Source organism: Agelaius tricolor, unplaced genomic scaffold (genome assembly GCF_023055355.1).
Source record: "Agelaius tricolor isolate 1412-34295 unplaced genomic scaffold, bAgeTri1.0.p SCAF_13, whole genome shotgun sequence".
Classification (NCBI taxonomy): domain Eukaryota; kingdom Metazoa; phylum Chordata; class Aves; order Passeriformes; family Icteridae; genus Agelaius; species Agelaius tricolor.
Genome location: NW_027269273.1, coordinates 18,889,071 through 19,000,377, shown reverse-complemented (window position 1 = coordinate 19,000,377; position 111,307 = coordinate 18,889,071). Strand labels below are relative to the sequence as shown.

General features: G+C 42.8%; 4 protein-coding genes across 6 annotated transcripts in view; 3 read left to right on the top strand and 1 right to left on the bottom strand.

The window, feature by feature from the left end:
* GDF2 (growth differentiation factor 2) overlaps positions 1 to 1,193 on the top strand; it is a 3,290-nt gene extending 2,097 nt beyond the window's left edge. Inside the window, exon 2 of the mRNA XM_071438351.1 lies at positions 147 to 1,193. Coding sequence (XP_071294452.1) covers positions 147 to 1,087 — 941 coding nt within the window. The 3' untranslated portion in view covers positions 1,088 to 1,193. The remainder of the gene's footprint in view (positions 1 to 146) is intronic.
* A 7,449-nt stretch (positions 1,194 to 8,642) lies between these two features.
* On the top strand, positions 8,643 to 23,636 carry RBP3 (retinol binding protein 3). The gene is made up of 4 exons (XM_071439047.1): positions 8,643 to 11,690; positions 18,384 to 18,574; positions 21,339 to 21,481; positions 23,308 to 23,636. The coding sequence occupies exons 1-4, from the start codon at positions 8,643 to 8,645 to the stop codon at positions 23,634 to 23,636; spliced, it is 3,711 nt and encodes a 1,236-aa protein (XP_071295148.1).
* Positions 23,637 to 31,587: 7,951 nt separating this feature from the next.
* ZNF488 (zinc finger protein 488) lies at positions 31,588 to 50,078 on the bottom strand. Of its 3 annotated transcripts, none has more exons than XM_071439048.1 (4): positions 49,873 to 50,078; positions 39,119 to 39,341; positions 35,002 to 35,230; positions 31,588 to 33,031 (listed from the first exon to the last, which is right to left on the bottom strand). In XM_071439048.1, exons 2-4 carry the CDS (start codon positions 39,332 to 39,334, stop codon positions 31,839 to 31,841), a joined length of 1,638 nt encoding a protein of 545 aa, XP_071295149.1. In that variant the 5' UTR covers positions 39,335 to 39,341; positions 49,873 to 50,078; the 3' UTR covers positions 31,588 to 31,838. The 3 variants fall into 3 exon arrangements, with proteins under 3 accessions (XP_071295149.1, XP_071295150.1, XP_071295151.1); XM_071439049.1 differs by having other exon boundaries at positions 49,981 to 50,055; XM_071439050.1 differs by lacking the exon at positions 49,873 to 50,078 and adding an exon at positions 48,318 to 48,384.
* Positions 50,079 to 52,469: 2,391 nt separating this feature from the next.
* Positions 52,470 to 109,605, top strand: ANTXRL (ANTXR like). The gene is made up of 19 exons (XM_071439046.1): positions 52,470 to 53,189; positions 54,051 to 54,279; positions 65,362 to 65,433; positions 65,571 to 65,642; positions 67,278 to 67,359; positions 67,454 to 67,487; positions 69,391 to 69,470; positions 69,597 to 69,665; positions 69,864 to 69,944; positions 70,043 to 70,103; positions 75,957 to 76,055; positions 78,303 to 78,372; positions 79,473 to 79,551; positions 82,521 to 82,616; positions 83,250 to 83,288; positions 86,394 to 86,492; positions 87,525 to 87,692; positions 88,805 to 88,885; positions 104,474 to 109,605. The coding sequence occupies exons 1-19, from the start codon at positions 53,111 to 53,113 to the stop codon at positions 104,702 to 104,704; spliced, it is 1,821 nt and encodes a 606-aa protein (XP_071295147.1). The 5' UTR covers positions 52,470 to 53,110; the 3' UTR covers positions 104,705 to 109,605.
* Positions 109,606 to 111,307: the final 1,702 nt, after the last annotated feature.

Genomic DNA, 111,307 nt, shown 5'->3' with positions numbered 1-111,307 from the left:
AGAAGACAGGATTTTTCTTTTTTTTTAATGCTGTGTTATGTGTTATAATGCTCTTATTTTATCCCCAAAATATATCCTGAGTCTTTTAAAATCAATTACTTGGACAGTCAGAAGCACTGTAACCACGTTTTAATTTCCTATTGCAGATGTTGTTTCTTTAGATTCACCAGAAGAAAACCCATTTCAGAAACACATTTTGTTCTTCAACATCTCTATTCCACAATATGAGGAAATCACCAGAGCTGAACTGAGAATTTATATCTCCTGTCACAGGGAAGTTGGGTCTCTCTCTAGGCTGGAAGGCAACATGGTAATTTATGATGTTCTAGATGATGGCCACTGGGAAAACCCAGAAAGTACCAAATCTTCCCTTGTCTCCCACAATATCCAGGAATGTGGTTGGAAGATGTTCGAAGTGTCCAGTGCTGTGAAAAGATGGGTCAGGGCAGACAGACTGGAGACTAAAAATAAGCTAGCGGTTGTTATAGAGACTAAATCTCTGAGTGGTTTTACTTGTGGGAAGCTGGATGTCAGTGTTACCCCTGACACAAAAAACCTGCCCCTGTTAATAGTGTTCTCCAATGACCGCAGCAACGGGACAAAGGAGACCAAAGTGGAGCTCCGTGAGATGATTGTTCATGAACAGGAAAGCGTGCTCAAGAAACTAGGGAAGAACAATACCTCGTCTGAAGAGGAACAGCAGGGAGAGGAAAAGGCCATCACTGGATCCCACCTGCATTCCTCCAGAAGCAAGAGAAGTGTTGGAGCCAACCACTGCAGGAGAACTTCCCTCCATGTGAACTTTGAAGAGATTGGCTGGGATTCCTGGATCATTGCACCAAAAGATTATGAGGCTTTCGAGTGTAAAGGAGGCTGCTTCTTCCCTCTGACAGATAATGTCACTCCAACTAAACATGCTATTGTCCAAACTCTGGTGCATCTCCAAAATCCAAAAAAAGCCTCCAAGGCCTGTTGTGTTCCAACCAAACTGGATTCAATCTCCATTCTTTATAAAGATGATGCTGGTGTGCCCACTTTGATATATAACTATGAAGGGATGAAAGTGGCAGAATGTGGCTGCAGGTAGTATACAAGGCAGAATCTCTAAAAATAGGAACATCCCCTTTTTCTGTCCTGTATAAATCTGTACAATAGTGATGCAAATGAAGACCATTACAAACAAGGTTTGGAGCAGGGTATGGGGCTGGTTGTTGTTGCTGCTTGTTTTAAGGGAAAATTGGCATTTAAAGAATGGCAATCTTTGTAAATAGCCTGCATTATATATCATGGCAAAGTGAATACTGGATTAAAATATTGTGAGATTGAATGAACTATGCATTATCTGGTGACAGTGATACAATGTCAATGCCTTATTTCAAACTTTCTGTTTAATCAACTGTATTTAGGTCACAAAATAGAGGATTTTCAGTGAGGGTTTAGAATGTCCCGCAAATGTTTAACAGCTCTCGAAATCTAATTCTCTCGGTCAACTCTGACATTTTCAACTTCGGTAAAACTCAGTAAATGGAATGTTGTCTGCATGATAAAGTCAGGAATCTAAATCCAGGAAGCCTTTCCTCATATCAGTAATCTCAGAGGCTTTTACAGACAAATTATTTGTTCCTGTAAGTGAAGATTTGCAGTATTCAAAACAGAAGAGACTCTCACTTATTTCATTCCCAAGTTTCCTTCTGTGGGTAGCAGGTGCCTTAGTCTCAGCTTTCTTATCCTCAATGTCCCTATTTTTACCCCTTTATGGCACACACTTGAATGATAAGAAGTGCAGCCTTCCGCTTCCAAGACACTGTTTCCTAGGAGGAGCAGCTGCCCTTATCGCCGCACAAAGATAAGGAGCCACTTTGACCTACTGCATATCCTTAGTATTTCTTTGCAAGAACATGCAGTCAAATGATGTCCAGCCTTAGAAGCTGTATCCTAAGAGCAGTGGGGGTTGGCAGAGCTCAGCACTTTTGAAAAGCTCAGCTTAGGCTGCTTATTTAGAGGCCTAAATTTGTTGTTCAGAGTCTGACATGAGGTTCCGATTTTGTAAAAATTTCTTCTTAGGAGAAACTCTATTTTGCATACAAAATTCTTTCACTCCTTAGAAGTCTGGGAAAAATGGAAAACTTCTATCTATCTATGTCCTATTACATCGCTGTATGAGAAATATACTATCATACTATCATTCTTCTGACTTCAGTTTTATTTTCACTAAACAAGGACACCATCTTTCCTGCAATTAAAGTAGACTCCTTTGATGCTAATGGAGGTTGTGCCTGTAAAAGGACAAACTGTCTTAAACTGGTTGCAGGTGACAGGGGTAAGTGCTGTACAACATCACCATAGTGCACCTCACTTCTACTCGTTAACCACCTTACACACATCTACCTGAGATCCCTTTTGAACCAAATCCTTAACAGACTTTGCATCCATTCAAAAAGGTGAAGAATATTGATGAGGCAAAAATCTAAACAGTACCCTAATGTATGGAAGCAACAGGATTTAAATCGATACATGTGTTTTGAATTAGGACAGCCTGTGGGCAAGACGAATTCATTTGGCATGAACAGGTCAGTTTGAAATCCAATACACAGTTTATTTACTATTGTTAACCTAATACAGAGCAAATAGCAGGTGAGTGTGAGCAGGGCAGTTGTAATTCCATCAAGAACTGCTGGTTAGATCACAAACCATGAGCACAAAGCACGATTCACTGGAATTCTTGAACTGATTTATAGTCTTTTTCTTTAGAACTGGTCTGCAATTGGATCAGATCTGAGATCTGAGTCTATGCAAACTCCATACATCCCTAGCTGCATGCCATTAACCTCTTAAACTTCCCACAGCAGTAATCATTTTTGCCACTGACTTCTGTCATCTTGCAGTCATCATTATGTCTTCCTCCTGCCACAGCCCTCTGTATTGTCTCCCTATTTTGTTCCTCTCTCCTAAGCTCCTGACATTTTGCAAAACTTCTCTTAAGTGACAGAAGCAACCAAACATGCACTTGGTTTGATCACATTAGAAGACTTATTCACCCTCGTGTCAATGTAATTGTAGCTAAGTGCCCTCCAGTCATCTAAACACAAGGTCCTAGTTATATTTTAACTTCACTGAATACAGGACTTTGTCCATAATTAAATGAAAAAAATGGAGAAGGGGAAAAACCTTCACAGAGAGAACTTCTCAAGAATCGAGGGAGGACGGGGGAGTGGGGGTGGGGAGGTGTTACATTCTGAAGACAAACATCAATCTTTATTTCCCTTCTTTGGATGGGAAAAAAACTACCCCAAACCATTTTTGTCTCAAAACCTCAGCTCCTAGCTATGCTCACAGAATTCCAGAGAAGACTTACAGATCCCATCACAACACTGGACTAGAAGTTGCTTTTATATTCAGTGAAAAAAATCAATTGTGCTTCCAGCCAGCTTTAACGATCATACACCCACTGGCTTAACATTTTGGTTGGCATGGTAGGAAAATAAAACCTGAATCTTTCCATAGGGTAATGAACAGGGTCAAGATGAAATGAGAGCCCAGTAGTGACTACAGCTGCTGCTACTTTCAGCATGGCTGAAGTGCGTGTCAAATTGATGTTTGGCTTTACATTTAGCAGCTTGATTTATGTAGTTTTGCACATTTAATTTTAAATAATTGTTTGAGATCACTCAGGTTTCAAATGCTTTGGGATGCAAGAAGTCAGCCAAGTGGTCATGATGGTTCTAGAGAGTCCACAGGCTGTGAAGAACAGGTAAGCATCTTGCCCCTGCTTCAAGCTGGGCCCCACTGGACGCTGAGAAAGCCCTCCCTCATGACTGGATTGTGAATGTTGACCAGCAGCTTGCTGTTGCTGAGGAGCAGGTTGGGGCTTGTGCAGTGTTCAGCAGATGCACAGTTAGAATGAAAACTTATTCATTTACCATAAACACAAGGCCAATGTCACAGCTGCACAGCTCAAGGGGCCAGACATCAGCATGGGGGGGCAGCAGTGCCAGGAGGAGCCGTCAGGGGCCTCAGGCTCTCAGCAGAAACTTCTCAGCGGGAATTGGATCGGTTTGGGGGCAGAGCCCTCTGCAGGAATGGGATGGGTTTGGGGGCAGAACCCTCTGCGGGAATGGGATCAGTTTGGGGGCAGAACCCTCTGCGGGAATGGGATCGGTTTGGGGCAGAACCCTCTGCAGGAATGGGGTCAGTTTGGGGGCAGAACCCTCTGTGGGAATCGGGTCAGTTTGGGGGCAGAACCCTCTGTGGGAATCGGGTCGGTTTGGGGGCAGAACCCTCTGTGGGAATCGGATCGGTTTGGGGCAGAACCCTCTGCAGGAATGGGGTCAGTTTGGGGGCAGAACCCTCTGTGGGAATCGGGTCAGTTTGGGGGCAGAACCCTCTGTGGGAATCGGGTCGGTTTGGGGGCAGAACCCTCTGTGGGAATCGGGTCGGTTTGGGGGCAGAACCCTCTGCAGGAATGGGGTCAGTTTGGGGGCAGAACCCTCTGTGGGAATCGGGTCGGTTTGGGGGCAGACCCATCTGCAGGAATGGGGTCAGTTTGGGGGCAGAACTCTCTGTAGGAATGGGATCAGTTTGGGGGCAGACCCATCTGCAGGAATGGGGTCAGTTTGGGGGCAGAACCCTCTGCAGGAATGGGATCGGTTTGGGGGCAGACCCATCTGCGGGAATGGGATCGGTTTGGAGACAGCCATTGTTGATGGCCACCAAACAAAGCCTGCTGTGGGTGTCTGAACCTCTCACTGCTTCAAATATAACCCCAGGATAGGAGGGCTTGATAGAGTATTTAATATTCAGTATTTATGATTGGCTAACTCTGCTTGGTGTACTGAACATGTAAATCTATCCAAAATGTAGGACACAGAGAATACAGAAAATATAATGCAAGCACATAATGTACCAATTTTTCAGGGACTGCATGTTTAAAAGTAAGTTTCTGAACTAGGTCAGGTTGCATATTTGTAATGCATTTTCTTGATGACCTCCTGAATCTTCTACTTATCTAGAATATAGTAGTTCATCTGTTCAGTGGAGCTATTCAATGTGAGTTTATCACAGCTGTGCTCCATAAACTGTGGTGACTCTCCACCTGCTCCTGGCTGAAATTAGAGAGATTTTAAAATGGGAATACACTTTTTCTACCCTTATTCAATCCTACATTAAAAATATAAATCATCTTCTCATTCTCTTTTTTTTTCTTTTTCTTGATCACTGTAAAAATAGGGGGGAAGGGAAGGGAAGGGAAGGGAAGGGAAGGGAAGGGAAGGGAAGGGAAGGGAAGGGAAGGGAAGGGAAGGGAAGGGAAGGGAAGGGAAGGGAAGGGAAGGGAAGGGAATATTTACAAAAAATCAAAATCTAACACATTTTGGATTTAAGTTTTTCTTATTATGTATGTAATCATTAAGCAACTCAGAATGCTAGTTTCATTTTCATAAAATGGAAATATTTTAATATTTAAATAATGTGAAAGAAAACTTCCAACTTCAATTTTAATCTATACAGGCTTGTATGGCGTAAAAACTGAAAAACCTTGGGACAAAAATCTAACATTACTTCTTTTAGCATGGGAATTAGAAAGGAATCTAAGGGTGTTATTATTAATTCTTCTTATTTCTCAGGGGCCTAGAAAGCCTACTCAGGAACAAGTTTTCCTTTGTACCAAACAGTACAAGAACAGAACAGAATAGACAGTCTTAGACCATACCTATGCGATCCAGTCATGCCTGTCACAGACAGCTATGAAGTAGTACTGACCCAGACTTGTACATCTATAAAAGGCAGTGAAGGTTTGTCTAGAAATACTTATTGAAGTCCTGGAAGCATTAAATATTTCATTAGCATAGTCCTGCGCTTGAGCTAATAAATTCTGCCTCTCAGTATTTGGAAGCCAGCTATCACCTTTAAATTAATTCTTATTCATACATATAATTTGAAAAAAATGGCTGTATTAAAGGCTTTACTAAAACCAAAAGTAGTTTATTCCAACTTTCACCTTTATCCTGTTGGCATCTCTGCCAGTGAAAAGGGTGTTCTTGCTGCCACCTTCAGATGAGCCTCCTGCTACTGCGGCTTGTCAGTGTCCAAATATCTGCATGAGTCTGGTGGGGGAATGGTGGGACCAGCCGCATATGAGAAATGGGGAATACTGGAGCAGAATATAGAATGCAAACGCTATACAGCAAAACATTTAATCTTGTGCCTGTGGAAGATTTTTAGCATGTGATCTGAGTTATGCAGACTCTGCAAGCAGACTAGTCTGGGACAGATAAAAAATACCTCTTTTCAGAGTATGTGGGAAATTCATACCCACAGGAAGTCAGAAAATGAAATACTTGTGGACAGATTTTAAAGGATCATAAAGTTTTATGAGTTATAAAAGCTAAAACTAGGCCTTAGCTATTTAGTTCTGCTCAAAACTAAAATCAAAATAAGACTTTAGCTTGAATTATATTATAAATTAGAATAGATGGTAGAGTTACATTTTGGATCTGGTTATTCAGAGTTCAATGAACAGACTTGCATTAAACAACATATTTGATAAAAATTTAAGCTATATGTGCCTCAAAATGAGTAAGCAAATAGTCATTCTCCAAATCATAAGGAATTCACACCACACAGAAAGGATTCTTACCTTCTAACACCATCTGTAAAGAATTACCAAGGTAGCAGTGAAAGTTACATGTCACATTGAATTCAGAAATGCATACTGAATATTCATATTGAATTTCAATAAAAATAGATGACTGAACAGATCCAGTGAGGAATTTTTTTTTTTTTTCCATTGTCCTAGCATTTTAAATTGTGCATGTTGGAAAAAATCCTTAATTTTACATTTACATTATGAAGCTGGTTTTGGGCATTTTTTTTACATGGCAGCAATAAAGTACATGAGAATGAATGTGCTTAGCTTGAGAGATAAATTGAGCTGTGGGGTTTTACCTTATCTAATCACAATACTGTATATATTTCTCAGTATTTTTGCTTCATAAGAAGCTCAGATACTGTTTCTAGCACTTCTGATACGAAAATCTTTATAGACTGTGGTAAAAGGCAAAACAAAATCAGGAAAATAGAGAAAAGTATTTTTTCTTATCTTACTATTATGTAGCAATCACAGGCAGGAAAGTGCCATTTTGTGATTTTTAACCTCTATATAAGGCCTCTCTGGAGAAGAATATTGTTCATAACTGGAAATACTTCCTTAAATGCTATGGAAAAAATTGTCATGTAAAGAGTTTAGCAGTGATAGATAGACCTCATTCAGGTATGGAAGGCACAGCTGATATGTGCCACACTGATTAAAAATACTCCATTGCTGTTCTGTTCTTTTCTCCTGTCTGACTATTGTCTTCATGACAATTCATCTATGTCTGTTACATTCTGAGTAAGATGAGGTGACTGTTAGCACCTTGTATCTAACACCTGTAACACCCTTTGCACAGTAAGCTGAAAGCTGTGAGTGGCAAGCTTCATTCAGGACACTCACACATACACCAACAGAGTGCATCCCGACAGGCTCAGACCATCCTTGGACTCTTCCCTCCGCATGCATTCATATGTAGCAGCATTTTGACAGGAGTACAGAAACATGCTCTTCCCAGATTTCAGAGTCTATTCTTGTGGCTACCTCCAGCAAACAGAGTGGCTGGGGTGGCAATTCATTTCAGACTTGAAGCCAGGAATCTCTTCTTGTATATCTTCGTCATGTCATACTGGAGCTCAGAGTGGTACAGTCTGCATCCTGCATATTCTGATCCTCTTTCAAACTCTTAATACAATAGGGTCTCAAATACATTGTGAGCAGAAGAAAACAACCCCCCACATTCTATTTTGGTATGTTGAGCCTGAAGTCTATTGGCTGGGAGCTGTCATCAGACATGACCATATGTTACCCAACGGTATTACAAGTAAATCCTAATTGAGTGCAAATTGTGAAGATTAAAGTCATCTCAGATTTAGCTGTATTATGTTGAGGCAAATGTGTTTCAAAGTCCTGTTTAAAATGCTGGCAATTCTCAGCACAGAAATTAAAAGGCTGTCATTACCTTGGATTTTATGAGCTGTGCTAAATGTCTGGAGTTCCTTGTTTGGAATCCTTAGTCATAGAATGTATGAACAGTCCTTTGCAGCTCAGACTAAAAAACCAAAGACAATGTATTGTAAGCAACTGTTGAAAGAATATTAAATATTGATACAATTTAGTCACTGAAGAATCTCCTGGTATAAGCTCTTCATAAATAATGGTAAAAGGCAGGATCATTGCTGTTCTAACTGTAGTAAAAATCAGTATTGCATTTAAGCTACTCACTTTCAGGATAAGCCAGGACCAGTTTGCAACAGGCAATACACTACCTTTTGGAAACAATTTACTGCTAGAAAGATCTTCCTTGATGATTGAAGTTCATTACTGTTTCATAAGAGGCCTGTGAAGTAGTAAGGAGCTGAACTTCATCTATTGGTGCACGTTGGATGATGCACTACATTTTAATGAGATTAAAGGTTTAATGCAGATAAGAGATCTGTTCAGTGCACCTGGATTCAACACAGGGATTTCAATGTGATTCAGAGTCATTGGAGAGCTATGTTCATCCTGATCGATAAGAGCTTCTGACTTCTTTTCTATTCCATACAAAGACAAAATGACCAGGACACATTTCTTGCTGTTTTCAGCACTGATCATATGCACCGTACCTGCTGAGGAAATCTTTCAGCCAACTCTAGTGCTGGACATGGCTAAAGTGCTTCTGGACAATTACTGCTATCCTGAAAACCTAGTGGGAATGCAAGAGGCCATTGAACAAGCAATCAAGAGCGGAGAGATCCTGGACATCTCAGATCCAAAGATGCTGGCCAGCGTCCTGACAGCTGGAGTGCAGGGTGCTCTGAATGACCCGAGACTGGTGATTTCCTACGAGCCATTACCACATGCAGTTCCCAAACAAGAAGCTGAGAGTTCCCCTACCCGTGAGCAACTCCTGAATCTTATTGAGCATGTGATCATGTATGACAAGCTGGAAGGCAATGTTGGCTACCTGAGGATTGATTATATCATAGGAGAGGAAGTTGTGCAGAAAGTTGGAGCTTTTCTGGTGGACAAGGTCTGGAAGACACTGATAGACACATCTGCTCTGGTGATAGATCTTCGTCACAGCACTGGGGGACAGATTTCTGGCCTCCCCTTCATCATCTCGTACTTACATGAACAAGACAAGAGACTGCATGTTGAGACTGTATACAATCGTCCCTCCAACACCACCACAGAGATATGGACACTGCCAAAGGTGTTGGGAGAGAGGTACAGCAAAGACAAGGATGTCATTGTCCTGATCAGCCGTCACACCACAGGAGTGGCTGAAGATGTGGCTTACATCCTCAAGCACATGAACAGAGCTATCACTGTCGGAGAGAAGACAGCCGGGGGCTCGCTGGACATCCAGAAGCTGCGTATTGGTCCTTCCAATTTCTATATGATGGTTCCTGTGTCACGATCTGTGAGCCCCTTGAGTGGGGGTGGACAGAGCTGGGAAGTGAGTGGGGTGATGCCGTGTGTGGCTACTGAGGCAGAGCAAGCCTTGCAGAAATCCTTGGATATCCTGGCAGTGCGCAGAGCAGTGCCTGGCACCATTAGCCACCTCAAACACATATTAAAGGACTATTACAGCTTGGTGGAGAGAGTGCCTGTGCTACTGCGGCGCCTGGCCACCTCTGACTTCTCTTCTGTGCAGTCATCCGAGGACTTGGCCACCAAACTCAACACTGAGTTGCAGGCCTTATCTGACGACCCCCGCCTGACAGTCCGAGTCATGATGCCAGGTGAAGCTGCTGATCCCCCAGCTGAGAAGCCAGTTGGAATGGCAGCTGACTTACCTGACAATGAGCAGCTGCTGCACGCCTTGGTGGATACCGTCTTCAAGGTGTCAGTGCTGCCAGGCAATATTGGCTACATGCGCTTTGATGAATTTGCAGACGCCTCTGTGCTTGCAAAGCTGGGGCCTTACATTGTACACAAAGTGTGGGAACCCCTTCAAAATACAGAGAACTTGATCATGGACCTACGTTACAACCTTGGAGGCCCTTCCTCCTCTGCTGTGCCCGTGCTACTTTCCTATTTTCAGGATCCTGCTGCTGGTCCTGTCCATCTCTTCACAACTTATGACAGACGCACCAACCGTACCCAGGAGCACAACAGCCAGGCCGAACTGCTGGGCCAGTCCTATGGGGCCAAGCGTGGCATCTACCTGCTCACCAGCCACCATACTGCTACAGCTGCTGAGGAGTTTGCTTACCTCATGCAGTCCCTGGGCCGTGCCACACTGGTCGGGGAGATCACAGCAGGAAGCCTCTCACACACCCGTACCTTCCCTCTGCTGCAGCCCGGGCCGGGAATAACCCGTGGCCTGACTATCACAGTTCCTGTTATCACCTTCATTGACAACCACGGGGAGAGCTGGATGGGTGGAGGAGTTGTTCCTGATGCCATAGTGTTGGCTGAGGATGCACTGGAGAAGGCTGAAGAAGTGCTAGCCTTCCACAAGAACATGGGAGTACTTCTGGAGGGTACCGGGCAGCTCCTAGAGGCTCACTATGCCATCCCAGAGGTGGCTGCTAAGGCCAGCGCTATGCTCAGCGCCAAACGGGCCCAAGGAGGTTATAGATCAGCTATAGATCCCGAAACTTTGGCTTCCCAGCTCACCAGTGACTTGCAGGAGGCCTCTGGAGACCACCGGCTTCACGTCTTCCACAGCCATGTGGAACCAACACCAGAAGAGCAGCTTCCCAATGTGATTCCCAGCCCTGAAGAGCTGAGCTACATCATTGAGGCACTCTTCAAAATTGAGGTATTGCCAGGGAACCTGGGTTACCTTCGCTTTGATATGATGGCTGAGGCAGAAACGGTGAAGGCCATTGGGCCACAGCTGTTGCAGATGGTATGGAACAAGCTGGTGGACACGGATGCCATGATCATTGACATGAGGTACAACACAGGTGGCTACTCCACTGCCATCCCAATACTTTGTTCCTACTTCTTTGATCCCGAGCCTCGGAAACACCTCTACACTGTCTTCGATCGTAGTACCTCCCGCAGCACAGAGGTGTGGACTCTCCCCCAGCTCACTGGCAAGAGATACGGCTCCCTCAAGGACATCTACATCCTAACAAGCCACATGAGTGGCTCAGCAGCTGAAGCTTTCACTCGCTCTATGAAGGACCTACACCGGGCCACAGTTGTCGGTGAGCCCACAGTTGGCGGATCCCTCTCGGTGGGCATTTATCGTGTTGGGAACAGTTCCCTGTATGCCTCCATCCCCAGCCAAGTGGTGCTCAGCCCAGTCACTGGAAAAGTATGGAGTGTGTCTGGGGTGGAGCCACACATCACCATCCAGGCCAGTGAAGCCATGGCTGTAGCTCAGCACATTGCCAACCTGCGTGCCCAGGTGGCACAGATACTGCAAACTGTGGGCAAGCTTGTGGCAGGTAATTATGCCTTTGTGGACATTGGGACTGTTATAGCATCCAACCTCACAAAGAACATCAACATAGACAATTATAAAAGGATCAATACAGAGGAAGAACTTGCCGGGAAGGTGACTGCCATCTTACAAGCTCTTTCTGATGATGAACACCTGAAATTACTCTACATCCCTGAACACGCCAAGGACAGCATCCCAGGGTTCATGCCAAAACAGGTACAGCTCTCTCATATTCAGCTGTAGGGATGGCAGCTGGAATGGGAGCATTAAGTCAGATACCTTATCTTTTTTCTAGCCCAAATCATAAATCTACCCAGATTTACCTGTACCCAGAGGAGAACCCAATGCTGAGTAGGTTTTGTGGGCTGAGCTGTCTCTGACACTTAGGGGAGTAGCTTGTGGAATTAGATGGTAGTTCTGGATGCATAGATTTTGGAAACAACCTTCAGGCTGTGAATCTCAGTTGCCATATGCCACAAGCAAAAATGTAGTGTGTCAGAGTTAGAGGTAAGATATCTCATTGTTTCTGTGATCCCTCCTCTTTCAATTATGCAGCTTTTTCAACTGTAATTAATTCAGAAACCCTCTGGTTTCAAACCCAGGTTGTAATTTGAGGGAAGTTTAGTTGGACTAGAGTAAATGCATACAACTCACTAAACATGCAGTCATGTGCTCTTTGATGGACCTCTCTATATGAAATTTTAGCAGCTGACATCTATTACACCAGAATAATCAGCAACTCCTTTGGTAGTGGCAGTGGAAAGTTGTTCTAATTGTATCTCATGCTCAGCATCAGAGAGTTTCCTAGTGACCTAGAAATATTTTGGAAGAAGTATCTGGGTGGAAGTTAGGTGACCCCAGGGAGAAATTGATTTTTAATAATCTACTTTTGCCCTTGCTGTGTGGTTTGCATAACAGTCTGTGCTTTGTTCTGAGCCCGAGTGTTTATACACTGGTCTGCCTTGGCAATCTTTCTTGTTCATTGTTGTGCTGGAGGGAGCTCCCAGGAGCACTTGTTAAAATTCCATCTTCAAATTAAATAGAGGGTTAGGATAACCTGATCCCTTTCTTGGATGGAGTTAGCTGCTTTCTGGCTACTGCACTAGCAGGGCTATCAGAGACGTATTTTCTCCAGGGACTCATAAAATTACTTTTGAAGAGAATGCATTTGCCTTTGCAATGAACCAGAGTAGACCAAGTGTCAGGTAACTATTAAATGCTTCCTGGGGGAGGAAATCCATGGACTTCCACACTCTGAAATTTTTGGCATGCATGATTAAAGTGGCCATGACCTTTATGGTATTATCACAAATACTAAGGTAAAGGACAAAATCTAAGCATTGCTAGGGATGGATTTTTTTTTTTCAAGTTTGTTAACCAAGAGATGCTGGCCCCATTCTTGCCTCTAAGATGAAATGGAAATAATTAATTAAAGGATTTTTCTATTCCAGCACTCTCCCTCCTAACTTGTTTGTGTGAAGAAAACTTCACTCTAAAGATATTTAAATGCTTTTGACTAGAGTCAAAGAAGAGTTCCATGCTCAATTATTATCGACATACCAGTAGCGACACATCATAATTTCTCCCCATTCTACAAAATGGAAAAATCTTGTAAATTAGCCACTGTGTTCACTGAAGGTTGTTAATGAATACTCTTGGTGGTTTTTACTTGTTCAGATCTTACTTTATTCAGACCTTAAACATCAAGAACATGACATAGGGGACAAGTATCTTATTTGTCACATGACATAAAATTCTGATCCTGATAGAGCTAGTGAAGAAATGCCATTATGTTATTCAATGGCTCTGTTTTACCATAGTTCTTTGTCAAGCAAAATGATTGGGAGAGGTCAGGGACACATCTATAAGAAGGAAATCACATCAGTGTGGATGAAAATTAGGACAAATGTGTGATTTCTCCAAGGTGAAATAATGTATAAAGAGCAGAGAATCACATCTCTTGTGAGACTAAAGTGGTTTCCAGAGGCAGAAGCATTCCCTCATACTGCTGGAGGAAACTGGGAGTCAGACAAGAGATCATTAAGATGTTAAAGAAGACACTGAAGTCATTAAAGGATTTTCCTTGAGATGGAGGTAAAAGAAAATTCACCCATTCCACAGAGCCCTGGGCAGCAAGAGTGACTTCATCTCCTGTTTTGTTTTTGCAGCCATAAGAGGGATGCTTTCTGTGGAACATTTCAGGATACCCCAGAGAGCAAATACCTTTAGAGTACAGTGAAGCATATATGATAGCCTTAGCTGTGTTTGTAAATTAAAAAAAAATTAAATTCAGCAGCCCGATATATGGACATAGTGGCTTTCTTAATCAATATGACATTATTCCTTAAAAACCTAAGAGCTGGTTTTTCTCTTGTGCTACCTATCTTCCAAGCCATCCTCTCCCTTGACAGCAGAATTTTACTGTTAATGACCTTGATGGTGAAGCAGATCCAACACAATTAACACAGTGATGATGAATAACTACAGGAAGGATGGGATGGGACATAGGAGACAGACAAGTGAAATGCATGCAGACCTGTGCATCTGCTGCACTAGAATAGCTGCTGAAGCATAGTACAGAGGAGTGAATATGTCTCCTCTAAGCAGCAGCAAGGTCACTGCTAGTCAGAGCTGTCAGCTGCATAAATGCCACTTTGCAAAGTCAGACTTCCTTCAGGCAAATTTTGTCTATATTTTTTGTGATCCAGAAAATAACATTTTGCTTATAAGGCAGAGCTCTGCAAACTTGCTGACCTGCAGTTTAATAATCCTTGCTTCTTATTCTCTCTCTCCATGGAAGAACTGCTGCCTGATTTTGGCATAAGTGTTATGTCCATTTAAATTGATGAGGAGTCTCCCTGAGTAATTATTTTGGCCCCTTCTTAATGACCAAATATTTTTAGTGCAGTCTTTTCACCTATGAGAATTTTTGTAATGACAGTTTAGATAAGCAGCTGAAAGTGATCAGAGTATCAGGCAAAAACTAGTATCAGAATAAAAGGCAAAAACTAATCCTTTGTAAAGAGAGATTTTTTTCTTGCATTTCAAGTCCTTCTATTTCCAGATGATTAATATCTATATATAGGAGAGTATTGTACTTGCTGAAGGAGGCAATAGTTAGAGATGTTTCACCAGAAAGAAGTATGCTTGTTCATATCCCTTCATTAATGAGTGAAATCAAAATGGTCAGCCTCCAAGTGTCAAGACAAATAATCAAATTTATTTAGCTACGTCTGTTGCTAACAAGTGGAAAAACAATTGTTGTAGGCCCATATGATGTTGATTTATAGCAACATAACCACAGTAAAGACAGTGGTACTATGCAAGTTTATGCAAGAGAAAAATGTCTCATGTTTAACTCTCATTAGCTCATGTTTAGCTCTTCACCTTTTGCAATCTTTGCTTGCTGGTTTTTGGGGTGATAGTTGTTCACTGCACAATTCTGGGAAAAAAGTAGCTTGTTTAGGGGAGTCCTGAAAAAATGTAAATGGGTTTTTCAGAGTTCATAACCTGAGCACAAGTCAATAGGGTCAAGCCGTTGCAGTAAATACTCATCATCATCAAACTGGAATGGATCAGGAAGACATGAAATCTTCTGCTACATTTAGCTCTAAAGAAAATTCATCTAGAGTATCATATGTAAAGTTTTGGGCAATGGTTTTCTGGAAGGATGTGGCTCAAGTATGGAGACAGCAGAAAAGAGGGACAGGAGTAAAGAGAGTAATGAATAAAAGTAGCCTTCAAAAAGTTTAAAATATTTGAGTTGTTTATTCCAGAGAGAAGAAAACTGAGAGGAGACATGAAAACAGTCTTCAGATACGTAAGAGACTGTTTCAAATATGAAAAGAATAATCTCTTCCCTTGTCCATAGTAAATAGGCCAAGAAGCAATGCACTTAAACAGTACAAAGTAGTGAACTTAGACTGTTTACACCAGATCTTGAAAACATCTTTCTAATAGTAAGGCTGGTGACGTACTAGGGTGGATTGCCTGGAAATCACCCAGTAAAATGTGTGTTGTTAAGAGCAAGTGAGAAGGAGCTGTCAGGGCTAGAGCTGAGCCTGCTCAGGCCTTGAGCTGGGGGCCTGATGAACAGTTCCATTCCAGCCTGTGAGGGTACACAAGGAACCCAAACGTTCTGAGAAAAGTGCAGCCCTGCCACTCAGCCCTCCTGATCTCATGGTTCTTAAACTAATCTCAGGGTTTGCAATGGTATTGCAAGGGTGTTTGCTGATAATACTTTAACAGCCAGCAGTTGACAGCACTAGCATCCTTAATGGAAGTCAGAGTTATCTTACAACGGTCAGCACAAAAATAGCTATGGAAAAACAGGTTCCATCTAAATAGAAAAAACAAGGGAGATATGAAAAGAGAGAAAAGATGGGAGAGGCACATTTAGAAAAGTGGCTTGCCCATGGCTGGGGTTTGTGTCAGAATCAGGGATCAAACTCCATGCACAAGTCCTAGGACAGCATTGTAATGTCCTATTTTGTGTGACATCATGTGTTTTACTTACATCACTCACCTGTGAAAGGGGTCTGCAGAATAGGACTGCAGACCCTAATATAGTTAATGAAGAAACATTTTTCCTTGGCTTAAAGTGGAGTTAGCTTGGAGGTCCCTTAGTGTAGCCACATTGCTTATAGAGTGCACCTGAGGGTTTATATTTAACAACAAGTCTTTTGTATGTAAACACTGTCTGACTGCGCAGCACTTCTTACTTTCAGCTGCATCCTGTCCCAGCTTGTCCTTGGCCTGCAAACAGAGCCCTGCCTTCCAAAGGAGAGTGTGTGGTTCCTTCCTGAAGCTTGATTTACCTCCTTAGGTACCATTTACCTTCTTACTGGCATGTGGCTCACGTGCCAGTGTCATGAACTTGCAGTTTTGCAGGGCAGTAACTCTCTAAGATCAGTCACTGGCTCCTCATCTCTTTTGCTAAAAGGTTCGGACACTTTCCCTGGCACCACAAAATTACATTCTGAGAGCTTTTCATCTGATTTCCAGTATTAGAACTTTAATAATAGATACATTTTCATACCTTTTCTTGCAGCCATGAAGAGCTTTCATTTAGATCCTTGCACATTTATTTCATCCCATGAGACCTGGAGTGAGCAACCTTCCCACCTTGAAATTTATAATGAATTTTCAAATGTTATCAAAACTGAAGTCCTCGTGGAACAAAAATGTGATGCATCACAGTAAAAGAACAAGTCAAGAAAAAAATTATCAGAGAGTTATTACTCTTTACATGTTTATGTGTATGCATTTAGCAGTTATCACTGGAGACAGAGATAAGGCATTTCTGTGTTTTGTTAAAATCATTAGCAAGTGGCTGAGATTAACAGATCAGTTTTATTTGTAGATGTTACTAATGAGTGATGTTTTTATTTTCCTCCTGAGGGGGACCAGTATCTCTGAACTAGACATAAGTTCTGTCAGAACAATCAGTGCATGCTGGGTGTATTTTTCAGAACTGTGATTAATTAATCAAAGTACAGTGGGCAGATCAGGTATAACTGCTGCCACTGAGAAGTGGATTGGAAATGACAAACTCAGCAGTGCTGGAGTGATGTGTTTACAGTCCAGATACAATGGTTATTTTCACAAGGTATAGTGAAAAGGAGAGTACAGAAAAGAGTTTGCTCTTATCATCAGGTCAGCAGCTACTGGCCAACAGGGCTTTTAAATTAATGATTGAAATTTTGATAACTTTGGCATACATCAGGGACTGAATGATAAAGTGTCATATGGAAGGTAATCTTCCCCTAAGTAACCTCAATCTGTGTCAAACACATTCATACACCTTGGAAAAAACTCTTTCTGCTGTGGCAGACCTGCTTTTGTCAGGAGCACAGCTCCAGCTAGAGCACTATATAGAGGTCAGGAGATCACTTGACATCTCTGCAGTTGCCGAGAGCCCAAGTGCCTGCCCAGTTCTGTGGCATGTTGTAGACTGGGAGAGCACCTGTGGCACATGGCTCACGGCTGACTCCTTGTTCTTTTGACTGTAAAAGCATGGATTGTCTGGGGATGAGCTATGGCAGAGGGCAACTGATTAAAAAGAAGGTATAACACCATTTTCACAGCAACCCTGAGGACAAAAGACCAAATTGATGAAGGTCATATAGGTCATATGTATTCTAAATTCTTATCTCAAGCTGAAGGAGACTATTCCATTTTCAGATACTGCATACAAAATAGAAGTTTAGCAACAGGAGCTGGCTATGTCTCAGTGCATACAGGGGTTACTAGGAGAACTTTATTATTTGGCTACACGTTGCTACTAAAAAATGTCTGCTCTTTAATAACATAAGCTAAGCGAAATTAAATAAATCGCAACCTAACACGTGAGGCTCCAGGCACATGGCCACCACATAAGAGATTTAACATATCTGCTTCATGAGTATCCTAGCACATGCCCAGCACATCAGGCTCCTCTCTCTCACAGGGACTGGGTCATTCAGAGGGGCTGGGGCACTCGCACCTGCAGCCAGCAGCTGTTTGTGCCATGAGGCCAGTCAAGAGATGATGAAAGTCCCAGGTGCGTGTCTAAAGGCAACATATGGGCTTGGGTGGCAGGCCTGGGATCTGTGCTGCAGGCTGGGATTGTTCTTGAAGCCTCTTTGCTTCAAGGAAATTCTTGTATTTTTGAAAAATAAACTGAGCTCTGGGATATAGGAGGCTGATCCAGATTCTGGGTGTGTTATTGATAAACGTTATACTGCGCAAAAATTCATTAGGCAATGCTAACCTATGTTTAGTGTGCAAAAATATTGTAAAATTTAGTATGTTTTTCAAACTTGATCACATTCCTCACACATATCCCAGCTGGATTAAATACAACCCACATAATTTTGTGTCAAGCTAGTGCCAGCAAATGATTTGTTTTGTTTTTCTGGACTCTTTCAGATCCCTCCACCAGAAGTATTTGAAGATTTGATTAAATTTTCATTCCACACAAATATATTTGAAAACAACATCGGCTATCTGAGATTTGATATGTTTGGAGACAGTGAACTTCTAACCCAGGTGTCTGACCTAATGATAGAGCATGTTTGGAAGAAGATTGTTCACACAGATGCATTAATCATAGACATGAGGTAAACCTTTGAATGGCAAATAACCAAAGCTCTTTCAAAGCAGCATTTTATTTGTAACAGTGAATTAGCTTTACATGGCTTGCTGTCCTGTTTACAGGCTTACATTGCTAGGATTGAATGAGAAAAGGAAAACAGCCAAGGAAAATAATAACAGTCTGGAAGTATATCTCAAGATAAATTGTATTATCACTTGAGATGTTTAGAACTAAATAGGCAAATTTAGGTAATAGTTTGCAGAATGCAAATCTGGACCTTACATGCATTTTATTTCTCTAACTCTCCATGTGCCACATATATATGTAAATAAATCTTTTACTTCATGTAGTGGCCAAGTGATTCAACAGTCAAAAAGACAGACCACATTTAAGGCTGTGGCCTTTAATTTAATTTAATTTAATTTGCCATCTATGCAGTGCTAAATAATTCTGGGTAATCAGGTCTGTCCAGAACAGGCCCTGTGCACAGAGGAACTCAGAGGTCCTGTAGCCCTCCTGGGCCCTGCTGCACCAAGCTGCAGCATCGTACACCTGCTCTGCTTAGAGCAATTCTTCTGGACACTCCAGTGTGTCAACAGTGCTCCAAATCTTATGAGCCATAAGATGTCATCCATTTGTCACCAGCTATCAAAGCAGATTAATATAAAAATGTACATTAATATAAAAACTTACATTTCCTCCACAATATTTAAGGAAGTAATTCCCTTGTTGTGGTCCAGAGCTAATGTGTGGGAGCCCAGAACATTACAAATATAAACCAAAGAGGGACTTTGTAAGAACTTGGTTTTAATGTTAGAACCGCTTGCATCTATTTTCATCACAGGGTTCTTAATATTTGGTAATCTTCTTAATATTCTTGTGGGATTTTCAGCGTAGGGCGGAAAAGTTGAGCACAGTGATGAGAGCAGAGATAGAGACCTCACTGTGTGAGCACAGAAGAGGCAAGGCAGCTACCAACATAACATATCATGACTGAATTTGAATTCAGCAGAAGCTCCACCATCTTGCACTAGACTTGAGATAGCATTGGGACTTTCCTCTTTCTCGCCCCAGTTTTCTCCCAAACTAAAAATTTCAGGGCTAAGGGCACTGAAACAGCAAATATGAAATCACATCTCAGGTACCAAATGGCATTATTATAGCTCTTTTCATGTGTTGATTGGTTTTGGTTTATTCTTTTTCTATTAAGTGTATTTTCAGTCCTTTGAGTGCACATAAAAAACTCAGTCTCTGAAGGTATACAAAAGAGAACCCCAAACAAACCTTCCGAAATTCTCTGTTAGCCAATCTTATCATTTTAAGATGATTTAAATTCTGCGTGGGATTAACTATAATGAGTAATGTTTCTCATTTTACAAGTTTTCCTCCCTGAAACAGCTGGGTGACTCATGAACTTCATATTTGGAAAATTTCAATTTTGCATGGGATTAACCATAATTCCTAATGTCTCTCACCTTGATAGTCCCCTTTCACAGAACAGCTGTGCCACTCATGAACTTCATCTTTTTAACCCTCACAGCATTGATAGGGGACACTGATAAACTAAAAGGCCTCCCTAAGGTCACATAAGACATCTGTAAGAAGGAGCACTAGCATCCAAGAGTTGAGTTAAAACTCTGGCACCTGCTCAGTCATTATTACTGACTGAAGTTGCTGCAGTTTCACTGTCTGCAAGAAGAGCATTCCAGCACTGCCCTGCCTGCCACCACCTCCAGCACTGGTGGCACCTGTGTGAGCTGGGCTCTGCTGGGCTGGGCTGGGCTGGGCTGGCTCTGCTGGGCTGAGCAGCAGCAGCACCCCCGGCAGCACGGCACCACCAGGGACACGCTGGAGATGGCTCTTTAACTTCCAGCCAGTCACACTGTCAGTCATACAGCTCCCAAATGCTGAAGAATATAGACTTCACTCTTCAGAACAGAAGCCTCCTAGACTGTCGGATCCTTTTCTGGAGGTGAAAAGTCTTAGCCATAAATTGAACTGAATAAAGTCATTTTTCAGCAGGTTTTTGCTGGAATGCCCGTTCTGGGTTCTCCTAAAATCACCTACAGGAAAGCACTGAATCCACACTTCAGTAAGTAAAGTAAAAGCATTTCTAGAGCTGTATCTGCTCTAGTATTAGTGAAAAGTGACAGGCAAAAATATTTTGGTAGTTAATTGTGTGTATTCATAGCAGCAGGGGTTCTCCAATGACCGGCTCTTCAGTAAAATTAACCTTCAGACTGCTATGCAATTAAACTGCAACCAAAGTTTTCAATCTTTAGGCACAAGAAATTACCTCAATAAAACCACTAAGTTTTCTCATTTTGTGTAGCAAAAATAAGAACACAACAGTTCTACAAACATATGTTGCTTTAATTGGAATCTACTTTTATGTATTATGGCTTAGGTTTTCACTCCTTGCTGCCTATGTCAGGAACAGAATGGGTTACTCAGAGGAGAATAACAAGAATCTGATGTTTCTCTGCAGATCCAAAGTCTTTGCTTACTTTCTGATTTTTTCTAGGTAACATCAAGAAAAAAAATAGACTTTTAAGTTTTGTGTTTTCTTTGGAAGTTAGTTGTGGGCAATGACAGTCTGACACTCTTAGACAGGATTTTGCTTATCTGATAGACATGCAAATGCTGATAGGGGAGAATGACTATAAATATATCAAAATGTAGTCATAAGCCTTTTCAGGACTGATATTAAGGAACAATACTTGGAAGGGAGATTTACTGCCTGACACAAATTTTCACTTGTTTCCTTAATATTTTTAATTTTTGCAAAGGTATAATATTGGAGGCTCCACTACACCGATAGCAATCCTATGCTCATATTTCTTTGATGAAGGACACCCAGTTCTCTTGGACAAAGTTTATGACAGACCCAGTGACTCAGTAAAGGAAATATGGACCCACCCTCAGCTCAAAGGTAAATGACAATTTCTTTTCAGCTTAGCTTTTCATTTCAGATGTCTCTCCTTGTCATTTTAAAGTGAGGCATTAAATCCTGTAACTTAGTTAGTGGAAGCACCTGCCATGATCAGCTCAAGCTGTGTAAAGAATGTAGAAACAAAAAATGTGCATTTCAGCCATGTCACTCAATGCCAACTACAAATAAACAGTTTATCACTCCTTGAAATGGGCTATGTTAGGCACAGAGGTCTGTAAATTGGTCCCCAGAAGTTCAGCCAAATACTGTGTACAGCAGCTGTAACTTGTTGCTTTTAAAAGTTGCCAAAATTAAAAATTAATCCAGTGCTGCCTGGACCTCTAGTAAGGTCTCTTCCAACACTCCCATGCAGTTTTATGAATTGCTCCCTACTACCTACCTGTGTCATCCTCTACATCAGTAGATGAACACACCATAATACCCCAGTTTGTCCAGACAAGACAAAGAAAAACACTAAATTTTGAACATCTGGGTGAGTTTGAAGCATTTGGCAATGAGTCACACACACCCCACACATACCCTGCCCAGTTTGTGGAAGCTGAAAGGATGCTGCAACATGCAGAAACAGAGCTCTTCAGTGCTCATAGGCTGCAGTTAGAGTGCTAAGAAGCCTTAAACATGGGGGTTAATTATTTCCCCCTCTTAAGCTAAGACAGCAGCAAAAAAGTTAATGGTGTGTGCAGTTGTTGGCCTGGATCTTGCTGAAATGGTTAAACTTTGTCCCAGTCTGCAGGGTCCATCTATTTTCCCAGGCAGTCAGAGGTGGGTTGTGCTTAGGGATATGATTTCTATGGACACAATCCAGTTCCCATCAAAGAGAACTGGCAGACTCATATTAACTTCAAAGGACCTGGATCTGGTCCTGTGTTATATAGATCTAGCGTGAAAAGAGTATTTTAATGGTTATTATGTTTATAGTGAAATGAGAAGACAAAAGATGGTGTGAAAATTAATTACCATGCTATTGGGCCCCTCTCTTAGAATTTAGCATGAGAATTATATGTCATACTATTACTTACTCATAAATTGACATTTTTAGAGCAGTTTACTTTTCAAGCTATCAAGTCCTAGTTGTTACCCACTGGTCACCTTTTCAAAAAAACTAAACTATCAAAAAGTATCTAGCATGTTCAGATATATTGAAAATAAGTTTCAAAGCCCTTCCTATTCCTGTCAGCTGTTTTATGTAAGAAAATGAGATACTTGGCTCAGACCCTAATAATAAAGGGGTATTTGTTGAAGGGTTTGGGACAAAGGTCATGTATAGCATCCATTTACAAACTATAAAAAAACTGTGGGAAACCACTGTAATTGTAATTTCATAAAATAATGCCTGCACAGTTGCAGGCCAAGCTCTATGACAGTCATGTTCCTAGAGCAGGGATGAGGGTGAAACTGAAGATGCTTCTGGATGAGTTTTGACTACTCCTGTTGCAATGGTGAAAAATGTCATTTTTCTCACGTGTGTATTCTGCTACTCTGATGAGATCTGGAGCTCCTGTAAAAGTCAAAGCCACAGAAGAGCTAACAGTGGTAATCATCAGCTGGCTTCTCTCCTCATGGAGCTCATAGCCAGAAGCTGATGGCCCAAGAGCACCACACAGGGTGGCAGCCTTTTTTCACAGCATATAGTCTGGGCTAGTGTTGAAAGTACTTTAATACTATCATAGGCACAAAGTAAATTTCCAACTGCTTGGGTTGTTAATAGCAGGTAGGGAGCAAATCCTCTATCTTGGCTTCTCTTTGCTCTACAAAGAGCCTCTGAAAATGGATCCATTTCTGATGGGTTTTTTCCTACCTTACAGGGGAGAGGTACGGCTCTCAGAAGGGGCTGGTAATCCTTACCAGTGCTGTGACAGCTGGGGCTGCTGAAGAGTTTGTACACATAATGAAGAGACTGAGCAGAGCTCTCATCATTGGGGAGCAGACCAGTGGTGGCTGCCATTCCCCACAAACCTATCAGGTAGATGAAACCAACTTCTACGTTGTCATCCCCACCTCCAGATCAGTCATCTCTGCAGACAGCCCCTCTTGGGAAGGGAAAGGAGTCCCTCCTCACATAGAAACACCAGCTGAAACAGCACTCATCAAAGCAAAGGAGATGCTCAGTGCTCACCTACACAGCTCTAGATAGCCCCGTGGAGGAACACATCCCTAGTTCTTATGCAAAGAAAGCTAGCTACCCAAATGTAAACCCTAGAAAGAAGTGGGAGCTTCGTTTCAGTCTCTATGGTCAGTGATTGGGTCCCTGTACATAGCTCAAGTGACTCCTTCCAACATGCTGGCATTTTTCCCCCTTCTGTACAACCCAGCTCTTTCTGTGTGTGATTGAAATACTTGAATGATTCACTGGGGTTTCTGGATTCCTCTTCTGTAGTCAAACATAAATGTTCAGTGTGTAAGTTTTTTGAAGTGTAGTTACCAATTACAGATCTCCTTTCATCTCATAGAAAATCCCTGTTGTCAGTGTTGAAAGCATGTGAACAACTTTAATGACAGAAAAGGCTCTTCTTTGGAAATGGTGTGCATTCCTATTTATACATCTTTAAAAATTAGCAGTAGTTGGAACAGTCTGTTTTTCAAACTGCAAGAGCCAAATTAAGTCTCCTCTCCATTTCACCATTTAGATGTACCAAACATAACCATTCCCAGTCTGTCAGGGTGTCCAAGACTCCTGGTATTTGAAAGGAACATGCCTGCTCCTCTCAGTGTCTGTCAGAGGGGAGGATGAGCAGGACAAAGGCAGCACCTTGACTCTTCTACCCAGTGCCCGGGTCAACTGACTCAAGGAAAAGAATCATACCTTTTTTACTTAAGGATAAAATTATTTTGTTCTGTCCTGCTACAAAGACAGAAAAAAAAAAAAAAAAAAAAAAAGAAAGCTGAAAAATATTCTTTGCACCCTGCTATCAAGCTACATATGAAGTGATAGTGGATTCCAGGATAACTCACAGAGATATTAACATGAGCTTAATTTACAACATTCCTTGTCTTTCCTACAATTCTTAGTTAAACAAATATCTTTGTAATTATTTAGAAATATGTGTAACTTTAACCTAGATCTCAGATTTTCTCATCTCTAAAAAATGCCAGCTGTAAGATAATTAAATTAGGGAAATGGTCCCCCAAAATTCAGTTGGAATCTACAGTAGTTACACATTGGTGTTCATTTGCTCATTTTTGAGTTCCTGCTGGTTTTTTTATAAATTGTGTTAAACACTTGACTTTCAGTTTTTACAGGAAGAAAATTTTAAGAACTAAATAGATTTTCCATCCTTTTTAATTGTCTTATCAACTACATTCAGTGTGATTGCTAACCTGAACTCTTTTGAGACATTTTTATGTTCTGATTTTTATGAACTAGCTTGTTGTTAAACTTCTCAGTGTTGTGGAAAGAACTTTAATTAATTAAATCCCATACAGAATTTCATGTAAAGTGATATATGTATGAAGAATATTAAATACTCTTAATGTGTAAAAAAATGGAGTAGTCAATGAATGAGTAAACAACACTAATGTACATCTTCTAATGTCTTTTCAACCTCTTTAATATCTCAATGATCCACATAAACTGCTTTGTTTTCCTAAAAACAATCAGTTGTGCTGTCATGTACAAACAATGTTAATTGTTAAGCCCAATATTTAGAAACTTTAGCCATCCATTCAAGGACAAAAAGCTATACCATATGGGCACAAATAGCAAATAAATTCTTCCCAGAGTAATATGGGGAATATAGATGTATCATAAATATGTCTAGAAATTGGAATCCAGTTGGAAAAACAAACAATGAAGATGCAATTGCTGGTGAGTTCATTTTAAATCAATAATGCTGTTAATTCACTAAAGTGATCGATTTCAGTGGAAAACTATTGTGCAACCTTGAGAATTTTATTACTTGACAAAATATTATTTGCTATTTCATAGTACTGGCTAATTAATATTGAAACTGCCAGGCTTAACAAAGGCCAGTGTGTTAAAAGCAATTTTTTCCTGTCTTCACAAACTGCTGTGTCATAGTTATGTCATCTCAATGAGTTTAGACCTCACAGAACTACAGTCAGTAATTGTGTAGAAAATTACACTGCATTGAAAGGTCTGAAAATCACAAAAGCACAAATGCAAATTAGTTATGCAAAGTCCATGGTTTGTGGTTTAAATGAGAAAGTTAGAAGGTTTTTAGGGAGGGGCAAGCAATTTCAGAAGTGCTCTTCCAGAACACAACAGGAAACATGATGAAACTGCCACCCTTCTCTCATCTGGTTCCAGAGCTGACATGGACATTCCACAATTTATAGCACCATTTTCTTATCATCCCACCAATATAACTTCTCAAATTTTAATCCTAATCATGTTCCTTTTAAAGGCAGAAAGAAAGGAGTTATCGTATCAGACTACCCAGCAGTATCCTCTTTCTCCTTCCAGCATTCATAGAACTCTAACCAAGAAATGACAGCCAGCTTTTATTTCTTTTGTGCTGCCTTAGTCCAGTGATTTCCAAACTGTGCCCTGTGGGATCTCATCCAGCTGATATTTCCACCTCAGATGCATCTGCAGAGGGCTTTGACCTCAGACCTTGGCAAACCATATACTGAGGGGGCACCTGGCCAGGTCACAGTGGGAACTGTGGGTTCTTGGGAGCTGGTATGCTAACAGAACTACCCTGTATTTGGTCAAGCTTCCGCTTCTTGTTCTCAGTTGGTCCAGGACTCTGTTCAAATAAGGTCATGTCGCAAGTTCACGTTCATGATTGCACCTTTGCCCCTGCACCTGGCTGTGTTTGCCCTGCCCATGGGTCTTTGGTCCCAGTCTCTGTAACCTGTGGTCTCCACCTTTGCTATTTTCATTATTAAAGTTCTCATTTTAAGGGCTAGACCATCATTCCCATTCCTTATTTTGCCAGCTCCCTCCAGCCAAGCTGGGCAAGAGGATCAAAGCGAACTCTAAACTGCAATAGCGCCCCATAGAGCCAAGGAAGTGTACAGATTGCCTTGATTAGTGAAAAAACACCTCATAAAAAACAAGCAAATATATATTTCTGAAATGCACATCTGAATGCCATTTCGATGGACAAACACATCTTCATCAGAAACAATTCAGGGATCAATGATCAGTGAGCGAACAAATATCATAATCAGGCATTTCCTATCAGTAAACTCATTATCCATTGCAGAAACACAGCCTGCTTGACAGCCCTGTGTTGTGTCCTTTTTCACTGATCCAGAAACACATGTCATGAGAAACAGTTTTTTGATCAAAATTAACAGTTAGTTGCTAGCAAAGACAGGAAGAGAACCAGTCGGCTCACTGCAAATTGTCTCCTCTTGTTTTAAAAACAAAATTATTTTTCCCCCTTCCCTAGAATTTCTACTTGAATAAAAGACAGACCCCTGCTGTAAAATCACAGTATTTCACAGGGACAGAATGCAGTCCTTCATTTCTTCACAAACCCCCTGTTCTAGTGGAGTGCTTTCCTTCCAGCAGGATTTCATCTGCACCAATTTAAATTTTCAGACTTCTAGACATAAGGGGAAATAAGCTTCCAGCATGACTCAATTATAGGAAGTTTGTTTTTCTTTGTCTTGTTAGGCTTCCTTCTGCCTGTTCAATATTTGGTTCACTAAGCTTTAATATGAGTATTTTCATTTAAAGAAATAAAATCTCCAAAAATTTTGGATAAGCCCCCTGGTTTATGTAACCCAGTTTAGATGAGACACTCAGTTAAATCTGAGACACATAAAAGACTTTCACTGTGCCTGCACAAAGAGCTGGTTTTATACATAGGGAATCAAGTTCTGGTTCTGTTGGCATCTGTGTGGTTTTGCACTGATACCAGCACAGAGGCAGCAGGCAACAAGATGTCATATTGTTTGGCTGTATGGTTTGCTATGTGCCTAAATAAGTCGTAGTTCACAAACCCTTTTACCTCAGAATAAGAAGGAATTTGTTAATGCAATCTTTATACTGATGGCCACCTACAAAAAAACAGCATTGCACACAGTGCCTGCAGTGTGATTTCCATGTTACAAGAGGGAAATCCTCAATCTTTACAGACCAGGACCACAGTGCACTGCCCCTGAGCTAGAAGAGGTGAGGAAAGTACCAGAAATCAAGCTTATTAAAAACCTCTCCTCATTTTTGCATTTTGAACCAGCTCTGCCACTTTTCATAACTCCTTCTCCTCATAATTCTCTCTCTGTGCACAGAAGGCATTCCTACATTGCTTGGCATCACAGTATATAAACTGCTGTGGCTGAGATATGCCCACAAGGAAACTGGGTAAGAGTTCTTACCTTTTCTTTTTTCCCAAAGAAAACAACTCCATGACATAAAGGGAAGCTATTTCTCCCTGTAACCTTGCTGCCTGCTTAAGCCTCATACCATAAGCAAAGTGAAGAAGTTTGATTACTGGTGAGTAATCAAACCTAGAGGCTGTAGGTCTAACACACTATTTGAAGAGTTTTGAGACTCAGCATCTGTTTTTCAGTGCTTGGTATTCTACACTTTGTCCAACAGAAAATCAGTGAAACCATGTAACCAGTAAGATTTGGTACTGTTTCATTCTAAATTACACACCAGGTGTAGTGCACTGGAAAAACAGGCATTTGGAGCAGGGCAATGTTGAAGTGATGTGCCAAAATAATACTGGGGAGCATTATATAGCTAGTCATGTCTTTTTCCAGAAGAAATCTGAAGCTAGGTTTCTAATCATAAAACTGTTAAGAAAACATGGCATCTTTCAGTAAGTACAGAAAAGAACATTTTGCAGTAATGGTACCAAAAAATCTTTAGTCTTATTTATACTGGGCCAGGCTGATCTGAAAGGAATTAATATAAATCAGGAGTAGCAACATGGAATTATTCTGGATTTTCACTGGAATAAATGAGATCACAATCTGGCCTAAACTACTAATGGGAAATATAACCCTGACCACATATGAATGCAGTTACACCACAGAGTCCTTCATTACACTTTATGGACACTGACTTCACAGTAAACTGGCTGGCACCCAGGTGGAGTGAAATTTGGCCCATTAAACTTTGCCATAAATAAATTCCTTACACAGCAAATGTTATTGGACACAAAATAGAGATGGAAAGATTACAAGAAAACCACACCATCCCCTACTCAATGCAAGGTTGTTCCCTGTGCTCCATGTTTCAAAGTCTTTGTTCATTTTGTGTTTCAATGATTTAAGTGAAAGAGCTTCCACCACCGACCTTGAAAAGCTGTGTTACAATCCAACCAGAACTGTCTCCTGAACTGAAAGCATAATGTAATAGTTTTATCACTTTATGTTTCTGTCGTGGTTTGAGAGGAAGTGGGTTTTCTGGGATGCTGTGGTCACACCACTGGGTGTTCAGATTTGAATATTGGCACCTGGTGTGGCCACTGGGGACATTGGATACGCCTCTGAGAACACGGGTTAAAAGCAGAGCACTCCCATGGGAAGCCCTCTTGGGTTTCTGCGAGGGAAGCAGGTCCGACCTGCCTTGGCCCAGCTGCTGGCTGGGCGGGGCAGGGGAAATCCATGCGGCCGGGAGAGGTAGGCCTGGCCCTGAGGGTGGAAGGGTGGAAGAGAGAGAGAGACACCGGGAGCCATCGGGCAGCCCCCCGGGAGACACAGAGAGAGAGAGAGAGAGAGACAGAGACAGAGACAGAGCCTGTGCCACCTCGAAATTTGATACCATGTGCTGGCAGCACAGCCCGGCCGGCAGAGAAGGGGGGGATGCAGCAAGAAGGTGTCCGTGTCCGGCCACTTGTGGGAGTCTCCGGGCGGGCAGAGCCCGAGTTTTTAACCCCTTTTTGGACAATGAAAACTTTACAGAACATTAACCTTTCCTAGAAGAGAGAGTGGAAGATGAAGAAGGAAATGGGCAAGTGTGATGAAGGTCTGGGCAAGTGAAAGATATCGGGAGAGAAGAATCTTAGGTGGGAAGAATTGATGGAGTGGTTTTAGCTGGACTCTTCTTGTTATAGCCATGGACAGAACCATGTTTCCTGTGACACAGAGACTGCATCCAGGGGGAGGCAATGGCTCAGAGCCAAGAGGGTTCAGTGTTGGTACCCCTCGGCCCCAGGGGGTGAAATTTGGGGGAGACAGGTGTCCCAAAGGTGAGACTGTGCTCTTTTTGGAACAGGACAAAGCATCCTTAAAAGATGACCCTAGAAGCAGCTCTGGTCCATGTTCAGTGGTGAGAGCACTGGACATGAAAGGAAGAGGTCACGACGGCAGATGTACTCCGGGCGGTGCCACAAGTGACACAGGAACACATGAGGCTTCAGCTGTGTTTCCAGGGGAAGCCCATGGCACAAGAAGGACTCCTCTCCTCTTGATGAACTGAGGATTGATTGTCTGAAGGGTGGTGCTGGACTGTGATAGGGGGATAGACGTATAGGAAATTTGGTGGGGGAAGGAGGAAATGTATTTGTAAGGTTTTTCATTTTTCCTGTGTGTTCCTTTTTACATATAGTTGTAGTGTAGTTAATAAAGTTATTAAAGTTTTCTTTTCTTTATTTCTAAGTGGGGGCCTGCTTTGCTTATTCCTGGTCACATCTCACAGCAGAAACCAGGGAGAGTGTATTTTCATGGGAGCACTGGCATTGCGCCAGCATCAAACCATGACAGTTTCAAAAATAAAGCCTGCAATAAGAAAAATGTTTATGTTAATAGGAAAGAGCCATGTATTAATGTTCAACAGCAATATATTGGGAAGAATACAATCTCCTGACTTTCAGCAATCTCCCAAGAGGTGACAGTGAGTGGGTTATGTTTGTTCCAGCTCACAGCCTAAGACTGTCAGTCTCCCTTTTTCATTCAGACGTATTTACTTGCTGATACTTGCATTATCAGGCAAGGCATCATCATGGCAACTCAAAATTCTGTCCAGTATTCAAAAGCCACTGGAGTATATCATCAGTACAGTGGAACATATAGAGGATATTGAAATGTCCTTTACCCTCAGCTGGGAAATGAATGGTTTCTGATCATTCTCTAACTGAAAGAGAATAGTAGCCCTTGATGAGGCAGGTGAGGTTCAAAGGCAAGCCACCAAAACATCAGACAACCTGAAAAAATACTATACAAGAGAAATGATTGCTTGAAGAACAAAGTGGCATAAACTATCAAAATCAAGCCCCTAAATGGATTTAAAAAGTAATGAAAGGCTAATTAGATGGGCTGCAGTAACAATAGACAGTGTTTCCTCCCACTCTGAGCAGTATAAATTTACTGCTAAGACTCAGCAAAGCTCAAAAAAAAGTAAACAAAAGAAAAGTGTCTCATGGACAGGCAAGAGAAAGAATATGCCACTTTCTTTTTTAAAAAGGTGGAATTGGCTCATGTAGAAACCAGAGGACAGACAAGGTGGTGCAACGCAGTGCAATTCGTGTACACCTGTATCATTTTGTGTTTCTCTTCTAGCAATTATCAGAACAGAGCCTATCATCTACAATTAAATTGTGCAGATTCTATCTATCAGTAGCTAATTTCAACTCAGATACCCTGCTTCCTTTGGTATATCCAAAACCAGAAAACCACAGGATGAACTCTACTCCCATCAGATCTGTCTGCCTATTAAAGTCATACAAGTCAGAATATTTGACAACAGCTCACATTTTGATACAGACCCACATTGATTTCACTGTGTAAAAGACATTTCAAAAACAGCAGAGCCTGGAACAGAACTTGGATATTCTGCTTTACAAGTTCCATCCTCTTTGGCAGTCTGCCAGTCAGTTGTTTACAATCACAGATTTCAAACAGTCTAAAACTCAGGTCCCTTTCAAAGCCAAGGAGATGGTAAGATGTCAGTTTTTAACTTAAAAATTTGGTAAGAGAGCTGATTCAGCTAACATAAAGGAGTAAGAGTCCACCAATTCTGCTAGAAACAGTAACTTATCTTCTTTTGACATATAAGCTCTGATTTTTCTAATGCTTAAAGGTTTCTCATTCAATTAGGTGGTTGTTATTTCTGTATTTATGTTGTACTGCACAGACACCAGCAACTCAAATATAAGCAAAGACAACTCTGTTTGCAAATCTATAATTTTGTCCCTACTCTGCAAATTAACACTTCATGTGGATTCTTTTCACTATTTTATTTCCTCAAAAATAGGTTGACAAGGGCTAGGTTGAGTTTTCAAAACTTAAAACCCACACAGACTCTGTAAACATTTAATATTTTTTTTCGCAAAGCATCTATTATAAATTATTGTAAACAGTGATTTCCTGAAAGAAATTCATGTAAACTCAAAAAGAAATGGATTTAAGTGAACGATCATTCCCTTCTTCATCCAACCTGCGGGGTCCCTTGGTGACATCTGCCTGCACAGCTCTAATTATGAGAAGTCATGTGCCGGGATAAATGATGGCGTTCTCGGAAGTACTCGTGGCAAATGGGACACGTCAGCTTCTCCTCCCGCCTCCTCTTGCACTGGGATTCACTTGAGGAATATTCTTTCTTGTGATGAGACCGCATGTGGAAGACTAAATCAGATGTCATGCGAAAGGACAGGTTGCATTTGGCACACCAGTTCTGGGCAGCCACTCCAAAGGATGTGAAGGTGGGGGGAAGAAGAGTCAAGGAAGAAGAGGAGGAGGAGGAGGAGGAAGAGGAGGAGGAGGAGGAGGAAGTGGTGGTAGTGTTTTGTAACTGTCCTCCTGCTTGCTTGAGCCACGGTTCTGAGGTATATGGGAAAACATTGCTCCGAGTGATGCTTGTCTGCAGCATCTGAGCATTACACAAATCACTGACAAAGAACTTGGAATTGAGAAGACTGCTGCAGCACATGATGTCTGCGGTGGCAATGAAGCCAGACAGCTCCCCCAGGCTTTTTGTTGACTCACTCATGGGATGAGAGGAATTTACTGCAGCTCTTTCTGTTACGCACTTACTGGGCTTGCTGAAAGCACTCTTCTGTTCTCCTCGAGCTCTGGTGGGCCAAACAAAGGAGAATGCACTACCAGAGGAGTTCAGCAACACTTCCTTTGACACCTGCTCCTTACCAAGTGGGGCCGTGCCATCCTCCTGCTCTGGCTCCTGCAGTCTCTCATTCCTCAGCTTCTCTTTCATCCTCCTGACCTCAGTGAAAGCACTCTGCTTCTGCTCTAGAGCATCCTTCCTAGCTGACTGCCTCCCTGAACTAAGCTTCCTGAAACAACCAGCCAATGCATGCTCTCCCCCAACCTCTTCCTTGCCCCCACAGTTACGTTCCTCACTCAAGTTATTGGTTTTCTCCAACAGCACTGTTTTCCTGCTCCTGATGCTCTCAGCCTCTTCAGATTTCGCTCTCCTTTCTCCAATAACACCATGTGCATCATCTTTACAAGCTGCCATTTTGACTTCCAGGTCCCTTGCCAGACTGTGGAAATTTGTGGTCTGCTCAGCTAGGCTGCCCTTTTCAGTTTTAGGGTTCTGGAAGTTTCTCCATAGCAGAGCACTCTTCTCTGGGACACAGAGGAAGCGGACATGGGACAGATAGGAATGCTCACATTTAAAGACTCGGTCGCACTCTTGGCATCTCAACTCTGCAGAAACAGACAACAAGTGATGAGTTTTGCAAAGGTGGAATCATGGGTGGATGCAGATCCTGATCCTGTCATTGACACAAAAAAACAGAAACCCAGAAACCCCTCTTGTGTCATACAAGGTTACACATGGTAAAACTAATGCCAGGGCAGAATCAGGTCCCTTCCTGCTGTCCAAAATGGTTCATTCTTATTTGCTTCCATGCTTCCGTGCTACTGGCAGAAATATTCCATTTAGACTTTCAAGCCTAAATTTTATTACATAAAATGTAATTATATTACATAAAAGTACATAAAATGGCCAGTACACCATGATCTAGATAAAACCATTTAGACTTTATAATGATTTGAAGTCTAAACCCAGATTTGGGTGTACATTTCTTAACTAAGTCACTGGCTTTCATTCAAGATGAACGTTAAACACTATGTATCCAAGCAATAATGAGTTTTAGACCAGGATTCAAAGATTTTTACATGACTCTCTATTTTTAGGATACTCTGGAAGTTTAATATTGTTCAAAAATCATCCGACCTTAATGCCTGAAGCCCTTACTCATGCTTATTTGGCAAGCTGTTATATGCCTTAAGGCACAAATGTCTATGGCACAGAAAATGATGTTCAAATTGAAACAATGCCAGTGATGGGCAGGAGGAATAAGGAACACTCTTTCCTTGTGGTCTTCAGACCTACTGCACCTCTGGTTCATTGGGATGATTGACTGCCCATGAACAGATGGTACAAAATTCAGCAATCAACACACAAATATGGTATACCTTAACCCTTGTAAATTATATCCATGTTACATTATTTCACCACACAGCAGTTTTACAATGCAAGTGATGCCAGACAGCACCTGAGGCCTGGGATACATAGGAAACTTCATAAATTGGTTGGGTAGAATGAAAAATTCCTAATTTGGGACTCAGCACAGCTTACATCACTTCACGAACTACAGAAGCTGAACTTTTTATAAGAAAATAAGGCTGCTGAAATGGGTGGAGCATTATACCTGTGAGTTTAAAGTCTTGATTCTAGATATAGTGTTTCTTGTGCAAGTAACACTCTTCCCTGGTAAATCCAAAGGGCTGGCAGTGTGTGTCCACACAGAAACTAACAGAATACACTGAAACCAGCTGGAATGATTTAGTCAGTTCCTGCTAAGAATGTGTCTGAATTAATTTAATACTCGTTTACAGACAAGCACATTACCATATGAATTTGCTAATGCATATCTTTACCAACCTATGCCTTTACTAACAAATCTATATAAAATTTGTTTAAATCAACTAAAGGGAATGTAGAAAGGGTTTTCTTCCAGTCTACCCAGGTAAAATTTGGAAAAAATGACAGCTGGAATCAGACTTATATGGACCTGACTAACTTGCTTGGTGTCTCTGTAATCTGGATTTTTAGTTTTGTAACAAATTCTAGGTCAACTTCTTTTGGAGCAATGAATTTCCAGCAACATCTCAGAAATTGAAGCTTGTTCTTTTCCTCATTTCCACTGTGTCCAACATTAAATAGGCAGACTGTGCTGCATGCAATACTGTTAGGTTTGTTATGTATTTTTAAAGATCTGCTCATTTGCAAGATTAAAGCTGAACACTAGCCTATACCTGATTTGTCAATGAGCTAAAAAAGGCCTATTTCCAACTGCTACTTTAGACTTTTTAGGATTCTAAGTTATTGAAGTGCATAGATTTCCATTGCATAGCTCAAGAATTTCAGCATGAATCCGTAGTGCACCATCCTCTGCTAGAAAGTACCAATGAGAATGCCATTAAAAATGGCAAATTGTTTCTTGCTCTGTGCCTCCAGCTCAAACCTCAAAGCAGAAGGTCTTTTCTCTTAGCAGACCAGCTAAGGATTTGCACATGTTTTGTGTTATTACAAGACAACCACATACTAAAGAAGATGCAGACTCCCTTCTGTCCTCAGTGACCCCTGCAATCAGCAATTCAGTACTTACCATTCTGGGGCCTCTGAGCTTTTATCTCATTGAAACCCAAGAGGCTGGAAAGCTCCTCATCATACCAGACAAGCAGCTCCTCATTTTTGCTGATTTTCCTGGTGGAGCGATAGTATAACTGACTGTTTTCCAAGTAAGCTTCCAAGTTCTGCTCCTTGCTATGGGCAGCTGCTTGTACAAGTCTCATCCAAGGCAGTCCTGTGGGACTGTGCACAGATGTAACATCCACCTGTGAGACAGGACACAAAGAAGGGAAGTCACAGGTCTCGAGGCCCAAAGCAAGATTTGCATCCAACCGAAGAACAAAGCCTGGTCTCAGCCTTGCACTGAGCACATATGACAAAGCTGTGAGCCCAACACATGTGCCAGTGTCACCAAATCCAAAGGCATCCCAGGGAGAAGGCTTTGCCAGCGTGGGGGCTGAGAGCTCTGGGATGCAGCTGTGTGGGAAGGAGGAGGGGACACCAATGCTCATGAGTACCCTCCCCTGGCAAAGCCAGGCCTGCTGTGCTGGTCAGTCCCTAGCGCTGTCCTGTGCACACCATCCCATGGGACTGTGCCAGGTGTGGATCACAGAGGTACAGGAAGTGAGATCCTCTCTAAGAAGGGGTCTCAATCCTTGGGATATGAAAAGGGGATATGAGTCAGGAGATGTGCCAGTGCTGTGACCTGGGGACTGAGAGATGTGCAGATCAGTGCAGTGGGAAACTGGGAATGAACATACACTCAGGACAGTTGCATGTGGAGTTTTTCAGTGACATAAGAGGATATAGATCAGAGGGTGTAAGAAAAGTTATGGTTATTTGATTCAATACCCCAAGTAAACATCTGCATATATGTTTAGCTAGATTACATAAAATACAGATTTTAATATATACAACTAAGAAGCACTTATATAATCTCTTTCTCTTTTTTCAGAAATAAAATTATATTTTACCTTTACTAGATTAATTAAATTAATTTCAAGGTATCTAAACAGAAAAACCTCATCAGATCAGTTTTTTTTGTTCAATAATTTCTGAGAGCTGCAACGGGTTGATTTGATTTCAATTTGTGGGCATGCAGATATACCAAACAAATTAAGTTTAAAAACATTTCTCAGGTCAGGCACTAAAAAGTTAAAAAAATAATATTAAGTCTATTGCTCAAATTAAATTTCTGTTCTGTATGTATATTACAGCATAGTCCTAAATCACACATAATTTTTACTCCACAGGACTCCTGAGTCATTTAGTCACAGGTTGACAAGTAAATAATATAAGTACAGAACATTTGGCATTGTCTTCCTCATGCAGTGTGTGACTCCAATCTTACTTACTTTATTACACGGAATAGGGAATTATTTATTTCTTTATAGGTTTTTCCTTGGTGTTTACCACAGCAGGTCTGTGCCCTCTGCAACATTTGAAAGGGAATATTTTCATAGCTTGAAGGTTAAAAACACAGGGTGGTCAAAGGCAACATTTATATGCATAAAAACTAATTTTTGAAGCACTAAGTAATTGTTTAGAAAGGAAGAAGTTTGCAAATGAAAAATGTCTAATGACAAGTATGATCTAAATTTCACCCCAAGCAATGTATAGCTCTTTGTTTTCCACTAATTGCAGGGCAGCCATTCTTTGGTATTTGGTTCCAGAAACAGTATTTTGGCTAACTATTTCCCTGATTTTAACTGACTATTACCTACGTGAAAAGTTTGATCACATTAGTAGCTTGGATACAAGAACGAAACATTAAAAAACCATTAGGATGAGAGTTATTTAGTGTAAGAGAGAAAATAAATTAGCATGGCCTGAAACTGGTTCTCTCTAAATGCCATGGCAATTAACAATGATTGAGAAATACAAGTGCCTGACAGCAACCCAGGAACACCCACCCACACACAGTGGCTGTAACTAACAGCTATGACAGAGGCTGTCATATTTTAGTTGCTGTGTTTCAGAAATTCCGAGCAGCCACCCGGTGCTCTAAGCAAAGTCAAAGGGAGCACAGCTCCTCCAGGACTCCAGGGAAAGAGCTCAGTCAGCTTCAAGTAGGTGAGGAGGAGTACCAGATGTAAGATAAGATCTGGGTGCTGCCAGCTAGAATCATGAACCAGCTTTAGTTTTTCCATGTGTTTAGAGACACTATAAACCCGGCAAATGCACCCTCTCCTGGATCGCCCAGATGGACCCTTTGCACCCATATATGAGGTAAGGCCTTCACAGCCCAGCATCTCAGTCAGAGCTGGGCTGTGGAGGAATGTGGCTCCCTTGGGAGATGCTGGAAGAGAAGAGAGAAAATAAGGCTTTTCCTTGAAACCCCCAAGAAACTGTAAGGGGCAGAGGAATCAGTGAAAAGAGCTACCGGTGCCAATGGCTGCCAAGGCATCTTCTTTGCCCAAGTGTACAAACTGGGCCAAGGAGATCAAATTAAGGTCTCCAAGAAAATTAGGAAAAAAAGATTATGAAGTTCTCCTCTGGTCTAAACAAAAAAGCCCAAGATGATGAAACCCTTGTTAGAAATAAGATTCCCCAAAGTCTTGCAGGAGTGCTGATGAACAATAATGAACAGAAATCCCAGTTGCAACGAATCCACCTTGCCAATTCATTTTCATGTGTGTTCTGTTTGTACGACACCCAGCAGAGCAAAACTCATTTTTTGTTTTGAACTTCAGTGTCATGATGACAACATAGCATCATGATTGAATTTTTAATTATTTACTACACACACTTAGGAGCCTAATGGTAGTTCCTGATTTCTGGGAGGTTTACTTTTAATTATGAGTAGTTAACAGGATATGGGACTACCAATTGCATCTGAAACAGCTACTTGCACAGAATTTCATGTATTTACTGCCAAAAGACAGAGAGCTGAGCCAACTCAGGCATCCAATTTCATTGCTGCATAGCAATTACTTAGCTCAAGTGTAGAAAAACACTAAAGCCATCCCTCTAGAGGGCTCTTCCAATGTAGAAAACCTTTGAGGCTCTCTCTACAGTAATTCAAAACTCCCTGGAGAAATACAGAAATATTCCAAAAATAAAGCCTTACTTCAGGGCAGGTCTCTCTCCAAAGAGTTTGTTGGTCTCCTGGAGTACTAATAACACTGTCCAAGAAAGCAAACTTGTGCCAGAGACTCAAAACAGTCAGATAAACCCTGAAGCCTCTTCTTCTCCATCTTAATTTGTTTAAATCAGAAGTGTAGAACAGGTTATCTCCCAACAACTGTATCTTCCATATTACACATATGCCTTGGGATTTCCCTCTTCCAGAGCACAGGAATCTTAGGCAAACCTGGATCTCTCCCAGATCCATCCATGCCACAGAATATGGGAAATTGGCTTTCCTCACACTGTAAAACACCTCCCTGTCTTCATCTAGACCAACAGTGACTGAAAGGCACTCCAAGACCCAGAAAGCTAGGGTAAGTGGTCAGCATGATAAACAGTGGCTATGAAACAAAACAAAAAAAAATTTGGGGAACTAGAGCTTGAGAGTTAACAGTCCATTACAATCCAGGGGTTTTTGCCTTCCCTACAGTGATTGAAAAGTGTAGCTGTAGCACAGACATTCAGATCTAAAGTGACTTTAGGAAGTCCATGTACTCACAGCAGTTAAGTTGTGGCTGCCCAAAGTGTGTGTGGGCTATTTGTCTGACTGCCCTTGTGGTTTCACTTGTAAGGATAACTGAACACACTGGGGTAGCAGTTGTCTAGATATGTAAATAAATGCTGTGAATGTACCACCTGCACAAATCAGTGCAATGCCAATCTTTCCCCTCTGTTCTCACAAGGCTGTCACACCTCCTGATAAACCTCCTTTGTCCTGAAAAAAGCTGAACTAGAGATTACTGAACTGTTTGTCCCTCTTCCCTCGTATTCCAAGGCAGATCTGAAGCAGGCCATCAACCATCAGCATAGAAGTGGGACTTTGTATTCTTCCTGCAAAGGACAGAGTTTTCCTTAGGTCTTTCCAGTCTACAGCTCATAAATCAGAAATGCACTGGCCCTTTCTTTGAAGGAGCTGTTACTTGTGCTGAACAAAACAAAAACCTGCCCCTTGCAAAGTTACCTTCTCAGGGATGGTGTACCTCTTTTGATAGGTCTAACATTACCCATTCATATTTTTCTCATACCTTAAATACATAGTGGATGTTCCGTCTGTCAGAACACTTGAGAGCAATGAAAGCTACAGTGTCCAGCAGGGTGTTCTGGAGCATGCATGGTCCAAAAACAACTTCTTCAGGGATGTCTTGTGTGGTATGAACAGTAGCCAGTATGTCTGGAAGATGGTGATGCAGAAGCTTGTTGTCACTTGTCCAAAGGAATTTGGGCAAAGAGGTAAGTTCCATTATAAACCTGTAAAAAACACAAGAAATCACATTTGGCACAGAGACAGAAGTAGAAGGTGCCATCACTACTTCAAATACAAAGATTTCCAGGATCTGTAGGTGAATTGTTAGAGTATGACAGGACATTGTTGCTTACAGAGTTTACAGCTTTATTAGCATCCAGTTCAGAATGAGAAAGGTTATTTTGCACTAAACCAAAGTCTTAGGTTTGTAAACAAGTGAATTACTCTTCCTGGAATAGGCAGACAGTCCAAGAGTTCAACCACTGCTCTCTACAGACAGAAGTAGGAAGATCTGGGAAAAATAAGCAAAATTTTGAGTGAGTAGAACTCAGCATATTCTTAAGAATATTCTCAGATATCCTTCTTATTATTTATATTTTGTAGAAGTGTGAAGAAAGGTAGAGAAGGAGAACAGCAAAAAAAAAAAGCAAGACTTTTTGAAACACATTTTGAAAAAGCTGTGCTTTTTTTGCTTGAGTGCAACATCAGTCTAGTTTCTGTTTAAGCTGCTATGAAACCAGGAATAACCTGAGTCCTGAGTCTATCCAACCATAATGCACAAAATTTGTGGAAATTCCTCAAAAGAATTATTTTCATCCTGCCTCAAAGTATATGTTGTCTGCTGTTGTTGAGAAAATCAAATCAGATTATGACTCTTTGCATAGTGATACTCCTAGCACAATGTTAGTGGAGATTCCTCTCTTTAGAGGATAAATTTTCCAGCCCTGAATGTAGAATAATATATTTGTCATTGTAGATGCAACTTCTGCAATATGAGCCACAATGTGAGAACTCAGTATGTAGCAAGGAGAAGACAAGCTTGAGTTATTTGTCATTCTAAGCCTCTCTGGGTTTCTAATAAAGATATTGCCATCTCCAGCTCCCAGCTGGAGGTCATAGAAAACCCCTCATTTACGCCATCAAGAGCTGGATCAGGTCCATTAGGCAGAGAAAATTAAAGAGAACAGCAACAAGCCCTGAAAGGCCTTAGCCTAATAAATACTGAGATAGAAGGGCTGAAGATCGAGTCTAATCTTTCTCACTCTCTGCCAACAGAATTGACTTGTTACTCACTGACTCATGACTTAAACTGAAGTGGTATAAAGTGCTCAGGAGAGTTGCACTGATTTAACTAAATCAGTTTCTAAATCAGGGTAGTTAATTCAGTATAATTTATTCCTTGTAGGCAAGGTCTAAGACCCTACCCTAAAAATAATAAAATGCATGGTCAGACATTCAGTATGTATAAACATCAGAAGGAGGAAGGCCTAAACCAGACAACCAAGGCAGAGTGGGATAACATATGCCTCTATCCAACCTCAAGCATCCCTTGAACTAAATATGACATTAAAGTTTGCTTGTTTCTAAATTACTTGTTAACTTAATATGTGCTCAGACAAAAAATCCCCAAACCTACATGTGTAAGTACCAAAGTCTCAAAGTGCCATCCTGGCAGCTGTGGGAGCACGAAATTTGACTCTTGCATGGAAGGGTCACTTCTGTGAAAAGCTGTGGGAAGGATGTGCTGTGATTACGCAGCAGATGGGACAGTGGCCGTCAGCCTTGCTCCAAAGGCACTGGGAAGATCCCTCTTTTCCAATCACGTGGCGAATGCACCATCTAGTGTCACATCTCAGCATCACACAGTGTCCCGCGAAGCAGGACAGCCCCATCTCCGCTGCTGTCCGTGCAATGTGCAGCCCCAGGTTCTGAGCACCCTGTCAGGCAGGAATCCTTTCTCTCCAGAGTGGGGCATTCTCTCTGCCAGCCTCTGCTCAAACAGCAGCTTGGATGCCTCCTCAGCTACTGGGCTTGACAGGGTCTGGTCAGGGTTATGTCAGGTAGGGACAGTCATTTAAATCTACAGTCTTGGCTTTTCGCAGTGTTGGCTGAAGACGTGCTACTGGTACTTAGAGTGGAGAGTGGGGATCCTCTGCAACATCATTAGAAGAAAAAGGATGAATCTTTTTCTGCAGTCTTCAAATAGCATGAGAAAGCTCTTCCCTCTGCATCCACAAGATTTCAGCTTCTGTCACTAAGCCAAGCTCACCAGCAGAGGGATAACAGTGAGCAAACATGACTGTACTGCTTTCAAACCTGAGCTGCTACCTCTGCAAAGGGGCGTGCTGCATCCTGTGGGTTTTCTGACCTGCCCTCGTTCAGGGGTCTCCATTCCAAAGTGCAGATTCATCCAGGGCAGAACTGGAACAAATCCTGCCTCCTGCACAGGTGAGGGGGGGTAGGGGTTCTCTGGTAGCTGCTGCCCTTACCACAGAAAACTGAAATACTGCCAGAGGGCACCTGCTGGATTGTCAGAGAGGATCAGCAGGATGTGACTACACTGTGGCACCTGCCAGTGCAGAAGGCTGTGTAATAGTCAATGCAAACCTCGTACCTTGAAACCACCAGCAGAGATCTCAGAGCTGCTGAAATACAGCAGCAGCATCCACAATACTCAGAACAGACAGCAGAAATTGGCTAGGAAAAAAAATGCGTAAATAGGCCAGAATATAAATCTGAAAAATCTGAAATACCCCTCAATTTGGATGTAAGTTTGAACCTCTACATGTTTTTTATCTGGTTATAATCTAAAGCCAAAATTTCAGCCACAGTCAAGATGTTTAGAGGTTTTTTTAATAAAACCTCCCTTAAGTTTTCAGGAACTTCAGACTTGAGCCTGAATGAGAATTCTAGACCAAACCATGAACCCAGTACTTGAGCTCTTGTTTAATTACAAAATTTGGTTTCAATTCAAATCTCACACTTTTGCCAACAGTCTCCATAGTCAAAGAAAATTAATTAAGAACTTGGAAATGGACTCATAATGAGAAACGAAGAAGGTATGCTAGAATGCCTGCTATTTTAATTTGACAGGCTGAAGTAGGTGAATCACTCCCATTCTTCCCAGTGAGTGAAGAAGAGAGAAAATTCTCATAACAGAGAATGACTGTTCCCCATGACTTCACACAACGGATTACTCTTGTCTTAATGCCATTGATCTCCACATTTTGGCTACCTCCTTTAATGAGCAATAAATCTGCTGTGCCTTCATTTCTTACAGATTCACTAGCTGTTGTACATATAACTTCATTCACTCCTCCTACTACATAGCAAAGTTTACAGAACTGTACCACAGGCTTCATTGTGAAGGTCAGATCTTCAGCTCTGCATCCTGCAGGCAATGATATGCTTGCCTCAAACTGCCAGAGCTGGGAGTGCCATTGCTTCCCAGGACCCCCCCATACAACATGATCTTGCTGTTCCCACTCAGGGTCTGCATGAGCAGCTCCTATCCCTCTGGAATCACCCACAGACATCTCTGAGAGGCTGAAATAAAATGAATATTTATAGTGCTTTAGTAGCACATTAGACTCAGATCACCTGTTATGGGTACTCTCCATATTCTATCTGTCACAGATGGGAATTCTTCATATGGATGAGTTTAGAGACTTGCTGTTTAATAGACTCTTCATCCCCCAGACAGTATCTGATACACATATACCATGTCCCTGAGTGATGGATTTTGCATCTTGATTTCCGAGAAGTGTGACAGATCTGTCAAAGAACAAGGACCTATGGGCAGGCAACTCCCTATGGATTATGCAATTCGGAATGTTCCATCAAAAAGCACATTAAATAGATGATGCTCACAGCAAATGCTCCCAGCCTGCTTGCCTCCAGAACAGCACACAAATGGCTAGTCAGCTTTTGGTTTCCTGAGTGTTCTTCCAAGCTGGAACTCCAAAGATAGCCTTCTCCTAGTCTCTCCCCCTTTCCTAGCACTTGCATAGCATCCCATTAACTAATTAGGGATACAACTTCTACCTTCCTGAAATGTGTTTACATAGCTCCTGTATCTCATGAGAAAAACATGTTACCAGCGAGGAAAATAAAGGAATTTTCAGATCCCTGGTTTTCTACTGCATGGCCTTCAGATGTCACTGCAAGCTCTCCTAAGAAATGTCTGGAAATTCCCAACTGTAGAAGCACTGAGTTGAGCAAGGACTCCCCTGAATTCTGTTTTCAAAGGACATGACCCGATTCTCCTTGCCACAGTGACCACACTGAACTGTGACATCGTTTGGAGCTTCTTAGTGGCCCCAAAGGCACTGGTAGCCCTGCTCAGTATTATGATCAACTATGCAAGGGGGAAGGAAACAAATTAATCACATTTGCAAGAGGGGAACGGTTTCAGCCAGAACTTATTTAGCTAGTTCTGCTCTTCACAATCAAAAACACAAGCAGGTAATAAAAAGTATTTCTTCAAAATTAATTTGATTTTCAAAATTGTCAGTAACTACTTCACTTTCACCTTTACTTCCATTTTAACTGTAGATTAATTTGCATGTCTTTATATCACTTTCAGACCAATTATCGTAGCTGGGAAAAAAATGGCACAGAAGATACTTTTAAAAAATAATTGAAAGTATTTGATCCTGGAAACCATCACCCCTCTGTCTTCCCAACCATTTCTGTATCTACTCCAGACTTTCCCCAGAGCAGGGGTTAATGTAAACACTATAGCTCTGCGTTTCCCATGTCAACAAAACTGAAAGCAAAAATGAAACAGAAATATTAAATACTGGGGCCATCATTTCCTTCACCTTTTAACTTACTCCTTTCTGCTCCAAAGTGTGATGGCATTTTCCCTGAAGCACATAACCTGTGACAGTGCCACTGCCAAAACTGCCTTTGATTTCAATAGCAGGTCTGTCGGCCTGAGGAATCCATGATCAGACGTGCAGTGTCATGCATAATAAACTACAGAAAATAAAGGAATTGAGCTGATGCAGACAGAGTGGTTCTGTCTGCAGCATTTATTATTTTCTGTTGTTATAAGAAACTGAGGATTCTTTACACATGAGGGAAATTTCAAGGGAATACAAAATAGAAAAGTGAGAAAATCTATTCTTGGGTTTTATACAATTGCTTTTCTTCTATACCAGGTTTTCTTCTCCATTTATTTAAGTTGTGAACTGCAAAGCAGAAAAATCAAAAAAACTGAAGGAAACTGGCAGGGAATCAAATAAAAGAATGGAGAATTCTTGCTTTAAAAAATAATCCCAGAACCCATGAAACAAATCCTGAAACCAAACCCTGTTTCCTAAATTCAATCACAAGCTGAGAAGTGCTTTAAAAGCATGAAAAGTCTAAACAAGTAATTTCTTTTAGCTCACTGTTACTGCAAGACAAACTTTATGTGCTTCAGCTTGGGTGCAAGTCAGGTCTTTCTGAGCACAAAATTATTTCTTTGCACCTTCACTGCTGAAAATCCCATACACATGAAGAAAATTGTACAAAAACACTTGGAGATACAGCTATGTGTTGCCATTCCCAGCCTTTCCGGGATGAAGAAAGCCATCTGGGGGTTTGGTTTGCTATCCCTCAGACAGATATTGTACCTCTAGCAGAGTATGCAAAGATCTTGGATTACCTTGGGAAGAAGTTCTCTGCATTTAAAAAAAAACTACTCATATGTCACTCATTTCTGAGTCTCAGGTTTAGCAACCTGTCCATCTTTGAGATGGACATAAGACAACACACCCCGAATTTCTGAGCTTTGATTATGATCCTTCCTCTTCCCATTTTTACTGGTCACAATTTGAATCCCAGTGGTGATCCTGCAGAGAAGCAAGAAGGCTGCTGATCCACAGGTCCCTTTCCTTCCAGTGAGCCATGTCACATCCATGCATTAAAAACAGCCTAATTAGCACTGATGAGGTCAATGAGAGAACAATAATTAAACCTGGAAACTGGAATTTTTACCCTTTTTTTACAGTCCAGGGCTACAGTTGGGGCATATTTTGAGTACCTCTCTTCTCAGTTCCTCTCTGCTCTTGATGTACTGCTCATCTAACATATCCCCTGTTCTCCTGGCATGATTCAGTCACACTTGCCTGATGTGCTTACCTGAGCTAGGCATCTGGGAAGAAGTAGAAGGAAATACAACTATGCATCAAGGAGGAATTTGTTGACTGCAGAGATGAACAGAATCTGGAGGAATGGAATACAATCAGGACTGAACTAGCCTGATGCATGGAAGTGGGCTTCCCTTGGCATTCCAGGCCTCCCCAGCTTTCTTTCTTCACACTTGTCTGTACAGCAGCTGCACAACTCTAACCTGACAAGTACCTAAAAAAAATGAGTAGAAATAGGGAAGCTCACTGCCTAGATTGTTCAGGAATTATGAGGAGGCAGCTCGGGGTGTGGAGTTTGGTGTCTAGTTTGAGCTTTTAGAAACTGGGCCCTTTTGGAGGTTTTATTTTGAATTAGAGACCTTCAAGTTTATGGGGTGCTCATGACTTTGTTATTGTACCATCCCCATACCTTCAGGGACCAGTTCTCCAGTTCTTACTATTTTAAGGCTGTGTGGTCTTCAAATTGTCTTCCATCATCTGAAATCCCCAGTACATGCAATGTAGGCTGACAGCTTTTGATGAACCATCATTATATCTTGGCTGGATACCCAGCCTAGTGAATCATGAAACTGCCAAATCTTTTTATTATGAACAATCTCTCAAACTTCTGTGGGAATAATGAAGAAGACAGAGCTAAAATCGCTGATTGGAAATGAACAAATACCTCAAGCTCCACATTTGCTTTCAACCAGTCTCATGACACACAGGAACCATTTGGAAGTGGAAACTAAAAGAAAAGCTTTCAGGTCTGTTCTTATTTTCTCTGAGAATAGGGAAGTTGAAGTGGCCTCTCTCCTGATGCATGGTAGCTGCCACACAGACACACAGACCTCCCTCTCCAAAGCAGATGAAGATACATTATGTCTCCCAGAGGATGCAATTTCCAGTCTCTACCCGATATCCAGGAACAAAATGCCTGGGATTGAGCATCAAATTTGGTTTGATGAGAAAATAACAGTGATTTGAACAAGTCCCAGCAGAGTCACATATCCTCACCCCACTGGCTCTCAAATGGCAGCCCAGCACCAATAGGCTGGGCTATTTCTACTTCCACTCTCTTCCATGGCCAGAAATGCAGTAGGTAGGAAAGCAATGGGCTATCCCACACATCTGGAAAGCCTGGTTAATACTCCCTTGTTGGGATGTGTGATGCATCAGTCTCTGCACAGTTCCCCATGAAGCCTCCTTCATGGAGGTTTTGAATCTGACAGAACATGAACAGGGCCACTGATGTCTCTGTTCCATCTCTTCCAGTGCTCAACTACAAGAAATGGAGTGCAAGCACTGGGAAAACTCTTGATACTTCAAATTGGACAATGAGCAACAGTAATAACATGCTGCATCCATTGGAAAGGATGAAGTACACTTATTTTCTGCAATCCTGGTAGTTCAAACAGACTGGGTCTAGGAACTTGGCCTCATGATACATAAAATGTCAATATTCCTTTCTAGTTGGGTTGGTCCCAAGGACAGAATGAATGCTTCTGTCTGGCACTGTGTCTGATCTAATGGACCCTGTTGGATGGTACTGGGCTGTACAAGTCACTCATAAATCAGAGAATCCACCTGTGCATAAAGAGGAGATGACTACAGCTCCATAGTCCACTGGCTTTCAAAGACTTTATTTTTGTGTGAAGGGCTGACTCTTCACTGGCTTACAGCTGTTCTATTTACTGAAGCAGTGCATTTATCCACCACTTCACTCTTGTGGTTTCAAGGCCTAAGACCTAAAAAAACAGGGTTTCTGTAGGATAAAGGAAAAAACTGGGTTTCTGTAGAATAAAGGGAGCTTATTTTAATTTTTCAGCCAGGACTGAGGAATATCAAACTGTGAACGTTATGAATACATAATTTCAACTGCTTATACAGCTGTACATGCCATACACTGTATGGGTACATTTCAGTTCAGAGCTCACAGTATCTCATATCCAGGCCTGAATTGCTCTGGTGGTCACCTCAGAGACTTGGTCTGGTTTTGCACCTGCTGCCCTGGCACTGTTCACCATTCAGCAATTGACATAATGCTCTGAAATATCACAGGAAGTTTGAATTTGACAGGGACATCCAAAAAGAACAGAAAGCAAATGTTATTCCATGAGAGGGGGAACAAAGAAGTCAACCATTCATCTGTCACACAGTCTAGGAAAGTTACTTGTCACACAGATGTGTGTGCCTGCTTTCAGCAAAATCCTTGATTCACGTAAACAGCAGCCCTGACCACAGTAATCTGTGCTAACACATTTGTTCTGACACAGATCTGTGCATTGGCTCCTTCACCTGGGCATCCATGCAGACAAAACCACCATTCCCTGTATGCAGCCACAGCAAATGGAGAAACAACAGCCAACCAAACAACATGATCCAAACACAAACAGCATGAATGAAACACAAACAGGCTGAACCAAACACAAACAGACTGAACCAAAATGTGTAACTTGTGAAAACAGTCACAAATACTTGTCTTCCCTCTGCATACAATTCATATTGATGTCTCTTTTTCAGAAATTCTTTAAAGTTACTTTATCTGGTTCAATTTAAAGATATATTAAGATATGATCCTATTTAAGAGTCCTGCTATTGATTTTGGAAGCTTTAAAAAAAAAGTTATATCTGTTCAAATGTTTCTTTCTGACAGAAAAGCATATACATGTGGTGTGTAAGCACATACATAAAGATGGAAACATATATACACATATACCTGTGTTCATAGCTGAGCATATAGCCATACATACACCTATTTAAGCCATACATACACCTATTTATTTTTTGTGATTTTGCATGTTCATAATTTGTATTTTAAAAGAAATATTTTTAAACAAAGATCAGTTACTTCCACATGGCTGGTGCTGAAGATTTCTTCAACAGTACTAAGTGGCATTAACTTACATTAATCTTACTTGCAATTGTGCCAAACTTACTACATGATATCAACTCCAATAAAAGCAAGTGACAGAGCTGAAGGACACTATGCAAGGTGAAATTGTGGGAAGCAACATAAGTTATTTTTCACTACAATGAAACCTTTTAATTGAAAGTGATTTTGTAAATTAAAACAGGTCTTACCTGAAATAGTTTGTTTTCCAACAAAATATTTTGTTCTTTGACCTGGTGTTTATCAATAGCAATTGCAGGTAACATAAGACTGTGCTGCAGGAAAATTATATTAACAGAATCACAGCATTACAGACATGGAAATATCCATCTGTAAATACTAGGAGTTATCCAACTAATTTCTTTTGCAAAATCTTTGGTACACTCTGTAATTCTTACACATAATTTATTTTTGTATTTTCTCATCTGCTTATATTACATTCAGCTAACAGGATCTAAATATTTTGACTTTACATTAATATTTCTATGGCTACAAAACTATTTTCTCTAGAAAATTATATCTCTGTAGAGTTCCATAAGGCAGCTTTATTTTGCTTTGAAATAATGGAAAATTGTTGAATACGAAAAAATAATTGCATTTTCAAATAACAGCTTATGCTTTGGTGTAGTTTTATACATTAAAAAAATCATAAATTTAATCACTCTACCGCCAAAATAAATGGCTCTATTCCTCTCTCTAGTACCAGTTATACTTAATACATGGTAACAAAAGCTGTCAAGTGTTACATTTTTAAAAGCCAAAAATAAGGGAAAGCTCCTGAGACATAATTGATTATTCATTTCTGAATTTCATGCATGACTGCAACTGCTTTTTATTTGAAAGCAACTATACTAAAAATACAAAACTATTAAAAAATCTGATCTTCCAGTAAGTTTCTATTGACATTTCTTTCAACTAGTAGCTGTCAGTTCACAGAAAAAAGTCATTAAAATGCTTCAAACATTTTCAGTGGACTGAATTCCTACAAAAACCTTTTAATATAAAGATTTGAAAATTTAAAGATTAATGTGACATTTTAAAGTGACAGCAATAGCAGCTCCTACCTTAAGTAAGAAATTTCTATCTACTACATGAATATCCATGATATAAGGAATACACACACAGAGAAGAACAATGACAGCTATTCCAAACAGAGTTCATCAATTTCATAAAAGCAATTAGACCCTAGGTAAGTACCTAGAACAGCCACGATGCTCTGATCACCTGTCGAAGTTGGAAGGATGAGGAGCGCTGTGACCAATAAAAAGAGCAACTGATGCTCGAGAGTTCTCGGCGAGAGGAGAGCCGGGAGGGAGGAGAAGCGCGATTGCCGGCGGGGCTGCCGAGGGGGACCCGCCTCCCCCTCCGCTCGGCACGGCCCCGGCGGGCACGGCCGCTCTGCCCGGGCTCCTCGCAGCCGCACCGGAGCGGCGGCGGCACGGCCAGGGTTAGGCACCAGCCAGCAAAGGTCACCTCGGTGCCCTCACCTGCTCCCCGGCACTCCCGGGCCCGTGGCAGCCCAGCCCGGTCCCTGTCCCCGGGCAGGTCCCGGCCGTGCGGCAGCGCCGGGGCGGCTCGGGGACCCCCGCGCAGGCCCCGGCCCGGCCCGGCCCCGGTAGCTCCGCGGCTCGGGGAGCGCAGCGCGCCCGGGCGGGACGGACGGTGCTGCTCCGCTTCGCCGCGCTCTGCAGGGGCAGCGGCCGCGCCGAGACCCCCGCCCGGCCCCTCTGCCCCGGCCCCGCTCACCTGGGGGTCCCGCCGCAGGGGACGGGGGATCTGCGGCGCCGGGGGTCCCGCCGCGCCCCTTCCCTCTGCCAGGATCCCGCTACGGACAAGTGCCCGCGGAGAGCTCACCTCAGCTCACCCCACCGCAGGGGCCGCCCGGCCCCCCAGCAGCCGCGCCGCAGCCCCCCGCCGCCGCACCGCCCCAGCACGCCGGCACCCTCCTCCCGCCGCGGCTCCCCGCCCAGAGCAGACCCCGGGAAACGCCTACCGCAGTTCCTGCCCCCGACCCCCGCCGCCAGGCAGGCAGAGCCCTCCCCCGGGAGCCGCTGCCACCCCGCCCGCGGGGGCCCGCAGCCCTGGCCGAGCGGAAGGCATCCCGCAGCGGCTGCGGACAGCAGCGCCGGGGAGCCACAAGGTGGACGGGATTCCCCTTCTAACGGTACCATGAACCGAGGAGTTTCTTTTAAAGTTGGGGGCGGGAAACCACACACACGCACGCCGAAATAAACCAAACAAAACCATCTCCAAAGCCGCCTTCCCACTTGTCCTTTAGATCATCTGAGAACGCTTTTGAATCGAAGGCTCTTCTCGGAGCTGCAGGTATTGACAAGAGCCGCTTAAATAAAAACAACTGCTTCGTAGAAAATACTCGCAGGATAAAAATTAGGACTTTGAGGTATGAAATGATTTGTGGCACAGCTGGTATGCAAAATAAAACCATCAAACGTCTTGTCATAATCAAATATACCCTAAATCTGGACTAGCGACATTGCTTTTGAAAGATGTCGTTCCATATAAATGCCTTTAACGCCTGGTAGAAGATTTTTATGAACATGTTGACAAATGAAATAACCCGGGTTATTTGATTAGTGTCCGTGTAATCTGAATATGGGCTTGTATCAGGAAAAGAAACGTCAACCCTTTAATGCTTTTGAAAGGATGGATTTTCACTGCAATTGAAGAGTAATCTTATACCAATAATGAGGGCGAACCACTCTCGCTGTGTTCTGTGATACAGGGATTATAGAGGATGAACTCAAGAGAGTTCCTGTTCTCTTTTAAAATTCAGCTCGGGCCGAAGGAACAGCATTGTTGAGGGCAGTGGGGGTTTGGTAGCGGCCCAGCCACCCTGGAAGCTCTGCATCCTACCTCCCGCCCAGGAACCGGTGTGGTGGTGGCATCTCCTAACACTGCTTGGGAAACATCACCTGATTTGGGATGCAGGTGTCAGGAAACTGGGATGGACAATTCCCACTGCACTTCATATCGCAAGAATTTATAATTTTGCAGCCTTTATGCAAATAGCAACAGAAGGTGTAAGAAGGAACCATTAGATGTGGTCACCTGCCTTACGGGAGCTTGAAGCACTGTGAGACGGTACACTGAGGTAACCTGTGCCCCAAGGAGGGTGAGATGCACACCTTACAGTCAGCTCTCCTAGTGTTTGGTGGGATTTTCCTTCGAGCAAGACGCGATCAAATGGCTCCGAGTGCCCGGGTCACCTGCCCGGCCCGCCCCTCCTGGCCCCACACAAACCTCGCTCGGGCTTGGGGCCGGACAGGCCTGCCCGGGGTGTGACAGCCACAGGAGGGGCTCAGGCCGCTCGGAAAACCTGTCTCGTTTGAAACAGAAGGCTCTGGCTCTGCAGAGGCGGCCCCCAAGCTCCCGCCGTGCCCAGCCCTCCTGGCAGGGGATGGAGGAGCAGGGAAGGGGCGCTGGCAAAGACACAGCCCCACATTCCCCAGGGTGTTTCTGCCCAGCTCCGACCGAGGCAGAACTCAGCCGTGTCCTTGCTTTTACATACGCCCACCTAGCATTAAAACGTGCCATCTCGTCGGGCCCTTTGGAGGAGGCAGATGAGCAGGCCATCTCTCTTTGCACAAGCACAGGATATGTCAGAGCCTAGAGAAGGGCAGTGCACATTATCGAAAAATAGTGATTTTTTTCTCGGCAGTGCCTTACTTTGCTTTGGAGACTCCCTTGAAATCTTACGTCTTATCGCGAAGTCTTACAATACAATCTGATATTCTCGAGGCACCGAGGGAATCTGACGCTATGAGCATTTTTATTTCGTTTTGAAAGGCTGCGTTGTGTGCGGGGAAGGACGGCTGCCTCGGGCGGGGGGTGCCGAGTACCAGGCGGGCTGCGGACACTAGTGGGCACCGGCGAGGCCGAAGCCCGGCGGCGCGGGGGGAAACGAGGGATTCCTACTGCTCAGCAGCCGTTTGCTCATTTTTTGTGAATGTCGCCAGGGAGGATGTGGGTTTTTTCTATTTCTCCATGATCTAAGTAATCGCTGGGTCTCAACTGGCCAGTGCTCAAAAAACCTTTCAAGTGGTGAGCTCAAGCAGCGCATTCAGCTTTTAGCTGTGCATAGTTAAACCAGGCAAAGCGGCTGAAAGCCGGTGGACCCTCTAATCTTTCCTTGATAAGTCCCCGACCGCCGCCGCGGTTGGCTGTGTCTGAACTCGGTCCAGCACAGAAACACGCAACTGAAATCGAGTTTCTTCCTTCCCTGAAGTGCAAGCTGTATTTCAGACTGGCGGGCGGCAGCACAAGTCACCGCACCAAGCACGCCGAGGCTGCTGTGCTGGAGGGGCGAGGGCTGCCACGGGCAGGGGGCTTCGCGCCGAGGGGCAGGCGCGCCGCGCCCACGCGTGTCCTGGTCGGGCGCACAGGGACAGGGCCCGCCGGCTGCATGGGGCAGCGCAGCGCTCCCCGGAGAGCCGCACATCGGGGCGGAGCGGGCAGGGCTGCCGTGTGCGTGGGGAAACAGCGCACACGTCCCACGCCCGCAGCCCCGCCCGGGCGGGCCGTGCCCCCCGCGGGTACCACCTTTGTCTGGGACAGGAGGTGTCGCTTTTTGCTGCAGGCGCGTAGAAGCGGCTCCCGGCTGGAGAGTGATGGCGCGGCTTCCCGGGTGAACAGGCCCCGGCGAAGCGCTCCGTGCTCGGAGTCTGCGCTCGGTGGGACAGCGCCCCAGCACCCCACAGGGGATGGGTTCCCTCCTCCTTGACTGGCGATGGGAGCCCCGCCCCGAGAGAGAAATGTCTAGCCCCAACTCTGTCATGCAAAGTGACTCTGCTCGCATCCCTCCCCGTGGCTCTTTTCATTAATTAGGGGCTGCAGAGATTGTGGGGGAGGGGGAAGCGGCTGGGAGCCACTAATTATTCAAACTTTGAAGACAGCATCCAGATGAGATGGTCAATCTCTTTAGGGCAGCGCTTTGTAACCTGTGTGTATCAGGCGGGGAGTAATTATGCTACTGTGCAAAGCCTCTAATAAGAGATTTCATTTCATCATAACTTATCGCCTGCAGGATGTGTTCAGACTCCAGTGTAAGTAAACCAAGATTTCCATGAAGAGAAACAATTTGCTGTGGCACGAGAGGGCCGTGAAAACCTGCCCCTACCCCCGCCCCCAAGCAATAATCTTTTTAATTGCACTCAGCTGCAAACAGATTTTTCTTAAGTGCCCTCTCGCGTTATGTCCCCCACCTCCGCTTTGTCACAGGTTTTTGCCACGACGCTCATCTCCGACAGCAACTTCTTTCTGCCTTGTGCTCTGCCACCCCTCAGCTCTGACCTCCTCTGGGCTCCAGCCGCTCCCGAGCCTGCTGGAGAGAGGCTCAGCAGGACGCGCAGCGATGCTCCGGAATGCAGCTGGGCTGCCCCGGCCCCCGGCCGGCTTCCGTGCCCGCCGGCGGCGGAGTGCCCTGCCCGCTCCCCGCTGTCCTGCCCCGAGGGCAGTCCGAGAGGGAAGGAGGCAGGAATGCCCGCCCTGTGCCCCGCCGGCGTCGGGCAGTGGTCCCTAAGCTCGGTCCCTCGCTAGCTGCAGCCTTTGCCATATCGGTATCCCGGAACAGGAAAGTCCCGGTTCATCTTGCCCCCCTAAGATCCTGTCTCCCTCCTCCCGCTCCCCTCCCTCTGCCCCTTCCTGCCTTTGGCCCGTGCGAGAGGAGCCTCTTCTCTCCTCGCGGGACGGGGCTGGGGCGCTGGGGGCAGCCGGGCAGGGAAGGGGGACTGGGCTCTGGGGACCATCCGCCTGGGCTCAGCCCCCTGCCCGGAGCCAGCGGTCCGGCGCCCCGCGGGCAGGGCTGCCTGGAGCTCTCAGGGTTGAGCTGAGATCCTGAAGTTACTGATTTCTCTTTTTTTTTTTATTTTATTTTTTTTTTTTCTCTGCTCTTGGTGCTTCCGAAGCGCCTGTAAGATTTGTAGAGCGAGAGAGAGAGACTGGGGGAGGAGGAAGAATTAAGGAAAGGGAAAAGATGGCGAGTTGCTGGAGCAGTGTGGAGAAAGCGGCATTTTTGTGCTGCTTTTTGCTGGCAATGGGGAGCCTAATCTGCTGCGCCCGGCCGGAGGAGGAGGAAGAGCAAGAAGAGCAGCGCTCCTGTCACGGTGCCTTTGATCTCTACTTCGTCCTGGATAAGTAAGTGACAGTCGCATTTAAAAACGTTTATTCACCCTTCAGTGATTCCTTGCAGCAGCAGGGATGTTGTTTCTTTCCCCCGTCTTCCCGGACAACTTCTCCTGATGCCAAATGCAACGTGTGGGTCTCGTTCCTTACTTTTGCTTCCCAAAACTTGCACATTTCCCAAGTGGAGCATTTAGGGGAGCAGTGTCCTTTATGCTGAGTTAGTTGTGCATGCAAACCTGGGAAATTGGGTTGCTTTCAGGTTGTAGTGTGTGGGGTGTGGGCTGTGAGTGTTGGATTTGAGGGGGTGTTGGTGAGTGCCCACATTGTTCCTGGAGTTTTGTGTCATGACTTGGGCTGTGTGCAGAGATGTCACTTGTGGGACTTAGCAGTGCTAGGACCATGCAGACCTGCCTAAAGTTAAGACCAGACTGCTTGTCTGTGTTTTTACAAGTTCACTTATAAGAACAAGGTTTTATAAAATTTGTTTTTGCTCAGCTTCTTCAGAGTTGTCTAAACTTGTGTTTGAGTTACAACTATTAAAATAGGACTTCTCTTTAGTACTGTGTCAGCTGAATTCAGGTGTGGGGGGGTATGATTAAGCTCACGTGTGTAGGCATGTTTTAGCAAGCACTAACAGAGCAAGTGGTAAAGTGGTGCACCCACAGGTGTTTTTCAGAAGGTACAAATTTCTCTTTCTTCTGGTGTACTGTACTTCACAGAGGATTAAAGCCAAGGGATTAACTCAAGGAGTAAATTCTTAGTGTCCCACAGTGTGATGACTGTGTTATCAAATACATCCTGGGTTACCTATGTGACAGAGTATTATGAAAGATGGAAGACTTGCCCTCAAGCCAGGTATAAAGTCTGCATTATTCTATTTCCCAGTTGGGAGAATGATCGATCCATAAGGCCCTCAGTACAGCCTGCAAGAGGCAAAAAGTCACTGTCACTCAAGATGTATATTTCTGTATTCAAGAGGGGAAGAAATATCATTAAACAGTGATTCTGTTTTTGGAGCAAAAGAAGCTGAAGATCAAAGGCATTCTGCCGTTCTAAAAGATACACTATTACACCATGTGGTCATTGTTTTGTTTTTCTTTTGCTTAGAACTTGTTCCTGAAGTAACCTCTGTGTCTAGAAAGGGCTCTGTGGGGGGCTAGTGTTAGTTCTCAAATTCATTCCTGCCAGGCTTCCTAGAAGTGACTGGCACTGTTGTTATGCCCAGTTCCCACACTGAATTCCCTGTAAAAATGAATGTTGTGATAGCAGTATGGCTCCTCTGTCTTCTGTAGTACAATTTCTTTGTTACAATGACATTGAGTACCCCAGCAATCTCCACTGTGCCCCATGCTACTTTTCATCTATATTTCAGAATATATACGTATATATTAGTCAGTATTTCAGAAAGCCCTTTTTTGGCTGTGCTGTTACCATTCATATTGCATTCAAGGAGATAAAAGCAAAGAAGAGAGCAATTTGCTCAGAGACACTGATCTTCAAACAGTAGGAAATTGATCATCTAAGCAAGTTTCTCTCTAGTACTCTGGACCTGAAATAATGTATTTTCTTTTTACAAGCCACAGGCCTTTCATTTTGTTTCAGGTGCTGTCCATTCACTACAGTAGTCCACTGGAAACTGGACCTGATCATGATTGAAGTAAAATTTCATGCATTTGGGTTCCAGTGGGAAAATTCTCTTTAGCTTCAATTGCAAACTGAGTCTTTATGAGCTTTGAGAGTTACACCAAATAGTTCTCCTTTGGTAAAAGCTGTGTTAATAGTTGCATGGGCCCCTGAGTGGTTTTAGAATCTATCCCTGCTCCTGCCAAGCCTGTAACAATGGGGTGGCAAAGCTGCTGTTGGTCTCAATGAGATTGCATTACAATCCATATGGGTAATATTAGAGTGGCAGAGCTTGGGAGCCATGGATCCTATGCTGGCTGAGGGTGTATTTATCACAGCTGTATTCTGTGACATCTGGCACAACACAAGGAGCTTTATGGAGGCAGGGAGGACTGATTTAGTGCATACACCCTGGGTCTTGGAACAGCTCATCAGGAAGGAACTCCAGGTGGTGTTGAGAATTCATTAGTATTGAGGACAGTAAGGGTATTTCAGGTAGGGAGAAGGCAGGAAGCCCATCAGAAGCATCTGGTAAATCTGTAAATACAGTGAACAATAATTTTTTTTTAGGATTGGATCCATGCTGACATGTATCTCTGAAGAATTCTGTCTGTTATTTCAAGTGGGAGAAACCCCAGAAAAACCTAGCCATACACATGAAGTACACCCCTATAGCTTGGGGATTGCCTCTCTTTGTTGGTGCCCTGCCAGTCTGGAGTTGGATGCATTCAGTCTTAGTTAGCTGTCTAACAGTGTGATTGAAGTATTGGTTGTGTGAAAATACCAGGCTTTAATCCTGTGACCCTGTAATGAGCTGAGTGACAGCTCCTGTCTCTAAAATCAGTCTAGCTGAACCAAAATGACTTTAAGTCTGGTTTGCTTTGCTTCCCAATAGAAAGATCTGTAGGAGGAAATCTGGAAGAAGACAACAAACCTTTCTCCTTATGCAGTGTGTGTTACTGCAATGACTTTATTGGGGCATGATTTTTCCTTTCCGTTCTGCCAGGCAGTCTGTGAGGATTTAATCCTGCAGGCAACAACCATCAGATGGAAAAGATCATCTTCTGGTGAAGTTATTGGTATAATATATGTGCTGCCAATTAGAAAAAAAGAAACTTGCTGTTTTCTTGCATTTTTTCTCTGCCTGAGTTTGACTGCAGTCCTTCATGTTAACTCCACAGGATAAGCAAGATCAGGGCAGTGGCACTAAACCTTAGATGCCCCAAAAAGCTGCCATAATGAAAGGGAAAAGCAGCATGTGTGGGAGGGAGACCAGCCATCATCCTCCTTAGGACTGGCTGACCATGCCAGAGCTACATCAGGACTTCCTTGTCTCTGGGGATGCTTAATTGAGGAAATCTCTTGATGCTGGGAGAGCAGGACATTTGCTGGCTGCCTAGAGTCTGCAATCTTGCTCTGTCTGAATCTTGTGCTTTATGAGTTGTGCAGGCCTGAGCTTGTTTGGAGGCATAGTGGAAGACTTTAAAATATCATAATGAAGCAGCAAAAATTCTTTTGTAAGCAATAAGTCACTCTCTGCATGAGGTAAGGCAGTGTACATTGCAGCTGGCACACCCACCTTTCCCATGGCATACAGTAAGATCAAGTCACTTGTGATAGCAAAGTTCTCAGTTTTACCTTTAAACAAAGTAAAAAGCTTTTAAGTCAGACATAATGGATTGTTGAGTAGTTCTCACTTGCTTTGGTTGCTTCATTTGCTTAGGTTGTCCCAGTGCACAAAGAACTTATTTCTGTCCCATCTCAAAACTGTGGAGGACAGGCCCTGTGAGGGATTTGGTTGCTTGACCATCAAGCCTTGTAGTGACATACTTGTGCTTGAGAATGTAAATAACTCCCTTTCATCCTGCCTTGCTGTTAACATCCAGCTGTTGTTTGTAATCATATTGAGTTGCACTTGATGAGAAGAAAGGATGACTGACCTCTAGTGTTTCCTAATTATAACAATGCCTGGTAGCATTATTATGATTGTTTATTAATGCAACAAATAGAAACCCCTTTAAAGTAGGGAGTTATACATAGCATAAATATCTGCTGCTGCTGGCAATGCTTGACAAGACAAGTCTGAACTGCTGAGCTATCTGTGTTATAATTTTCCAAATATGAAACAACTTCTTGGTTATTTTTGATTGTGAGATAGACAGAAGTGTTTTCTTATTTTTCCTATTTGAGATGTTTGCTAAAAGTTATTTGGATTTTGAGAAAAAATGAGCTTTACAGCCCTGGGAAAATGCTTCCTTTTTCTACAGCATAGATCACAGCAGCAGTAATGTATCAGTAAAGTCTTGGCTGGTTTTCTTGGATTGTAACTGTTATGTTGGGAAGTTTGGCTTAACTACATTTTCTTCAATCCTCATCTTCCCCCTGAAGTTCTGTATAGTCCCTCTGTCTCTCCTTGGGCCCACAACAATATTGCCTTTCACATCAATTTTACTTTGTCTCCTCTGCTACCAAGAGCATCCATGTCACCAGCAACTTTGGTAGAGACATCAGTAAAATGTGCCCAGTCTCTCACTTGTAATCCATTTTTCAGCTACTTCTCTTTCAATGTGGTAAGCCTTGCTCCAGAGGTGAATGTCACTGTTAGGGAAGAGCACAACCTCTGATTAGGTGGGAATTTGCTACTCTGTCCAATATCCTTCCTGATTTTGTTTTTTAGGTCTGTATACCCCTTCTCAGCTTGCCATTGAAAAGGCAGTGGGTGTGGGAAATGTCAGGAGGGAAACAGGTTGATCCTCCCTCATTTGCCAAAAGCTTTCAGAACAAAAGCATTTCAGGAGCTGCTATTTAAGGTCACCTTCTATAATTTTAAGAAAACTAGAGGGAATTGCTGATCTCCATGTATGTTTTTGGTTTTTTTCACAATATGCTGCATTTAATGCAAACAAATAGCATTTGGTAAACACATTATTTGCCCCCCCTCCCCCCCCCAACGATTTCCTTGCCAATGATTTGAATGAATTTAGCACTCAGGAATTACAAGTACTAGTGAGAACAAATATTTTTGCCTTAGGGTCTCATTGCAGCCCTGTGCTTCTTTTCCTGCCTTATGTAGTCCCAGCCTAAGATCATTGGGATGGAGCTGGCCCTGTGGGAACTCCTGCAGCTTCTCTCTCCATGCTCTTTGAGTCCACTGCCATTCTGGGTGCTGGTTTTGCACAGTGTGTGGGGAGGGAACGAGTGGCTAAACAACATTGTTGTGGCTGGAAAATCTGACTGCTGGCAAAAAATGAACACATATTCTATTACCTACCTTAAATATATCCGAAAAGTCGGTATTGAGTGACTTTTAAACCACTGCTGAACTCTGTTTTGTCTAGGTAGGAATATCTCCCTACTGCAGTCAGACTTCAGTTCATTGTAAGATGTAGAACCTGATGCAGGTCAGCTGAGAGGAGTTGCTGTCTGAACTAAAGTATCAGCTTTGTTCCTTTGATAGCATTGATTTCTCTGTGTGTATTTAAAAATGATTATCTGTCTTCCTCCTTTTCTGTCTGACTTCCCTTGCTTATAACTTGACCACATCATCTACATGACACCTCTCATAATCTCCAGCTGCCTGTAAGCAATATTTTTTGTTTTCAAAATGTAATCAATCTGCTGGTATTTTGCCTTGCATCTTTCTTTGCTGTGGTTTTATTGCAGCAGTGCTATGATTTGCTTACAACCAGGTATAATTGCTTGGAATGTTTCAAGGCAAATTTGTATTCTATTTCAGACATACCTATGTTATTTGAACCAGGTTTTATTTGTTTGTACTTTGTCTGATATTTTTCTGCCAGCTCTGACTTCTGTCAGGAAAAAAGAAATATTCAGGAAAACCAATTCTCCTTCCTTTAGTCCAAGAAAAAAATTCTTTATGCAACACAAGGCAAAGCTAACGGGTAATGATTATTTGACATAAAACATGTACAGTTAACAGGAAGAAAAAGCCATGGCAGCTTGTCATTTGCAGTGTATTTATGCATGTAACTAAATCTGATTTATTTGGGGCTTGAGCCAAGGAAGTAAACCGTGAGATTCCCACTGACCTAGGATTTTTATTTGTGTCTTCAGTGATTGAGAATTTGATTACTTTTGTCTGGGCTTGCAGGCCAAATTCAATATAAACTGTGAATTTGTATGAGATGTAGTAGAAGTGAATCTTCTAGTCCTGTCTATCATTTGCATCTTTTTAAGTGTTGCATCATGGCTGGGACTGTGTGCCCTGCTTTGCTCCCTGTGCTGAAGAGTACCAGGATGCTCAGAGTGTGTCTTCTTGCCCTGAAGCTGCTCAGAGCATCCCTGGAGCTTTTCAGGGAGATCTGAAGTGGTTGAATGCAGTGTGAGAACAGCTTCTGAATTTCACTTTGTGCCCTGCTGTTGGTGAGGGGCTTAGCAAGAGCTATAGTATGGCACCAGGTGGATAGGATTTGTGCTTGAGATGGATGACTGTAGGATCAAAGGGGCACTGTTTTGTTTGAGGTACGATTTCATAGAAATCTGTCCTATTGCTGCAAACTTTATCCCTAGGACAAAAACTAGCTATGAAATTAATGGGTTTGGTCATGAAATTTTTGGATTCAAGTAGTTCAGGTCCTGTACTCGGATGCTGGCCTAGGATTAAAACCCATTTTGCAGCCACTTCTTTGCACCTTCCCTGCCCGTTCCAGCCCTTGTCTTGTCCATTATTGTTACAAGTACTCTGAGGCAAGGACTGTCTCAGAATGGCTGTCTCTGCCCGTGTTTCTAATTGCCTCTGGAGCAGATGATGGAAACTAGTCCTTCCTTGCCTGGATGAATCACCCAGTCAAGGTCTGTTCCCTGCATGGAAGATGCATTGTTTGGGAGAGGAGGATTCTTGTCACTTTGAATGCTCTGGTGGCTCAGAAGGGAGCAGAGGGGTGGATGAACACTCGGGCATGCATGTCTGAAACCACAACAAACTCAGTGCCCCAGGGTTTGCTTTTATTGCAGAGCCATTATTAGCCATGTGCAAGAATTCTGTTGTACAATGTGGTTGTGACCACAAAGAGCCCTCCAAATAACAACAGTGTCACATTTGTGAGCAATGGACCATGTACAGGGCCACCATTAGCTCAAGGGGGTAGAGACTTACAGGGACCTACAAACTTAGGAGGTCTTGTACTCTCCTGACACCATATTCAGACTAAACACAGCATCAGTAATAATGTTTCTTTTACTTGCTTCAGGATGTCTGGAATTGCTGCCTTCAGCTAATCTGTGATGGAGGCATGGGGGGTGTGTGTGTGTGGAACAGGACAAGGGGCAGCTCTGTGCTTTAAAGGGGTTTCACTCTGTCACCTTCAGCAGGGATGAAAGGCTCTGGGTCCTGCTGCCCTCTCTGTGTACATATGGTAATAAAAATATTTACCCTTTGGGTAGTGTTGGGGTTTTAACTTTCACTGCAAAGCCAGGTGACTGCTGTATATTGCACTGGGTGGATCCATATGGGCTCCTGACAGTGAATTCAGTGGCTGTGGAGCACATGTGCTCTAGGACAGACACAACTGGCCCTCCTGCTGTTTGCCTGCTCAAAGTGGCTGGGCTGAGAGTGGCACCCCTTATGCCAGGTTGTGTTGCTTCACTTCTCCAGGCTCCAGCTTCCACTGCTGCTGGGAGTCGGTCAGAAAAGAAGACAAAGTTTCCAACCTATCTTGGCTCTTTGTCTTCACAAACATCGGTGAAATACTTCAGATTGGGTAGGCACAATTCTAACATGCTCAGGGTTTTTATGCTGACACAGAGCTCTGCTAAACCAGAAGGAATCACTCCAAAGTTGGCAGGAGTGGAATCAAGCCCTGGAATCACATCACTTCCTTCCACCCCCAGAAATACTCACTGACCTCCTCTTTTCCCCTCCCATCCAGCAGTAGCAATATAAAACTAAGGAAAACAGCAGCAGCAGCTGCTCCTCCAAGCCCAGTCCTGATGTGGCCCAGAGGACATTTTTTCCTGTGTTGTGGTTTGCTGACTTTTCTCTTTGTCTTGTGTGTAATGGGAACGGGGCTCACGGGGCAGGGAGCATGCTCAAGGCAAGCGGCTTCTGTGGGGTTTTTCTTAACTTCACTTGGGCTGAATTCTGGTCCCAGTTGCATAGGGATAAACCTGGGGAAATTTTGCTACTTCTCTGGTCCCACTCCAGGTTTAGCCCAGTGAAAGCAGCAGCAGAAACAGGCTCTGAGATGCTTTCTGGAACATTCCAGCAGCCCACAGCAGCTGTTTATTGCTGTGTACTTTCCTTCACCATGAGAATTATGTCACCTCTGAGGGCTAAAGCCTCACCATCCTGCTTTGACTCTGAAAGGTGCACAGACAGCTGGTCAGCTATGGGTCACTGCCCACAGAGCTCCTGTGCTGCCCCACTGCTTTGCAGAGAGCATTAGGCTGGCTGGGCTTCCTAGCAGGAAAGTGCAGGCAGGAGGGGCAGGGCCCAGCAGGGTGGTGGCAGCCTTTGGTTGATTTGAGGGGCTGAACCAGGTATCTGATGGCTGAAGGCAGGAAATCTCAGAGTGTGAGCCTGCAAGATGCATCTGCCTGCAACACAGGCTTTCCTTTTCTTTTTTTGCAGACAGCCACAGTGATGTCATGGTGGCCCAACTGGTACAAACCTCCACAACAGGATGCATAAGAGTCCCTGTCTGTGTCACTTCCCCATTCATGGCTTGTCCCTGATGCTGATGAGTGTCTGTCACACCCCAGTGCTTTTTGTGCCCAGTGCTGGTCTTTGACAGGCTTCATTTCTTCTCCTGGTCTGGTCCAGCCACGAAGGGCAACAAGTTAGTTTATGCTGATAATAACAGTGATTCTTCAGTGTGGAAGATAAGGTTCCAAAGGCAGTGAAATGGCTCAGGATTTTCAATAGTGTGGAGCAATTCTGTTTGTCAGTGGTGGATCTCATATTTGACAACTTCGTATATTATATATATATATGTACACACAGACACAAAGTGGCAAATAAAAGTCCTTTACAAATAACTTCACAAACAAGGATATTTAGAGGGATGCTTGGGTGAGAAGGAGGGGAAATCAGGTTCTTCTCTAAGCCAGGCCACTCCCAGTGGTGTTTATGAGGGCTTTGACATGACTGGCATTGATGGCATTTTGGTGCCACTTGCAGTGGGAGGTGATACCTGTGCTTGGAGGAGTGTGGAAAAGTGATTAAATGCTGACCACTTCCCTGGTACTCCCTCTATGGGATTTTGAAACTAACGTTTTCTTGTTAGTATTTTTGTCTGGCCTTGACTTTTCCCTGTTGGTAGATTGGGACACTTCTGACTCTTCCCAGCCAGTAAGCAACATGTGGGTGCAGAATTTCTCTTAGGCGTGAAGGGCACCCACTGCTGTGCTGAAGTAACTGTGCTCTGCAGGGCTGTAGCTCTGAGATGTAGAGCTGGGCACTCTGAGAGCCCAGTATGCTTCCTGTGAGGATTGATCCAGGACACAGACCTCCATGTCTTTTCAGGGATGGGCACCTACTGATTTTACAGTCCCTTCTCCTCCTGGCTTTCCAAGGGGAAAAAAAAAGAAAGAAGGGAGAAAAAAGAAGTAATTCTGACAGTCCTAAGAAGGTACTGGAAATGTTGGTTTGTTGCAGTTTGAAAGAAAATTTGCTGCTACTTTTTTCTGGATTGCATCAGTGCCTCTGCAGCTGGCAGTAGAAATTTGATAGTTCACGTAAAATAGGTCAGTCTTTTCCAAGTAAGAAACTATGGTTATTCTGTGAGGGGAATTGACTTCATTGAAAATTTCAGGAGTTGAATTGAAGTCAGATGGCAAGCTGAGAATGAAATTGAAAGTGTCAGCTTCGGGGGCGGGGGGGAAAAGAATTTTAAAGAAGTTTGGGAGCTGCAGATGCATCTTGGATAGATTCAAAGAATCTCTGGCTTCATCATGTTTAGAGATTCAGCGAGGGACTTTAATGAAAATCCTGGAGAGCTTTAGGTGTTGATGGGGTTAATTTGGTAGTAGTGCCAGCACCTTTCATTGGTGCTGTTCACAAATTATAAACCTGTATATAAACCTTGTTGTGTAGCACATACAAACTGGGCACTGCAGAGGATCCAGAACTGTGATTTGAGAAGTCCCCAGTGTTTTGTTGCCCTCCCTTGCTGCCTGGAAATTTCTTCATTCTTTGTTAACTAGTTTGTTCTGTGAATGAATCACCGCTTCTCCAGAAGAGCAGCATGAAAGCACAGGCTTACACAAGCCAATTTATTCTAGCTTATGTACTTCAGGAGGCTCCCTTGGTCCTGTCCCTTTCTCTATCTCTTCTCCACTCCACCAACAGTGCTGCAGGGCAGGCAGTGCCATCCTGCATTGCACACGAGGGCTTCTGTGCCTGACATACAGGGCAGGAGGAACTGCCATAAGATCACTTGGAAAGCCCATTTCTACTGGGCATTATAAAATGTAATTTTTTTCTAATGTTTACACAGAAAAATGCCTAACAGCAGTTAGAGGAATCCTACTGCTTTATAGTAGTTGAATTTCAGAAGTTTTTTTTTAGTTCTGCATCAACGCCCCTGTAATTTTGTGTGTGTGCCTTTGTTTCATTTATCTTTCTTTTTATCTGCCTGAGACACCTGATAGATGAGTTCAGCAAGCAAGGAAAGCAAATGGGTCATTCTTTCATAAACACCACAGTCCTAGGGAGGGCTTTAAAAACCATTGACTTTCATGTTTTGTAGCCTTTTTAATGTCTTGAAAGTGTATGGTAAATTCAGCATGGTATAAATTGATAATTTACTTTAGGGTTGCTGCGTGCAAGGCTCTGTTTGAGGTCTCAGTCCCATCAGACTGTGGGGGTCCCTGCTTAGACTTGGCAGAAAAAAGCCAGGGAGTGCCAGTCATGTAGTTTTATATAATGGAAGTGGCAGCAGGGATGTGTAAGTCTTCTGCATGGAACTTCAAGTTGTCCAAGTTTTCACAAGAAATCCGTAATGGAGCCAGGGCTTGACTGCCCAGAACATTACTCCAGCAAATTAGGCAAGACTATGCTTTCTCTTTTGAAACAAACAGTAATTCATGGAAAAAAATTCTCCCATGCATTCTGGGAGAATAGAAGATCAGTCAAAACTTTCTGTGTGGTGGAAGGGCAGAGCTGTGCTCTAGGAAAGCAAATAATCTGATAGCAGATAATTTAATGAAGTTAAATAAATCAATTAAACTAAAAGAAAATATTTATATTTTATGCTATAAAAGGAACAAAAGCAAATGGAAGGATTACTGAGTTTGTTTCAAAACTTTATGGTAAACCATTTCAGACCTCTTACTGCTTGTCTTGGAGTCAGTGGGTTTTGTCATCATGGGTCTTATTACAGCTTTCAACACAACCCTATATAATTTGTGTCCCTAACCACCTCTGGAGTAGGCCAGGCTTAAAATTCAAAGTTGAACAAGGAATTTCACTGCAAAGAAAGCTTCATGTAATCAGTTATGTTTTATATGCAGATCTGGAAGTGTCAAAAATCATTGGACTGAGATTTACTCCTTTGTGGAAAGCCTAGCTGAGAAATTCATAAGGTAAAATTTTTTCAATGATCTTTAATTTCCTGTACATTATTTTTTTTTTTTTTTTTTGTTTAGTGCTTATTAGCAAATGAATTTCTGCTGAGGTAATAATGAGTGTGACGTGGATCTGGCGTGTTTTTCTCTTTCAGCCCAATGTTGCGGATGTCCTTCATTGTGTTCTCTTCACGGGGCACTACCATCATGAAGCTGACAGAGAACAGGCAAGTTCCTCCCACTGCACTGCTCCAGGACCACCCTCTGTCCCTTCTCTCACCCAGCGCGTGTCCCCACACCCAGAGTCTGGAGATCTGCCTTGGTCCTTGTGTGGCGCCAACTGAAACCCTCTCCTCCATTACCAGCTGGAGGAATGTTTAGAAGGCCTTGGGGTGTCCCATTTCAATTTTCTTTTCAGCTTTGTTAGAGGAAGGCAGCACTGGGCTGTTTGTTCTTTGCTGTGGTATTTCAGGGAGAAATTGCATTTCCAGTTGAGGATCCAGGTACATACTTGCTATCCCCAGCTACCCAAATAAGGACAGCTTTTGTGGAAGAGGTTTCAGACCCTGAACTGGTGAACCAAGGAGTGTATGAGAGATCCCCAGTGCCCTTGGAAGGACTCAAAGCCCTGACCTTTACACCAGGTTGTCCCCAGTGCTGGAGCAGGACCACACCAGGCTGTGGCACCCCTCTCCTGGACTGCCTGCAAACAGCACCTGTGCCAGAGGTGGTTTTCAAAGCCAAGTGACAGTCTTTGTAGGAGAAAAAGTGGAGAAAGAGTCTGGTTGCCAGATTTATAACCAAATTTTCTTTCTTTAAAAAACAAATTAATAAAATCCCCCAAACCACCACTGAAAAGACCCCCAACACAAAAACTCCCTCCCCTCAGAAAGTTATTTTTTAATTTCATTTTCTCTACACATACAAATCCCTGTCATTGGGGTGGTTTGAAGTATTTTCTTTCATTTCAGCTTAAAGCCTTCACTTTTTCTGCTGCTGTCTGTGTGAGAGGGCCTCAGTAATAGGGCACCCTATAAATAATGGGAGCTCTGGAGCAGGAAGAGCAACTACTCCCTCAACTTTGTGCTCCAGGGACTCATCCTAAGACAGATACCCTGCAGGGCTCTTGCTTTTCTGCTGGCTTCCCTGAGTTTTGTCCATCATGTATCTTGGTGGCAGAGCTCAAACTTGCTTACTTTTCTCTGGGTGAATTTGGTCTCTGCAAGGTAGGAAGTTCAATATGTTGAACATGGTATTAGAGTGTTCTCTGTCCTTAAATCCTGTTCTCTGTATGGATCACAGTGTGCTGATGAGTCCCTGGTCTAGGATAGGAAATTCTCCTCATTCCCATCCTGTTCTCTTATCTTTTGGCCTCTTCTTTAAAATGGAAAAATCTTAATCCAGACTGTCCTGATGACTGATTCAATAGAATTTTAATTTGTCCCAAATTTGTGATAGGGTCATAAGCTTTTAAACTCTGTTTTGTTCTCCAGTTTATTATAGTTTAATATCTGGCATTGGCTTTAATTCAATCTTATCCTGGCTGAGAATATATGAGAATGAGGGAGCAGGGACAGAATTCCATCTTTAAAATATGTTACCCTAATGCTGTACCCTGTGTCTGGTTTTGTGCCCCCATGGGTGTTTGGGTGATAAATTGTGGACTTTGAAAAAAAATCTTGGTTCAGCCAGTGTTCCAGCTGATGTGTATGCACTCTGTGCAATTGATTGACCGGCTGCATAATCTAACTGTGGTACAGGAATATGTCAACAAAAGAAAAAAAAACTTCTAATAAAATGTTCTCCTGGGAATTTTTTTTCTTTGTATTGTTTATTTGTGTTTGTTTTTTTTCAATCCAAAGGGAAGCCATAAGACGAGGGCTCGACATTCTTAAGGAAGAATTGCCTGGAGGAGACACGTTCATGCATGAAGGATTTAAAAGGGTACACATCACAGTACCTACTTTCTTTGTTTTACACCTAGAAACTTAGCTGCTGGTATTCTTATGAGCTAACCATGTTCTGCACTTCATTGCAGGCAAATGAGCAGATTTACCATGAGACCTATGGAGGTATGTGCTGTGCAGTGTTCACGTTAATGTCTGGATTATGGTTCTTTTTGTGACCTGCAGTAAACCCTCTGACAGAAGCACTGGAGAAGGAGGGCTATTATGCAACACCACATTCCATTTTGACTGCAGCCCTACTCCTAAATGGGTGATTCATGGTTTATTGAGATCAGAGAAGACCAGTATGATCCCAGATCTGGCCATTGCAGAATGCAGACCAAACCATAGCAGCCAGAGCTGCCGGTCTTGCACCCAGCAGACAGCAATTCCCACATTTTACTGGTCCTTTCTGTCCTGATGCACTCAGCCCTCTCTGCTTTGTGGTCCCATATCCTTGTTCTTACTAGTGCAGGTGTGAATGAGAGTTTTGCATCAGTGTGAATGATTTGTGGTCAGATTCTGAGTTGCTAAAATGTGCATTTTCACTAAATTTTGAGAGGAAAGTGTATTTGTGGTTTTTGTTTGTGTCAAAAGAAGACCTAGTTAGTTAACAAGACTTACTTAGTTCATACCCTGGTGTGAGGTTGTTCTCTTTTGTGGGCTCATGGTCTCATAGGAAGATGGAGAAAGGGGTCAGTGCCTTTTTATTAAAATAGACTGTGAGTGTAGGAACAGCAGCTCTGCACAGTGCAGCATTTCTGCCAGTAAAATCAGGAGTCCTGAAGTGTCCAACTGAAAACAATTCTAATAGCTAAGAACTAATCAAGTATTCTGTAAATTGAATTAGGAAGGAAAAAGAGTAGATGAGATCTGGATCTAGAAGCTAAGCTACCTGAGAAGAAACAAGCATTGAAAAGAAAACAAAATAAGATCTCCAGTTTTTTAAGCATATTTCAAGGGTTCTGGGCACAAAACAAAACAAAAAAAAAAAAGGGATCCAAGCTATTTTTTCTTTTTTCCCCCAAGTTGCAGGTCATTTTTTAAGATTTATGTCTATGTCTGACATGGCATGGGAAGGACTGTGTGGCATAAGAAACCTGTCAGAACTAATCAGTCTGTAATTTCAGACAGTATGGAGGAAGACACTTGAAATTGTAACAGATTATTTTGAAAAGATAACAAATACTTGCCTGAAAGTAACATGTGTGTGTATTTGTTACTCTGCTTAAGAACTGTGGATCAGAATGGTTGGTTGAACCATAGTTTGAATATTAAGTTGGTTTAATTGTGTTAACTGGTTGCATTTTTTTAGGTAGCATTGTATTCTCTACTGCATTGCATATATACATCTCTGCAGTCTATGCAACCTTTTCACTTAAGTTTAGATGGGATATGAAATGTATCACAATACATGATTTTTTCCCTAATGAACCTGATCTTAAGGTTTCCACATGCTCAGAATTCCATGAATTTCACCGGCAGTTCTTGTTGCTTGAGAACTGTAGGACTGACCTCCCTGTAGAAGCCCATTTCATGCCATGTTCAGTGGGGTTGCTCTTTCAGAGCCTGCTGGAGGGAAAGGTAGGATGGCAGGAAAGATCCTTTTGCAGAAGTACCTCTTACCAGAGTCTCTGGAAATGTTTATGTAGAGACAAGTTTGTCAAGAGAAGAGGGGAAACCTCTCCTTCTCTGCAAACCCATTTTGTCAGTTCTCCACGTGTCTGTAATCTTGGTAGCTGCTCTATTTTATTCAGAACAGAAAAGCTGGTGTGTGGGCCTGGTTAGAGCAGCACTTCCCCTGCAGTGATGCTGTGGTGTGAAGGTGCTCAGGTTTTGGCTCGTTGCAAGCCTTGCATCTGGCCTTCAGCTGGTGTCTCACCAAGTCCATACAGACCAGGCTGAGAGTCTGGCTTAGGGCTTTGTATTTATTTGTCAGTAGAAAGGATTGCCTCACTCCAGAGGTTTTTTCCATTGCTGAATCTTGTGCCATGTGTGTGCAATCTGTTGTTGACTGTCCCCCACGCAGGAGTTCGGACGGCCAGTGTGATCATTGCCCTGACGGACGGCGAGCTGCAAGACGCTCAGTTCTATTATGCAGAGCAAGAAGTAAGTCACTTCTGGCTTTATCCAAACTAATTTATGTCATCTGAAACTCCAGCACCTGTACACATTTACTGCTGACTCCACTGATTATACAGCTTTGCACTTAATGGCACTTCTTGGGTTTTTTAGGCCAACAGAGCCAGAAGCTTTGGAGCTACTGTTTATTGTGTTGGAGTGAAAGATTTCAATGAAACTCAGGTAACTTGCTTGTTTTCTCTTGTGTTTTTCTGTTACACTACTGCACAAGGAACAGCATCAGATGAAGGCATTTATTTAATCACTTGGGGCATAAATCATTTCGTGTCACTGTGATGTCTGTTAGCAAGTATGAAAGGGCCCAGTTTTGTTCACTGTAATTTTGTTTTCCTCATGATTTATGATTGTCTTTCTTTGCAGCTGTCAACGATTGCTGACAGCATCGATCATGTTTTTCCAGTTAAAGGAGGCTTTTATGCCCTAAGAGGAACCATTGATTCAGTAAGTTGGATGTTCTGAAACACAGTAAAGGGTGCCCTTCCCTGCATTAATAAAGCATAAAATCGTTACCAAAAAATGCCCTTATCTAAATCTTTCAGATTCTGAAGAAGTCTTGCATTGAGATCCTGGCAGCTGAACCATCCAGTGTTTGTGCAGGAGGTAAGTTTCCACAAGAACTGTGTGTTAGGCAAATGAATGACACTGATGAAATGTCAGTAAGTACCTAATGTGGTACTGCAGCTGAAGCCTGTGGATGTGTTAGAGCATCCTCTCAGGCCATGGCTAAAGCCTTTCATGTTGCTCCTCATCTTGAGAAAAGCATTCTGACAATAAGCATGTAGCTGCTGTTGCTGAGTACCAGCTTTGAGAGCTGACAGAGGCACCAAAACTGAGCAATTGAGGATACCATTCTTTAAAAAAATCAGAGAGGGAGAGACAAGAAAAGTAGTGTAAATCCAGATTGACAGAGGTATTTCAGGGCCTAAAAGCAATATCTCACAAATTTCTGGAAAGATTGCATTCCTGGCATCTGCTGGGACTTGTCAGCAGTTAGAACAAGACTTTGCAAAACATTTACAGAAATTTAAGGTTTATTGAACCAAATACAATTTGCTGCATAGGCCAAGATACCTCTTGTGTTTTCCAAAATGCTAATGCTTTACTTATTTGAAAGAACCATTATTCTTTATGGTAAACATGAAGGATACCCAGAGGAGTTGTTGATAATTTCATGCCTTTCATGTCTAGTGTATTTAACTTGGATTTGTTCTGGTTTATGTTAGCAATTCTCTTGTTGGGTTTTTTCTACTTTAGAGGCTATTGCAGCAGAGTAAGAGTGACACCATAAGTTTGCTGGAAGGTACAGCTTTTCAGCATGGTTATTTAGCTCTAGTGTTAGTGTCTTGTGTTCATTTCCTTGTACAATGTAAAAAGGAGCACATAAAAAATGGCAATGATGCATGAAAGCTGACCTTGAAAACAGATAAAATGTGAAACTCAGGAAAAATTTAGTATCACAGAAGAGAAATTGTTCACTCTTCATTTCCACATGTCAATCTCAATATGATCATACCCTGAATATTTCAACTTAATATAAAACATCTTTGTGTCTCTTGAATTATTCCTAAGTATATTATTGTGGACTAGATGTAAAGTCTCATCTGTAGAAAATTTAAAGCAATGATTTTACTTTTAAAAATGTTGTGGAGTTGAGTAGGAAAATACAGTTTTAAAGCTTTGACATTTAAAGCTTTTTATTTCATAATGGTACTGTCATATTTTTGATTACTTATTGTATACATGACAATTTTTTGTGCAAAGCTTATTACAAGCCATCCTGTTCAACAAAAATGCTTTTAGCTACATAAAAATATGAGTGTTCCAATAGGAGGGATTTTAGTATTCTTGAAACTGTTTGGGACAATGTTAAGAATATGGGGGTGTTGAACTGGAAACAATGTTTTGCAAATGGAATGTTGAAAATATTTTTAAGGAATATTTGAGAAAATAAATTCTCAAGAAAAAAATTCAAAAAAATTAATATATTTCAGCAAAAAGAGTAAATTTTTTTCCAAAGGATAATTTGTTTAAACTACTTCATTTTTGCTAAGCTTCCTAGGTAAAAAGTTTGACAAATGTGATTAAAATTCCACAAGTACTCTTTAAAAATAGTTTGCCCTAAAAAAAAAAAAAAAATTTCAAATAATATTGTTACCTTACTTGCATCTTGCATCTGTAGAATTTTTCATTGTCTTTGTGGCTTTAAAACAAGACCAATATCAGCTGGGGGGAGTCAGTTTCTGGGTGGTGCTGCTGATTCAGCAAGGTATCAGTGCTTCTTTCACTTGAGTTCTAAGGTTTGCTCTGTCCCTGTTGGCCAAGCAAGGGCTGGCACATGGTGAAGCTTTGCTGCCCAATCTCCACGTGCTTGAAGGTTTTCTGGTAGCAGCAGAGAGCTTGAAAAGGGGAGGAAGCCAAAGCTGCAGCTCCACATGATGTACACTATTTGTATACCATGGTATTTAAATTATTAAATCCTTGAGCACTAAAAATCAGGCCTGCAATAGCATTTACCATTATCCCACAAGCCACAGCTGGAATTACCTCCTGCAAGAGGTTTTACAGCATGAGGCTACAAATATTTACATTTGTGCTTAGATTTATTATCCTTTATTATCCCACTTACTTCAACATAACTAGAGGTTCATCTGTGTATATTTGTGCACCACTATCTCCTGGAAGGAATCTCCTGGGAATAAACAACTTTTTCATGGTAGTGTGAATCCAGATCTTGAGTTCAGTTCACTGGACAGCTATAGTGCTACTCTATGTGTAATGTGGTTTATTTTTTTATTGTGCTTCATTTGGACTTTACTTCATAGGCTTCACTATTTTTTTGCATTAATGATGGAATTTTTATGCATTTTAAATTTAGGTAATTACTGATAATGTATTCTGTCAAGATCTATAGCCACTGAAACCTACATCAAGATGTATATACATTTGCATGGTAGATGTACTCACTGGCTGAAAATTAGAACATAACATTTGCTAGAAATTCACCATTCCTCCTCATTTAGGTTAGGAGTGTTTGTTTGTTTAAATACATAATAGAAATTTTCATTTCAAAATTATGGTTGAAAAATAGTGGACCTTTGGAGAGAGTGCAATGTATTATCACACTTTCCAGCAAAGATACTTGTCTATTTACAGCCTTGAAATGTGTCTGTCCACACTTTTTGTATGAAACTTATCTGAGCAAGGAGGGGATAATTGGTTTAGCCTTTATTTAGCATTGCTAGTTATTTTTACAATTTTCTATGAGATTGTGAGGGTATTGTGTAGCTCAGTGGAAACAAGGGATGATCAGGGCTTAAAGCAGGGTCTGAGCCACTCCTTGTAAGTGTTCTCATAGTTACTACTGTGTTGGTGATTGCTGGTGATCTTGGCTTCATTTTTGACTTGCCAGAGGTTTAGTGAAATGCTAATGGAACAATTTGTATGTGTTGACAATTCCAGTTGGGACTCTGGCTTTCTGTGACAAAGCTATCTGGCAAATCCAGTTACAAACTGATCTCGTCATATGGTGACAGCTATCTGATGTTTAATGCTTTTTGACCCTGCAAATTCATCGTCCCCAATATGGGGCAGTGTAGTTGGGTCCTTCCTGCTCCCTCTGATTTAAAGTGACCAAGACATGCAGCCTGTAAACAGGCTATCAGTGCAGAATCGGAGGCGCCTCATATCCCGTTTGACAGCATCATTGCTTTGATTATGCTTATGGTACACAGACGTGATTGAAAGGTTTTGTTGGATGTGGCATCCTAGTGACCACATCAAGTACCAGGTGTGGATGCAAGCAGTCAGCTTCTCATCAGAGGCAGAGAAGCGGAGCCGACAGCCCAGCCAGTGCACACCAGCTCCAACCCAGCATCTCGCTGCCAGCGCTGCCCGGTGCTTTCAGTGCTGACCTTTTTCCCTTCGCTGTCTTGTCAAAAGCTGCAATCCATGATCTGACAGTAACTAAGGAGGAAAAGGACGCAGCCAGAGCCAGGGCGCAAAATTAAATGGAATTAGCCATTTCAACAGAGCATCACCCAGAACATGCTAATGCTCCAGAGCAACTGAGGTACCAGCTGTTTACGTTTCCCTGGTATATTTTCAGCTTGTCTTGCTGGACAGGTTACTACCCAATCACTTGTTCACAACTGACTGCAGTTGTGCAATTGTGCAGAGTGGCAGTCACAGTGAAAAGAACGGCAGGAGAGGTAAATTATCCTGACAACACTAAACTTCTAGATGTAGCTTTTACCTTGGGTGTCTTGTGTTGAAATTTTCTTACTTGAGGCATCTTTTTAAAGCCACTGAAGCAGCTACCGGTTAAGCTTTTGTGATTGCTGCCTTTTAAGGCCATTAATTCATGAGAAGGGGAAGAAAAATTTAAGTGCAATTTTGTTTCAGCAAACTTCTTTAAAAATATAAAATTGAGATGGGGAAAAAACTATCATCTTGGCTGGGTGTTCAAGCCCCTGTGAAGTGGGCTGGTCACAAGCAAGTCTGCCAGTGTGGGGTCCCAGGCAGGTAGTTCTGGTGGGTGGGCAGAGGCCCAGTTGCCCTCAGGGCTGGTCATGACTCTCAGCTCTGCTGGCAAAAAAGGGGATGCTCATAATTCTCAGTATAGCAGCTGGGTTGGATGTGGAATGGCTCAAGGCACAAATCTGACTAAGAGTAACTCGAGATTCTTGTTGGAGTAAGAAGCAGATGAATCTACCCTACAGTACATTTTCATTTGTTTAAAGAAATGCTCATTACCCCGAGTGAGAACCAGGATGTAAAACTCTTCCCACTAAAAAGAGGCCAAATTCTGATGCTGGATTTGTGTATTTGGCTCTTGGTGTGCTCATTGAGATCTCAAATTTTATCATTTTTCTTTAACAAGTTACCTAAGCACGTGTTTTATTTCAAAATGCATTCCAGTAGACACTTTCTCCTCCCAAAATACCTTCTTGATTCCCACGTGGCTTTTGTCAGTTCAGAGCACTGCTCTAGAGCAAGTTACCACGATGAAAACCAGAGTGTGGATTTCCAGTGCCTGATTGTAATTTGTCAATGCCCCAGTCCCATTCACCTGGACTTGCGCTAGATCTCGATACAGTGATAATGGCAATGAGCGAGAGTGTTTCTGACAGAAACAAGCTATTTGTACAGAAAAGTAGAGAATTCCACGTCCTTGTGCTAGCTTGCCTTGCAGTAGCTTGATAAGAAGTGCAGGCAGATGAGGCTGTGAATGTATTGCAGCCACCTTTGGGCCTCATGTAGTATGTTCCAATAACAAGTCCTTCCTCCAAAGCACACAAATGACATGGTAGTGCCTTGGAATGTTGCTAAAAGCCAAATATTATATCACTAAAAATCATGTACAGCTCCCCTCAATCCTACCAACATTGTTTTGTTCTCCTTTTTAGTATGTTCATCAAAATATAAATGATGATGCATGTAGACCTGTTCATGGTTTTACTCGCTACATGGCGTACAATGTAATTTATTCATGTTTTTCAATGTGAAGCTTGAGGACTAATTATTCCTGTGTTGTGCTGTTATACCCCTTACATTGGGCTGATCTCAAATGCCGCTCAGAGGCTGGTGTGAGAGCCCTGTGGAGGATTTGGTTAAAGTAGGAAATTCATGTGTGGAAGTGCAACTTGAGTGCTTTGTGCCCTTACTTAGTGCCAGGAATCTCAGCTGTCAGCTGGCTGCTGCTCTGCAGTGTCAAAGGGAGTTTCAAAAGTGTGCTGGGGACAGAACAAATTTGTAACGTGTCTCTCCACCTGCCTGCAATAAAGGTCTTATCTCTGTGGTCAGTGTAGCAGCCACAATGGCTTTTTTGTGTCCTAGAGGGAAGTTTCCTTTGCCATGTCCCTTCCTGGTTCATCTTGTGCCTGGTTTGGCAATTCAGGCTCACCCTAGCAGAAAGGGGACTGTGGCTGTATGTTTGGCTTCACCTGTGCACTGTAAAGGGAGAGAAGAATAGCAAACTGTTGTGTTGTTAGAGCTTTGAGTCACAGGAGGTTTGGGACTGGAGTTCTCTCTGTCAGCATCTTCCTGAGCAGAGAGAGCTCTGCTGAAAGTCTGGTGCCATCTGCCATGAGGATTAGGAGGAAGGACTGGTACAGGTGGTTAGCAAAGGTCCCAAAAGCCACGGAGCAACCATGAGATGACATCAGTCAAGTCAGACTTAGTTTTGCTGTGGCACTTTTAAAGTATTACAGTTGTGTGTTACACTTGTGGAAGCTGACTTGAGACAAAGAGAAGACTCTGAAGCACTAATGCCACTGCAGCACTCTTGGACATTGCTGCTGAATAGAGGCAGTGTCTGTGGGGATGTTTTGTTTCAGGCACAGGGCAGAGAACAGCAACTGTCATGTTTTAATTTGGGGTCACTCTGAACAGAAAAACTGTATTTGAGTTATTTCTCATAAATAAATCATAAATCTTCTATATTTTTGCTTACAGAATCCTTTCAAGTTGTGGTGAGAGGCAACGGCTTTTATCATGCGAGAAATATCGACCAGGTGCTCTGCAGCTTCAAGCTCAATGACAGCCTTACTATCAGTAAGTGTGCAGGCTGGAGGACTGCAGTGACCCCTGTGGCTGTGTCACCTCCCAGGCCATGGGCCAGTTCTCGTCCATGTTAAGGGGAGTCCTTGCAGCAGATGTGAGAGGGAGCTGGGGTAGAGGTGTGCACTTAAAAGGAGCTTGAAATTCATCCTTGTTCCATGCAGTGACCTGTGGGCATTGGGTAGTGAGCACTTACATGGGACATGGGGCTGTACAGTGACCTTAGCACTGTTGCAGTGATCCACGTGGGTGCTGCATGCAGCAAGAGAGGACTGGGGATCAGGTTTTAAGATGGAAGCTCCTATTCCCTTGTCCATCTGCAGTAAAAAGAAATATTGCTATCTTGATCCCCTGGTGGTGCTTTCAGAGTTTTTAGTCACCAGTTCAGGAGACAATTGCCATAAAGCCAGGCCTCCCAGGCACACTCTGCTCCTCTCTGACACCAGTTGCTGGTCCCATCACAGTGACTGTAACATGGAAACCCCCTGTCACTGTTGTGCTGAACAGGGTCTTTTGTTTGCTGTCTCAGCAACCAGGCAAAGGACTGAATGGCCAAAAAAAGGTGGAGTGCCCAGTTTCTCAGTAGTCCTCTCTCATTCCTGAGAAGCTGTGTGTGTTGGGCAGAGTGAAATATGGTGTGGAGGGAGGACCTCTGCTCCTATTTCGTATATGCTGCCCTTGTGGCCTGAGCACAGTAGAGGCTTTCATATGCTGTCGTGGCCAGACTGGTGCCTTCCCAAGCAGTGAATTAAGTTACAAGAGGGAACACATGAATTGCTCCTTCATTTCCCATCCCAGTTGTCTATGTTGATGCTGCAGTCAAACAGCTCTGGTGGTCTTGCATTTATTCCGCTTACAGATATGCTTTAACCAGGATTTGTTTTTTGTGGTTTATCAGTTAGACAGACTCTTTGCTTTTTCTGCCCTGATCCCAATCATTAGCAGCTTGACTGGGCTTCACACAGAGTGCTCACCTGGGCCTGGAAATAGTCAGGAGGAAAGTTACTCTGATTCCATTCCAAATCCATGCTGTTTTCCTTGGGTTAAATCTGCAGCAGATGTTGTGATGAGATACTGATCTGTGATGCCTTTTTTTCCCTCCCTAAAACATATCACTGATTTCCATTCCCTTATCTCTGCATGGAAGGGAAATGAGTTCTGTCTTCAGGTGTGCTTGAAGTGGGTGAAGCATGAAGGAGCAATTCTTACATCTGTTGTTGCTTGAGCTAATTTTTTTCCTACATAAAGAGTAAACAAGCCTCAAGAGTATAAATACGATGGCAGCCTTTATCAGCCCTTTATTCCCTTGGGTAGACCACTCTTTCTCCAGGCTGGCAGCACAGCTGTTTGCTGGCCATTCAGAGCTAAGCTGCAGTCACTGGAGTGGTGTGTCTGCCCTTGTGCCTCAGCTTACACACTTTTGGTGGAGTGGCAGTGCAGGATTACTGCTGGGCCTCCTGTCTGTATTCACAGGACTTGGCTTTCTGGATGTGACTTTTGCAAGTGTCAGGATTACCACTGCTGGATCTTGGAGCAGTGGAATGCTTCCTCCTTAGGTGGGAAGATGTGTGCCCTTGTGTTTGACCCTGCCTGCACCAAACCCTTATAACCATACATGGGCTGTTTACAGGGGATGGGTCCAGAAGAAGCAGCTCGTGCAGAGCACATCCTCATTATAACATCAGTCACGGACCCTCTCTGCCTGTTTCCTGTAAATGACCAACCATCTCTTGGGTTTGGTCCCCCCCCACACCAGTATTTTTCCATTTCAGCTCCACCCCATCCCTCTCCTTCCTTTTCCTTAGGCTCAGACAATGGGATTCTTTTCTTGTGTGCATTTGAACATAGGTAGACAAAAATTGAACACTAAAATTTTGAGCCCTTGGGTAACTTGAGGACTATTCAGTGTGAGTAGAGGTTGCACATAATTTTCAGATAGACATGATAAATAGTGCTCAAAGCTGAATTCCAAATGGCTGATCACTGCTCTCAGGAAGAGAGATAAATGTCCAATTCTTAGCTGTGGTATCTCTCTCTGGCCTGATAGCGTCATGTTGGCATAAACATGAATGGTTATTCTAGTACTTGGATTTGTAATCAGCACCATTGGGGAGTGTTGGTACTTGCTGATATATTGAGTTCATCTGTGGCTGTCGTTGGTGTCAGCACTTCCCAAGGGGGTGGTCTGCTTGAAACAGTTTAATTTTTTCATCCCTGAGAGTTATCTCCATTTCCTTTCAGATGAAAAGCCAACCTATGTTCATGATACATACTTGCTTTGCCCTGCCCCAGTGATAGAAGATGCTGGACAGTGAGTATTGCATTCCAGCATGTGTTGAGAAGGTGGACTTCTGGGTGAAGATGTCATAAATTTGTGTGTGTGTGTGTGTCATATTGTAGCCATCTCCTTTGCGCCAAATCCTTTCCTAATATGAGCCAACATAGCTCTATTCAATGTTGGGTCTTCAGCACAGTTCAACCAAAAGTCTTCTTGGACCATGGCCTCACATCATAGAATCACAGAATGGTGATTCCTCCTCTCTTCCTATATCCTGTTGTTTCAGACCAAAGACTGTTTCAAGACAGTTCATTACGTTCAGGACAATTGCATTTAATTTTGATGGAAAGGAGATGCTTGCTTTGAATATCTTTGTTGTTATTGCATATGTTGCTTCCTGTATTTTGCTCTGCTGTGTCTAGTGTTGATATTTTTCAGCCTTTTTAATTCTGTAGACTTCTGGGAGACATGGCACAATGTCCTACCTACCTTTTCCCTAAGTGATCTTGTGGGTGCTTAAATGCTCTACTGGGGCTATGGGTGAATGCTTCCCTTGCCTTTTGTATTTGTAGGTGAAGGAAATTAATTTAGTGGGGTTTTGTAAGTTTTTTTTATTATTACTTTAATTTTTTTCTCTGATATTGGAGAATGGCTAGGGAAGATTCTTCTTGAATTTCACTGGCATTTCAGGGTTTTTACGCTTTTTGATCTCAGTGCAGGTGTTCTGGATTTGCTTGGAAACAAAAGAACACACTCTGATTCATTGACAGAAGGGTTTCTTTAAATAAGTAAAAAAGTCTTAAAGTTTCTTGAGCTATGTTCAGTAGTATTGCTATTGTCTGAGGCATTCTGTTATGACTCAGTGTCCTGGTGCTCTTTGCCCCAGGTGGGATGGGGGTTTTTTAATAAAAAGCATATGTCCCAGCTCAACTAAGGTAACAGAAAAAGGTTGGCTCCTGGGTGAGCAGGGAGGCAAATGCAGGTAAGTGCCTGAGGCCATGAAAATGCCCAGACTCAACAGGACCCACAATCTATGCAGGCTCATAAACCAGTGGTTAAAACAGAAACAGAATAAAGGTAACAATGGGTGTAAAGATGACACTAAAAATAAACATATCTGTTTTGTGCTCTAGGGTGGTTTTCCTACAAGTCAGCATGAACAACGGGCTAACGTTCATCTCCAGCTCTGTCAGCATCACCAGCACACATTGTGTGAGTAACTCCAATGGGCCTTGACAGAGGAACCATGAGACCCTGGAAAGAAATGGTTGGTCTCCAGGCAAAGCCTCCTTGAGTGAGCCTGACCTGAGCCTGCTACTGACTGATCCCAGCAGCTCTTGGGAAAATCACCAGGGCTGCTTAAGGTCAAATTGTTATGGATGGTGGAGAGATCATAATAGATTTTCTGAGTAAAAAATTAGAGTAAGAGGCACCCTGCCCATTCCTACCTCAGGAGAGAGATCCTCAAAACTAGGACCTTAACAGAAGGAGACCTGAGAAAATGATCACAGGAGCATCAGAGAGCAACACTGTTGAGCCTTGGGGTCCCTGAGGGGATTTAGGGTAAAAGGCACAACTATTTGGACTACTATCTGGAAAGGCCACAGAGAGAAAGGACAGAGATGCCTGTCCTGCATCATGTGGTCAAAAAGACCAGGTAGAGTGTCAGGGACAAACAGCTAGAAGTGATCCTTTATCAAAATCTGATTTTTAGAATAAAATAAACAAAACTAGGAAACTGACTAATAGATACAGAGTTGTCTTTCTTGCCTTGGGGTAAAAATAGGCAGTGCTGATAGCTGGTGTGAGCAAGTACAGTAATTAAATATGTGACCTTGTGCTTGTGGTCTAAATCAAGTTGGCTGAAGTACCTGATAGCAGTTTGTATCATTGTTATTAGTGTCAAAAGGACTTTTATAGCCTATGCCAAATGCTGTCATATTGGTTTGTAATCATTGTTAGCCATTTTGACAGCTGGAGAACAGGAGGGCAGGAATGCAGATAGAGGCGACTGGAACTTGTAAATCTAATTTTCTGATGTTTGCAGCAATGAGGGTGGGAAATATCACACCAGAGTGCTGAACAGCCTGGGTTGTAGGGACACAATACAGCAGAGATGTGTTTGTTTCTTTATGGGATTATTTCTATTTTGCTAAAACTTTCTTCCAGATTTTCCATACTGAGGACTGATATTTTCACATTTCATTCCACTCTTTTACCTCAGGTACCATAAAACCTTTCAAGTCTGCAGTGAAACACAAGTGTTAACTGATGCATTTAGTTACCCATATGTAATTTATTTCTGATGAAGACTGAAGTGTCAACCCTAACCAGGGTTCCTAAAGGCCAGAGCATGGATGGAGGAAGCTTTTTCTTTTGGTAGCCTTAGGATAAAAAGAGGAATCCAATCTTCAGTCATGTCAATCTGACAGTTTTTGACCAGCCTCTTGCAGATTGAATGTGAAGGAGGCAGGAAGCCTGATTTGCAGCTGATTGAAAAATACTGTCTCACTCCTGTTCTGTCCTATATGCAGCTAGGTTGGCAGTTCAGTTTCCAACTTTGTCTTAATTTCATGCATTTCACTCTTCTCGTTTTAGAGACTCCCTCCATTTCCTTTCCCCTCCTGTTTCCTTTTCTGTGGGTGGCAGTCAGCTGGCCTGCTCAGCTCTCCTCCCCAGCTGGTCCTTCTGTCTTTTCTGTACAGTAAGTATCTTCACTATAATCCAAAAGCCTCTGTGTGATCCCCGTGCTTATTTCTGTTCAGCTGCATGAAGTCTGCTATTTTCTTTTCAAAGTCCAGCTTCACTATGGAGCTTTGTATCATTAAAATCATTAAAAGAAGACTCTTTAGCTTCTTGCTGCCAGCAGCTCCTGAGCTACTGCTGGCAAATGTCTCAGCAATTTATATGTGCAGTTAGCACAGGAAAAGCAATGTCTGGAAACAAAGGCTACAAAACAAGGAGGTAATGTGTGTTTGGAGTAATAGTAGCAGTGGTACTGCATTGCTACTGTGCTTGGATTTGTTTTTAAGGAGTGCAGCAATATTTCTTAAAGTTATGCTTGATTTTTACTCACCCTTTTCTCAGCAAACTGGCTTTATTGAGAATTCATTTCTCTTTGAGTATCTGCTTTCCAGATGCATTAGTTGTACATGGGGCCATGGGAGGGACAGAGAGGGGGGCTTAGCACTGAACTGCAGCTGGGTACTGTGTCCTCTAACAGGACTTGTTTGAGCAGGGATTTTGGCACATTTTTGGGCTATCCAGCTGCTCCCTGGCCAAATGAAGGGGCGGCAAACAGCATATCCTAACACAGGTGGGTTTGTTGCATTGTTAATGAAAAGCCACAGAGCAGAGTAGGAATGGCAATGCTGTGACTCAGATGTGGGATACTGGGTTACCTGTTTAAAAGCATGGAGTAGGAGCTGTGTTTGTGTTAGTCCCATATTGAATGTGTCAGTCCTGGCAGCTCTAGGAATTGGCCTGAGAGAGAACTAGGTACCACCTAAGTCAGGCATTCAGGATCTCACCCAGACTTTGCAAAGCTCTTACCAGCTGGTGCTTTCCACCCTCAGCCTTTTCATTGTCCGAGGAAAAAAACAAATGCACTTAGAATAGTGAAGGAAATCCCTGTTGTAAGAAGGGGCTAAGCATCAGCTTCTGCTGTCATGGAAATTCAGCAAGTTTCAGTATAATAAGGTGAATCTCATGGACTTTATCACGTAGAAATCACTTTCGGAATTTGGCTTTTTTTCCCATTATCCTTCCACCTATCCTTTGAAAATCTCTTACAGCTTCCTCTCTAGCCAATTCCTCCTTCCTCAGCCTGATTGACGGACCTTTCTTCAAGCTCCTTTCACATCTTCCTAGCCCCAGGCTTTCCTCTAGTTTCCTGCTAAGTTTTTCCTGTTCCCTGAGATCTCTGTTGCTGGTGAATTGAACCTCTTCTCACATTTTGGAAGTCTACCATTGAAGAGGTTTCATTTCCCAATGTATATTAAAAAAAAAATGGCTTAAACATCAGAGCTCAAGTTAATATCATTTCAGAACCCAGTACAGTCCAAGGATAGGGCATCTGAGACCTTGTAGTGTGGAAAGCTGACTCTAAGTGTGTAACTTCAGGACTCCTGCCTTCTTTGAGACATATAAAGGTAACTCAGAAATAATCATCTTGTTTGCAGCTGACTGGGACCATCCTTTTCATTGCTCTTCTGATTCTCTTTCTGCTGCTGGCTCTGGCTCTTCTGTGGTGGTTTTGGCCCCTTTGCTGCACAGTGGTAAGTACAGTCTTTTTATTCTATTGACTTGATTTCATCTATTCTCTGCTAAAGCATGGTTAAAGTGTTGGGGTGGGTGGTTAACCTTGCTTTAAAAAACTGCCACATTTGTAAAGCCCTGATTCAACAATTTGCTTAAAATGCATGTTGAAGTTACTCTTGTCTGGGTTTTTGATTGTTTCAAGGCCTATGTGACTTTTAATTGAATGAGAATTTTAAATAAGCTCATGGATGTGACTTAAGTTTCTGTAGGGATCAAGACCTCCTTCAGACCAGCTTTGAAACCTGCTGCATAAAAGTGTAATGGAGTTGATTTACTGATGTGTGCACAAGCTGTTAGGGTCCTCTAAAGACAAGAGTTAGGGTTTTTTTTGCATTTTGTTGGTTGAGGTTTCTTAATTTATTCAGAGGAGCTGCAGATTCTAAAATAATATCTTTGCACTAACTTGGTAATTATATGGTATTTTTCATCTCATCTGGGCTCATTTTCTGTGGGGCTAATGAGAGGATTGAATGGGGAGGGATGAAGCAGAGTGACTCATTTGTGACACGGGCAAGAAAGCAGGGAGGACATAGTATTGAGAAGGATGAACCCTACTGTTGTCAGATTTCTCCACTGTTTGTTTATTGCAGGTGATCAAGGAGCCACCTCCACCACCACCTCCAGAGCCTGTAAGTGTGCTATTTCTGAGCTGTGGCACTGCTGCAGCCACTGTAGTGTGCCATGCTGCCCAGGAATGTCAGCCCTGTAGGTGTCCTAATGACACCCTAAAGGCTGTGAGAGGAAGTGCTCTGGGTCAGGACAGTTATTTCTGCCTCCTGGCCTCTTTATAGACATACAGCAAAACTGCTTCCATCCAGGGTGAAAACAGTTGCATAGCTCAAAAATCCACAGGCCAGCAGTTCCTACGGTATTTTGTTCCTTCTGCTGTGCATCAAACAGGTGTGTAAGCAAATCTCTGCTTCTCAAGCTGTGCTGACAGCTGTCCCTCCTCCAGTAAACTGCTGCCATTGTTCTTAGCAGGAGTTTAGCCCAGACTGGTAGTAAGGAACAGTCTGGCAGCTGGAAAAAAGGACAGCAAAGGCCACATTCTTGTGGCTTTGCTGCAGGAGGGGAGACAAAGCCTGCCCTGGCTGTGGCTCTTCTGCAGAGTGACCTTTGGAAGGACATTTAGCCTTTCTCCATTTAGGTTTTGAGTTGTGTGAGGCAGGATTGTGTTTAGCTCTTTTGGGGACAGTCACTCACTGACCCTGACCTCAGTTTAGTTTCACTATACTAGTTCCATGAAAATAATAGTAGCAAATAAAAGCACCTCCAGAGAAAACCTATGCCTGCCTTTATTTTTTTCCTAGGCAGAGACAATGAAATAATGGAAAAATACTTGCCTAACCCACAAGAGAAGCTTATAGTTTACTGTTAACTTACTGTAACTTGGCATGAGTGTAGGGAGGCAACCACAGCTGCTGTTTTGAGGCTGCTAGAGGCAACCACTAGCGTGTATGTGATCCTGCTACTTGTCCTGAGCAGCAGCACTGTGACAATTCAACTTCAGAATGCACACCAGAATTCATGCTGGGGTTAGTGTGATTAGTGCTATCACAAAGCCTGCAGTTGCAGCCATGCTGCATTTGAAGGAGGTTTCAGAGACCACCACAGCCCTGCAGAAATTCCAGATGCTTTGCAATTTAAAATGCAGTCAAATAGAATGAACTGATGTAAGCCTCTAGGAACAACACAGAATACAGATGTTTTCCATCCCTTTTCTTGGCCTTGTCTTTATCCAGCATGAGTTACAATAATCATGCATTGTAATAATTGTAGCTGAGTGATGAATTTCATTTCATTTAGTATTTATTAGGCTCTCTAGGTATGGTGACCTGCCTGCCCTGCAGCTGACACAGTGCAGTATTGCTACTGTTAAACTGAATATAGGTGTGTAAAACTAGTTCTAAAGCACAAGCATTAGATTTCCATGTGATAGCTGTTAATGTTGCTTTGCTGTGTGTTCAGTGTAGGGGATTTGGTATAAATCCCTTATCAATTGGAAAAGTATCAGCTGTTACTGTTGGCTCTGTCCTGCTAGAATCAGGCTTGCCAGCAGTAAGAGCTGTTTGACATGAACATTTCAAATCTGTGTTACATTGCATGGAAGAGGCAGAGTATCATAAATAGATGTCATGTTCACAGTGAAATCAAATATTAAAACACTGATGCAGTTCACTGGGTTTAGATTGGCATGAAATGGGATAAATTTTGTGTATTTGTTGTACTCTCCAAAAAAAAAAGCTTACTGAAACAACACCAAACCCAACACAAACCACAATACCTTCATTGTATATTTATTTTCTTAATTTAGGATAAAACAAAATAACATGAACAAAAAAAAAAGGTAAAACAAACACCAAAAAGCCAAACCACAATAATAAAAACCCCAAACTCAAACTCCCCTTACTTGTTAATGCAAATGTCAGCTCTGGTCTTGCCAGGCCATACTAAAGAATTTGTTGGAGGAACTGACCTATTGAACTGTAGCTGAGAGGCCACTGAAAAACCTTTCCCCAAGGCATAATCTAAGAGGTAAATACAAACAAACAAAAACTAAAGCATGGTTTCTAAAAGATGTTATTGTCTTTTGGGCTCTTAGTTCCTTTTCCATTCCAATAGAAACATGTAGGGCAATTTTGTGAAAATGCTATCTAGTGATATAACAGTAATTTATATCTCTCTATAGTATTTGGCTTTTTAGTTAAATTTTGGGGGTTTTTAAAGTAAAAAATAAGTTCAGGTAATGTTTCTAGAAGCATACTTGTACTGAGGAACAGTAGAAGAGAGCACTGTGCATGGCCAGTCCAAGAATAGCATGCATGTCTGCATGTAATCATGAGGTACAGTTATTTGAGGAATGAAGGAAATATTGTAGGAGGTTTGTTGTGCCCTCTCCTCAGCTATGTGTGTACTTGGAGAGTGTTAGGCTGGGACCTTCAGGTATCTTGACTTGGTGTAATGATATGGAGTCTGAGAAATCCCAGTCACATCTCTTGGCTCAAGATGATAGAGCTAGAGATGTGTTCCCAGGCTTGTTGAACCAGGACCATTTGCCAGCTTTTAGTTAGGCAAGAACAGAAAAATGAACCTGAAGTTAATTCCTGATTCAGACTCTTGCATGTTCCAGAAAAAGAATCTTTATGTCTTTATGATTGCTCTGGTTCTGATCTCCCTAACAACTGTGAGATGCTCCTGTATGAATCCTTTTTCAAATTGTACAACTTGAGCCAGACTCCACAAAGCATCAAATAGTGTAGAATTACTGGTTACAGCTGCCATGAGGAAACGGTCAGATGCACATGTTAGAAAACTCAACAGTGGTCACTTTTTTTTTCCTCTGTTAGGTGACATTAAGTTCTAAAAGTGCAATTAAGAAATTATTTCTCTGGGCTAGCTCATCACTGCATTTTCTGCATAGCACAGTGGCAAGCCAGTATATGTACAATTCATCTATACTTTGCCTTTCTGTACAAATCAGTGGAGATTTTGGAGCTCAATGCATATTTGAGTAAATAAAAGCGGCCTGGACAGAGGAATAGGCAATCCTGTCTGGCTTCCCTAGTTAAAATTGCAGCTGCAGAGACAAGAGACTTTCTTGGTTTTTGTCAGCAAATAAGCACAATATACAAAGTCAGATATCCAAGGATTGGACCATAGGATGTTCAGCTGTTTTCCACAGTTTATGTTTTTTATGTGAGAGCAGCATTAATATCTCCCTGTGTTTCCCACAGGACTCAGATGATGAAGATGGATTGCCAAAGAAGAAGTGGCCAACCGTGGATGCATCTTATTATGGAGGCCGAGGTGTTGGTGGGATTAAGAGGATGGAGGTATTTGGCTTATTCTTTTGTGTTATAAACCCCAGCACATTTAATTGAAAACTGTTCCACTGTGTTTTCATGTGATTCTTGAAGAGGACCGGAGTCCAGGATTTAATCAGGGCTTGTGTACCTAATTCACACCTGCTGTCCAAGTAACAGGCAGCAAGCTGCTATCATTTGCATGAATAATTAAATTAATCTAGCATTAAGAGACAGAGAAAATTTGCAGGTTTAGAAATGAGATAAGCACCAAAAGAAGTTTTAATCTCATGAGTCAGTGCAGTTTGGTGCAATTGCAACCAATTCTCTTGTCAGAGGAAATTCAGGCAAAGCTACTCTGGTTTTATATTTGAGGGTGCTGTCTGTGCAGTGCCTGGTTTCTGTGGAAGGGAAGGCTTCTCAGCAACTTCCTGCAGGACTGCATATGAAGTATTGCATCTTAATATCCTTAACCATTTTCCTTGGAAGAATCTTATCATTGATGCTGAGAATGTATGCTGACTGACACCATGGATCATACATTGTTCTTGAATGTAGAGTCACCTTTCTGTTTGAGCTAAGTCAGACAACAAAACCACATATTAAGATATTAGATATTGGGAAAAATTTCTTCACTGAAAAGGTGATTAGCAGTTGGAGCAGGCTGTCTGGGGAAGTGATGTAATCACCATCCCTGGAAGTGTTGAAAAGATGTGTGGATATGGCACTTGAGATATGGTTTAGTGGTGCTGGGTTAACTCAGTCATCTTAGAGCTCCTACCAACCTTGATGATTCTCACCTGCCCCAGATGCTGTGAATTCCCACAACGCCTTAGATTGCTGACATGTGAAAAGGCTGGTAGTTCCAGCAGTTTTTGAATGAGACTGTTTTATTCTTAAGTGTGTATTTCTGATTATGGTAGGAGTTTGGTGCTTTCATAAATTTGCCTTGATTCTGGTAGCACTTGGTCATCTGATGGGAACTAGATTAATACCTGTGGGAACCACCTTCTGGTGGGGACTGCTGAAGTGTCTCCTTACAGTGTGCTCTCCTGACATCAGGTACGATGGGGAGACAAGGGGTCAACGGAGGAAGGAGCAAAATTGGAGAAACCCAAAAATGCTATTATTAAGTTGCCAGAACAGGAGTATGAGCCGTGGGAACCCAAGCCAAAGAAGCCCCATGTGAGAAAACCACCTTCCCAGCGAAAATGGTACACTCCAATCAAGGTAATGTGTCTGAGCCTCCATTTTAGCAGTCTCTTGTGTCACGTAAGATCCTGTATCCCACTTTCTTAGCACAGCCTTTCTTTCAGCAGAGCTGAGAGAGCCTATTTAGAAAAGTGGCCATTAATTCTTACCTTTGCCTGGTTTTGGAATGTGTATTTCACTTGGCACTGTGTTGCCATAATTTTTTGAGAAGAGTAGAGGGCCCAAGCAGAGATCTTCCTTTCCTCAGCTCACACTGTCTTTTCAGGTTCTCTTGCCTGGGCTGCCACAGCAGATCTCTTGAACCCTAGGGAGGGCAGATGTTGTTTTCTGCCATCTCAAGGCAGCATAGAAGAGGATCAGATAAAGGGCACTGTCCTTGCTTTGACTGCATTGTGGCTAAGGGCTTGGGTTGGGATGCAGATCTGTTTCCCCTTAGTTCAACCACAAGATAGTGTTTGGTTTTTGGGCAAGTCACTCAGTCTCCCCATATTTTCATCCTCAATTCTCCCATGTCATTATAATATCTGGTGTTTCAATGTCTTTTAATGTATGTATCCTCACACAACCCTAAAGACAGGGAAGAGCTGTAACCTCTGCTTGCAGAGAAGGAAGCTGGAGGGCTAGCACAGTCAAGGCTGCAGCATACCCTGCTCATCCCAGGAATCTATGGCCATGTCCCAAAACAGTGCTTTGTGGGATGAGTTCCCCCTTCCCCTGCTTACTCACAGATCAATTAAACAGTGCTTGAATGTTTCTGGAAAGCATCTGTGAGTTTTAAAGCCTGCCTGGGCAGGTATTCTTCTGGCTGTTTATCCATGCTTCAGTTCTCTTCCCATCTGTACTGTACTTTTGTTCTGCCTTTTGTAACACTTAGATGAGTGCTTTAAAGTAACACCTGTCTAATTGAGCCTCTTTAAGGGAGTTGTTCACATTAATCTACTCTCATCCTCACTGCATATTTGGTATTGCCCCACTGGGGTTCTTCTGGTTGTCCAGATAAAGTGTACAGGACCAGTGTGTGTGCAGACAGATTAATGCAGAAAAGCTGTACCGACCCATCTGTTGTTGAATCTCATGCTATTTTTACCACATTTCTTGGTCATATCTTGTCTCCTTTTTTTTAATTGCAGGGTAAACTTGATGCACTGTGGGCTTTGGTTCGACGAGGCTATGACCAAGTCTCTCTTATGAGACCACAGCCAGGGGATAAGGTAAGGCATCTCAAAAGCACTGGCATCACTCCTCTGGAAGTAGCAGCAATGCTCTTCTCTCACAATCAGCCCATCTCTTTTATTTTCATAAGCTTGTCTCTTTTCACAATGCCCTAAAGCTAAAAACTAAACATTTTTAATGTTTCTTGGATTTAATAATGGAGTTCAATGATTATTGCAAAATCATAAACTGTACAGATGATGAATAAACAAATCATAGCAAGGTTAATGGAGAACAAGTTGGTTGAATTGTGTGCAGACACATTTCTCAGTCATCTCCTACACATAGGCAAGGAGTATGTCCTGCCTTGGTGAAGTCTATTGCCCAAAAGTAGGTCAGGAGTAGACTCCTCCTGGGAGGCAGCAGGGAGTTTGTGCTTTTCAGAGCCACAGAGATGTCTGTGTACTGTCCCTGGGTCACTGGCAATAGCTTGGTTCAGAGCTCTCACAGTTTGTGTGAGCCTGGCACTGTTATGGTTGTCTCTATTTTGTTATTCTGAGGGGACAACTCCCTAAGAATTGAGTGCTGCTGCTTTAAGCTGTTTTACCATCAAGGTTTTGCTTTCTGCAAATGGTTCTGTGTAACATGAGAGCTAAGCAGACACAACAGCATCTCTCTCTCCCCTGTGGGCAGAGTCCATACATTTCATCACCCTGGCTCTCAGGTGAGGGGATTATAGAGTTACAGCAATAGGGTTCATAAAGTGCTTTTTTTGGGGATAGGACTGGTGCAGATGCCCAGGCTTGTTTGCCTGGGTAGTTTTCACACCTAATGACAGACTTTAAAAGTAGTTCTAACTTGCATCAGCTAGGGCAGTAAGTTGCATGTCTCATGCTTTTGACAAAATATTATGCCATTTGTCTAGTCATTAACCAAACATGCTGCATCAGTATTTAAAGTTTAATCTCATCCATTTTAATTTTGGCACATAAAGAAACCAAGAGAACAAACCCAGCTTCTCATACTACTTTTTAAAATGGTCTTAAATGTTTCACTAAGCTGCATTTTCAAGGCAGCTGTGCTTGAGACACCTTATTTACTTTTTAAGCACGATCTAGAGCTTCTGAATAGGCTCTTTAGGTCCAGCTGTATTTTGATAGCACTAACATTGTATAATATGAATCTGTCCTCTGCCTTTCACTCCCTTGGCTGGGACATTTCTATCAGTGCAGAGCACAACAGAGCCTCTGTTAGCCAGCATGGTCAAGAAACATGCAGGGGGCTGGCTCAGAACAGGGATCCTCAGTTCCTGGCCTTCCAGCTCTGCTGTGGGGAGAACAAGGGGCTGAAAAGAGGCAATGTAAAACATCAAGCTGAAGGATTATTGTATCAGGGATAACATAAGAAAAATCAAATGTACATCTGGGAAATAGGGTGGAAAGAATCCTATTGAGCCAGATCCAGTGGAATCATAGAATCATCTCTGTTCTCTGGCCTGTGAAATTAACTAAGGCTGAAGAATATTGAAAGTGAAACAAGAATACAACTAGACAGCTATCTGCTGTTTAAAAAAAAACATCACAGGCCTGTATTTCATGGAAAGAACCTAACACAGAAAGGAACAAGTTTATTATTTATTCTTTGAGTAACATCTCTAGTAGCAGTCTCTCAGTGGATAACTGACTCCTTGTAAGCTGGGTTTTTGCTGGGGGATGTGTATAAATCCACCTGTACGTGCAGGTCAGTAAACGTGAGCACACACACAGGTGCACACTCATCATGGTGGGTGAAGAGCTGGGAGGGAGCATGGGCAGCACAGAGCTCTGGCAGCCCCGGGAGCAAGGGCACAGCTCTGCCCCAGCCCAGGCAGGACGAGGTCACTCCTTGGCCAGCTGTGCTGGCAGCAGGCAGGGCATTTATTGTGGAGCTGGGGAGATGGTGTTCTTCCAGGCTCTGCCATCCACAGGCCAAGGAGTCTAGGGTGATCTTGGAGTGAGAGGTTGCTTTGGCTTGTGTGGTTTTGAGGGATTGGGGTGAGGGAACAGGGGAAAGAGTTCTTGGTGGGGTCTAAGTGCACCCTTTTTTAAATTTTAAGGTCATTTCATAGCTGTCTATCCATCTAGTTTTCTCCCTTCATCATGGTCCTGTTGCCATTCCCCATCCTGCTCTTTTCCTTACCTGTGCCCTGCTTGGTCTCCTGCCCTAGACATTGCCTTCCATTTCCTTCTGTGGTTTCTTCCTGGTTTTCTCTCTCAGTTCATGTCTGCATGCCCTTTCCCTTGATGAGACAGACTGATTCCCTGCACTCCTGTCTTTGGGAGCAGTGGTTGGTCCCCAGGTTAGCCCTGTCCTCTCACACTGCAGGACCTGAGCTGCTGGTAGGATCATGCTCTGGGCTGTGGCCTTGCTGAAGAGCTGAAGCTCTGAGAGTTCCCTTGCCCTGGCTCATGTCTTCCATGAACTTATCAAGAAATGGATCTCAGGATGGATGATTCATCAGTATTAGGATTGTACTAATAGAACTGTATTAATCCTAGTGAAAATCACAGTAGCTTTTTGGAACTGCCTATTTAGAGAAAACCATGCAGGCACAAGCTCTGGTGCTCCTTCTCCTGTGTGCCCACAGTGTTTTGCTTGGCTCTTACAGACAGCTCCTCCTCTTGGTCTCTTTTCAAGAGTGTATCATTCATATCATAGCACCAGCACTGAAATGTTTTAGTTTGGCAAGTTCCTCAGTAAAGGGTCACAGGATCCCTCTCACTTGACTTCCTCAGGTCACCTCTAGCAGGAATTTCTGTTGCACCAGGATGGGACAACAAGGGATAAACACACTTAGCTCTACCCCATCATTAGCAGCTAGGCTGTTATTTGTGGCATGGAGTTTTGCTGAGCTCTCAGACAGCATCAGCAGAGGAGAAAAGTGATAGAAAAGGACTTGTGGCTCTGTGGTGGGTTGCTGGGCCTTCTGCCTTGCTGGGATGTACAAAGGTGAAGCCTTTATAGGCATTTGTGCTGCTGCCACAGTGGTGGATCCCTTAGAGCTAGGCTTTCTTCCCACCCTTGCTCAGAAATCTGTGTCTTACAGGACCAGCAGTCACTCTTCTGGCCCAAGAAAGGGACTGACAGCTCTGAGGTGGGGACACTGCTCATCCAGCCACAGGAGTATCTCAGTGTCCGCATGGCCAGATTGGGCTCTGTTTTGTTCAAGGTGTTCAGATTTTCTTGAAGACTTTCCCATCACTGTGTTGGTGATGTGTGTCCTCCTGAGCTTGGTTCTGAGCTTGCAGCAGCTACTGTGAAGGTTGGAGTTTGGGAAATATTAATCTGGCTATCTTGAAATATTTCATACAAACAAACCCCAGTAGCTGGCAGGGCAGGTTGTCAATACCCTGTGTTGAGGGTGAGTTTCAAGCTTTGCCTTGGCCTCATGGATCAGAAGGGGGGTATTCCCAATGGCAGCAGGTAAACACTGAAAGCCCCAGTGTAAGCAGAGAGGAAGGGGAGGTGCTTTCCAATGGTCTGTTAGTTGCTGCTTTCAGCAATTCCATTCCAGTTTGCCTCTCAGCATGTACTGATTGGTGCAGGAAATTCTTAGAGGCTCGGTTTACCAAAGTCCTTGACTAAAAACCCAACATTTTTCCCCTCAGGCAGAATTGATAATTTACTTTAAAGACTTAAAATGTGATCTCATTATTTTCACTGAAAATTTTGTAGCTGCAACAGGGAGTGTAGACTGGATTTTGCAGTCACCATCCCCTTGTATACCCCTGGACTTTACTTAGTAAAAAGCAATGCCTTAGTAGTACTACCCTGTGGTTGGTATGTGTAAAGCCCTTTCCTGGGGAACAGGACTAGAAGCAGGCTGCTGTGCAGCCAAGTATGTCACAAACTATGAGCTGCTTGTCATTTTAGAAACCAGAACTTCTGGGTCCTTTCAAGTTCTCACCCTTGAGTTACGGTGTGACTTGGAACATGGCAGAGAAGCTGGAACTTTAAACAGCAGCCTTTGAAATTTGGAATATGTGGGTTCCTTATTCTGTGCATCCCTTTCAGAGTGATCACTCTTAGTCTCATAGGTTTGTTAAAGCTCAGAAGGTCTGATTACCCTCAAATTTTGTGTGATTACTTGTAATGCTGACCATGACATCTATGTGCCTTAGTTTTCCTAACAACAAAAATAATCATGAGAACACAGATTTACCTTCCTTACAGCTGTGAGGTTTAGTGTTCTGCCAGGCATTTGGGACACCAAGCTTATGGATTATTAATGACTAATAATTACTCTCTGGCTGCTACTTACAGGTGGTCAGCAGCCCACGGAGATGGCAGCACCCACCTGTCATGCCACGCTGGCTGCCCACGTGCTGCTGCTATTTGCAGCTTATTCCAATTACTTCTCTTCCAGACCCAGTCATGGCTTTTAATAGGCTTCCCTGCCTCTTGCTTGGAGATGTGTTGTAATCACCCGTGCAACAACTGGCAGAGCCACGGGGGGGCTGGAAAGGCAGCACAAAGCTCCTGCAGACTGTAGTTATCAGTGGCTGCTGCCTGGTCCTGGGGCTTTTCTCCCTTCGCTTTTCACCTTTATAAGCTGCTGAAAAATTAAAGAGATTAAGACATTGCCTGCCACAGTAGGTGATCTCACTTTGTCACTTTTAATGAAAATGTGACACATTTAGCTCCCATTTTGCGACTTTTTCTTTTTTTAAAGGACATAGGCATCTCTAATATTTATTCCTGCTTTAGCAGACATGGCATGGGGGAAAAAAGCTCCCTTTCTGTGGTGTGGGACCAATGTCCTAATGCACAGTTCCCAGGACATGTTGAGAGCTGCAGCTGGAAACATGTAATCAGTGACTAATGAATTTCCTGTCCTACAAGAAGCTCATATACTGCATTACCCCTCACTTGTGCCAGGACTGTGTTATTCCTGTTGTGGAAGAGGAATTCACAGACTTTGGGGATGGATGCTGCCTGTCTGCACCCAGGTCATACCAGCAGCCTGTCCATGTCTTTGGCAGCCAGAGGCATGCTCAGGAGCAAGAGGCTCTTGTGAAGGATGAGTGCAAGTCCAGGGCTGGTGTCACTTGGCACACAACAGGGTGAGGAAGGGTTGGCCTCGTGGTTAAGGCAGTGGCTGTAGCTTACATAAGTTACTGCACTTCTGTTGAACTGCAGTTGTACAGTGAATAAGTGAGGTGAAGAGTAAATTCTAGGAGTTGAGACCGTGTTCCTACTGGTACTTTGAGCACTTAATAGACAGACTGTTACGTAGAGAGGGGACTCTTCTGCTGGTCTTAAAACATATGTGCCACTTTTCTATTTTTCTGATATTTATGATAAAGGAATAGCTTCATCAAGTCTGATTCTCAGGGCTTTTTTCTAGGGAACATGTCTTTGGGATAAGGCCTGGTGACTTAATCCCTCATTAACTGCAGCTCTGACATATCTGCATGGGGGGAACAGGCTCTCGTGTTATCACAGTTTTCCAGGCATCACTTCACTGATGCTCCACAATCCTACAGCCTGTCCAGGGGCCTGACTTGAAGCCTAGAGGCTGCCTTGGGCCTTAGCAGTACTGCCACAGGGCAGTACTGATGGCACACCTCTTTTGAGAGGAAAAGTGCACCAATGTACATGTGGTTCCTTGCTAGGACAGTGTGTACAGATCCACAGTTTGCACATGGACAGGTATTTTGCAGCCAATAAATGTGTTTATTTGTTTCTCAGCAGCACCCTTGGGTCAATGCTGAGCATCATCTGACTGTTTCAGTTGATTTGCTGGGAGCTGTGCATCCCTCATTGTCTTTGAGTTGGGTAACACTGCAGAAAGTAACCTCCCCAGCCTTCCTTAGCTCTCTGCTTACATTGCATACTTCTAGTAATTATACAGAATGTGTAATGGTGTGACCTTCTGATTGTGTTTGAGCTGCAGAAATAAAAAATACTGTGTAAAAGGATGTATTCTTACTATTATTCACACTAAAATTATTGTACAGAACAATAAGTAAAATTCAAAATCTATTGCCTTATTACTTTCCTCAGAGGAGCTGTAGTTCCAGATGTCTCTGTTCTTGTAGAAACTATTGTGATTTGTATTGTGGTACTAGAAAAAAACCCAAATCACAGTCTCCCACTATACAAGTAACAAAAAGTCACTAGACAGTAAGAAGAGCTTAGTTCTATGTATATTAGGTCTTAAGATGAACCTCATCTTGCTTGGAACATTCCAGCTTTATGTGCCAGTTTTAGTCTCAGATAGGAGCAACAGGACTGTAAATGCCTTGTGCTTTCTGTGGCAACACTGGGGTTTCTACAGCAGATAAAAAAAATCATTCAGGTTGGTTGTTTTGTTTTGGGGTTTGTTGTTTTTTGCCATGTGAATAAATCCCTACTTTCCTCCTCCTTTAGGAATTTCATTGCCCAAGAAGACAGATCAGTCTTCATTGGCTTATTAAGGAGTGGGATATACAGAAACTTTGAAGCCAGGCCTAACAAGAGCAGTGTCCCTTCTTGTAGTGCTGGTGGCCAGGCACTCTGAGTTGAGCTTTGAAAAATTATAGGAGGTGTATTTGGGGTTCTTTCTACTGCTGGGGGACAGGCCACTGACTGCTGAGGTGAGAGCAGGGTGTAGAATAGAGCTCCTAGGAGAGAGCTGGCAATGGGGCGTTCATGGAAAAGAGAAGGATGCACAGCTGGTACTTGAGAGCTTCACAGGGAAAACATGGCAGGGATCTATTTGCAAAGTGTTAGTAGTAGGTCTCTAGCATGCCTGAAATGGGACAGAGTTCCATGTCAGAACTTTGGTACTTGAGTTGCTTTTCTAGTGTGTTCATTCTTAGAGTGAGGTGGTTGTGTCCCAAGCCAATCTGCCATTCAGTTTAACACAGGAGCTTTCTCAGGAGAAGAGGCTTTCTGTGCTTTGTCAATGTCCAGCACTGATGATGAATTGTATGAGTCCCATCCCAGAAAAAGAAAATCCATGTGAGATAAGCACAGGGAAAGCTGAGAACTGTGGATTTACCATCTGCTTGCTCTAGGTAGCAGTAGAGCCATTTAAGGGCCAGTTACCCAGAGAAGCATTGGTGATAGTTGTATCTGTTTCCAGACTCTACACAAAGAGGCAGCCTGAGTGGTGGGCCAGGATCTTACATTTTTGGCTGAGGCAAGGAAAAGTAAGAACCATTTCCACCAGGAATCTCTGAGTTTCCATCATTATTCTATACCTTAGTCAGGTGAATAACATTGTGTACACAATAATCCCAGCTTGCTCTTGAGAGACAGTCAAATAATTCACTCAGGAAAGCATGATGACACTTAATTGCAGTTTGAGCAAGATCAGTTATGGTCCTTTGTGGCCTAATTTGCTACTCCCAGCAAGCCACCAATACCTCAAGGCTGAGGCTGTTGCACCCAGCAAATGTTTGTTGCCTTTGTTGCTGTGCTCCAAAGCCCTCCCTATTCTAGGGGAGGGACACATGCAAAGTCCTCTTCCCTGAAAACAAGCAAAGGAAAGAGGAAAATCTTTTGCAAAGCAACCACTGTTGTGTTTTTTTCTCGAACCACATTTTAGTCTGGTCAGCATTCAAGTCTGGAAATGTGTGGTGCTGTGGTTAAAACAAGGGATGTGAGTCACAAGTCCTCAACTTGTAAATACCATTTTTTCCCCCTGCATAACCTTGAGTAGATGACATGACCTGCCAGAGGCTCTCCTTGCTTCCTGTACTCTGGGACCCTCATCCATAAAAGCTGTCAGGAGAGGGGAAGGCAGTAAAACACATGTGAGTGCAGGTTTAGGTTAAGATATTTTTCTGAGGTTTGGGTGGGATTTGTTCTGGTCATACTTTGAGATTCATACTGAATGTAAGGTGTACCTGATAGACCTTGGTTATGTCCAGTGTTACTCTTCTGTTCCCTTTGTCACTTCTGCTTTTTTAGGGCTGAAAATCAACAGGCTTTGTTATGGATCTGCACTGTGCATTAGCTCAGCCACAGCCTTAGCAAGGTCCAAGACATGTGATGTTTTGTGCATTCCTGCAAGATATCTTGTGACTCTGGCCATTCCTTCAGGAGGTGTCTGTAGCCCATTGCTGCATTTCCTTGCAGAGGCACGGCTGGAAGCAGCATGCAATTTCCTGCTGAATGGAGTGTGATGCTTATTATTTGAATAGCCCTGTCTTCAGTACTGGGGTGGGCTCTTCATGTCTCTTTCCTTGTGTGCCTAAGCTGAAAAAGTGGTATCAGGCATGAGAGAGCTGGTTGGTAGGTTTGTGTTCAGCAAAGTTTATTTTGGTGAAGGGTACTAGTCCTGGCTTAAAAGTCTGATTTCCTTGGCTGAGCTATTCCTCCCTCAGATTCCTCATTACTGTCCACTTTCTCCAGTGGTAAATTGGAAGTAGCCCCCTTGTCTTCAGTGTATTCCTGCACTGGTTTCCCACCTAACTGAACAGACTGCTCCCAGCAGACCCACCCCTTGTTTCAAGCAGTGCTGTGCACAGCTGGGACTGTGAACTGGGGAACAGTGTCTGCAGATGTGTGTCTGGGAAAACTGTCAGTACTTGATTGTATTCAACGTCAGTATTCTGATAAAAGAAGCTACAGTAGCCTGGGATAGTGCAGCTGTTAATCTTACTGCAAAACAGCTCCTGTTTTAATTGCCTGGTAGAATTGAACACAGTTTTCCCTATTACTGTCTTTATTTTGATTTTAAACTGTTCCTTTAGATGGTCTGGAAATGTTTTTTCATGTTAGTAGAATTAGCTGAAGTTGAAAATATACCCCTGAAAAAGTTTCAATATTTTCAATTTTTGTTTTGAAACACCTTTTCTGTGTGAAACTCAATGATTTGAAATGAACAACACATGTTTCAAGCCTAAATTAAACTTACTTTGACTTACTTGTTTTACCTGAAAAATTAAGACTTTTGGTTGCTATTGACTTTTCCTTAGGCCAGCAAGTGAACCGAAAGATGACTTTTATTGCTGCTGTTATGTGCAATACATGCCATGGGTCTGTTTGTGAGTTTGTCCTGGCAGCCTACCTCCCTTGGTCCTGGGGGATCCCTGGATGGGATTATCACACATTTAGTGTCAAAAGAAGAGCTCAGCGCTCTCTCATCCCTTCCCCACCCCATAAATCCTATTTTCTCAGCTATTTGGCCCCCACAGCCAGGGTGTCTGAGGCATACTGGACTTTGAAGGATTTTTTTTTTTTCCTCCCAGCTTATATACAAACAAGGCTGGTCCCACTTTGCCTCTATGAGAGGGGCTCAGGGATCTTGAGCTCTTTGGGCAGCAATGCAGCCATGCCTCAGCCAAGACAATAGGTTTTGTCCTGAATGTGTCAGCAGCCCAAGGAATAGCTTAGCTGTGTGTCACTGTCACCATGTGCCCAGCTCCTGGCCCATGTGCAGGATCTCATCCTTTGGGAGTCGGAGTTTGTGAGGCAGGGATTAACTTCTGTGCTGTGTCTCCTGTGCTGCTCCTGTGAGCCAGGCTTTTGTGGGTGGTTTAGTTTGGTTGCTAAAAGGAGAAAAAGCAGATATTTACTCATAAGAGGGTTTTTGTGGACTTTGTGAAGGATTCACACGTGCCTCAGCTGCTTTTAAATATCACTGCCCCTTCCTGGGTCAGGATATGTATCCTGTTTGAAGCTGGGTTACCTCCCACATCCTAAAGCTCAGCCTAATTCCTTTTGCAATGAGCAGCACTGTGGGTGAGCCCAGTTGGTCACACCTCTTGGTAGCATCACCTTGCTCATGCTGGTGCTGTAAACAGAGCTTGCTGCTGCTGCTAGGATCATCCTTGTGCATTTGCATTTTCATTTTGTAATTCTCTGTTTGAGTTTATCTGATGTGCCTGAGGGCATTACAGGGTCCTGACTGTTACAGTGAGTGATTCACAGCCCACAGTGCAGTGATTTCCCTCCCCTGCAATAACTCCATCGTAGAAGGGAGGGAGCAAAAGTGACAGGAGCTTCCTTAGGAAGAGGCCAGATAATACACTGGGAAAAGAATGGACTGAGCTTATTTTCCTTTTTAAATGCAACACAAAAGGAAATGATTATATTCTCATTGCTGGACACTGTCACTTTACTGGACCTTACCTACAAAAGCCTCTTCTCTTCAGTCAACCCCATTTTCTCTTATCTCTTCATAATTTTGGATTACCATCATTATAGGTGTCAGTCCTGAGCTGCCAAATAGCTTCCCAGAAAATTTTTATGTATAAGAGAGGACTTATTAAACTGGAATATATGTATGAGAGTCAGGTTATTGCACAAACAAATATTTTAACTTGATGATATTTAATGTTTTGATTTGAACCCTGATAACCTGAAGTGGCTTCATATAAAAATTAAAGACAATTTCATAAAATAATTGTTAATGATTAATGAAATAACCACCATACAATTAATTTTGATGATTATAATTTAATCATTAAATAATATAATTAGAAAATAATTATAATAATTGCATATTTATTAACCTGAAAATGTGGTCAGTCACCTAACTGGTAATATGGGAATTTCTGGCACTTCCAATACTTTATTTTTTCAACACAAAAATGATATCTGAGTCCCAAATAAGAGCAGGAGTTAGTAAAAGTAACTTGTATGTGCCTGAAAACCAGGCAGCCCTGGGTTTTACGTGACAAACTGTTTCAGCAGCTCACTAATTTCTAGCCTGTCTGCTGCAGGGTAATCAGTGCAATTCCCAGGAAATCCATGAAGGTTTTAATGAGCCATGACATGTTGAGTGCACAGTCAGCGTGAAGCAGTGCAGTGTGAGGAAGCTTTTGGCAAAGGCTGATGCTCATAGATCCTGAGGAGCCAGCTGCTAATCCTGACACTTGCCCAGGGAACTCAAATATTGGGAACTCTGTACCACCTTGCTTCATCTCTTTCACTGTACAGGTGTTGTATCCATAATCTACCTCTGATAAATGAGTTTCCCCTAGTGGCTGGTTTAGGATATTCTGTGTAGGAGTTTCTGCTAGAACACTGGTTCTTTATTAGAAGACAGGGTAGTCCCTAATTTTGCCAAAATTCAATTTTTCCAAAAGTCACTGATCTTTAATGGTGTCTGTCTCATTGTTTTCTGGGTTTGTGAATCAAAGCCTTCACTTAGCTAAAGTAATTGTGACTTTTTGTTTATGCTCCCTCTTGTGGTTTTGTAAGTAGCATAGAATCTGATTCTATTCTTTTGAGATTTAGAGCTACATTTTTATACCGAACTATTGAGAGATATTTAGGAAGTGAAGCTACATGCTGATGAACCAGATCCATAGCAAGCTGGCAGATTCATCCCATAGACAAACATAGATAACAAAACTGGAGAGAGAGCCCAAGGAAATTATATTAATTTTGGATTTCAGCATCCTAAATAATACTTACAATAAATAATCAATAATTATTAAAATTACTTAAATTTAAATATTATTACAATACTTTAAAATAGAATAAAATTATAAAACTATAAAAATATTATAACAATTAATAATTTAATACTTCCTTACTGGGAGCAACTTCATTTTTAATTTGGTAGTCTAGTTTTTTGAATGGCCATGCTCAAACTTTAAATAGCTTATTTTATTCCATTCTAAAATGCAAGTGTCATATTCTTAAAAGATCAAAGACAAGAAAACTTAGTAAAGTGAAGCTAACTCTTTCAGTCAGATAAACACCTCTTCAAATCCAAATTGCAGCACTTGGATTCCGTAAGCCAAACCAAGAGGGAATGGAAAATCAAGCAAAACTTATAACAGGAAGGATGCCTTTTATTAGGTCAGCTAATGTAGCTAAAAATAAGAAACAGGCATACTTTTGTGTACATGGATACTGTCATGCACAGAGATGAAACTGGATTTGATTTTTGTAAACACCAATGCATGTATTAAAATGAAGAGAGAAAAGGGACAGCTACTGGCAGATGGCCTGGATTTTTAAAATTCTTTTTGCTGAAGTATTCCTAGTATCATGGGTGAACAGACTTCCCCATGGCACTCTTTGAATTGCCTGGATTCTTTAACAGTCATTTCTGTCAATTGAAAACTTGCTGAGTAGTAGCTAAAGATTTTTGGGGAAATGAGTGCTGGGGAATGGTGTAGTGAGCACTGTGATGAAGATAGCCCAGCAACACGAGGCGGTGGCTTTCAGGAGGCTCCTCCCTTCCTCCCCCCCTTAAACCACACACAATAACACATCCTAGGTGGTCGAGGAGACTTTGCCTAGAAGTACAAAGTGCCTGAATTGCACATGTGATTGTTACACTGGGATAAAAGCTGGAGTTGGGACGAGGGCAGATCCCACTGCTTCAGTATTTGTACTTTTTGAAAAGCCAATTTGGCAAGCAGCATAACAAGAGCCTAACAAGTGGATGGACATATGGGGAGGCAAAATAATAGTGCATGAGGAAGAGGGTGCAGATGTGGGCTGCAGCGAGGGCGTAGCTCCATATGGCACGCTGTGACCTTCGGTTGGTGCCTGAATGGCCGAACGCGGTGCAGGTCGCGCCTCGAGCGGGGCCCAGCCAGCAGGGCTGGCCTCACACACAGCATCTGCCTCTAGAACACAATGACACAGCTACCACAGCTGGGGTGCCTGACATCATCCTGGTGTTGCTGCACCTTGCAGCTCTGACACCTTCCCTGAAACGCTTGGTGTGTTCCGTGCTTCTGGAAAAATATACACCATTACCACTGCTAACGTGGTGGTGGTGGCTTCTTAATCACTGTTAATCATCTGTGCAGGAAGAGCAGAGATAAGTGTGCAGGGTAATTAATTTCTGTCTGTGTTCCCAGGGTTTAAAGCCTTTATATGCCTTTGGAAAGGAAATTACTTAATTCTTTCAAGCAGAGAATATTAAAAATCCTGTGGTTAGCATGTTTATTTGAGAAACATAGTGGATTTTTTTTTTAAATAAACTAACCCCAGAGGGATGTGCATGTTAGGTAGAAAAACAGAGGCACTCTGTTATAAGGAGACTGTGATGTGTGGAGGGCTTAATTCTTCAACCTAGAAATCCTTTGACAAAATACACTTGATAAGTCCAAACTATCACTTATGATGTATTATCATTTGTTCTTCCCTTTCCCTTTTCAGCTGTTAATCCTGACACTGGCTTAAGAGCTTGGCCCCATTTTATCAATGGCTGCTTGAAGTGCTCAGGAGGATATGCTCCAGTATTCAGCAGAAGTCTTTGATATATGAGATTGTAGGCTAACAGTGATAATCTTTTGTGAGGAAGTGTCACAATACATACATCGATCATCCAAGCCTCTGTCTGTCAGACTCTCCCAGCCCAACCGTATTTTTCATGACACAATGCAGCGCATGGCCTTTAAATTACCCATCTGTCTGACAAATCAGTGAGTGTGGCAGAAACTGGCAGCAGTTTGACGTCGCCTATCACTTTAACTGAAGTGAAAGTAATGCAAACAGATTTATGGGATCCCCTTTGATTATAGACTATGAATATATTTGGAATTGATGTTTGTGAGAGAGACACAACAGAGGGGCAGGAAAAGCTTGTAGGCAAAAGCACTGTTGGGTTCGCAGCTTTGCATTTACTATGAGGGAGATTGTTCTGTCCTAAATTTTTCCCTGCCCATATGGTGCATCTCATCTGAGCACCTCTGACCTTTTTTCTTTTTCGTTTTTTTTTTTCTTTCATCCTGACTGGTTATTTAGCTGCTCTAAATTCATAACTTTATAAATTTTAAGGCTGAGTTTTCTAAAATGAATTTGATGTACAGCTGTTAAATAGATCTGTAACATTCATCGCACGTCAGTAAATACTGCTGAATTTCCAAGTGGGCTCTGAATACAGTGAAGCACAGCAGAAGACAAATACCTGGCAAGGATGGCTCCCTGCTGCAGTGCTGGTGAGGACTTGAGTTCTGTGGTGGAGTAGAGCAAAGCATTGGCTTGGTTTTTTTGATCCAATGGTTTATCTTTGCAGAAGTAACAAAGACCTTGGCTTTTGCCTTTTGCCTCCATGCAAACGCTCTGGCCCCAGTATAGTATTGCCATGAACCTGGTTCATAACCAAAGTCTGGCATAGCAAGCCTGGATTTTTAAGAAGAGAATTTTATCCTATTCATTGACACTGTTGTTTAAGTGTAGTGGTGAATTGCGATGGTGAAAGCTGGGACAGAGAACTACTGAGTGTGTCTCATGTGCAGGCAACAACATGTCCATTCAAACAATTCGTGTCTGCAGCTGAGCTCTGGAAGCCCAGAGCCATTCAGTCCAAGTAAGTGGTAGGGCGGTACCCTTTGGGTTTTACTGCATTTGTAAAATCATTTTCTGAGCTCTGGAGCTTACACAAGCTTCTTTTGAAACACTGCTTGCTTTTCTTCTGAGAAGTGATAGACTTTGAGTGATTCCCCTCTTTTTAAATAAATAGTTTTCATGAACAAAGGTGTAGGCTTTGGAAGCCGCTCAGCAAAACAGTTGAGGTTCTGCTGTGATGGCTTTTGCCTTGTTTCCTGAGGAAATTGTGATTTGTGAGTTTGCCACAGAAACTCAGCTCATTCTCTAAACACCTTCAGAGTTTTCTCATGCTGGGCAGCACTGAGCCAAGAGAATCAGTGACTGATGTGGGTTTTTGTATTCCTGCTGCCACAGCCATTGGTAGCTGGGGAGGATCATGATCTACAGCTGCTTTGAGATAAGTTTTCTATATTTGGAATCCTTCTCCGAATTTGCTCAGGGGATGTTGTTATAACCTCAAGCTGAATTTAGTTTGTTGATTGCAGCGTGCAGCCTATCTGAGGTGCCTCACTGAGGTTGCCATGTAGCTTTTGCATTACCTGGGAGCCTCTGGCTGCTTCCCACAGGAGGGGCTAGGTGGTCTTTGGGGTCTCTCTCTCTTTCTTTCTTCCTGTCAGGAACTTGGATAGTGGGAACATATGCAAAGCTTTATTTTGGCTAAAGGAAACCCTGATGTATTTGCATTTAGCCCCTAGTTGACTAGGACGTCCCCAGTGCTTGCTTTTTTTTCAAATCTAAGCTACTCCTCTTTTAAAATTTCCAAACACAGTCCTCCCATCAGGTCCTGCCTGTCTGCATCCGGCATCCATCCTGAAAACATGCTCATTGGAGAGCCCTCTGTGCAAGTCCCACACCTTGTTGGTGTTTCTGAGGGGAGCCACATCTACACTGGAGCACAGAAGACATGTACTGTCCGAGTGTAATGTTCAAAGCACAGACATCAGCCAGGCTAGGATCACTTTGAAAATGAGAGCTATGGATTGTCTTTGCTAATGTCATTGCTCTGGTATAATCCTTTATGAGTTTTTTTCAAGCACAGCTTTGCAGTCAGGGATCCCACCAAGGCAGGCATGGTTTGGGTGGAGCTGTCACTTTAGACATGTTCTGCTCTAGTAGCACAGCAGAGAGCGAACACAGTCCCAATGTGGTCCCTTTTGGTTTAAGCCAGTCCTAGGCTATTCTCTACAGGCAGTAGCTCTGAAAGTCAAGGAAAGTACAAACTTTAATACAGTGTGGTTTGAATGTAATTTCTAGGACCCAAAGAATGATACTGGATGAACTGTAGCCTGACCTCTCTGCTTATAGTACCTTTGACTAACTACTGATGAGTCAAAATACCTACTTTCTAATCATGAGTTTTTCTTCACCTCTAGGGAAGGTGCATAAACTTCACCCGTGTGAAATCGGACGGGACCTCTGCCCCTTACAGCCCACCACCGAAGCTGCCATTGCGCGACACCGCTCCCCTCAACAATGCTCCAAGGAGCCCTTCCTCTCCTGTGTCTCTGCAGCCTCCTTCCAGGCAGCCACCTCCTGGGCCACCTCCATCCCGAGCCCCTCCTGGACCTCCTCCTTCACGCCCGCCCCCGCAGCCCATGGCTTAGAGTGCAGCAAAACCTGATCGACACAACGCGTCTCTTTGCTGAACACAGCATATTTATTGAGTATTGGTTTACAGTTAAAGATATCAGAATTTGTTGCTGGTCAGCAAAAAGAAAAAGAAAAAAAAAAAGGGAAAAAAAATATTGCCAAGTGTCAATTTTAGTGTATGAATATATTTATACCACACGTGCTGAGTAAACATTCAGTGGAAAGATTCAGAGCTATGGGGTATAGAAACAAACCAAAATGATCATCTAGATACAGTAGCAGCTTTTGTGTGTATACTTTTGAAGATGTATTTAGCTAGGACAGTTGTCTGACTTGGTGTGTCAGATCATTCATTAATAACTTTAGCCGGTACTCGTGCATCAGTGGCTTCGATAGCTGCCGCCTACAAGTTGGTTCAACATAGTTCATTGAGGAATTTGCTTTTTTTTTCCCCAACAGTACTGCATCCAGATGTTAATATGGATCAACAATTGCAAAGATAACTTTCTGCCTTTGGTTCTGCAGGTGGAATTTCCATGGAAGTTTTAAGAGGCCTATAACAGTAATGAGGTAACGTAAGACTATGTGCCAATAATCTAGCTCAATAATCTATCATAGAAGAGGGATATATTTTTTCCCCTGGAAAAATCAGTTTTGAGCCTGCTATCTCTGCATATGTTTAGAAATGGTAGGATAACCATTGAAAGTGAGATACTCTACCTAGAAATCCAGATTTTAACAAGACTTGAGTTCATATTTGTCCAAAGTTCAGAGGAATTTTGAGAAAAATATTTTGGCTTGGTGTTTAGCTTTCATTTATAGAAAGAGTAGTCCAAAAGGAAGCAAACACACATGGAATTGGAGCACAGATGCTGTAGTAAGCAAACAGAATGTGTTATTTATATCAGCAGCATTGAGGGACTGATTCTATTGCTATTTGATTGGATAAATTTCCTTTTGATCTTACTGCCAAGAAGAATTCCATCCTTTTGTGATTAAAACATAAATTCCTCTTTGAGCAGCTATTTCTTTAGACAGTTCAGATCCCACTAGTATGTAACCCTGCAGTCTACCTATGGCTGAGAGGCATGGTGTGAAGACTGAGCATGAGCTTTTATCCCTGTTTTACGTGCTTGGCTGCTCTCCCATGCCCTCAATTCTGGGTGTCACCAGAAGGGGATGTGAGCACCCACACAGAGGTGGGAATTCCTGACGCGGGACTGGGGGCCAGCCCATTATTAGTGTTCACTGAGCAATACCTGAGTGGGTTGTGCCCAAAGCATTCCCTAGTGAATCAAAATAACACCTGAGCTTGCTTTTTCTCCACCACTACCTATTGTACTGGAGAGGGAACCTATGCTGGTCTGCTTTGGCACTGGCTGTGTTTTTAGGATAGTTGTAGAAATAATGATATGTTACATTATGACACAGCATATACCTATTTCTCCATCTGTGTGTGGGTGTGTAACACATCACAAGAGTTATTGGCACATAAGTCTAGGATAAAACACTAACTGTATTGTGCAGTTGCTCCAGATTTAAGACCATTTCATGCAGTTGTTACAGGCATATAAAGTTGTACTGGCACAAACAGAAATCAAGCTTAATGTTTCCAGTGGAAGGCCCACTTGCAGAACACCACCAAGCTCTCATCAGTCTATGCTGATCACTGTGACATGCCATGTGTTTGCAGCTGAGGCTGTCAAACATGACTCAGAAGAACCACAGAGCCTCTTTCTCCTCTTGCACTGCTCTGCTCTCTTGAGCTTAGCTCTTACCTCATGTATATTGGTGCAGGTAGTGGAATCATGGTTGTGAGTGCCAGCTGGCCTTGGAGCTGTTCCTAATGTAGGCCAGAGCCAGCAAAGCATTTCTGCATGTGTTAAAATATCCTGCAGGTCAAGAGAAACTTCCTTATGCCCAAGTGCTTTGCTGACCTGTGAATTCATTGTGATCAGAAAGGAGAATTGGGATGCACTCAACCCTATCCTCATTCTTTTTAGACACTTGAATAGGGTCTGCATAATTTGGTTCATGAGAATGGATTTCTGTTTGGAGGGGAAAGAAGAGTATGTGTGTGTGTGTGTGAGTGCCTGTGCTTGTGTGTGGGAACTGTGGGGGGTTTTGTTTGGTTTCTCTTGCTTTACAAAAATTGCTTGAGAGTTGCACTCCTATGAATAGAAAGACCTTTTTCAGCCAGTGTGACACAGAGTCTTCACCTATCTCTGTTTCTTTCAGCTGAAAGGTGACATTAAAAACAAATCCTATTTTCCACTGCAGTTCTGGTGAAACTCTGTTTTTACCCCAGTGAAAGGAACTGGATGGCTGCAGTGAGAGGGCAGGAGGAAGGGTGGGGAAAGGTGCTTCACAAACAGAGATCATTGAATGGGCATCATACTGGTAATGTGGAAACCCTACAGTAACCTTGCTGGGTCTAAGACCATTTGTAAAGTGTATGTACAGTGAACCTAACAGCTTCTCACGTTGGTTGTGTGAGAATAATTAGCTAGCAAATGCTACCTAGAAATTGAAATGTCAGAGGACAATAAAACTGATACCCATGCCAGGACAAAGCAGGGCATTAGAGCTTTAATTTCTTGTGGGGCTGCAAGAGACCACTGCTCTGGGGATGCCAAGTGTCTTATCAGCAGGCAGCAGTGAGATTGAAGCAGTGACTTGGTGGGTCAAGAGTTGACTTTAGCCAATTAAAAAGGCCTGGGAGCCAGATTTTGTCTTGTCTTGCACCTGTAGAGATCTTGGGAGAGGTGAGTAGAGTTGGCAATTTGCCCTAATGTCAATGTTGGTGGAATTTGACTCCCTACCAGTGACATGGAGCTGTTGGCTCAGGCAGGGCTTCTCAGAGTCACACATCCAACATGCCAGTTGTTTGCAATTGAGGAGATTATTGGTCTTTGCTGGAGTAGACAGTCCTGCAAAGATAACATATACTAACAATTCTGCACAACTTGCAAGTGCAGCAGGAATAGGAGCAGCTTTGGCTTTGCCAAATCCCAGGTGAATGGATTCATGTATGATAAAGCAGGAACCACCATGGATTTGAGAATTAGATTTGGCATAAATGGAGTTTCCTGCGTTCTCACTGAAAAAAATTAGGCTTTTGTTGTGTAACTCAAGTTTTGGCTGCAGCCTCTGTGACAGGAGCACTGCAGGTTTAGTTTGCTGGTAAAGCAGGAAGGGAAAGTGAACTTTTTTGCCTTAAACTGAATTTTCTTTGTGAAGGTGGGAGCAGTGAATATGCTGCACTGGCTACAGAAAGGCCTTTTGGTTGTACAGAAATGTACCCATTTGCAGTGATCTTAGGCACTGGAACAGCACAGTAGGAGAAAGTAGTTGTTATTTTATCATCTGTTGAGCTTGATCCTTACCTGGTATAAATCAAAATAGACCAACTGAAATCAAGGCAGTAATATTGGAGTCCAAAAGCTGAGAAATGTCTGAAAATAAAGGAAGGGACAAAGTGCCTCAAATGGGCCTGTTGTTTCAATGTTTGTTTTGGCATTCTTGTATATGCTAATTGTGAGTACAGTAGTTACACTGCTAAGAAATGTTCTCATGTGGGAATGATTCCCATGTATTTTCGAGTATATAGCACCATTTGACACTTGCTAAAAAAGTGAATATCTGATTCTTCCCAAAATCCCAGAGGAAAATGTGGATTCAGGAGACCTTGGTCTCACACTTAGTACAGATGTGAAATGACACAAGGTGCAAAGCAGCGGGGAGGGAAATTCAGTGTGTTTAAACCTGATACTGAACCCCATTGATCAAATCATATTTATGGCCATTTTTCAAGCTCAGTGCCTGTGTTGCCATCTGTGGGAGTAGCCTGCAGAGCAGACGGTCCTAAATAGAAAAAGAAAAAAAAAAAAGGAAAAAGAATCAGCTTCTCATGTGAAAGAGCAAGCATAACAATGAATGACATTATTTCATGAACTGTACCAGTTCAAATGCATGTGCACCTGGTGCTCCTAATGCTTTTTAGTCCTGTTGGTCTTCACACAACACGATCAGTAATGCGCTTTCTCTCTTTAATCACTTGCTGGTTTTATTGTTGTTACTTCGGGTTTTTTTTGTGGTTTGTTTGTTTTTTTGGTTTTTTTTTAAAGAAACATTTCACTGAGAATACAGCCCTACTTCTGTAAATATAGAGTTTAATTTGGAGGAGACAGCACACTTCTGGATGTTACTGCTGGACAGTTATTTATTAAAAGGGGCTCAAGGTGAATAAATAGAGGTGGCTCAGGATCCATGCATGCAAGTGTGATAATGCGGTATAGCATTTTCAGTTCTCTGTAGTTTTGGGGCAAGGGGAATTTTTGGGTCATCCTAGTTTTTTTAGAAGTTTGTTACTGATATACCTTTGAATAATGCAATAGAGATTCCTAGTATATAACATTGCTTGAACAAATGTGTAGATTACAATAGTTTTTTTTTTTATTTGGGAGATGAGGAGAAGGGTTGTGAGGGAGAAATGTTTTAGGAAATGTTTTAGTTTTTATGGGGGGAATGTACTGTACTCAATTTTTTAATTTTTCATTTGTTTAGAAAGATGTAGTGTTTTCAGAAACAGTGGGGATGTGGGCTGATCCACAGCTGGGGCATGGAGATGTGGGACAGAGGAAGCAGTAAGATTTTTGAGGGATAAAGAAGCTTTACGTGGGGGTGTGGGTTTGTTACTGGTACATGTGGTACAAATTTCTGTAACTGACATGCTGCTTCCATGTTATAATCATGTAACTTCATGCATTTTAGGCACGTGCTCTGTTTTTCTGAGAAAACCTTGCAAATGTAATGCCTGCATGCAAATGTGGGAGATGTAGCCAAAATCTTGTAATCCAACATAATGTAGTCTTAATGGCTTCAGAATCAACAATAAAAGTGCTTACTGGTTAAACACTATAAAGAATTTTATTGCAGGGTCATTTTCAGAGGTGATAATCTTCTCTGTATCTTCTTTCTAATCAGCTCAGCCACCTAATGGTCAGGAGAGGAATGTGGAGTTGGGCTGTCAGAATTGCCACCTTTGACTTGCTACTAACTTCATTAGAGACAAGAGTATGTTCTGTGCCTCAGTTTCATGTCTCTAGGCTGAGAATTTTGATCTTTGTCTAATTCAAAGGTAATCCATTGTTTTTTGAAACCAGGTAGAAATGCTGAGTAAATTGAACTGGACTCAGGGTTCAGACATTTATTAACACATGTGGAAGAGCCTGAAATAATTGCTGCTATCTTAAAGAGGAGTCACAGAACACACAGACATAAAGTAAAATCCATGCAAGAAAAAATGCCAGAGCTCAAGACTCTAACAAAGAGAAAATTCCATGGGAAATCCTACACTTCTGAAAACCCTGGAGTCACCAGGCTTCAGACAGAACTACAGATTTTCAGTCCCTCCCTGCTCCTGATCTTTCCTCTGTATCTATTCCAGCCCCATTGAGGACTGGGGGCGGAGGGCTGGTGGACATAAGGCGGGCAAGAAATTCAACAGGGGTAGGCCACAAAAATCTCCAACCAAGCAGGCTGCAATTATGGGTAGTCAGGGCTGCTGCAAAGCTGCTGAGCTGCACTCAGTGTGCCCAGCATGGCAGCCACAGCCCTGTGTGCAAGGGGAAGGAAGCTGGTCTTTGCACACACATAATCCCCTGAGCCTCATCTGCAGAAAATGCTGGGCACCCAATTTTGGGGCTCTGGTCCACGTGAACTCATTGCAGCAACGCAGGTGGGAGCTGCCTGGTGCCCTCTGGGCAGCTCCAACGGGCTGTGCTGCTAATGGGAATTGAAATCCTCAGCCTGGAGCTGTGCTGTTCCCTCTTGGAGGCAGGGGCTCTGACAAAGAGCCTGGCTTGCTCTCACTCTGCACCCCAAGCTGGCCAGACAATAGTCACCCAGGATGGTTTTGTGGCCTTCGCTCTGTTTTGTTCTTCCATCTGCTTCTTACTCAAAAAGCAGGCTTGGGCTCTTGGAAGAGATCAGATAAACAAAAGTGCTCCTGCAGCCAAGGCTCTGGGCATTTTTATTCTGCATTAACAAAAACCCCACATTGGCTGCAGCTGTGGCTGCTTAGATTTACACGTGCCTGAGACAACAAAATTCAGATTTGACCTGAACTTTCCCAGAGACTGGGAATGTGCAGATCCAGGTCTTTGGATATAGAATTTTCTATAAATAGCCTCTAGTGCTGATTTAGAATCTTTCATCAAATGTCCTTCACAGTCTCAGGAGTGGCATTTATATGTTCACATATACCAACCTCTGCCCTATCTGTCTGCATGAAAGTCAGCAACAAGAATTTTTTTGGCTTCAGCAACCTAAGCCAGGAATGGAAAAAATGCTCTTTTCCCCTCTCCTCTCATTCCTTGAGAAACCACAGGCAGAGCACGTTGCCCATGCTGGAAGCTGTCTGGTCTTTGCTCTGTGAATGTGCTTTGCCCTTTGGGATGGAACTCATCTCAAGTTTCATCTGTTTCTGTGACAAATTTCCCCTTTTCCTGCACATCAGAGGACCTTCCTTTTCGCTGCACAGGAGGCTGCACTGGAGTTTCCTGGCCGGGTAACATCACTGATTTCTGACTGCAGCTCTGACTGTGAGGTTATGT

What these genes read in the sequence shown, in the direction of transcription:
- RBP3 (XM_071439047.1), top strand. Translation starts at nt 8,643, where the DNA reads ATGACCAGGACACATTTCTTGCTGTTTTCAGCACTGATCATATGCACC. An exon ending in CAGGGTTCATGCCAAAACAG is followed by an intron (nt 11,691 to 18,383) that starts GTACAGCTCTCT and finishes GGACTCTTTCAG; the next exon opens with ATCCCTCCACCAGAAGTATT. An exon ending in GCATTAATCATAGACATGAG is followed by an intron (nt 18,575 to 21,338) that starts GTAAACCTTTGA and finishes ATTTTTGCAAAG; the next exon opens with GTATAATATTGGAGGCTCCA.
- ANTXRL (XM_071439046.1), top strand. Translation starts at nt 53,111, where the DNA reads ATGCTACTGTGCAAAGCCTCTAATAAGAGATTTCATTTCATCATAACT. An exon ending in ATGAAGCTGACAGAGAACAG is followed by an intron (nt 65,643 to 67,277) that starts GCAAGTTCCTCC and finishes TTCAATCCAAAG; the next exon opens with GGAAGCCATAAGACGAGGGC. An exon ending in GTGGGATTAAGAGGATGGAG is followed by an intron (nt 86,493 to 87,524) that starts GTATTTGGCTTA and finishes TCCTGACATCAG; the next exon opens with GTACGATGGGGAGACAAGGG.
- ZNF488 (XM_071439048.1), bottom strand. Translation starts at nt 39,334, where the DNA reads ATGGAACTTACCTCTTTGCCCAAATTCCTTTGGACAAGTGACAACAAG. An exon ending in ACATCCACTATGTATTTAAG is followed by an intron (nt 35,231 to 39,118) that starts GTATGAGAAAAA and finishes CCTGTCTCACAG; the next exon opens with GTGGATGTTACATCTGTGCA. An exon ending in AGCTCAGAGGCCCCAGAATG is followed by an intron (nt 33,032 to 35,001) that starts GTAAGTACTGAA and finishes CTGTTTCTGCAG; the next exon opens with AGTTGAGATGCCAAGAGTGC.